We start from the raw sequence: 121,896 nt of genomic DNA, 5'->3' as shown, positions 1-121,896 counted from the left end.
TTCTCCTCCTCCTAAACCCCCTCCACATCTTTCTCTAACTTGATCGTCGGAGGGGTCGGGTCGAGCACCCCGACCCGACCTTTGTGCAGGTGCGAAGCCTTCGGAGATCACCGCCTTCGGAGATCCAGCGGGCTCGAGGAGCGCCCCCACGGAGATCACCGCCTTCCGGACCCGAACCAAACCGCGACGGCCCCGACGCCACGGCTAAAAAAGTTACTTACCGTAACAACTACGGTTGAGAGCCCAATTGCATGTAGCGAAGAACTCGTGCATGAACCAACATGGAGGATACTCAATGTCCCTGGTCAGCCCCCAAAGTTTGCATGGGGACATAGCACTTGTGTCGTTGGAGGGACACGAGTTCTTGTGCTCGGTGTTCACACCGGTGAAGAGTGGATTCTGAATGAGCTGCATGAGCTATGCTTGGCTAGCAGACCCGAAGGAGATCCATGATCTCGATCATTATGTTTTAGATGTTCATCGGAGTGAAAAAGAGTTCTTCTCAGTTACCATATGTTTCAGTATTTGCCTCAATTTTCCTTGTTTGCTTCTGTGGGAATCTTGCTCTTCATTGTCTTGTATCATCCCCACCTTCAGCTTCATCTAAATCTGCTGTATATGAACTTTACACCGTATAAATAACTGATGTATTGATACTGATTCAGCTGATGTCAATCTCAGGTTGCCAAAATGACGAACTTTCTTTGTGCTACCTCACCTAAGCAATTTTGATTTCCGAAGTCTCCCGAGTGATCTCATCTTCAAACTGGTCTTCTTGCAAGAATAATGTCAGAGCAGATGAAATCTCAGAGTTACCTACAAAATGGAATACTTGTTGCTTCTCTGAGCATTGGGTGATGATGGATCAATGACAAAACTCGAAGATATCGGTCAACGCGACCAAGAAAATGTTTGTTGGAGTGTATTGGGTGCTGATCGATCAAAGAAGGTTTCAAATGGTTTTATTTTTCTTTTTCTTATTCATGAAATATTCAGATATGGATCCAAACATGAAAAGGTGTGCTTACCCTCCGTCAGTTGGCCCTCAAAATGGCCTCAGAAAAATTTTTTGGGTGCTAAATGGTTCGAATTCCATATCGTTGTTCGTACCTGCGGTGGTTGGAGCAGGGAGATCCAAAGACTGAGGTGTGCTTACCTCCCACCAGTCTAACTTCGAAATGGCCGCCAAAAAAAAATTTCCGAGCCAAAATGGTTCAACTTCCACTTCTTTATGGTCGCTCGCTGTGATCGGAACCCACTTCCACAGCAGTGAGATCCAAAGACGACCCATGTGCTTACCTCCCTTCAATCTGATATCGAGAAGGTCGCAAAGAAATTATTTTGGAGCAAAAAAGGTCCGACTTCGAAATCGGTATTGTCACCGCAGTGCTCGGAATGCACCGCAGCACGAGAATCCAAAGACGTGAAGGTGTGCTTACCTCCCTTCAATCTGATCCCGATAAGGTCCCAAAAAAAAAAATTTTGGAGCAAAAAAGGTCCGACTTCCGAATCGGTATTCTCACCGCAGTGCTCGGAATGCACCGGACCACTAGAATCCAATGAGCTTATCTCCCATCAGTAGGACGTCAAAATGGCTTCAAAAAATATATTTGGGCACTTGTTGGTCAGAATCCCAGGTTCTTATTAACTCGCAGTGTTCAGAACCCACTCAGCTGTGCGATGTCTGACGACCGTCCGATCGACTTACCGCGTCCCATGATCTATCACAAAGCGCTTAAAAAAAAAATTAATTTCTCACAAAATTGATCTCTATTTGGTTCAGTGGATGGAAAGTGTTACGGTAAGTAACTTTTTTAGCCGTGGCCTCGGGCCGTCACGGCTTGGTTCGGGGGTCCGGATGTCGGGGATCTCGGACAGCGTCCCTCGGGGTCCCCTGGCGACCGTGCACTGTGGTTCGGGATCGGTTGCTCGGGTCGTGAGGAAGCTCCGCCGCAGCACCGGGAAGAGGCGACACCGTCTTCATTCCTGCACGCAGGTCGGGTCGGGGTGCTCAACCCGACCCCTCCGACGATCAAGTCAGAGAAAGATATGGAGGGGGTTTAGGTGGAGGAGAAACCTCCGTGTGTTGAGTGTGTGATCCCCCTTTCTGTTTAAGGCTCAGGGGTATTTATAGAGGGGGTTTGATGTTACTTGACGTAGCTGTCTGTAAGGCAGGACTGTACCCCCAGTTGCGTTTGACATGGCCACTGGGGTTGCGTGGAGAACCGGGCTGCCACAGGGTATGGGCGAGCCTCGGTCGATGTGCTCCTATGTCTCGGCCGAGTGCACGGGGTCAAAGCTGAGGTGGTTGGCTGAGGGCTGGTGACGTTGGCAAATGTCGAGTCTGCATTAATGCTTGCCTCCTCTGGCGTGCTGACGTGGCACGTTGCCATTTTTGCCACTATCATATTCCCCCCCGAAAGGAGCTATGCATCGGTTGTCACGTAGGGGAAGTCTGATGCATGGCTTCTGTCTCCAGTGTAGGCTGGCCGTGTGGACGCAGTTTCGGGGAGATCGGAGCTGCGGGGGCGAGGAGCACGACGCAAGCGGGTGAATCGCGCAGGCGCGCCTCGGGAGCTGGGGGCCGAGGAGCACGACGCAGGCGGATGAGCCGCGCAGGTGTGATCTCGGGATGGCGTAGAGCACAACGCAAGCGGGGTGACCGCGCAGGTGTGGTCCCAGGATGGCGTAGCGCTGAGGGCCGAGGAGCACAACGCAGGCGGGGTGATCGCGCAGGTGTGGTCTCGGGATGGCGTAGAGCCGAGGGCCGAGGAGCACAGCGCAGACGGGGTGACCGCGCAGGTGTGATCTCGGGAGGCGTCGAGCCAAGGGCCGAGGAGCACAACGCAGGCGGGGTGACCGCGCAAGTGTGATCTCGGGAGGCGTATGTTGAATCTCGTATTTTGATGATGAAACCACTTGATATGTGTTAATAATTTAAACTGCATTTTGAGTGATGCAGGTCTACTCGATTAGGATTAGACAGTTAATGCAGGAGGAATTGACGTTGCACCGGAGGAGATCACGTCAGGATATTGGACGGCAGAAGGCTTCGGACGTCAGGCATCGGGCCAAGGGGAGCGGAATTGCGCCAAGGATATCGGGGTTGCGGAGGTCAACCGCCGATTGGGCAATAAGCCGCAAGAGAGGACGATGCGCTGAAGAATCGGACGAAGCGCCAACCAATGACGTGCCGGGCAACGGAATGTCGATTCGCGTTGTAATAATTGTCTAGATCGAAGTAGAGTTTTAGTTTGTGTGTGCAGGACTAACTACGATAACGATGAAGACATAAAGCGAAATAAAGTGCTGGAGTCAAGCGCGAAGGATTTGTTGCGAGTTCAAGAGTTCGACGGAAGTCCGAAGGTTCATCGGGAATGCTGCCGGAACTAGCCGAGAATGAGTAGGGAGCTTGCCGAAGGGTTTTTTGGAAGCTCACCGAAAGGTTCGTGGGAAGTTCGCGGAGCTCGCCGAGAGAGATCAGAGCTTGCCGAAGAAGCTCGTTGGAACTCGACAAGATCAAATCATGAAGTTTAAGAGCTTGCCGGGAGTCCGCAGAATGGTTTCCGAGAGTTTATCGGAAGACCGCCGAAAGTTCGTCGGAAGCTCGCCGGAAGAAGTCTTGACTTTTGGACTTTGTAATAGCTTATAAAATATCTTTAAATTCGTAGTTAGAATGTTAATTAGGGTTAGGATTAGGTATTAATCCTATAACCCAAGTAGGGGCCAATTGGGCCCGAGTTCGGAATAGTTTGGGCCAAGATTGAAGCCCAACTAGTGGGCTGAAAACACTGTAGACGGGCTGAAAACACTGTAGGCGGTGGCACCGCCCAACACTGTCAGCGCCTGACACTGACAGGCGGTGGCACCGCCAGCATCGGGAACTCCATGAGAATTCAAATTGGAGCCCAAATTTGAATCCTCTTGAGGCCTATAAATATCCCTCAAATCTCAGCTGAGATTACAACTTTTTGAGTAGCAATTGTTTGAGAGAAAGACCATAGAAAAGTCTTAGATAGTCTTGTTTTCAATTTGCTAGTGTTCACCTCCTTCTTTCTTGCTAAAAATTTGTAAAAGAGTGAACCGCTTGTAAAGAGTTGTAAGAGGGGTATTTACCCTTCCCTTTCAAGAGATTTGCTAGTGGAAGGTGGGAGCCTCATCGAACAGGGGCCTCGCAAGTGGATGTAGGTCATTTGACCGAACCACTTTAAAATCGGCGTAATCTCCGGTTTGCGTTTATGTTTATGCATTTATCTTTTTACAAACCTTTACTTTTCTAAGTTCACTGCCCTCATCTTATTACGCATGTTTTCAACGCAATCGGAACGGTTTCAAACGAAACATTATTTTTATCGTACGAAAGATTTATTAAAACCGAAGTTTTAATCCGCTACACTAATTCACCCCCCCCTCTTAGTGTCGCTTCGATCCTAACAATTGGTATCAGAGCCCGGTATTTCTCATTTCGGATTTACACCCGAGAGAAATGGCTCTTCATGGCTTTCAAGAGGGCTTATCGGTTTTTCGTCCACCATTGTTTAACGGATTGGACTACACTTATTAGAAAACTCGAATGAGAGTTTCCTTGATTTCTATGAATTTGGATTTATGGAATGTTGTTGAAAACGGTTTTCAACTTCCCTCTAAACCGATGAACGAATGGTCGGATTTGGAGAAGAAGTATTTTTCTTTAAACGCAAAGGCTATGAATGCCTTATTTTGCGCTTTAGACAAAAATGAGTTCAATCGGGTTTCTTTGTGCGAAACGGCTTTTGACATATGGCACACTCTTGAAATCATACACGAAGGCACTTCTAGAGTTAAATATTCGAAAATCAACTTTTTAATACATGATTTTGAGCTTTTTTGAATGAAGCCGAGTGAAACCATTGTTGACATGTACACCCATTTTACGGATGTCGTCAATGGTTTACAAGCTCTTGACAAATGTTTCTCGAATTTTGAACTGTTAGTAAGGTTTTACGATCACTTTCTAAAGCTTGGGAATCAAAAGTAATGGCAATACAAGAAACAAAAGATTTAAATATTTTTCCACTTGAAGAACTTATCGCCTCATTGATGACATATGAAATGGTGCGCAATGCACACGATGAACATGATGAACAAAATCACCTTCCAAATAACAGGAAGGATTTGGAACTTCGGACAAATGAATACCACTTGAGCGATGACTCAAGTGATGAGGACAATAATGAACTTGAACTTCGAACACTAAATCTTAATAGGTTCATTAAAAAAAATCTCAAATAAACAATGAACTTGAACGAAGGAAGAGGCCAAATAAGAGGAAGGCAACCAAGGATGAATCAAGAACTTCCAAAGGTGAAACGGCGAATTGGGCTTTGACGGGCTTCGACTACAAGGTAAGTAACTCAACTCTCTTGAATTATTTTGAAATTACTTAAAGTTTTTCATGAGTTCTTAATTTAGATAGTAGGAATAGGAAATAAAAAAAATTATTTTTCAAAAATTATATCATGTTTTTCTTTTTTAGCATCTTTGAAAAAATTAAAAATTTGATCAATGAAAAGTATATTGCTAAGGTTTCATGCATGTTATGTTTTGAAATGTTGAATGATGTATGCAACATTATGGATTATAGTTATATGATATGTGATAATGCTTAGGATTAATCCATGCATGTGTATTTTGATGATAGATGTGATATCATGATGTTTTATTTTTGATGTGTTGGGTCTTGACGGTTTATGACTTTAAATGATGATACAATGTTTTCACAAAAGACTTGAATACCCTCACATGAAATCAATTGTATGAAATGGAAATGAATTTTCTATCCTATTGAAATTAATGAATTTATTTTACCAATCTTGTGAATTTCATGAAAATAAACATGATGAATATTTTGAAAATAAATGAGTGTATCATGTATTTGCTCTTAATGATTTCTCTTAAACATATTTTTTTTTTAAATCATACTTGATGATGATTATCAAGATATTAAAAGGAAGTTATCATGGAATCATGCTTGATAATTTGTTCTACGAAATTTACCTTTCCGTTTTAAATGTTGACACTTGTTTTATTAAAGGTAAAGGCATGCTTATAAGAAGCAAATCACATGAATAGAAATTTATAAAAATGAAATGTAATCCTCTATCTTATTGATTTTTCAATAAATCTATGCTTGTCATATGTGAATTTATTGAATGTAATTTTGAGGATGATTTCAGATTTGACAAATGCTTGATTTGTATTTACGACATAAGATGCATTTTAAATATGAATCATGCTTCAATCATGTTAAATGCTTCAATCATTTTCTATCTCTAGAGTTCTGGATTTTGATGAAATACAAGTGATAAATTCATTTATGATATCTTGTAAATCACTTGAATTATAAATAAGTTTTTTTTTTATGATGTGTTAAAAGAATCACTTAAAAAGAAAATGTTTTTCCCAACTTATCGAGATTAATGATTTCATGATATTGTGTGAATCTCAAAATTGATGATTTGATTATGATTTTTTTTTAATTAACTTGAATGAAATTTTGTTTTAACCGAATCATGAACTTTCCCTTGACTTCTTGACTTAAGAATTTTGAAGAAACATGATGATTACTTGATATTTGATTCTTGAAATTTCTTATAAAATGTGATCTCGGATAAGAATGTTTCAATTTGCTCTTTGTGCTATATCTTTTCAAATGAATCATGAGCCTTGATATCATATATTTCATAATATAGAAATAACAAGATTTATTTGCCTTGTATGTATTGTGTGATGATTGTACATCAATTTGCTTTATTATGAATTATATGAATCTTGATCGTGAACTTGTTAAGAAAAATTTTAATGAACCATGAATCATATCTTTGGTATTCACGAATTGATCCTTATTGATATCTTTCATGAATTCTTTGAATATTTAGCTTGTTGAATGGTTGAAATTTTTAGCCATTGAGTTCTCCCTTCTTTTCGATAATGATAAAAGAGGAGTTAGTTTACTAGCCTGCATATTTCAAAGGAAGAAAAATTTGCTAGCTCGATCATTTCATTGAAAGAACTTGCTATCATAAATACTACCAATGAATTACAAATCTTGCAATATAAAGAGAAGCAAAGAATTGCTATTTCGAAAGAAGCAAAAAAAAAAAATGCAAAACTTAGAAAACTTGCAATATAATTGTTCTTGTCATGCTTTGTATCAAAAATAGGTTGATATCCTTAAAAGCATCGCATTAAAGTTTTTAGTGTATCGCAATGTATCACATGTATCACAAATTGAAAATTTTGAGGCTATTATCATATAATGATTAACAATTGATATCTTTTATTGATATGATAAATTATCATCTCATGATATATCGCATAATTATATCATGCTTTGCGATTGTATCATGTGATCTTTACTGAATTTTCACATTAATATTCTTCATGATATTATTTCTTTGCATTGTTGTATGCTTCATGTGATAATATGAATACATGAAACACTTATGATATGATTTTTATACAATTCCGTATATTCATAAAATATTTATCTCATCACCCAATAACTCTTCTTGATATTCCTTATGAGATGAAATGAAATAATACATGAAATACAAATGAGAAGTTAATGATCATGCAGGATAGGATGTAATGAATTTTGACATTTAGATACCATTATTTGAATAGCTATGATCATGTTGCCAAAATGATATATATGATTGGTTTTTCGGTATCGTGCATAAAAAAATGAAATGTAATGTTAATGAATTTGTGCATTGAAACTATAATGATGCACAAATAAGAATGACTACTTACCTTTGTCATGATTTAGAAATTGATGTAAAGGTTTTTTTTTTCCCTTCTTTTTTGACAATGACAAATGGGGAGATAGCTAGCTTACACAATTCAAGAAGAAAGCAAAAATTGCACTTCTCAAAAGAGAAGAAATTACTATCTTGAACATCACTGAGAATTGCTAGCTTGAAACATCAAGAAAATGCAAAAATGTGCTATCGTGCCTATCTCAAGAAAAGCAAATAAGCCAACTTGCATATATTCGAATTTGCTAGCTTATAAAACTTGCATATTTCAAGAAGCAAGAGTTGCTTCCTTGAACATCTCTAAATTGCTAGCTTGCAAGTTCTAAAATGTTGTAAAATTACTAGATTGCATGATGATAAAAACTTGATATTATGTTTTTCATGCAATGAGTTGAACTCATATAACAAATACTTGAATAGTTGTACTTCTCCTTTTTGTTGATGACAAAGGGGAAGAAGTATGTTGATGACATGACATGTGATGCATAAGTTTTATGCATATGTTCATGATGATGTGTTGCAAGTATTCATGATGAATATTGCAATGACTTGAATTCTACTTGAATTCAAGGTTCTATCAATATGGCATATTGATAGGGGGAGTTTGTTTAAACTCCGGGAGTTAAGATAAACTCCGTCATCAAGTGGTTGTCATCATAAAAAAAGGGGAGATTGTTGAATATCGTATTTTGATGATGAAACCACTTGATATGTGTTAATAATTTAAACTGCATTTTGAGTGATGCAGGTCTACTCGATTAGGATTAGACAGTTAACGCAGGAGGAATTGACATTGCGCCGGAGGAGATCACGTCAGGATATTGGACGGCAGAAGGCTTCGGACGTCGGGCATCGGGCCAAGGGGAGCGGAATTGTGCCAAGGATATCGGGGTTACGGAGGTCAACCGCCGATTGGGCAATAAGCCGCAAGAGAGGACGATGCGCTGAAGAATCGGATGAAGCGCCAACCAATGACGTGCCGGGCAACGGAATGTCGATTCGCGTTGTAATAATTGTCTAAATCGAAGTAGAGTTTTAGTTTGTGTGTGCAGGACTAACTACGATAACGATGAAGACATAAAGCGAAACAAAGTGCTGGAGTCAAGCACGAAGGATCTGTTGCGAGTTCAAGAGTTCGACGGAAGTCCGAAGGTTCATCGGGAATACTGCTGGAACTAGCCGAGAATAAGTAGGGAGCTTGCCGAAGGGTTTTCTGGAAGCTCACCGAAAGGTTCGTGGGAAGTTCGCGGAGCTCGCCGAGAGAGATCGGAGCTTGCCGAAGAAGCTCGTTGGAACTCGACAAGATCAAATCGTGAAGTTTAAGAGCTTGCCGGGAGTCCGCAGAATGGTTTTTGAGAGTTTATCGGAAGACCGCCGAAAGTTCGCCGGAAGCTCGCCGGAAGAAGTCTTGACTTTTGGACTTTGTAATAGCTTATAAAATGTCTTTAAATTCGTAGTTAGCATGTTAATTAGGGTTAGGATTAGGTATTAATCCTATAACCCAAGTAGGGGCCAATTGGGCCCGAGTTCAGATTAGTTTGGGCCAAGATTGAAGCCCAACTAGTGGGCTGAAAACACTATAGACGGGCTAAAAACACTGTAGGCGGTGGCACCGCCCAACACTGTCAGCGCCTGACACTGACAGGCGGTGGCACCGCCACCATCGGGAACTCCACGAGAATTCAAATTTGGAGCCCAAATTTGAATCCTCTTGAGGCCTATAAATACCCCTCAAATCTCAGCTGAGATTACAACTTTTTGAGCAGCAATTGTTTGAGAGAAAGACCCTAGAAAAGTCTTAGATAGTCTTGTTTTCAATTTGCTAGTGTTCACCTCCTTCTTTCTTGCTAAAAATTTGTAAGAGAGTGAACCGCTTGTAAAGAGTTGTAAGAGGGGTATTTACCCTTCCCTTTCAAGAGATTTGCTAGTGGAAGGTGGGAGCCTCATCGAAGAGGGGCCTCGCAAGTGGATGTAGGTCATTTGACCGAACCACTTTAAAATCGGCGTAATCTCTGGTTTGCGCTTATGTTTATGCATTTATCTTTCTGCAAACCTTTACTTTTCTAAGTTCACTGCCCTCATCTTATTACGTACGCTTTCAACGCAATCGAAATGATTTCAAACGAAACATTATTTTTATCGTACGAAAGATTTATTAAAACCGAAGTTTTAATCCGCTGCACTAATTCACCCCCCCCTCTTAGTGCCGCTTCGATCCTAATAGCGTCGAGCCGAGGGCCGAGGAGCACAACGCAGGCGGGGTGACCGCGCAGGTGTGGTCTCGGGATGGCGTAGAGCCAAGGGCCGAGGAGCACAGCGCAGGCGGGGTGACCACGCAGGTGTGATCTCGGGAGGCGTCGAGCCGAGGGCCGAGGAGCACAACGCAGGCGGGGTGACCGCGCAGGTGTGATCTCGGGAGGCGTCGAGCCGAGGGCCGAGGAGCACAACGCAGGCGGGGTGACCGCGCAGGTGTGATCTCGGGAGGCGTCGAGCCGAGGGCCGAGGAGCACAACGCAGGCAGGATGACCGCGCAGGTGTGGTCTCGAGATTTATGGAGCCGAGGGGCACGACGCGAGAGTACTGGCAGCACTGGTCTGTCTCGGGAACATGGAGCCAAGGAGCACGACGCAGGCGGGGTGACCGCGCAAGCGTGGTCACGAGGGCCATGCGACCGAGTAGCACGATCAGGCGATCAGGACGCGAGGACGCGGCCTCGGGCACCACGCGGCCGAGGAACACGACAGGCTGTCGGGCCGCGCCGAGGTGGATCTTAGCAACGAGCGGCAGAGGTGCTCGGTGCAGGCAGGCTGCGACCGAGGGGCGAGACGCAGGTGGGTGGGCCGCCCTAAGGCGGACTCGGCGGTGAATATGGCCGAGGAGTCCGACGCGGACGGGCTGGCCGCGCAGATGTGTCTCGAGGTTTATGGAGCCGAGGGGCACGACGCGGGCGTACTGGAGGCACTGGTCTATCTCGGGAACATGGAGCCAAGGAGCACGACGCAAGCGGGGTGACCGCGCAGGCGTGGTCGCGAGGGCCATGCGACCTAGTAGAACGATCAGGCGGGCAGGACGCGAGGACGCGACTTCGGGCACCACGCGGCCGAGGAACACGACAGGCGATTTGGCCGCGCTAAGGTGAACTCGACGATGAAGGGCCGAGAAGCTCGGCGCAGGCAGGCTGCGACCGAGTGATACTGCTCAGGTGGGCAAGCCGTTCTGAGGGGAGTTCGGCAGCATGTGGGCGAGCCGTGCGAATGCAAAAAGGAGTGGGGTTAGGCTGAAGCTAACCGTGAGTCGAGAGGCGATCAGGCAAACATGGAGCTTTCGCTTGGAAGAGACTGAGGAAGGGGCTAGATTCCTGGCCCGAGGGTTACGCTGAATAGCAAATGCGGGTGCTTGACCGCTGCTACGGGGCCCGTCGCCCAGAGTCACTCCTCTTCCTTGCAGTCGCCCAAGCTTCCGCCTCGATGTACCGGTTGGCTCGCTGGAGCATATCTGGTACTGTGGTGGAGGGTCGCTCTACAAGGGACCAACAGAATCTGGAAGGTCGCAAGCTTACCATGAACGCCTGCACCAACAAAGAGGGGTGAGTATCCGGTAAGCTCCGGATTTGCGTGGTAAAGCGATCCACGAAGCATGAGAGGGGCTCGTCCTCTCTTTGTCTGAGTCCGAGGAGTAGTGCCACGGAGGGCCTCGGCCGGGCATGGGCTGCGAAGTGGAGCTCGAAGTCCTTGGCGAGTTGGCCGAAGGAACTGATTGTTCCGGTCTTCAGGCCGGCGTACCACGTGCGGGCTGGACCCCTCAGGGTTGTGGGAAACGCCCTGCACATTAAAGCGTCAGACGTTCCATGCAACGCCAATTGGGCACGGAAAGTGGCGACATGATCTGCTGGGTCAATGGCGCCGTCGTATGCGTCCAGAGAAGGGAGCTGGAAGTTCGGGGGAACGACGTGATCTCGTATCTCTGGTGCGAATGGAGATCCTCGGTGTGAGTCCACCCCGAGCTCTCCCTCTGAGTTGCGAAACTCCTTCTCCAGTTCGTCAAGCCGCTGACTGAGAAGGCATAGCTGGGCTCGCAGGGAGTCTGTTGATTCCGAAGATAACACCTCGGGCTCCGGGTGGCCGCTCGGGTTTGTCCTTGCTGGATCCCCGAGTGGGGTCGGTCTGACCCGAGGAGAGGTGGAAGGCTCCGGAAGCGTCATGTGGGCCCGAGCGGGCGGCTCTTGTTGTCGTAGTGGCTGAGTCATGAGTGGGGGTGTCGGTTGGGAGATGAGCGGGATGATGGTTTGCACCATATCCGTCAGAGCTCGAACTTGACGGGCGAGGTTGTGAAAGACCTCAGACGACACCAGCGAGGGGACGCTCGGAGCGCCCTCGGGCGGAAGCAGATCCGGATTGTCGACTGAACGCCAGCATAACACCTCGGGCTCCGAGTGGCCGCTCGGGTTTGTCCTTACTGGATCCCCGAGTGAGGTCGGTCTGACCCGAGGAGAGGTGGAAGGCTCCGGAAGCGTCATGTGGGCCCGAGCGGCTCTTGTTGCCGTAGCGGCTGAGTCATGAGTGGGGGTGTCGGTTGGGAGATTAGCGGGATGATGGTTTGCACCATATCCGTCAGAGCTCGGACTTGACGGGCGAGGTCGTGAAAGGCCTCGGACGACACCGGCGAGGGGACGCTCGGAGCGCCCTTGGGCGGAAGCAGATCCGGATTGTCGACTGAACACCAGCATAACACCTCGGGCTCCGGGTGGCCGCTCGGGTTTGTCCTTGCTGGATCCCCGAGTGGGGTCGATCTGACCCGAGGAGAGGTGGAAGGCTCCGGAAGAGTCATGTGGGCCCGAGCGGGCGGCTCTTGTTGTCGTAGCGGCTGAGTCATGAGTGGGGGTGTCGGTTGGGAGATGAGCGGGATGATGGTTTGCACCATATCCGTCAGAGCTTGGGCTTGACGGGCGGGGTCGTGAAAGGCCTCGGACGACACCGACGAGGGGACGCTCGGAGCGCCCTCGGGCAGAAGCAGAGGATCCCTCGACATTCGGGCCCTCCTTCTAGCGCCAATCTGTTACGGTAAGTAACTTTTTTAGCCGTGGCCTCGGGGCCGTCACGGCTTGGTTCGGGGGTCCGGATGTCGAGGATCTCGGGCGGCGTCCCTTGGGGTCCCCTGGCGGCCGTGCACTGTGGTTCGGGATCGGTTGCTCGGGTCGTGAGGAAGCTCTGCCGCAACACCGGGAAGAGGCGACACCGTCTTCGTTCCTGCACGTAGGTCGGGTCGGGGTGCTCGACCCGACCCCTCCGACGATCAAGTCAGAGAAAGATGTGGAGGGGGTTTAGGAGGAGAAACCTCCGTGTGTTGAGTGTGTGATCCCCCTTTCTGTTTAGGGCTCAAGGGTATTTATAGAGGGGGTTTGATGTTACCTGACGTAGCTGTCTGTAGGACAGGACTGTACCCCCAGTGGCATCTGACATGGCCACTGGGGTTGCGTGGAGAACCGGGCTACCGCAGGGTATGGGCGAGCCTCGGTCGATGTGCTCCTGTGTCTCGGTTGAGTGCACGGGGTCAAAGCTGAGGTGGTTGGCTGAGTGCTGGTGACGTCGACAAATGTCTGAGTCTGCATTAATGCTCGCCACCTCTGACATGCTGATGTGGCGCGTTGCCATTTTTGCCACTATCAGAAAGCGTCGCAGCCATTTTGCCTTGGAAAGAAAGATCCGTGACTAGTTAACTCATCATGCTCCCAATCTGCATACAAATCAAACTTTAAGTTGGTTGGATTCCATACCAAGTCGATGCGATCCATTGACATACCCCCCTTCGACACACAAACAACAGAATGTAAGACGAGCACAAACCCAGATAGATAGATTATGAACCAACAAGATTTTTGCCTTTTTGTGTGAACACCTTATGCATAAAATTCCAATAGGAAAAACAATGTAACTGTAGCTAACAACATGAATAGTAAGTATGCTGTGTAGAAATCACCAATGAGAACCAAATATCTAACCGTATAACAGACTCCTCATGTTATGTTGAAGATCAATCGCAATTGTAGTTACAGTTCAAGTGTTACAAAGAATAAAAGAGATACAATGATCAATCAATAGACTGATGTTCTTCATGATGTTTGAAGGCATTTTGCTTCAAGTATGAAAACGTCAAGTGTCGAAATGGAACCTTTCCTTTGCTAGCCATTATAATTGTTGTAATAAGCAGATCTCATATCCGTCTGTTTAGACTATCATTTCCAGCCAACAGAATCAATCTCATCTCTTGCATGTTTGTAGAGCTCCAGTCTCTTAGCTATGGCATTTCTCTTCTCCATGAGAGTTGGGTCCTCGTCCAACATAGCACTAAGCTGCTTCTTCTGCAGCAATAAAAAGCAAATGTGTCAATTGAATCAGTTTTGGCTTGCGTATAGATTTAAAAGCTTGAGATTAAACACAATTTACCATCCATCAATTAATCACGAAATAAACAAACATTCAAACAAATAGCAACATCAACCTGTTTTTAACTTTTTTTATTGTCTGGTGGGTCAAAAAAGGAACATCTAATCTATTTCAAGATATATAGTATCCCATCAGCCACAAATTTTGAGTATTATTCTTACTCTTTCAGATTCGTTATCTTAGTAAGCTGAGTCATAAAATTTAGGTCTATATAGATCGAAGGAAATGAGACTGGTTCAGGCAAGAAGACAAAAAAGAATAAATGCATTGTGCCACAATACAAGTCTATCAATCATTCCAAGCAATTGGCAATCACCAAGCCAATGGACCATTCACCATCAATTATTGCATGAAACATATTTTGTGATTGAAGGCTCTTTTTAAACTGGATACAGAATGGTAAACACTAAGCAATTGGAGTAATGGCTAATTGGGCTGATAGCCCTATATCATATCTTCTTCAGAATTGCATGCATCATCAATAGAATGGGCGTGAAACTAAAAACTACAGCAAGAGTAAGTTGCTGAAAGACAGACAGACCTCCCTCCCCCCAACTTGCGCATAAAAATAATTAAGCAGCGACTTCTTTGCTTCGCGGACTTGACAATGAACGACAGCCTTTGGTATAGTATTCTTCAGTGTGTCGCATACCATGCCAACATAAGATGACACATTGGAACCTGAAATCGGAATCGATTAGAATGCCAAAAATAGATGTCATGAGCATGGCCAAGGCAATATCACATCATCATACATATACATAAGTAGGATAAAAAAAATACGAGGAAATCTTGTTTCAGACATGCTGCAGGTATGAAACTTGAATACTACCAAATTGAACTTGAGCAAATGCATGCTTTACAAGTACAGATGTATGGATTTACCAATTTTCCTCAGGTGGTGATCACCATATCTGTCGGGTGCTGGAGTATTGGGAGTTGAACCAGGATTTGAACCTTTATCAGGTTCATGAGAGAGTTTTCTGAAGAAGTCCACTGTGAGGTAGGCTGACTCCATTTCTACTAGACGAAGAACTGTTTTCCGGCTGTCATCACGGAACCTTTCCAAAGCTTCGTTTGCTGCAGCTGCTATATCACTCTGAAGAGTTGGGAAGCGCTTCAGTTCCTACCAACACAACACAACACCACCACATCAGCATAATCAAGTAAGCAATAAGCTTCAGGACCTTGCAGCTACTCCAAAACAGTTTGTGATACATGGGTATCTCACGGAGATAATTGATAAGCCAGTCCCTTCATTGAGAAGACATCCAATATACCACTTTCTGATAAAAAAAACAAATTATGCACTAATAATATTCTTGTGAATACTATAACGTAACAAAGCACATATAACCGAGTAAAACAGCAAACTAAAATTAAAACTAATTGCAATTCTGTTACACTCATCAGTAGCAATTTACAAAACCTGCATCGGGAGTAACATCAACAAGGTTTTTAAATCATTCATGATGAAATGAACAATATTGGACCAAACAAGAGCATAATTAAAATATCAAGATGACCAGTGTATCGCTCGCTTAGAGGATGCAGAAAAAAAATTCATTAAGAATGCACAGAAATTTAAAATCCGCTAACATATTCCATTAACAATATTTACAGTAAAGTTAAAATATGTATTTAGATATGTATATGCATAAAAAACAAAGATATAGAAACTTGTACGATATTACTTAATTAGGATAAAAATTAAACAAAACAATCATTAAAGAAAGCCAAACCCAAAGCATAAGACACCCATCAATATGGAATTTTGAGTGGCTCACTCTATTTTGTCTTACTCCAACAAGTCTGGATGAAATATATACCAACAATGAATCCAAATTGTTAATGACCCAACTATTTGGAATTAGGCACAAACAACTTTTGCCACGATTGAACACTGCATAAAGTAATATCCTATTTATAGTTTCCAGTAAGGTCATCTTAGGCCTCCCTCTAGCTATCAATCTACAACTGATCGCCCTATAGGTCTTCTCGTATCATCTTAAACAATTGTCCCTCATTTTATCCTCTGTCAAATCTGGATGTAATTGTCTACATACGAAAACATTTATTTTTCTATACTTCCTACTAGCTCCACATATTCATAAAACATCGCTGGCCTACTGGCCTAAGAACATAAATGGTGATCATGCAAAACTCATGACACTTCTATGAATAATATCTTCATCGATTTCTCCATAATCAACTCAAACCTAAAACTTTTACTTATTTGAACTTACCGTCCATTCAACCTCACTTCTTCTCTTTATATTATTTAGATTATATCTCATATATTTAGTTTGAATCCTACTTAATTTTAAATCCTAGTTTCCAGGGATTATCTCCAAAACTCAGGTTTGTAATTAATTTCATTTAAACTTTCATCTACCTTAACTATCAAGTTCGTCCATTCGTCCATTACCGATATAAAAATGCAAGGATTTAAAGTTGATCCCTCATGTAAACCTATACTCCTAAGAAACTTATTAGACACCCTTCATAGTTTTAAAACTAGTGACCACACTATCATAAATATTCTTTTCATGACATCAACATGATTAGTGGAATATAGATCTCAACAAATTTTATCAGACTTTTTAGGATCAATAAAAATCATATGCAAATCTTACTTTTGTTCTCTATACTTTTTTATTATTTGTCTTAATAAATAAATAACTTATATAATTCACCTTCCCAACAAACATAAAACCAAATTAATTTTCAAATATATTTGTTTCATATCTTATATATTTTCATAGTGTAACTCATAAGTTTGATTCTTTATAACTAGAACAATTTTGAATATCATTGTTATCCTTATAAATAAAATTAATAAACTAAAACAACTAATATTAGTTAAAATAAAAAATAAAAAGATACATTATATTAAAATAAACATTTTAAGTATTGGAAAGACGCTAACATACTCATCACTAGCATCATATGTTTTCTCGGATTAATTACAAGAATATGTATAGAAAGCTGTTGCAAGTTAATCATAAGTAAACAATATGATGAAAATAACAATATAAAAATGTTTTAAAAAACAAATGATGATGGATGGTCATGGTCTGTAAAAGCTGATTATAGGAGTTGGAGGACAATGGAGTGAAAACAAGTGGAAACACCAAAAAGATGTCTCCAGATTTCTGCAATTTACTTTTTGAGTTGTTTTTCTAGAATGACCAGTAGAAACACAATCTTTTAATTGAATGAACTGAAAACAATACTCAGAAATCAGAACCATACTAGCACAAGATATCTCAGAAAGTATAATGCTCACTGAAACTTCTAAGAGGAATTACTTAACCAACAAAATGTCACCATTAAAACCCATATAAGAAAGTTTCCAAGATGTCGAATGAGGAAGCCAGAATGCTGCTATTCAATGAATTAGACTGATGAGCCCTAAGAAGTCTAATTGATGGACAAATGTAACATAAGCCCAACCTGCTACTGAATGGTTCTCTGGATACAATTCTTTTTCTCTTTTGCAAGAACAATGATATCTGGTACAAAAAATTTCGAGGATCGGCAATTTGAGCACAGTTATGAAACCTTAGATGCAGTAATTATAACAACGTCTTGTTAGTGTAAAGAGTTAGGAAGTATCATCAAGAAATCTGTGCACAAGTATTAAAATGACAACAGATGACTGACAGAACAAGTGTCTAGTTTCACCCATCATAATGTTTGGAATATTAGGATCTTAAATATGTAAAAGAAAAAAGAGCACATACATGTTAATCTTTGGCTGCACACACAGGCCTACCAAGTTCCAAGATAATATTTGCTTTTGTAGCTTGAACTTATTATAGATGAACCATTTTTCGTTGTTTATTGCACACTTCTATAGGTAAAATCATGCTGCTGGCTGCTCCCAGTTATACAACAACATCAACAAAAATCAGTCATAATGTCTGAACTATTTGCAGTAGGTTACATGGACATAGAAAGAGGATTTGAAATAACAAGAAATATAAGCAAACAAAAGAACATAAGGCATGTGAGATATACATTTAGTTACTTTCTAAATAAGTTTTTTCTATAAGAGTTGTTACCTCTGTTTCACCAATAGATTTCCGAACAAGTTCTTTCAAAACAAAGTGCACCTGAAAAGTAACAATGACATTAAAAATCTATTACTATTGGCCAAAGTACACAAACAAATTACATCAAATTTTTTTCTTGCAACTCTAATATCATCAAAATCTTTGTAAGGGAAAGATTATTATGTTCTACTCTTATTTCTTCACTAAAGGGCATCATGTAATAAGATTAGTTTGAAAAATTAAAAGCTTATTTGAGTCCTTACTGTCGTAATCGCATGAAATTTAATTATTGATACAGGATCTTCAACTCCTTGAAGTTGAGATAAAATTCTTCTCAGCCAAAGGCCTTATTTAAGTCTTTTCCTTCTATTATCTAATTCATTTCTTTCACTACTCCCCTTATTTTTTCGCTATTGGAACAACTCTATCTAATTGATCTCTTTGTAAACTTCAAAGAATACACAATAATACAGCAAGTATATCAGACACAGTAGGAATGACATATCATGATGTTAAGCAATGCAAGGATAGTATACTACACAAAATAATGTGAGAGAAAAAGTGAGTGAAGGAATTTTACAGCATCCACGGATGCTTCTGCCGGACCCTTGAAATAGCCTAGAGAGCTATCTATAAGCCTTCTATATCCTTGCTCCGGTGCAATCAGATGAGGCTGGTAACCATCTGCTTCAGAAATAACCTTTCGAACATTATGTAAAGAAAGATGTCTATCAAATGGGAGCTTCTTCAGAGCTGCAGGTAGTTGGTTGTCGAAAACCCCATAGATCCGATCTCCACCAGGTCGTCTAAGACAACAAGCAATATATCAGTACATAGAAAACCTCACAACAGCAAAATCACAGCAGCATGTCAAGTAAACAACCTATGCCTTTTGCTTTATAGGTGAGTAGTTTTGATTTTTTTTTTTCCCATTCTGATATAGGACTTCTTTGAACCACCATGGCCTACTTACCTTCAATAATCCAAGGTACGTGCAGAACCTCAGCTGGTGATGTAAAGAAGTCAGGTGAATTGTTGAAGTGAACAAATGATTACCATCCACCAATACCTTGCTTATTTCTATAGAATTAATGGTCATCAGAGGAACAATCTAGGAGACTAGGACTATAAACATAAATAACTTTCTGAGAACATTAGCAAATGAGTGGTTTCTCTTATGACCACTGTCTAAGAGGAGTTCAAAGAGCCAAAGAAGAGTATTGGAAGAAATTGCACCCGTGACCTTTTCCTTCTTGAACCACTATATTAAGTGAAATAAAGACATTTCTGAATTCTTTGCAAGATATTATTTTACCAGAAGTTGCTTCTTCTTTAATAGATTTTTGGCAATGAAATGAATTAATAACAGTCTGTCCAAAAGAAAATTAGAAGATAAGTGATTCCCCGACCACAAACCATAAAAAAAAGAGATAAAGATTGCATTACCCTCCATCCAAGTGCTCTTTAAAAATTCGATCAAATGCACGACACATCTCCAATATTGTGTAAAGCTGCGCCTGCATATTCAAAGCAAGGCAATTATGAAATTACAGTTATGAAGATCATACCTAAAAATACGATAGATTGTTCCCAATCTTACCCCTCCATCAGCTCCAATAGGTCTGCCAAGACGGTCCAACTCAGCCTCAAGCTCATCAATTGTTTTATTAATTAAAGCTACTATACTTGGTATTCGTGCTCTGATTGCACTCTCCAGATGCTAGACAAAAGAAGTCATTGAGAAGTTTTTCAGTGATTTGAATTTTGAAGTTTTCCAACCGAAAGGAAAAAAAAAAGAAGCCAAAAAATGAGACATGGATGGCCACCTTGGATAATAGTTTTGCGAGATACTCCGAACCCATTTTATGTGCCAGATGTCCATAATCAGGGCTATTTGCAAAATATTCTTGTTCTTTGCGTCGTGCTGCAATCATATCTACATTCTTGTTAATATCAGCTTGTGACCGATTAACAATTCCTACCCAAGGATGTTGTAACCGATACGATCTTCCTTCAAGCACCTGGGACAAGAAGAGGCAAAGTAAGGTCTCAAAGGCAGGTTCCCCCTTAGGAATATAAAATCACAAATTTCACTTTGATGCATAATCACAGATAATAAGCAAGGATAGCCTACATCTAAAGCGTTGGTACCCTTGTCCATAAGATCAAGCTTTGTCACGACACCAAAAGTTCGCTCACCTACATAAAAGAACAAAAAATGTAAGGCTATTGTTTGCATTTGACTGTGATCAAATAACCTCAACCATAGAAAGAAACTCCTACTCAAACTTCTTGTAATACTTATAGGAAGAAATAAAATAAATTTTCTACCTGAAGGATCTACTTCCCTTGCAAGCTTGATGGCATCTGAGGTGGCAATGTCTTGATTCGCAGGAGATATGGCCAGTATGATACAATTAGGCTACAAGCATTAAAAAATCATCATCACTAAAATAAGTGGGCTAATGTCAAACTTTAAATAGATATGACAATTACCCTTGACAAGATAACATCAAACGTGGATTGCATATGCCAGCAGAACTATTTCGTGCAACCTGGCACATTCTAATATATAGGTGGGAAAAATAAAAAAGGGATGCCAGCTGGAACAGACCCCAAGCTGGGGCATGTATCATGGGGGTAGAGGAGCATGGATACAGATTTCATGCTAAACAAAGCTAGATAAAATGAATGAGAACAAGGAGAAAAAAAAAAAGTCCCATAGCATGCATTTCATGATAATTAAATTCAATATAATTAGATACATTTAACTTCTGTATCATCGAAAAGAAGAGAAACCTAAAGAAGTGTTGTTTAGTAAAAATGTTCATTGTGTCAATTTAATTCCTATAACATAAAAGAAAGATATAACTAAAAATATGTCATCATTCACTGCAGACAATTAAATTCCTGGAACAACAAAAAGAAGAAAAACATAGAGCTATTTTGTTTACCTTTTCAACATAAGACCGCACCATATCTTCAATATCTGTGACTATTGATTCAGGCTGTCCCTCTGCAAAAACAAAAACATCCAGTAAGTTCATTGTAAAAAGAGAATTGTTTGCAGAACATAACAGAAAACTAAATGACCTGAGATATTTACCTACTGCAACCTTTGTCAACCCAGGAAGATCTATGAGTGTTAAGTTAACAACTGCATAATACAACAATGCAACAATGTTATGTAAAATATTAACCAGGAAATCTGAAGAAATCCAATATGTTCCACACATAAAACCAGTGCATTAATGTGAAACAACAAGATTACAAGATTTCAGCAAACATTTTACAGATATAATATCTTGTATATTCGCTAGAAACTCTTGCAATAATAAGCACTGAAAACAAGGAAGACTTCGACTTCTGAATTTAAAACTCATTAAGTCAAATTCTACAAATGATTGCATGTTCTCTGCCACCTCTCTCTTGATGTCAATGCATGAATGGGCATGTGTAAACATAACCTTTTACGGTCAACCATGATACATGATAAATGTATGAAGTTAATACATGATACATGTATTACAAGTAAATAATTGGAAAACTTGTAAATCTGTTTACTTAAAACTATACAAACCATGCCTTAACCACCAAAAGGATCATCATTCTGGGGCAAGAGATGGTTAAGATCTGCCATGTGAGTCTGTTGAAAATCAATATTATAATTGAAGAACTCGTACATGATACTACTCGCACGGCATCTGATACTGATATAGTATAACTGAATCAAACTAATGGTCATTATGTGTAACTGGATTACTAACCACTATGAATGTTGTGATCCTTGTGACTGTTGATGTGAAACAAATCTAAAGTTGTGAAACCACAATAATTGTTCAGCAGTAAAATTGTCATCAATATACTGCCACTAGAAACCACATAAAGCCTCAGATTCAACAAACTAGGACCAATTATTGACATCTTATTGTGGTACATGATATCCATGCTAGTGAAATGGTTGTGACCATGAGAACCTCGTCTGACTCAAACTCAGCTAAGCTTTTTCCCATATACTTTAAGTCATTGCCACCTCATTGCACTCGTCTTTCCAGCCATAAATTAATCTGGTAGATGATGTGTCATCTTGGTTGGTACTAGTAACTGCTCCTTAGTTCACCATCCTCTCTGTCTTTGTACTGGAAACATGAGACCCTTTACCCTGGCCATCATCATCAACAAACATGCTATCATACAACAATTATGACAATATGGACCTCATGGAGACTGAAATTAGATAAATAAAAGTCTCATCATCTTGACAGAGTTATCTAAATAAATCTGTCAAGAATGTCTAGGCTGAACCTAGTTTCATGGATCTAAACTACATCAGCAAAAATTTATGTTAAATTTGTATCAATCTGCTTGAAATCTACTAGGATCTAGCCCAAATCTATGTGGATTAGGTTGAATCAAGCTCAGGTTCAACTAATATATGCTTGAAATGTGTAGAGCAAAGCTCGATTGAATGACAAACATGCATTTGAATTGAACATTGAACTAAAATATGTGTCCACAAATGGATTTTAAGCAAGAAACAAGGTATTCAAGAGCAAAAGAAGCAAATAAACTAAAGAAACATCTTTAGAATTATCTTGATACGGGAAACAATGCAAAGTTTCATAAAATACAAACTTGATTTGTTGATTCACAAATAGTAAATGAAGTAATCAGAGAAGACTGAGGCTTTCGGTTGGTAAAAAAATGAGAGGAGAGAAGACAGCTTCTGCTTGAAGGGAAGGGTGGGCGAGGTCGGAAAACTGATCAGTAATAAGGCTATGGCCTATGAGTGCTAGTTTAAAATTGGGTGGACCTTCTGGGACAGTAAGTGTACTAGGTTGGACGGACCCTCTCAACATCCTGTTTATGCATTTTCCCAATACTAGACAACATCCCTAAATTTTATTCTTAATATGAACTGCTTAGATTCTAAATGTTGTCTCTATATCTCAACTTAAGGTTAATTTGCATGGATTTACATCATGGCTAAACCAAAATAGGCTGGCTATCACATACCTTTCTGTGCAATGCCATGTTTCCACGTGTATCAATCAAAACTATATTGCTCAACTCTTTATTTGACTCACTTTCTTTTCATTTAACTAAACTTATCCTCCTCTCGAGATGTTCTCCTTAGGGACCACATCATCAGCACTAACATTGTTGCCTCACACCCTTGCCAACTTACATCAATAGTCATCCCAGTAAAGTTGTTAGAGGTCATCAATACCACTACTATTGTTGGTGATTTTGTCTGTCTAATGATACACTTGCTTCTTGCTTCCAAACAAGTTTTGCCCTCCGGTACATATGTGCATAGGTCCACTGACTGAGAGACATTTAAGAGCAAATGCTCAAACATTTTCAAACAAGAGATGTGTGTGTATTTTTTTTACTTTAGTTCATCCATTTCATCCTGGATCTAAGCAATGAATCACCATAATTGTCAACATTGTTCAAAATTCGAGTACATCTTAAATCTTTTTAATTGAATTACCCCACAACAGACAGGATTTATAATTGGACTTTAACATTACAAAGCTTATGTAGATATTATATCCCACTTTTATGTGATGGAAACATGAAAGAAACAAGAAAAACCATTGTGACGGATAAAAGGATGGAAAATAACCTCAAACATATGACTATGAAATAAGAATAATCCTTACATGAAAAGTACTATAAAGATGGATTGGAACATTATATAAGCATACGGACCATGTGGCGAGTAAATGCTCAGATGGATTGGAACATTGGATATTTGTTTTGATTTTCCAGTTATCCGATCAGTTTCATCAGCAATCTCCTTTCTAACACCAGCTGCAAATGCATAAAATTAAAAACATACTTCATTAACCATAGTTATCTGCATGAATCTAATAAAAGTACAATGATTAACGATCTAATATATAGATATTTGTATACTTCCAGCAGATTTAGAAATAAGATTCAGCAGAAGCCATCATTCCAACACTTGATTAACAACCATGAATTAGTAAGATATATAATACCGTTTTTTGTGTATTGACATCAACTGCCTTACTTTCGGGACAATCTTGTAGATACACTTGAAAGAGTTGGTACAAGCTTCGAATGGCCTAGTTTTACAATGTCACGATAGGTTAGGTTCAGACCAACTTATCCTTATAATTGAGTCAATTTACTAGTCATTTGATTAAACCTTTTTCCCTTTTTTTCTTTTAAAACTTTAGTACTTTTTTATTAGCTTAATCTTGGTTTTAGTCTTGTGGAGTCCTGGCAAGTATAATTTCTGAAAATGTTTTTTGAATTATAAGTGGAGTTATTTAATAATTCTCTGAGTTAAATATCAAGATTTTTCAATGACTCCAATTTTTTTATTTAGGAAAATCTTGCTCTGCAAAAGAGGTCTAACAAAGCTGGTAGAAACATAAACTTGAGGACCAACAATTTGATACTTGAAAAAGCATGGCATTCACATGAAACAAACAGGAGCACCGCAGGATCATAGCACCGATGGTTTAAGAAACTATTCATTGTAGGAGAATGCCAAAGTTCATTAACAGATCATGGGCATCGGTCCAGCATCCTACCAGCAAGCCAGCAAAATCATAGAAATCACGGAAACTAAGCCCAGAAGAAAAAATCCAAACTAATCTGAGAAATTAAGAATTTTTTCCTTCATAAGTGCGTGTATGCGTTCCAAACAAGGAAATGATGAAAAGATCTAAACGTAAAAAATATGATGCTAACAAGAAAACAGATAAAGTTGTTAACTTCGAGACAAAATGTATCAAAAATAAAGCGACTAAGTGCCTTCAAAAAGAACAGAACAGAAAATCTAAGCTCTAATCAATCAGATCCTACCAAAGTCGGTATACTTCCTCCTAGGGGCATGAAGGAACTCCGCGTACTCCGACCCACTCTCCATCTTGTGAAGTTGCAACACCAACGGCCTCCGGGTCACGATACCTGATCCAGACGAATAGATCTCAAACCATAACCAAGGAAACAAGAACCGCAGAGGATGGATCGAAAGAGATCCGCATTGGGACGTTACCAGATCCACGAGGCAAGAAGTCCCTCCCCACGATGCTCTCCAGCACGGACGACTTCCCTGAGCTCTGAGATCCCAAAAAAAAGGATGATCAAGAGTTGACGAAAGATGCCAGGTACGAGCGATCTGGGAAGCGAAGAATGCTGTTACGCGAGGAGTGGGGCTACCTGGCCGCCGACGACGGCGACGGAGGGGAGAGCTTCCCACAGGGAGCCCTCGCCGCCATGATCGCCCAAGACGGTGCACGCCCTCTGGATCCGGTTCACGAGGCCGATCAGGCTCTCCATGGTCGCCATTGCCACGGAGAAGAAGCAGAGAAGGCGAGATCCGAGAGAGAAGGGAATAAAAATAAAATGCAAACGAAAAAAGAAAAAGAGGAATGGCTCTCCAGGGGTTCCCCGCAGCGTGTTTCCATTTAAATAGACGTGTCGAGTCGTTGCGATGGATCCTGGCCGTCCGTTCCGATGAGCGCGCTTAAATTGAAGGATATCATGTCGCTGATCGCTGAAACATCAAATCATGATGATGAAGCTGCTGCTGTCCACCTCGTCTTATTGGAGTCACTGGAGACCACAGTGAGAGCGCGCCCAGGCTTGTCCATCCGATCGCTCGCTGGTGTCGGCGACGGCCACAGCTATAGCAGGAGGCGCGCGTGCCTGAAGGGAGACGTGGTTAGTAGTACAGGGAGTTGTCTGAATGGCGTGCGGCAGCCATGTTAGAGATCACCCGGTGGGCGTCAGTAGCAGTAGAAAACTAAGTGACGGGGTACGTCCGAGGTTGTCGGCGTGAGTCGGGAGATCCCCGAGCCCCAGGTTCGTCTTCTCACAGGGCTCTGCAGTAGCAAGGAGCCACACCTCAAAAGGCTAGCAAATGATATTCTTTGAACTACAAATTTGAAGCAATTATTCAACATTGCTTCATTCAAAAGGATCACAATTGCTACGGAAGGTTAGTAAAAGAAAACATTAAAATTACGATTTTGAACTGTGGCTGAGAAAATAAAAATGCATGCGATTCTAATGTCGCCTCGGCAAGAGCTCAGCTTCTATACGCTGGGCTTCATCTATCAGCTCCTGTAGCACTATAGACTTCTGTGACTCCTCCATGGTTGTGGTTGCCAGATTGTGAAGATGTTTCAAGCATGACAGATACTCTTTCTTAACATTGGGAGCATCCAACACCATGCTGCGTGTACAAGGCTACATAAGAAGCCGCATTAGAATGAGCAGAGATCATTCACGTAAATCAAATGGTACAGAAAACTATTACATAAGTGATTTGAGGTTTTAGACGATATCAGTTTAACAAGCCATTCATGAGATACCATTAGCAAGGAAAAACATACAAAGAAGCAATCATAACTAGACATTTATGATTACCAGCACTACACCTATTTCAAATGGTCACACCTCGTACAAATATCAAGTGGTAGCGAAACTGATAGATAATGACTAATTGAGTCAAAACTCAATCCATATATGAGTCTCTCAAGGACAGACTAAATGTCAACTACGTTGGAATTTCAGTTAAGCAGCGTTGTTCAATGAATGGATACACATCTGCATTTTTCACAGGTGAATTGCACATACTTTCAAACATGTCCCTCCACAAAAATTATCAGCAATGTAGGTCACATGATACTGAGTTTGGTTTCAGCTTTCCTTAACTAGACAAATACATCAAAACAGGTGTCCAGGTTTCGCTGTTCTGTGACATTCTTCACACTCTAAGCTCAAGGTTTGACAATATCAGATATTAGTACAGAGAAATCTCTTAAACCTTTAAGCATCAGAAAATGCACTATGCTTGAACCTTGCCTTGCACATTTGAATCAACATATGTGATTGATATTCACAAAGCCAAACAGATATTTACCGAGTCAAAGAGCTGATATGAAAGGACTGACAAGTACTATATCTCTTCTGGGATCGAAGTTATACAACAATAACAAAGCGTGTTATAAACATAACTATTTAAGGTCGGCTACATGAATCTTTTTGGGATCTAAGTTCCATATAAACATAAATTTTAAATACAAACAAGTAATAAGCTCATGTGGCTAACACAAAAGACTTGAGAAGTTCTATCTTGAGTTTACATTTTCATTAAAAATGAAAAAACAAGCATTGCAAAATCTGAAAGAGGTACACAATAAATGACGAAGATTTGAAATGAAAAAACCTATAATTCATATATACATACCTCTGTGAATATTGAAATACAATCACGAAGAGCATGTTCTACTTCAAAAGGATATTCGAATGTTTCCTGAGTTTAAAAACATATTATTACAAGTCAAATTCAGCAATGCAAACTAATGTTAAGAATAAATACAAATAATTTAAAAAGAGTGTTGGCATTGGAAAACATTAAGAAGAAAATTTAGAAACCACATTGAATTCCCAAGGGTCAAATTTTTAGGGTAACTTAAACTGTTATTTTCATGTCTCCTTTGTTTCTAAGGTTTCTAGTCTAATAGCAGTGGCTATATTGCACAACTATTACAAATATATGTAAATCTAATCTAATAGCAGTAATCTTGTCTTTTCTAGAAATGGCACAAATTGACAGGGACTAGCTAAATTGTAAGATTTTCTATAAAATTGCTATTTACTCAGAAAAAAAGTTACCATATATGATATACACCATGTTGATTAAGATAGTGAGCAATATAATTCAGTGCCCCACCATTTATCTAACTATACCAATATTTACAGTTTTGTAACTACAGTTCACTAAAAAAATTGACTATCATTCCAAAAGATCTTCAATTTAGATACTTCATGTCCCAGCTCCCGATGGAGACATGAACTTCATCTATTTTAGATAAACTTATTTCCAAAATGCATTATCATGTGTGTGTGCATATATATATATATATATATATATATATATATATATATATATATATATATATATATATATATATATAAGAGAATTAGAATAGTAGTAGAATTTCAACCCCGAACTAGATTTTTGTTGCAATTTACTGAAATTTCTCTGTGTTGGCTATTTGAGGAAAATGAATTTTCTGAAAAATCAAGATATAGGTGCTCTGAAATGGAGTCCATAGATAGTAAATATGGTTTTTCAAGCTATACTGTGACTTGAGATGCAAAAATGAACATTTCTCGCTACTTTTTTCATAGTAGTGATGAAGGTACTTTCTTCAAAGATGGAAACTACTTTCATCAACACAATACCAGATATTTCCATTCAACATCTACCAGGCAATTAGCTACCCAAAGAAAAGATTACAATAAAAAAACTGGTGAAATCCAGTAAGCTTGCAAGATAAACTTGTTGTCTTAATCATAAGTTAAAGGATTTCGTAACTCTAGACACAAAACATATTAAAGGTAGACAAAAATAAGAAACTTGTTTCATGGATTCAACCCGCAAATTATGAACTGTTTATACTGTTGAATCTCGTATTTTGATGATGAAACTACTTGATATATGTTTATGATTTAATCTGCGTTTTGAGTGACGCATGATGCTTCGATCAGGATGAGACAATTAAAGCAGGAAAATCATGTTGTGCCGAAGGAACATGTCAGAAGATTGGACGTCGGGCCGGTGGATCGGTCGACGTATCGACAGAAGGCTTCGGGCCGTGAACTCGGGCATCGGGCCAAGAAGAGCGGGTATTGTGCCAAGGATATCGGAGTTGCGGAGTCAACTGGCCGATTGGGCAATAGGCTGCAGGAGAGGACGATGCGCCGAAGAATCGGACGAAGCGTCGAGAGACCAATGACATGTCGGACAACTTGGTTAATTGCTTAGGATTAATTGTCTCGATCGAAGTTTTGATTTGTTGTGCAGGATTAACTACGATGAGAGTAAGACAAGCAGCAGGTGTTGCGCCGGAGTCAAGATCATAATCACGTTGGGAGTTCGAGAGTTCGACGGAAGTTCGGACGGTCGTCGGAGGTTCAGCGAGAACAGATCCGAGAAGTCCAGAAGCTTGCCAAGCGAAGCTCGTCGGAACTCGCCAAGTGGATCGTCGCAAAGTCCAGGAGTATGCCGGATGTCCGCAGAAGGATCACCGAGGGTTTATCGGATGATCGACGGAAGTTCGCCGGAAACTCGCCGGAAGAAGCGATTGACGCATCGGAGCATAGCTGCAGAAGTTGTCTTAGAGTTAATCGTAGTTAGCACGATGATTAAGCTTGAAAATGGGAGGTGATCCCATTAGCTTAATCTTGGGGCAATTGGGCCCCTGAAAAGATTCAAATTGGGCCGAATGGAGCGAACCATTCGGACCCTGATTGCACCAGGCGGTGCAACCGCCTAGGCCAGGAGGTGCAACCGCCAGGGCTGCGAGACTGGGCGGTGCAACCGCCCAGGCCATGTCTTCCAGCGGGACTGGGCGGTGCAACCGCCCCAGCCAAGAGGTGCAACCGCCCAGGGCTCAGTCTTCGAGCTAGACTAGGCAGTGCAACCTCCTCTGTCAAGAGGTAGCACCGCCAGAGCTCAAGTTTCGAGCTCTGGCAGAGAGGTGCATCAGCCTGAGCTCAGTTTCGAGCTCTGCCAGGTGATGCAACCACCGAGCTCAGTCTTCGAGCTCTGGCAGAGAGGTGCATCAGCCTGAGCTCAGTTTCGAGCTCTGCCAGGTGATGCAACCACCGAGCTCAGTCTTCGAGCTCTGCCAGGCGGTGCAACCACCGAGCTCAGTCTTCGAGCTCTGGCAGAGAGGTGCAATCGCCTGAGCTCAGTCTTCGAGCTCTGCCAGGCGGTGCCACCTCTCCAGTCAAGAGGTGCAACCGCCTGATCCCGGAATTCCGGGATTTGATCGTTTTGAGCTCCAAATTTGAATTGGGTTGGGGCCTATAAATACCCCACCCATTCAACACTGAAAGGAAACAGATCCACACCGAATTCTTGATCTTTTCAGTGATTCTAAGAGCTCAAATTTGTGTAAAGTCCTAAAGTTCTCCTCCTTCTGTTCTTCAAGTCTTGAGTTGTAAAGAGAGGAGAGAAAGGATCTGTAAAGGTTGTCTCCTGAGCCTGTCAAAAGGAGAGAAACTGTTAAAGGGCAGTTAGCCTTCGCCCATTGAAGGAAGGCAGCTAGTTGACGTCGGTGACCTCGTCGGAGGAGGAAGCCAAAAGTGGAGTAGGTCAAGACTGACCGAACCACTCTAAATCTCTGGTTTGCTTTTACCTTGAGCACTTTATCATTACTGCAAACCTCCTACATTGCTACTGCCCTCTGCGCCTTTACGAACAAGTTTCTAAGCTCTGATCTTTCAGAATCTGCATTCAAACGTAAATCGTGTTTTCGTACGATCTTCACACTGCAGTTTACGCTTACATTCGGATTCCATTTATAACTGCAAATTGCTTTCTACGTAAAACGCTTTTCAAGGTTCAAAACTGCTTTCAGACGCAAAACTACATTTAGACGTAAAATTACGTTTAGACGTAAAACTGCGTTTAGACGCAAAACTGCGTTTAGATGTAAAACTGCGTTTAGACGTAAAACTGCGTTTAGACGCAAAACTGCGTTTAGACGTAAAACTGCGTTTAGACGTAAAACTGCGTTTGGACGTAAAACTGAGTTTAGACGCAAACTGCGCTTAAACGCAAACTGTGCTTAGACGCAAACTGTGCTTAGACGCAAACTGCGCTTAGACGCAAACTGTGTTTAGACGCAAACTGCGCTTAGACGCAAAACTGCGCTTAGACGCAAACTGCACTGTGATTCTGCTTTTATATCGAAATTGTTTTTTATCGGACGAACGCAGCTTTCGTTTTTAAAATCGTTGTAAGATTTCCGCTGCACTAATTCACCCCCCCCCTCTTAGTGCTCTTGATCCTAACATATACCTCAACACCAAAAAGAAAAAATCTAGAATCATGTTTTGAAGTTAATGATATTGGATGCTGGAGCAATTATTTCCTTTCTTGGCCAAAAAATAACAGATAAAATCAAATGCTGAAATGTTGTGACCAAGCATATATATAGTGTACATCGGAATTCCAAGTAAAATTAAAAGCAGTACCAACTTTCTGAATGCTAGACATTCCTTTCGGAGATTCATAAACAGAATATTCAACTCATTAATTAAAATTGATATTATAAATAAAGAAGGCAATGGCTTAGAAACAGACCCTAGCTTCTACTAATTCTCGCCTTTGGACATCCAGAAGGCCAAGAGAATCCAGCGACTGTAACTGCATACAAATTATTTGACTGAGCTTCAAATATAAAGAAGTATGCAATAATATATGCTCATAATTGATGATTAAATGCAATTATATCATCTTAAGCAAGAAACTTTATAATCCACAAGTATGTATCTGATTTGCCTTGGAGAAACCAAATCAAATCATACAGACTAATGAACCTAATATCAATCATTTATTCTGTACATATATGATTCAAGTCAACTTCAAAAGAATGGAAGTATATCTTCTGGGATAAACATAACAAATGAATCAATACAAATAATAATGAGAAGTTGTACATAAGAAATTCATCATTATATAGCCAATACAAACTGACCTGTATAATCAATGCAACATGTCGATCTTTCTCACCTTCAGAATGGCTACTCTTGAAACTGTTCTGGTTCATACCTGATGACCCCAAAATGTCCTTTGCAATCCTGTAAGGAAAATATCCAACAAAAGCCAGAATCATTTAAAACAAATTTCAGGTTGAAGTGCTAAATCATAACAAAACAAATTTAAAAAAGAAACTTAGTAGTTCGAAACAATAAAGCCAATGACACATAGGAGGCATAATGTGCCACAATCTAAAAGAAAGATCAGGATATAACAGCTTATATGAACTTACATATTTTAAATTATGATATGTAGTCAACAATTTATCAGTTGTTGCCCAATATACATCATTCTGCCAATTAACGTACCAAAACCTAGGTATGTCGTTACCACAATCTGAGACATATGAAACATTTACCTGTATGTATTGCTGCAATCGTTTATGAGCATATGAACAGAAGGAGGTGTTATCAAGTAATCCATTATAACAGTACAAACAAAGTTTCCAAAGATCAGCAGTGTAAGGTTTCAGTATTTTGTCAGCATGATTAGGCTCCACAAAATCCTGCCAACAATCTATAGTATAAATTAGCCAGATCTATCATGGCACAAGTCAACACAGCTCAGCACTTCATGTAAGGGAAACTTGAATCCTTGGTTGAAAGTTTAAACCCTGTTTTTTCCCCAAGACTAACAATGACCTTCAGCAAGAAATAAAAACCAGTTGTCTCGTTCAGTACAGACCAGTAACGACCGGTTCAATGGCCAAGCACTACAAGGACGCAAGCAATTTTGCCCATTCCAGCCAGGTGTTGGCCTCAGTGACTGTTATGCTTGCCGTATCAGGTTCATCGAGCGAAAAGCTGGTTTTTTTTCTTTTTAGCCAAAAGCTTATCAACAGACAGCTGTACAGGGCGGTAAGACTATTGCCCAAAATAAGATTCAAGCCCCCTTTTATCTCATCTTCTCACTTCCAATCTTTCTCCCTTTCTTCTCCTCTTCTCACCCTCCGCCACTACAGCTTCCCCACAATATCCGACCCTTCGCTGTTGTCACTGCTTCCCTACCTTGGCCACTCCTTCCCACCACCATTGTGCACCAATCCCACCATTGCTCCGTACCTATAATACCATTTGGTTACTCATTGAGAACCTTCTTGTTTCAAACCATTACTAAGCTATTATTTGCTACAACTCTCTTCAAATATTTCCAACAACTATAATTGCACTAAGACATTGGAAATTCATGTGCTACTTCAGAAAAAATGAAGTAGATTTTCTACCAACCAAGCTTTTAATAGAAACTAAGGCAACTAGGACCTTATAGAAGTTGAAATCAATTGACATGAGACACATGACGATGATAAAATTTACAGAATGAGCACCAACAATAATAGTCAAAAAGTATGAATACCACACTATTTTACAATAAGGAAAATGACCAAGGTCAGCTTATCAATTTACATTTTAACATCATATGAATATGTGTAATTTGTAATACCATATAAATTCATGATGTGTGCATATTCCATTGTCCATACAGCTATATAATTTCTGAGCTTAAAAACCATTGTACAATCAAAACAACAGGTCTTGACAACATTCTAGGTTTGAATACTCGTGGAGAGGATATAGAAGTATTTAACCTATGCATTTGTTTTAGTGGAGGATCGGAGGATCCCCCCTCATTATTCTAAAAGGGGAGAGTATAATAAAGAATAAACTTTTATAGACAAGAATTGTTATATTGTTCAGGGCATGCCAGTATGGGGTGAAACATATCATGCCGTAACAGTATAGCTACGCTTTTTTTATCAAAGTTGTAAATTCCAATTAACAGCAAGACAATTTTTTACATGTCAACCAGCATAGAAGTGTGCCAACAAGTACAGCACAAAATCACACAGTATCTTTGGCTCTTTGCTTTCAAAATTTTATTGTAAAATTTCAATATTAACAAACAAAGAAGCAAATTTGTCAAAATCAATTTACATCCATGAGAAGTATACTGCTCAGCTACCCAGCATGAGAAACAACTGAACGACTTACTGATATCCTAAGCAAATTTGTCAATATCAATTTACACCCACAGGTATTATACTGTTCCAATACATAACATGAGAAACAACTAATCAACTAATCAGTTATGCTTCCTCAAACATGTATAGCAAAGTAAAGAAAAAAACAAAGCAGATTGTTCCAACTTAGTTGTTTATGGCAAATAAAGTAGGACAGGTAGAGTGGTAAACATTCATCATGACTTTAGAGCAACTTTTATGAACCTGACTGAGGTATTCAGAAGCAGCTTGGCGATATCTAGTTCGCTGCTTGCTTCAGATACTTTCAACTTCCGCAGGTTGTTTGAATTGAGCATAGCTACTCTTGCCAGATGAAGCATATTACCAGCAACCTAAAATATAGAAAAAACAATGTTATCAGCTACCCAAATACATCTAGTCAACTTTTTTTTACGCTTTCCCAAAATTAATTCATTATAATATTTTGCAATTACACAAAACACATTTATGAAAAGAAATGTGCAAGTGCAACCATATGGGTCAACAGCAATGCACTAGTATTAGCAACTATTACCAAAGCATATTTGTTCAGTTATTATCCATTTAGTGGTTTACATAATTATGAAGAATTGCAGACCATCTTGAATTCCAGCCATCAAATAAGTCATCTTAGTAACTGCAGGAGACGAGTTTTCTATGATCCAGCATCTTTTACTTGTAACAGTGTGCTGTGCCTACTTTGTTGTGCTCGTTTATTTTAAATTCATCCTCAAATGTCTGGAATAGCATCCTATGCTCAAATACTGCTTAGAGAACCTGCTGCTGAAGAACCCATTTATGTGAATGCAATACATTACAGTGCAATTCTTGGAAGGAGGCAGCTTCGTGCAATGTTGGAAGCTCAAAACAAACTTATCAAAACTCAAAAGATATGAAACTAGCATATGTGGTTGGTTCTTATCCTTCTAGTTTTAAAAAGTACAAATCCTATTGTATCAATATCCTATGGCCCCTTTTCATAACAGCTTCATGTAGCTAACCAACTATAGCAGCCAACATACTAAGAATAGAGATTAAGTGCCCACAAAAGAGTCATCCAAAGAAACATCACATCCAAGGACATCTTGATGGTTTAGATACAGATTACAGAGCAAACTATTTCTCACAGAATGTGATGCAGCATTCCAGGTGCCCAGAATCTAATTCCTCAGCCTTCAACTTTCCTATCAGCTTGCAAAGCAATTTTTCATTCTCTTCTATATTACTGGCCACACACACCCCTACATTAATCTTGTTTTATTATGATCTAGAATGGTCTTTGAAGACTGCATATGCAATAAGTATGGTGGTCTGTTGCTTTGCATTTTAGAACCCTTTGTTTCAAATACTGTTGAATTTGCAGGTACCTTGAGCCAATGCAACTATCAAGCCCAAAGATTAATGTACAGAAGATTACAATTATGTACCAATTCAAATGCATCCCATCAATTGGTGTTTAAGATGCCATTTCCTGTGCATATTCTCTATAAGAAACCCAGGTGAAGCAGAATGGTAACAAATGCTAACCATATGAAACACATTATTGATTATCAGGTTTATCAGATAGCTGGTGAGACAAAAAATCGATAACAGGAATTTAACATCTGTTATAGAATGAAATGAATTTCATTAAAAAGTGCGGTTAGACCTGAACATGATTTTGAGGAAAAATATTTTGTCTGGCAACAAGACATCTGCAGGAATAAACGTATACATTGGTGAACAAAAACTCAAATGAGATAAAGTAAATAAATAATGACTCAATAACCGTTCTAAAAGCTCCTTGGCTTCAATTAAATTCCCAAGAGATTGAAGAGTCAATGCCAAGTTTTCAGCTGCAAGTACAGTGTCAATAGAATCCCAACCCTACAAAAAAGACAACAAACTAATATAACAAAAAGATGATATGCACATTCATGAAATGCAAGGAATAAAAAAACCACCACAGTCCAACATTTACATAAACACATTCTTTGGTAGCAAGAATGCTGATAAATTTTAAACAAACATAAAAATGACCAGGAAAATCCAAGAGTTGAATTTCTAAAAGACAAGAAATTTCCAAGTAATAGCTTCCACATTGAGCTAGTGTAATTTAGTCAATGCTCAAGACTCGAATTTAGTTATGAAATTTGCACAATTTTAAAATTTATTTGAACTGGTAGTCATAATGGGATCAAGTTATGCCAAAAAAATAATTGGGAGCAACCTAAGGACTAAGGAGTATATTAATTAAACTACAACTCCTAGAGTTAGAAGCTGACTAGCACCTCACTTACAGGGTTAAACCAACAGTGTGCTGTCATCTCTCATCTGGTACATGATTTTGCATGTTAGAGTAGACCATGAATGCAATGAACCAGTCATGTCAGTTACAACCAAGATTTCAATTTTCAATCTGAGATTCATACCAGTCACAGGCTGGACTGGTGTGGGTCCAATATGTAATGGCATACCATATGAGTCGAGGTCCAATGTGAGTCATAGAGTCCAAGACTTATACCCATCATCGGCCGAATGCTACCAGAGGACATACTCATTTGTTGCATTTTCAATCCTTCTTTGGCTGCAGCAAACACGCTGTTATTGAGTTATCAAACTTTAATCTACAACACCGCCTCAACCCACCAATGACTCTAATATGGCTTTGATTGAGTTGTGTTAATCTTTGTTAGTACCAGTGGATCACATTGATGAAGGAAAAGGATCTTCACTTTTGTGTGCCACTCCCTCAAATGTTTTACGCCGATTGAATTGGATGGATGAATGTTGGAACTTTATTGAGCATCGCTTTGCAAAATTTAAAGTTTTAAGGTCTTCTCCTCAACAAAATTTGCTTATTTCCACTTTTTCTTAGCTATTACCTCCAAGTAGGTTCTCGTTTGATGAAGAGGACAAGCTACTTTCGGTAGAACCTATCACCTCTAATGAGAATTTGACGGTTGTTATCTTCTTCTAAACAATCTTTGAAGGAACTTTAAAAGCTCAAACAAGTAAGAGAACTGGGATACTCAGTTCTAACCAATTCTCTTAAAACTTGAGAAAGCCATAGTTACTTGACTTTGCTAGCCTCCTTGAGTGTTGTATTCAATGCATCAAACTGGCTACTAACTTTTGCTCACACTTCTAAAGAACTAGAAGTGTTGCACTCCTTGCATAGAGTTAGTTACTAAATTTCACTTCCTCTATCATCAAACATGTTATAGGTCCTCCACCACTTCCAATTGTGTTTACTCTATTAGCAATCAACCTTCATCCATCCAATCTTAGGCCTTCAAAGGATAAAGCTTAACTCTAGGTCACTCAGCAACTCTCGAAGTCCACTAATTTCATTAAAAACTAGTGTGCCATTATTTGAACATTAGGATTATACCTCTAGCACAATCTTCAATGTTCGTTCTCTTACGCAAGGATTGAAATTTAGTATCGTACCGAAATTTTGAGATTTGCTCGGTACGGTATGGTACTGTATACCGAGCGACATATTTCGGTATACCGCTCGATATATATATATATATATATATATATATATATATATATATATATATATATATATATATATATATATATATATATATATATATATATATATATATATATATATATATATAAGAGGTAAATCGTTCGGTATACCTCTCTTCTCCCCACGCGAGGCGACGTCGCCGAGGCAACGCTACCTCTCTTCTCGGGCAACATCGCCGAGGCGATGTCATAGAAAAAAAAATTTTACAACGACATCACAGAAAACATAATTTTGCGATGTCGCAGAAAAAAAAATTACAACATCACCTTGGGCGACGTCGCAAAAAAGAAAAAAAAATTCACTAAGACGTCGCCTCTCTTCACCTCGCGATGTCAATACTCTTCTCCCCACGCACGGATGAGAAGTCGCCACAGACAAGGAGAGCGACACCGATCTCATATTCTCATTTTTTTTTTCCTATTTCTTTCTTCCCCTTCTGCCTCTTCTTTCACCTTCTCCCTCTTTCTTCTCCCTCAGTCACCGTCGACGATAACGACCTCAATCAATGGTACCACTCGATAGTGGACAGTCTGTGTATCGGTCTGCTGAAGGGCGATATCATTTGGTATTGTAAACCTTGCTCTTCCTACAAGTTGAATGGCAACACAAAAATTGGCATGTTCTTCAAGAAAGCCCGTCTTTATAGCCTCATGCCCCGTGCCAAGTCTTTCTAACTCCAACTTCACCTTTGCAAGTGTCATATCCTTAACCCTCATATAATGAGAGCTCCACAAAGTTAGGACTTTCGCTCATGTTTCGTAATCTAAATAGACTCCATTCATGGGGCTCAAGCCCTTCATATATCAAGGTAATGGTAGCCCTTGTGTCCACTGTTGCACGGGTGAGCTCTCGGATAAGCTCAATGTTCTCTTCATCGACTCGACGTGTGCGGTGTGCCTTTGTTTTTTACGTGTTTTTCACATTGCCTTCGGTTGCTTTCCTACTTGATCTCGCAATATATCCAATGACATATCACTGCATGTGAGATCTTCTGACTCCTTGTTGATTGATTGATTTCAACCTCTTTTGAGCTTTATAGATCATTTATCTTTATTGCACATGTCCTTCAACTTAAAAGAGACGACCATAAGGTTAAGTAGACTTGCTTCTCGAAGGCATCTCCCTCTTCATGTGTGGCGAGACTTGTCCTTTGGAAACTTGTTTAACCGGAGTACTTTCATCTTTGTATACTTCACTTATGTATAAAAGAAAGTTTTCATGTTCCATATGATCGACTTTCGATTCCCTTGGGATGGTTGCGAACAAGTCATCGTTCGCATCCAAACCCTTACATGAGTATCGAATTCATTGAGTCATCAATTTTTGCATCTTTGTGAGTCCTTGCATGTACACTTTTAATCACAGATCAACCATTCTTTGATTTGCAAGGTCTCATCCTTTGTGTTGACGACCTTGAGTCATAGCTCAAACTCAGTCATCCTAACCAATATGTGGACACGTGTTCTCCTTAGCTTGTTCGTATGGTGCCTCTCGCGCGAGTAGTAATTCCTTTGAATGCCAATTTTGGATGCTCACTCCATTGAGCGACTCCATTTCCCACATCTTTATTTGTTTTTCTCAATCGATCATGTGTGCAAACTACCCTCCATGCAACCCCACTAGATCTCATGTTGTGGGTCGAATGTTTGTTAATGTGCTTGGCTCTCTCTAATACCAGCTGTGGGCTTAGTTAGTTTTGTCTAATTCGTACGACACCCTTACAATATCCATCCATAAAGGATCGGTCTGCTTAAACCATGAGAATGCTTAAACAATTGCATATTGTTTACAAAACATTCAAAATACTATAAGAATGCTTAAACAATTGCATATATTATAAACAAACATATTAGGACATTGTCACATGGATACAACATATGCATTATCATCACAATCATGAACAAATCATTAACCTGGTGGTTGTGCACATAAGCAAAAGACAAATTTCTGGGTAATAGACCTTTGAAAGTTCCAATATATGCAAGATCTTTCTTTGAAAATTTTCTGTCTCAGCAAGACGATTAGAATTCAGTAGAATCTGCAAGAGAAGAGAACAAGAGGAATTTAAAACTGACATTTTTATGTATCAAACGATGCCAATGGTTGCCATGCATTATAATTTAATATGCTTTACCATCAATCGTTGATCTAGTTTGAATGGTTGAGACACAAGTAATCCGTATATAATTCATGATTTAGATTGGAAACCCTAAAATCATATACACCGCCTCATCCCAACTCCCTCCCTTCCTAATGCCCTTGTCTCCCTCCTCTGTATCCTCCGTTCCTCTATTCTCTTCTTATTCTCCAACCTAGCTTTGCTAGATACCTACATCAACTCCAACTCTGTCCACACTAAGACACTGTCATGCCCTATGCCTCCACGTCTAAGCCATTAAGCACTTCCTTCCCCAGATGTCTTGTGAAGGTCTCCGCCCTGACCTCTACATCTTCCTGCCCTGGCTTCTACAAGAAACTTGTGTCATGACAGTTCAATCTCATACCAGGCAGAAGACAAACTGTTCATGTTCAGTCCAAACAGAATCAAACTATGATGTTACAACTTCCATAAAACTCAAGCAGAACAAGAGCTCCCCCAATTCAGTTGAGCCGAACATGGACAGGAGGTTGTTCGTTCAATGTCAGCTCATAACATGTCTTGGTGGTACAGCATCCTATTTGTATAGCTTTGCTAAGAACAAAAAAGTTGATATTGTGAAAAATAGGAGACAGAACAAAGGTACAATTATTAACTACCTGAGTCAGGTATCTCATCCTCCGTATACATGTTGCTGATTCCCCCAAACCAGCTTCCTGGAATGTTGCAAGTGTTCTGCAGTCAAAGCTGTAATGTGCATGCTGAAAGTTATATCAACTATAAGTACTTGATAAAGCAACCTCTAGAATCCTAATAGACTCCCGTATTAGGTCCTCAGCTTCTTTCTTTTTTCCTTGGAGATGCAGAACCTGAAACAAAAGAGAATAGAAAAAAGGTCAACCAAAACAGGAATACACTGTTTAGAAAAAAAGGGTCAATAAGTCACTTAAAAAATCAAGCATAATTAAAAAAACCTAGCTAAATTGAAGTCACAAAACTGTTCAGAGGGTCTCTCAATATATAATAAATAGTTATTACAAGAATAATTCATTCATGAAGATCAATCAATAGAATTTGAAAGATAACAGATACGAAATAAATGAATTCCTTGTCACAAAGTAGTGTTTTTCCTTAATAGAACAAGGCCCGAAAGACATTAATTCATTAAGAAAATGATTCAAAAGTCCAAATACCATATAAATTGCATAATGAAATAAGCAGATACTTTCTAGCAATTCATATCATCTCAATAATGGTGAAAAACACGTCTCTATTGTCCTTTCTAAATGTATTTGATTAGCGATTCCTACTTTTTTTCTCATTGAAAATTGAAATAAAAGGTTGGTGTTATAGCTATAGCAGGTAATAAAGTAGAGCAAGCTTAAATCATAAATCAGAACCAGTATGCATTACCCTTCCAAGATGATACATTGTATCTGCATACTGTGTGTGACCGTAGCCAAGAACACGTCCCTTTATCTATACTAAAAAATAAGTTCTTAGTCAAAATTACACAAATGAAAGCAGTCAGTATCTACATGGTCTCGATGAATCACCTCAGAGTTAATGGCTGGAGAAACATAAATGATCAAACAAATCAAAACACTAACTACATACCTTTAAAGCTCGCTGCCAAAAGAAGCATGAAATGAGGAACAGGCAAAAAGAAGAAAATTTGTCAGTGAAGTTTTATCAATGTATACATGCTGTCGATAAACTTGTCTAATTAGAAAAAAAACTACTATGCCAAAAAGCCAATAGCTCAAATAGATTTATGACTTTTTTTTCCCTATATGTGAATGACCACAGAAGCAACAACTCCATGATGTTGTTGTGCTATTTGTGCATGAAAATATAATGAATCAAAGAATAAGAATGCTATTTGTGCAACAGATTACATTTCTGCCTGTGCTTCAACTCTCTTCATCCTCCATAAATACATAGTAGAACATACCAACAAGAAACCATTTATTGGTACTCATAGCCCTTTTTATTTCTACTGTACTAGTCTTACGAATGATAAGCTAGGATAAATTTCAGTCATACTCCAATGGTACTCTGGAAATATAGTTATTTGGGAATGTTTCTCACAGAACTCATAAGATGACAAAACAAAATTGAATCCAAATTCGAAACAACAAGAGAAAACACAGTGCAAGATTGTTCATAATCTGGAATCAGGGGGTCACATGAACTCTAGCGACCATCTGGAAATTTTCTGCTGATGAGTCCAGCCCAAGATAATAATGTTAGGATTTTGTTATATTGTAAAATACAAGTAGGTATACGATTTTTTTTCATTTTAGTATATGCTTTTACTTCTAACATCTTCCAAACTACAACAAAACCATATACAAATTTGAGAAATCACATACAGAAACATCCTATTTGTGCAAACGAGAACTCAGGGCATCAAAAATCAAATAATTAGAAATAGAAGCAACATAAGAAAACACCACCACCACTAACAGAACTCACTTCTCTCACATGATGCTTACTTTTCACATGAGAAATTCCATTGTTTTTCAGGTCTTACTCAGAGAAATCTTTCTTTTACATATACGAAACACAAAATAACATAAGCAAAAAATATATACCAAACTCTACAAGCTAATACTCCTAAGAGAAAAAATGTATACAAGTAAAGTTCTGTTACAGCTAAAACAAGCAACATTGAGATACCAATTCTCTTACCTCATAACACTTCCGAGCTTGCTCAAGTTTTCGTAATGCAAGGTAAAACTGCCCAAGGTTGTGAAGGGCAGCTCCTACACTGGAAAAAGCATATTATTTTACTCTCTGAAAACTGAGGTATAAGCTCTAGAGTTTGCATGTCAACATCTATAAGGGTAAAATAATACTTGTTTGGTTTAGTTGACCAATTTTGGTCTTGAAACTAATAGGTTTTGAGTTATGAGTTTACAACTTATTCCAATATCATATCTTGTTAAATTGAAGCTAGATTTCCTTTGTATATTTGTACATGTATTTACAACTTTGCTTGAGGTTCATATTGTCAATCTGTTTTAGATAGATCAAAATATTAAACAGATGAATATGGAAATGTGTCAAGTACAGAATAGTGTTAGATCATAATTTTGAGCATCTCCACAGGATGCTTTGAGAAAAAGAGTGATACTAAGTCACCTGGAAACCATTTTCTCACGTCGATAACTGTGCTAGGGAGTAACAAACGGGTCTCACACATTATTTGTTTTGAAGCCAAATTCTTGCACTGTTTTGGATTGGTGTGATCAGAGAAGTATTTCAAACTCATAACAAAAATAGTTTCAGATTTGAGTTGGTGAACACCATGATCAAAAAGTTAAATAACACAATTTTTTTACAAGAAACACAGCGGGTAGGTGAAAATAAAATAAGCGAACTTGAATGTACAAATTACGGGCTCTAGGAATGAAACAAGCATTACTGTCACTAAGAATTTATAAGCACTTCAAAGCTGCCACCTCCCGCTTTGATCTTAGAGAACAGATGAATTCTAAAAATAGAAAGAGATACTTCCAAATTCAGATATTCCAAACATCAAAAACAAAGTAGGACAATTTTTCCTTTCTTGCTATTTACAGTGGCTTGTGCCCAGGATGATAAACTTGCAGGAGATCTTTTTGCACATCAAAAATATTGCTAACTGCAAACAAAATAGAACACATGACCATACCGTACATCATCAGCCCCAAAAGTATCCTCCAGAATATTAATTGCTTCCAGATATAATGGCTCAGCTTTCTCATATGCCTTTTTAACCCTGTAAAGTTCAGCCTGCAGGAATAAGCAGAGTAAATTTGATTAGAAAACCATCCAGATAAGCAGATAGAAAAAATGCATTATATTGAAGAGGATAAAATAAAGCAATACATTTGATAAAACATGTTAAACATTCCTATGTCAGGTAATTTTCTTGAAAAGATGGGAGCAATAACATGCCATTACTAACTAGACATTCTCAAGTCAATACCAAGTAATGCACTATAAATACATCCAATTTCATGACCAAATTCCAGTGGCAAATCAGTGTTCACCCATCTGATGGCATACCGACCAAACCAGATGTCAAGGTACAAATGAACTATTCAATGGCCAGCCAGAATGAGGGTTCTAAAGGAATCCTTGTCGGAAGTCGACATGAGGTTGATATTAAACAAACATTTTATGTGAAAACAATTTTCTAATTATGGATTATGCCCTTCTTAAGCTTATTGAAATTTTTAGTAGCAACATTTCATAAAACTATCTCAACCTGTAAAACTGGACCATGACTATTTCACTATGCACAATACAATACTAGACAAACCATGGTTCTAATAAAGAATGAAAATCAGCAACTAATATACCAGATTGTTGCATGATGATGCCACATGTGGATCCTTGGCTCCAAATCCCTTCATAGCCTCATCTAAAGCAGCTTGGAAGAACTTCTCAGCCTCATCTAGTTTACCCTATCAGCAACAGAAGACTCATAAGATTCAAAATAAATACAAGAAAAGAAATTGAGTCAATGGTGTTCAATTACAACTTGACTTAGGACTGCACCAAACCCAAGGACATTGTTGACACTGCAGAGCAGGTCAAGCACATAGCCTCGGGCAGGCACTGATGTAATGATTAATGCCTGACAATGGCAATATCTGAGTGCAGGCTACTTAATGTGTTGTTGTTCCAATGCTACCGGTAACAACCCAATGGAAATTAGATAATCTATAATTAACTGAAAATTTGGACTCAGACTTTCATGGATTGGACGTTTAGACAATTGTTATGCTTATGAAGAAGATTTTTAAAAAAGTCAAAGATAATAATCAACTTGATATTGGGACGTTGACAAATTGTCCATGACTTGATAGACTCTAAATTCTAGTGAATGGGCATGATATCAAAGTTTACAGACCAGAGGCTGGTTAACTTATGATGGAGGCAACAAACTTATTAACAGATCTTGAAAATAACCAAGAGGTGAGCTTAAATGAGCAGACAGTTTGTAGCCATTTATGCAGACCTAAAAGCAAGGTGCAGGAGCAAAATATGTGCATGCTACTTGAATGAATTCCTAGTCTCTATCTACAAGGGACCAAGGTGTTAGTTTTACCAAGCCAACAGATCGGTTGTATGCTAATGTGAATGTAATTTCTTGTTTAGCACCAGCACCTCATTCATATAGGTTTAAGTTTGTGATCATGACATGACATGTGCTGGCATGGCCATTTCACGGTCCAGCCTGCTACGCTGCTCAACTCAAATAAGATTTGGGTTGAACACAAAAACTTAATGCTTAATAATACTTCACCATCAAATGTCAATTTCTTCTTAAACAAAAGCAAGTTAACCAAAAAAGAAAGAAGAATCCATTACATGCCTTCAGAAATAAATCCCTTCCATTATCTGTAAATATTCTCCACTTAGATGTATGCACATTCGAAATCACAGAACCATCTTCGATTTTACGCAAACCAGTATAAACTTGTCCTTGATCATTTTCAGTAGCCTGTTCAGCTACAGAAGCATCTTGAGCAAAGACAGAGTTCTGATTGGACCTGAGAATAATTACTGCTGTACCACAAACCAGGATAGAAAAGGGCACTCATAGATGAGAACGCAAATTTATATAAAAATCAGAATAAGGAAAAAAAAACAAGTAATAGTAAATCATAGTTGATATACAACAAGGCAATTGCTAATCTAGATAACGAAAAAGAATAGTACATCAAGTTGGACAAACACAATTCTTAAATACCTCTTGACGTATAATAGAACATACAAATGTATGTGAAGTATGGTTCGTCTTAACAGTCCATACCACTGTACCAACCAGATGTTGGTATAATATGTACCGAACTGTACTGAGACATACCGAGTGTAGAAACACATGGTACACGTGGGTATACCGATGTACCGCACATACCGATTCCTTGTCAGACCGATGTGTACTGCCTGTTTCGAGCAATATGTTGCGGTACAATGAACCTTGATGTGAAGAGCCAAAAATACAATAGCACAAAAAAAAATTCCAAGCATATGAAACAAGAAAATACGAGGAAGCAAGAATTTAAATCACCGACCAAAACCACCTGGCATCACAGGAAAAAATATATTAAATTGGACATTGATTAGTATCTGACCCGTTCGGTCCAGTACCGATCAGTATTTTTATTCCTTGCTTGGAATAATGTGATATTGATTCACTTGACACTGAGAAAATACGCATCGAAGGTATTAAAAGATGTACCAGTTTGTCCAGAGATGATAATTCCCAACATCAAATCTAAGCGATGCTTGTTCCAGCTAAAACCAGAATCGGAACCACAATACGAAGTTAAACCTACAAGCATGGCGACACAATTATGAGCGTGATATGAACACAAGTAGAGAAGCCAAGTTTCTCTTGAAGCACATTAAAAATAAATTGTATGACTTCAGATATCCCTCCGCAGAAATCAGTATTCAAATTAGACCATGATTGAGGCATCTTAATTTTTTCTATCCAAAAACTTAAGCCTGTAGCTATTTATCAATATCAAGATCCCGTGTCGCGCGTAATGCATGATGTCTCCCAAGAAACTAAGATGCATAAATGGAGAAGGAAACAGAAGAGATTACTCGACGACGGAGCCGATCCCGCACGAAGAAGCATCCGAGGGGCGGCGAATCGACGAGGGCATCGGATTCCGCGGAGGAGCGCGGAAGCCCGGCGGATCCACATGAGGCCCAGCAAGGAACCCTACGACTCGGCTGAAGCGAAGGGAGACCGCGCTGAGACCCACGATTTATACAGATTCATGCAAATCTTGGAAACCGGGGAGAACGAGAGACGAAGCAAACGGAGACCACCGTGAGACCCGCCCGAGTCGGCGTGGAGGAGGGAGAGGCACGGAATGGTAATGTGGGCTGCGGGCTTTGGTCCTCGTATTGATATTGGGCTTTATACGACAACAGTCTACCGTGGGAGCCCATTTGAATGAGCTAAGCTAAGTTAAGCCCATTTGTATTCATGGAGTGGGCTCCACTTGGAACCCCGATTTTGATTCTTCTCAAAATAACAAACAAATTGTATGGAGAAATCTAGAAAGGGTCCTACAAAATATAGTAATCCATTCCCATCATCCATCCGAGTATGCTTTACATTTATTAGGGTCAAATCAATTCTACAATATATATCTATACATCATAAGTTTTAATTATTTAGAGTGAGGAGTCTTTTATAATCATTAAAATATATAAAAAGTGATATGTATGTTTAATTAGATTTAAAATATTTATATTTTTATTTATATTTTTTATTAAAATATTTTTAGATCTTCTTCCACCTTTCCTCCTCCTCGTACTACTAATATAAATTATTTCATCTCTTTTAACTATTATATCCATATCATTTTAAATAATTTTTTTCATTAACTCTACATATCTCAATATTCTTATCTTAGTAATACAATTTTTTTATACATATTATTTCTTAATTATATAATACTCATATTCATAAATTATTATTCCTCTCATAATTATTTTATAATATTTTTTATCTCAAGAGGTATTTGATGATCACATAAAACTCTTACGCTTTTTGTTATCTCAATCATTATTTTTTTACTCTATAAATAATATTTTTATCAATCTTTCTATGTTGTTGAATAATTGATCCAAGATAACTAAGACTTTTATTTAAAGAAACTTATTATCTATCCAAATTAATTATATTTTTCTATTTAATCTTATATATTTAGTCTTAATCATACTTAATATAAGACCCTTAGTTACTTACCTCTATGTTAAGTTTATAATTAACTATACATAAGCTTCTACCAAGTCAATATCATTAATAAATAACATACATCAGAAAGGTTTATCATACAAGTAACTAGTAAGCTCACTAGATATATAAGATGACCTGTTTAGAAAAATACACTTTGGATGCATCAATCCAAATTGGACTTTGCTAAGTTCCTAAAATAGTAAAAAAATAGAAAAACTAATTGAATAATTACTTATATTATATTTGTTATTCAATCACAAGAGTTTGAGGTGAATCCAAAAAAAGAAAAACTGTTGTGCTCATTTTAGAATCAAGATGAAAGATGTGCTAAACTAGACAGTAAACCACCTAAAATCAATTGAGCAATTAGCCATATCATAGTTATCTTCGATGGTTAAAGTATAATATAAGTTGGGTAAACCTTATTGTGTTATATTCGTAAATGAATCATGTTACACTATTGTAGAATCAGGTGTGATGGAGTTTTATTCCATCTTAATTGATAACCGAGAGTAACATTATAAAATTTATTCAGTGCACCTTAATATTTCGATGTACCAAATAAATATAATACATAATGGTTTCATTAATTATCCTCTCGTTGTTCTATAAGTGCCTTAAATAAATTCTAAAAAGCGAAACACATGCATGCAATATAAATAAATAAAAACACATATAGTATGAAAATTTTAAAAAATTAAGATAAATGAGAGCCCAACAAAAATATAGGCATTTACATTTTAATTGTATATTATCCTTTATAATTAACTATATTTAATATTTTAACTTATACATTTTCAAAAATTATATTAAAATTTTTATATTTACGAAAGTGAAATATTTAATTTTATTTCTTAAAAATACTACGTATTAAGTGATAAATCGAAATGAGATAAAACCAGTAGATATTCATTCAGTGACAAACCTTATGATATTTTTGTCAACCAAATCAAGAGATTCAAAATTAAATATTTTATTTTTATAATTATAAAATTTTAATATAATTAAAAATATTTTTTAAAAAAATAAAATACTAAAGATAATTAATTATATAACCAAAAATATATAATTAGTCCGCCCGGCATTTGTTATTAGTGACGACGCCTACCAATTGGCATTGTTATTTGATATGCCAACGTAGTTGGGCAAATTACCCAAACCAGAGCTGATCCTGTGTTCGTCCTTTTGCGTGTGTCCTTTACGTCTCCTCTTCCCGGCGGATAACAGCCACTGGGAAACCAGCAGAGAAGTTGTACGCCGCTGCAGTGTCCTCCTCGTGGTAACCAAGCCAAGAAAACCAGTAGAGAAGTAAACCTGCAGTGCTTCGCAAAGCTGAGGTAAGTAGGCAAGAAAACGTGGCGTTCCACAGCCGACCACCACTGCAATTATTGAAAGCGTACACCGCATGAGACTCCGCATCATACCGTCTGTCCCAAAGACAGCGGATCATGCAATCAAATCAACATATCTTCTGCCACACGCTTCGTTCTCGGCTTTTGCCTCCACCGTCACAGCTCATCCACAACGCTGCATGCATGCGAAACGTCGTTGGATACCAACACAGCGAAGCAGAGAGAATTAATGTTATATAAAGACAGGCACACAGCTCATTCCCCACAACAACTACTACATTATTGAGCTCATGGGAAGAGCATGGAACCACCCACCCTTCCATCATCGAATGTAATCTTCTCCAGCTCTTCCGGGCAAGAGGAAGACTCTCACATCAGCAATCCACCAGCAGCCATTGCAAGTCCTACATGAGAGAAAAAGACAGAATAATAGATGTGATAAGCAACGCTATGAATGGACTTGACTTGACACCAGTCATCTATCCTACACACAGCATCCAACCCTCCTAAAACTTGGAAAGAGGAACAACATCGGGGAAAAGGAAATGGAACAAACAGGTTGTAATAATTTGCTTAATCACAAGAAACGAACGGGTAATAATGCTTGGGATCGATCGAACGCGGCCTCCGAGTACGTAGTTGCTCCCCGGCGTGACTCAGAGATCGGCACCGGGAGGATTCGATCCGGCCGTCGAGTCGTTCTGCTTGGAGGACTGGTCGTCACCGACGCTCCGGGGCGTGCTCTGCTGGTCCCGGTAGGAGGAAGCTGGGCTTGACCTCGAGATCTCGTCGATGCGGACCACCACCTCGGGCATCGAGGGCCGCTTGTCCGGATACTGCGCCACGCAGTCGATGGCGAGCTGCAGGAGCTGCACCATGTCCTCCTCCACGTTCTGGTACCTCAGCAGCTCCACGTCGAACACCTCGGCGGTCCATTCCTCCTTCACGACCGACTGCACCCATCGGGGGAGGTCGATGCCTTCCTCGTTCAGAAGGGCCTGCGCAGGGGCTTTGCCCGTGAGCAGCTCGAGGAGGAGGACGCCGAAGCTGTACACGTCGGCCTTCTGGGAAACCTTGCGGGGGTCGGTGACCTCCGGAGCCCGGTATCCTGCGACGCGGGTAGGGGCGGACGTTGCGCCCGCGAGAAGGGCAAGGCCGTGATCGGACACACGGGCATCGTACGACTTGGTGAGGAGGATGTTGGAGGACTTGATGTTGCCGTGTGAGGCGGAAGGGCCCGTGGAGTGGATGTACTGGATACCCTGCGCAGCTGCGAGCGCGATGCCCGTTCTTGTTTCCCAGTTGAGAGGTGTTCGACCGGATCCTCTGTTACCTGCGCATTTGATATGGATGTGAGTTGCATACGCAATTCTTCGTCCAAGCGCTTGGATTCCAGCAAAAGAAGGTGAAGCATTCACAGGAAGGATGGGCATACCGTGCAAGAGGGCGGAGAGGCTGCCCATTGGCATGTAATCGTAGACCAGGAGCTTCTCATCCTTGTTGAAGTAGTAGGCCACGAGGGGCACCAGGTTGGGGTGGTCCATTGCGCCGATGGTCTCGATCTTCTCCTTGAACTCCCTCTCCTCCAAGTTCACGTCCTTGAGCCGCTTCACCGCCACCGTCACCCCCGTCTCGAGCACCGCCTTGTACGCCGTCCCGAACGTGCCCTTCCCCAGCACCTCCGCCGACGCCCGCAGCAGGTCCTCCAGGTCGAACGCCCTCGGCCCTCCCCCGAAGAACACCAGCTTCTTGGCCCCCGCAGAGGCAGCGGCGGTCGCCACGGACTTGCCGGCGGCCGCCGCCGGAACCGCCGACCCACCGTTCACGTTCGTTCCACCTGCGCCTAGACCGTTGTCCCTCTGCTCTGCTGCCGCCCCCATCTCCATCTGCTTCCCGCCCACGGCCGACGACTGCGCCTTCCTCCCGCGGCAGAGAAGGATCAGCACGACGAGCGCGATCAGCAAGAAGGCCGCGGCGCCGATCGCGATCCCGGCGATCGCCCCGCTGGAGAGTTTCTTCTTCTTGTGGTTGCTCTCAGCCCCTCCAGTGGGATTCACGGAGCCGGAACCCTCCGGCGCTGGAGACGGCGCGATCTCGCCGGGGCACAGCCCGAGGGGACCGCCGCAGAGACCCGTGGCCAGGAACGCCGTTGCCGGCTGCGAGCGGAGCTTGGCCGGTATGGATCCGTTGAGCTGGTTGTAGGACACGTTGAACTGGACCAGGTTGGCGAGGTCGAGGGCCGGAATCTCGCCGGTGAGCCGATTGTTCTCGAGGTAAAGCGTACCAAGCCGAGAGAGGTTGTTGAGCCCCAGAGAGATCCCGCCAGTGAACTGGTTGCCGGCAAGATTTAGGCGGACGAGGTTCTTCAAGGAGGAGAGGAAGGCAGGGATCTCGCCGGAGAGGCGGTTTCCCTGGAGGTAGAGGTTGCGGAGCTCGGCAAGGCCGGCGAGCTCCGAGGGGAGAGGACCGGAGAGGACGTTGAAGCGGAGGCTGAGGGTCCGTAAGGCGGTGAGGTTACCGACGGCGGCGGGGATCTGTCCAATGAGGCCGGCCCCGGGGAGGCGGAGCACGTTGACTCGGCCGGACTCGCACGAGACCCCCAGCCAGGAGCAGGGCGCCCCGGGAGCGGAGGAGTTCCACGTGGTCAGCGCGTACCGGCCGACGGCAGCGCGGAATGCGACGAGGGCCGCAGCGTCGGACGCCAGATCTGGGGCCCCGCCGGGGAGGGAGGCCAGCAGCAAGAGTGCTCCGGCGACGAGGCGGAGCAATAGCGGCGAAGCCATGGGAGGAACCGGTGACCGAACTCACCGCAAAGACAGACGCTGTCACAGTGCCCAAGAACTAAAGCAAACCCATCAAGCGCGCACCCCGCGCACACACACTGCCTATTTCCGTGCGCTCTGCGCCCTCTCCTTTGTTTCTTTTAGAAAAGAAAGAGAATAGGAAAAAGGGTAAGACTGAGAAGGAACACAGAGGAGCAGAAGAGTGGAGCGGGGGGTATAAAACCCTAGCTGTACCAATTTAATGATTTCATTAAGCGATAATTATTAGTCCTATTTGGGTGTAAAGCAATGCAGAAAGGGAAATTATTATGTGGCTTCGAAAGCAAGGAGATTATAGTGGAAGGTAATTTGATCGGTAGCCCAACGCATCTCTCACTACAAAATAAAAAAAGCATGGGAGCTTAGCGATCACAGGTTGTCTTAATCTTCCTTTCTCCTTAAATTAAGCAGCAAGTGGCAAATTTTGCAGATTTTCGTGAAATAATATTGTGGTCGTCGGAAGGTGGAGAAGCGCTATACTGTCTGCCAAATAGTGTGATTCAGTTTAGTCAGGTGTTGGTAGGAAAGTGGAAATTGCCGCTTCTACAATTAGATCTCCAAACTCCAAACACTTTGAGCGGGCCCCACTCACGCTGGATCACGAACCGGGACGTGAGCGTCACACCCTTCGCATTGAGGACCGGGAAGGAGAACGGGTGGGGCCAGGTCAGCTCACCGTTATGGGGGACGTACCCTTACGATGCTGTCGGTTGTCCTCCAGCCCCTCGAGGTGACGCGGCAGACATCCATTGGCTGACGGAGATGCAGGGGGCACTGCCGCCGGCATCCCTTTTGCTTTGACGCTAACGGCAGCAAAACGGTAGGCTTCACGGTGGTCCCCCACCAACCTCCCGCGGCCCCTCCCCTAACCACCGCTCACTAACCCCGACGAGAGGACCCGTCGGATCCGCCTGCCCGAGTCGAGGCACGGCACACGGGATTCCGCACAGGACAAGTCCGTGTTCCGTGACGTGGCCGACACAGGATTCGGACCGCTGGGTCCCGCATGCCACCACACGTGTAGACGACGTCGCCCTCCGACGCGCATCGACTGACGGTGACCGTCGGATCGAGGGAGGAAGCAGCGACCGTCGGATGGGGGAGGAGGGCTGTTGGGAGGTGGGAACAACTGGCCGCGACCGGCCAACCAACCATGACGCGCCTCACTCTGATGGCAGCGGACCCCACCAGCCCCCCATGTGGACAGCTGTCAACGGAATCAATCTCCTACGGCCATGATGGTTTGCGTTTTTAATTTAATCGAACTTAATCTAACCCCAATTGCCTTCTCCCTCTTCTTCTCTCTCATTCATAGTTTCTCGGCCTCCACGGCGCACCCTTCTTCCAAGCATGTGGTAGGGATCCTCTACATAATATATATACGAAAAACTCATGTATTCATCAGCTCCTATAAATCACCACACTGCCAACGACTTTCTTTTCTTTTCCTTCTCTCTGACAAGAAATAATAATGCTGACCAAATACATGTACATACATGTTGTCGCTCGATCATCCCATCAAAGCAGGCAACCCACAGGTTTCTTTTTCGAAGAAGAGGACAACCCAAGTAAAGAATCTAATCTTTGATGTCCTCCTCATAATTGGTTGTCCGAATGATTTTTTGCAATTGACATCGAAACTCCTATTATTTTGTATTCTACAGAAGCCACAATTTTATCGTGGCAAGTAATCCGTAACTCTTAATCGTTGATGTCTATCATACAATGTAGTCATATTTTAGATACAAAAGGTTTACAATATTCGCTTTGACACATAAGAACCTAACTAGTGTGCTATATAATCAACAAGTGAAAATTTAGGCAGGAAAGTTTTCTTAAAAGAATGTGCATAAATTGATGATGAGAGGAGTAGCTGTGCGACATGATGGTCACTCTAAAAGGGTGAGATGATACTGATGAAGTCATTAATTGCACATGGATAAAGAAACAATATAAATATGAATTAGATACATGTGTGCTGTTTCATATCTGTGATGCAAAAATTATTATCATCTTAAAAGCGTTGCCCGTACATATATCCATTTAATTTACGCAATTTTGACTTGGTAATCTACCGACTCCAAGCTCAGTAGCCACACACAAAAACACAAAACCCCTAAAAAAAAAAAGGAAAAAAAAGGTTTATTTGGATAATGATTGACATAGATGGGGACTAACTGAATGAAAGGCCAGACAAGTTCGTACCTTCACATGCATAAGCGTGCGACAATAGGTAGACCCAATCCGCATTACGATAAATCATGGTGAACTACTTTTAGCCATGTCAAGTAACATCAAGCAACAGCACCACGAGAAATAAGTCGTCCAAGAGATCAAACAGGATAAACATGTGACAACAGCATAGGTCATAAAAGAAAACAATATATTAACTCAAACAAAATATGTAGCAGCATATTAGAACCCTCAAATCTATAATCCCTATAATGTCTTTCATTTTTCTGATAGGACACATTAATGATAATTTCGTCATGATAATGTAACTTCACTTTTGGGCAGTTAGCAAAATAGGTTACTAGATGAAGGGATACAAAAGGTCGCTGTGAAGTTTAGACTAAGAACAGTCTCCTCCATTAAAATGTGAGCAACCTTGGATGAGGCTAACTCAAACATCTAGGTTCTTAGCAACGCTGAGAGAGTAAGTCTGCATCTAAAATCCAATCCAATCAATCATGGGAGCAATATTGTGTACTTTTACTACCAGACAATTTAGTTTAAAGACAAATCTTATAATCTGAGCGACCAAGATTGAAGTCATGAAAATAGTATCTCCATTTATAGGGGTAGAACGGTCTGCATTGTCCTCCTTAGATTCTGCATTGGTCAAACGTATTTACTTTAATGATAGAGAAATGATCGTAAGCAACTCCTGCATTTACCAAGGTTTAAAAGATCAGACAAGAAACGAATCTGCTTGTAATGACAAGAATAAGTGATGAAGATCAGCAAGTAAAAAGCTGGTCGCTTGACCAAGCTTAGATAATGCAGGCCATCTCAAGTAGAAAGTCAGCATGGTCCAGGAGACAATTGAAGGCATAACCCTATAGCAGGAACTCTCGTGACCTCCATTGTTTTGATTACTTACAGCACAGTAGCTGAAGAGTTGGCATTTTTCACTGTTTCACAGAACTGTAGAGAGCAGAGATTCCATAACCATGAGCCTATTCATCGTTCCTCTGCTACATACAATGCCAGATCTCACAGGATTTACTTGTCTAAAGAGACAAGTGATTCATCTAAAGTCGAACAATTAATTCAGTACTGCGGTAGAAGGGGACGTACCACCAGTCACAAAAGGAATAGATCTACGATGCTACGTTCTGATATTGGCTGATTTGGCTTCTGGATCTTGCTTCTAACTCGATTACTTCACCTCTTTAAAGTTTCCTTAAGCTTGACAACATGTGCGTCTGTATTAGTCAGAAGGCATCACAGTGAGAAGTTAGTTCCCCTACTCAACCATGGATGAGCTACACAACCTCAGAATGGCACTTCTCCCACAAACAAATATAAAACAAGAACTAATCCAAAACATAGTATAATATTAATAAAAGACTATATAAAAATAAAACTATATTGAATACAAGTAACCAAAAATAAGAATTAGATCAATTACCATAGTGGAATCAAACATGTTAGGCAATTTATCTATTACATTTCAGATTCTAGTGGATTTGAATTGTGATTCTAATGCCAACCAAATGCCACCTCAGTAATTAAATACACACTTCCGAATTCTCAATAACCAGTATGTATATAGGGAACCGATCAACTTGAACAGCTTATGTAATTGAGTGAAACCAAATCAACTAGTTTGTAATATTCGACAGTTTAAAAGAAAGAAAAACCATATAAAAGTTGTGGAGTTGACAAACATTTATAAACTTAGTGGAGCAACACATTGAAATTTGGGTCTCATTATAGTCTTGAACACTACCCAGATGAATGAAAGACTGTGTTTTATTCTTTTTCCTGGTGTATATCATGATTAATTGGAGAAGTGAGATAAAGTGTAGACTACCATAAATTCCTGTCTATCAATTTACTTCATGCATCGAGCATTTCTCACAAATTTGAGATCAACCGATACTGCTATGACCCTAACTACGGACATTGTTGAACATAGCTCAGGAGATGCAAGATGCAAGAGAATCTTCATCTCAGACACATTTTATTACCAATATGTCGGTGATGACTGATGGTAGGATCATATGTGTCATACATGTGTGTGTCCGTAGATATCAGTAAAATGTAAGGTTTTCAATTGGTGTCATCTTAAGATACTGATGGAAACTACATTCAAGAATGATCATGTACAATTGTTTTCAATCCTAAATGTGTTGCACGCAAATGTAGTATGCGTAGTACTCGCTGCTTCCAAATTCATGCTAATATGCTCATAAACATATTCTCCCTATCTTAATTATAGGATATCCACTAAATCCCAATTGAGATCTTAAATATTAAACCGACTCTTGCATTCATGTTGAATCCAAAAAAACAAGGGTTCCCCAAATAATACATATAAAAGCAAATCACGGCACTAATACTGTTCTTGGAAGAAGAGTATTTGAAGATTAAAATTGGTTACCTTTGGGCGCGGGCGCTGTTGACCTCCTCGACTTCCTAATGAGGCGGAGCCTCGTGTACTAGTCTGCCGGCTTAGCCCTAATCAGGGCGCATCTGAGTTGACGGCCGCGATTCTAACGGGAAGCAGTCAGACGGCAGCGAATCTGGAGGGAGGGGAGGTCCGATTCCAGCCGCAGGCGTATCGGAGGTTGGGAGACGAAGGGGACGCTTCTACGACGAGACAAAGGGTTTCGAGAACGACAAATAAGTACGTCAGCAAAGGCGGGGAAAGAAGGCAGGTTGGGGTAAGAATATGGGTATATATATAGGCACGCATACATTCCCACCGGGCTACTGTCATAGAGCCGTAGGCTAGATCGAACCGAACCGGATCGGACCGGACCGGCCTAACTTTCAAGATTTGGCAACGATTACAGTGCGGGGTTGACGAGCTTTAACTTCGACGAGCTTTAACTTCACATCGGATATCTGGATTAAGCCATTCGATAAATGTACCCATGAGTTATCGTTCACACCAATCTCTAGCTTAATTTGATTATCTTTTAAATCTGTTTTTTATATTCTAACACTGTAGAAGTACGAATTTTGGTGAGCTATTCATCAACATTCTCATATTCAGATGAGCCAAAACGAACAAGAAACCCTATCTTGAATTATTCCCACGAAGGAACTCCGTGACAAGTTTCATACCAATCATACCACTAGATTGCATCTCCGTCTAGTTGGATTGAGGCTTTTTCTATCTTGGATTCTTCTGGGGTCCTGTGAAAGTGAAAAAAAATTTCTGCCCTAGAGATCTAACTGGTCAGATCCCCATCTTTTTATCTTGGAAATTCTACCTTAATGCGTGGGTGGTTTGTGTCACAATCTTAGGGCCCTTTTCCTGTATCTCCAGATCTGTTCAATGTAGAACTTGAGCCCTCATCTTGTTGAAATTTGCTGTGGTTTTCCAGTAAACTCTTTTTGAAATCATTAAGTGTTTCTTGTAGTTGGTTCTCAATTTTGATTTCCAATGCTTTCATTTGTACGAGTTATCGTTAGTCATTGCGTAAGACTGCAAATATGTAATCCCCAGTTCTTGTTTATGATGTCTGGTCAAGGGCATCAGCATGGTCGACGTGAAGCTGCCAAGGAAGCTTATGCCAAGGGCAGTGCTACGGTCATTGCGAGGAGGAAGAGTTGCTGTCCTATTTTTGTCATTGCGTGGGGTGAGAGCGTCGGGGGTTGGAAGGCGATGACGTTGGTGTGGCTGCAGCAGCTGCTGTGACCCAAGCGAGCGATCACTGAGCAGCCAAGGTTTATTTAAAAGTTACTGTTGTGTCTGATTGAGTTTGTGAATGCCAAATATCGGTAAAGAACTATATGGGTCGGGTAGGTCAATTCATTACGAGTGGATGTGAACTTGGAAGATTTTTTTTTCTTAAAGTTAACTCCATTGCATTTTCGTCGACAACAATATAGACAGTGAACCGTAGCAAGTTGTAGCAAAACAATATAGATTTTTTTTTGTAATTGGTGAATCGAGGAAGATATTAGAGAACATTATTAGATGTTGTGGTATTGTAATAGAGCTTTTGTTGCTCTTTGCTCGACTAGTATTTTTTTTCTTTTTTCTCAAGAGCTTGATGACCAAAGAAGTCCATTTTAGATAATTTGATTAAGTGTTTTTTTATATGTTTTCTCACTATATTTAGAATTATTTGTGTACGCATACAAGTAAACCACATGGACATCTGATTGAAGATTCTAGTGACAGATGCATTCATGCAACTATCAGCAAATTATCATGCTGTAACTGAATTCGAATTATGTAAAGCACCGTGTTTTCTCAGGATGATACTAGTTTATAGATTGTTGAAATCTGGAGGGTCTTTCCAGTACATTTATGACAAATGTTGATGTCTGCCTCTCTCAGGTCATCGAGTTTGGTGGGAATGGAAGCTTGAGCTTGACAATTGTCGATGTCATGTCTGATACCTCAAAGCCTCGTAAATGGAAAGTGAAGTGATACTCTATGGACGTCATGTCCATCCATCCAGGATGGACTGCTGCCCCTCTAACTATAAAGTGTGCACCTTAAGGGGGTCCTCGCAATATTTTCTCGGATTCATTTCATTCATTCGTTTAATTTGCCCTAGATGTGCAGGTGTTTGTCTTTTTCATTTTTCCAGCTCATCATATTATTTGTTTTTAATATGGCACGAAATGATCATTCAAAGTTTGTTTCCAAATAATCTGCTGTATCATTTTGTGTTTAAACAATTGGATAGGAAAGTTTTGAATTGCTGAGTGATGTGGCATGTGAAACAGTTATTTTCATTGTTGAAGCCCAAACCTTGTTCCATAAGACCCAAAAACCAAAAAAGATCAATCTGTTTGTACTACTCAAAAAAGATACCTCCTTGGTGTTTTCAGGTCATTACGACAGGCAGATGGAGGTTGAGAAAACAAAGCATGCATTCCGTATGTTCTCACATACCACTGCCAAGCACGAATGGCCAAAATACTTTATGTACGTGGGTAACTGCAATCTTCTACCAAACCATTGGCATCCTTTCTGTGTTAGTGCTTTACGAACCCTGCGCTGTGTTGCCACGACAAAGGCTTGACTCTTCCGGCCAATGATGCAGATGCTGCGGTTGCTTTTATTTTTCTTCTCTTTGATTCCAGCTCTGATCTTTTACTTCCCGATGCAGATGCAGATGCCGATGAGTCTGGAAAGATGGAGGAAGCCATAATTGCTGCCCGCTTGTTCTTTCTGTTCCTATCAAATTTCGAGGCAAATCTAACCGCAGCCGTTACTGCTGCATCTTCTTCTGAGGGGGGGAGAAGCCGGATGCCAAGGCCCATCCTCCTCGATACCCCCTCTTCTTCCTCGACCCTTCTCTTTTGGTTCTGAGATCAAGACATGGTACAGCGTAACTACCAGTGGCAACTCTTGATGATGTCCAGAAAGCCAAAGAATAAAAAAAACCAATGGATTCGAAGATAACCCACTCTAAGACGAGCTCGAAGGGCTCTGTTTAGGCTATAATCGTCAGCATGCCGACTGTCTGAGACTCTCTCAAGACGAACCAGCAACGGCTCGACTTCCTTCTTCTTTCTCAGATCTTCTTCTTGATGTTCGAGACGGTAAAAGGGATCAGCCAGCTTGCCTCTTTCTGCAACAATGCCATTCAATGAGATACAAGAACTCTGTAATGGAAAAAAATTAGATGCGAAACCTACTGACCGACACTGTTGTACTAGCCAGGTAGAATGAAGAAAAAAAAAAAAAAGAAGCACATAACTTCGTCGGCTGGAAGGGCAAATGTCTCCGCATCCTCTATATCATAATCCTCCATCTTGCGTTGAGCCCCACTGATTATGACATATTCACAGTTCTTTGGGTCCGTCTGTATCACTATTTCATGCTTGCAACAAGCTGACTTCATGGTAAAGCTCCATATCTAGCACACAAGTTACCGATTAGGCATCTAGAAATAGATATTGATCGTCGAAGGTTACAACAGGAGAAACTATACCAAGACAAATAAAGCTGATGTTAACGAAATTATTTCCCAGTTAAAGAAAAGAAGAATTTTAGCAGATGTCACTTAGGTACATATGACGGGGAGTTGCATAATAACCATCCGAACCCATTTTCGCTTCATTATGGTTTATATAAACATCTACCGTATATCTGCACCCTTGATCAAGTTTTGTGATTCTATTTCTTTCTAATGCAGCTACATATAAGAATTGATTCTATCCTCATCCAGAAATCTGAATGCCTCAATATGTTACAGAGTTTCCCAATATCAATACAAGGAAAAATGTTACTTGAATACTCAGCTTTAAGTCGCCCTTCTTTCCTTTTTCACATTTATTGTATTCTTCTTATCGCATATAAATAGTTGACGAATGAATCAGTAGCTTAATCATTCATCAACATCCAGATCCAACATGCGTTTTTTCAATTAATGATACATAAATATGCATATTTCTTTTTTCAAAACATGTAATTTTCCAACCTACATCAGTCTTAAATCCAACATCCCATTCTTCATCTGTATATGAAGTGCTCCCTAGAATTCCATTTTCTTAAACTTTAGATGATCAAAGTGCCGTTAGAAAAGCGGGGAAGTGATTCTTTCTCTTTACATTTCCAATTTAATTTCTTATGCTACTTGAAAACATTAAAAAAAAAAAAAAGCACTCTTAAAATACCTTCGTCGAATAATAGTTTCCCACTTGCTTTTTCTCTGCATTAAACCTTACACCTTTGGCAATCATCGAATTGCATCCACCACACCAGATATTGAAGGGCATCTCGAACCTGCACAAAAGGATCAAAGTTACGTTCATAGAAGTGTGCTCGGGAAAGTCAGAAGAAGATCAAGACTTGAAAAAGAAAATCTTTCAGTTAAAAACTTTTCCTTTCTCAAAGGAGATATCTGCAAATATTGTTCCTACCCAAATCAAGTGAAAGAATTGATAAAGTTCCACATCGTCCTTAGAAAATTTACCAACAAAGCTTGTCCTTCTCAAGGATCAATACAATGTCTAAAATAGCAGTTTTGACTTTTCCTAAAATATAAATTGCATCCTGATCATTTTTAAGGTATATTTTAAAACCTGCTTTAGTCCTACAAAATGCAACCAAATAAGCTATCCTAACCTTCGATCAAACAGCTTTTTACAAGTTTCCAGTTGCCTATTCAAACTTTCAAAAAACAAAAGACATCCTAGCCACAAAATTTTGCATGTCATCCTCTCTTATCTACAATTATACCTTACTGATAAAAACCCCCTTAATTTTACAATCAAAGTTCACACATACATCAGGTACATGCAACATTGTACCTACATTCTACAAGGCAACATATATGCATGTGGCCAAGATCCCCTACGGCGTCTCTCAACATCTAGATTCACAATTGCCAAGTTCAGAGCATACAGTAACTTATTTGCAGATGGACATCCTCCTGTTCATATCAAATAACTCACCAAGCAGTAGACATGATGCACATCAAAGGATTGGAAGTTATATTGAATACCAAAACCCAAATCAACATTGAAAGTTATATAGAATACCAAAACCCACACAAGAGAAAACATCTGAAATGTGCTACATCTTCATAACTGAATATGATAGGCTAGTAAAGGTTATAGAGTGCATTTAGGAATGCATCTGAAATGTTCATTGATGGCCCAATGCACATTTCAAATACAATTTTATTTTTAGTAAAATTTTCTTTTAAATCATATTTGGCATGGATGTTGCATTGCATATGCTCAACTACTGACGCTACCTTAGGGTAGCATACTAGCATCAACATTTTTACATTTGCAGGATGTTAATGAATTTTTTTTACAAAGTTTTCAAAATAACCTGTGATATTCTATAGAATCATAAGATTGCCATTATATAATAAAAAACCCTAACTAAAAATTTCAAATTTAGTGAGAAACCAACATGGTTTATGTTTCCTATAAGATAATTTTTATTTATTTGATTTAAAAGGTTATTTTATATTTATTTATAGGATTATATTTAATTTATTTATTATATATCTAGGTCATACCGATCCCAAGTAATTGAGACTTTCAACTTTGTTGTTGTTGTTGTATACAAACCTGGGTCATGCAAAATTTTTATAAGATTACACACACACATATATATATTATTTACCTATTAATTAAAATAAAAAAATATGTATTCACTATTGAATATAATCGTATCAAACAATACTTATGTCAATACACATATAAAATGTAGTTTTAATTTATTGTTTACCAAACACCCAAAGCATTCCACAACTACACATTCACTCAATCCTCCTCCTCCAAATGCACATTAAAAATACAAATGTGTTCCCAAACACACCGATATCATATTAAGTTGCTCCAAATAAACAGCAACAAGGAAACACTAATCCTCATAAGGCGTGAACTCTGTTTTATCGAGGAATATGGCTTGACCTATCTAAATGCATAGTTTATCATCATGCCTTCTTATCGGGAAAAAAATCATGGTAAGTGCATCCAAATAGATAACTCAATGGATCGACGCTTTTTCAGAAAGACAAAAAAGAATTAGTAAGCAACATGCTTTGTAAATAATATTTATTGGTTCACCCATCATGTACCTTATAATTAGTATGCCTTGGTCTAACTTTCTGGCTCTTTCCCTCAAAGGATGTTGTCCCTGAAACTTGTTCAAGGAACCCTGGAGAGCATATAAATTAAATCAATCAGCAGATGACAGGGACAGGCCTTAGCAAACTACAATGCAATCAGAATAATACCAAGTACAATGAAAAGTACCTTTTTTGGTTCCCATTCTGGTGGGTAGTAAAAATTATCTGCTCTAGCAGCTGCAAGAGATGACTGAAGAACAAAGGAGAAGAGTAAAATTAGTGGAAGAAAAAGTAAAATTACAGCTACTGCCAGAGAAGGGCTCTGAGGATAATAGCATAAAGACTTCAAGATTTAACGCTGACACACATCAAAGCAACAATTACAGCCAAATAATAGGACAAATCAACATCAAAGTACATGGATAGAAATCTATAAGGAAAAACAAGAATCTCGATCACCAAAACCTTGGGCAAAGGTGATAGTAAAGAGAAAATTAGGGTTGGAACGCGTTGAGTCTAAATTGTTCAGAGAAATCGATCCAATGGATTCAACGATGCCAAACACGACCAATCACAAAAACAACTAATAGGATGAATCAAAATCTAAACAAACAAATATGGTACGAAACAAACAAAGAAGAACAAAATTACCGGAGAAGATAATCCCTAAAGGCTAGACGATATTGAAAGGAGAATTAGGGTTGAACTGCATCACAGAAAACCAATAGAACGAATCCAAATCCAAGAGACAAGGCAATCATCTCAAAGATCGAACTTAAGAAACCCTATGCCGAGGTGATTTTGACGGGCAAATCAGAGTGGAAACGCGTCAAGTCTCAAATCGTTCAGAGTAATCGATTCGATACCATTCAAAGGATAGATAGGAAAACCCTAGGAAGAATTGCTACTTCGTACCATCTTCGATCACTGGATTCAGAGACCGAGCAGTCGGCGACAAGGACCAATCCGTGCGACCTTCCGCTCTCCGGCGTCAGGCGAGGAAAGGGTAAAACGGAGTCGATACGAGGACAACGCATCCCTTCTTATTTTGTTGTCCGATCCGGTGTGCTGTCCCGCGTGACTGTGATCGACACGTTGGTCCATCGATATATATATATATATATATATATATATATATATATATATATTTATATATATATATATATATATATATATTTATATATATATTTATATATATATATATGTATTCTCTATTAATCCTTCTATATATACATATATACATATATACATATATTATATCAATTTTTTCGAAATTATCTTATTTTCAAAATTTTCTAACAGCTTTTTTAATTACTATTTGTAACTTTTTCTGTTATTTACAACCTATTTTAACATTTTTAAATATTTCTAAGTTATCTTTTGTAAATAGATATATTTTTTAATTTTTAATTTAATTTTAATAAATCATTTCACTTCTCACCTATCATCCATTTTCTTATTTTTCATTCTTCTCTTATGATGAAAAAAGCTAAATGATGAGATGAGATAATTCGAAACTCGAAGAGATATTTTTTTAAAACAAATATTTATTTATAATAATTTAATATTATTATTATTATGTAAATTATGTAATAGTTTAGAAGATATTATCTTATAGATTAATTATATTATCCTATAAGATGTCATGTTTCAGACTTGTATAAATTGTCTAGTAGAATATATGCGTGATGAAAAAAAAAGCCAACAAGGAAGATAAAAATGAAATTAGAGGGGTTATAAATTATAAAATATTAGGTTGTGAATAATAATGAGGAGCTTTCAATAATAAGTTTTTTTTATCTAATACCTAAAAATAACTCCACTTATCCTTTTTTTTCTTCATTTATTTTTTTTTAAATTGATCGATATATAGGATTAATGGGTTCGGCCATAATATTTTTACACTGCGCTACAATGTTCTGAACAATACTAAAAAGTATAGTATTTATATTTTTTAGTTTTATTAAAAAAAATATGTTACAGTAATGTAATATAAAAATATTATAACACAGTATATTTATAAAATTTATAAAAAAATATAAATTTTCTAAAATACTATGTAACAGTGTTTTTATACTACTAGTAATAGAAAAAATTATAATTGAATTGGTTTAGACGAATGTATAAGAAAATAAAGAGAAAAAGTTATTTAAAGTATCAAGAGAATAAAAAAAAGTGTTATTTAAGAATTCTAAAAATAAGGAGCACCAATCGAGAAAATAAATAATATTTTTATGTATGTCATTACCTCAAACTTTTTATTAGGATGATCGATCATGCTATAGGTTACATTTAAGAATATATTTATATTTTTAATATGTATTTAGATTAATATATAGTAATAGAATATCTTGAATGTTTGGTAAATAATAGATAAAAAATATATTTTAAATATAGATTGACGAAAGAGTTATATGGTAAAATTATACTTAGAAAAATTTTAAAATATTTTATGATAAATATATAATTTTAATATATATATATATATATATATATATATAATGATAAAAAAATCTTTTTTTAAAAAATTTCTCTTACAGCACCCCATTGGAAAATTTTCGAAACCAGGCTCCCTTTTTCTAAATGATCATTCAACCCCCTCTGCCCTGCCTCCGCCAAGCCCCGCCCGTCGGCCATTGCCTCCGTCGTTGCTTTAGTCGAAACCCAGCAGCCTGTGATAGTGATGCTGGCTCAGGGTGGGACGAGGGCCGTGAAGGAGATCGAGCGTCTTCTGGGCTACGCTTTCAGGTCCCAGTCCCTCCTGGCGGAGGCGCTTACGCACTCGTCCTACCCCGACCACCGTTCATACCACCGTCTCGAGTTCGTCGGCGATGCAGCCCTCAGCCTCGCCATCACCAAACACCTCTACCTCACCAACCCGGACCTCGGCCCCGGACGCCTCTCCGCCCTACGCGCCGCTAACATCTCCACCGAAAAGCTCGCCCGCGTCGCCGTCCGCCACCGCCTCTACCGTTTCCTCCGCCGCAACTCACATGCACTCGATCAAATGGTACTAGCGCCGCGTCACCCCTCGACGATTCCGACTCGGTGCGATCGTGGCCTCTCACGCTTCGCTTTTTACCCTAATAGGTGTTCGATTTCACGAACTTGGTGATGATGGAGAGGGAGGAAGAAATTGGGTGGGCTCCGTACGGCGGAAGCACCGTCAAAGCCCCCAAAGTGTTGGCCGACATCGTGGAGTCCATCGCTGCCGCCGTCTACGTCGACTGCAATTTCGATCTTGAGTTGCTCTGGAAGGTGAGCTTGTTGTGTCCTCTCCTTTTCGCTGCTTCGTGGGTCTATTATAATTGCGGGTCGTGCGTAGGTATTGAGGGGGATTTTGGAGCCGATCATCACGTCGGAGAACATGGACGAGCAGCCGGTGACGACGCTCTACGAGCTCTGTCAGAAGCAGGGCAGAAGCATCGAGATCAAAAACTGGAAGAGAGGTTTTGTGAACAACATCAGCGTCTTTATTGACGGAGACCTCATGGGCATCGGTTGCTCGGAGCAGAGGTCGATCGCAAAGCTCAACGCTGCGAGAGATGCGCTGCAAAAGCTGTCTGCTTTAGAGGAAGCCGACATGGAGGTCGAGTTGAGCTCGGCCGCTGGCAATGGAACTGCAGAGGAGAAAGATGGATCCAAGCAGAAACTAAACCAGTTTAGCAGCAAGAAGCATTGGATAATGCCCATATACAAGTAAGTTCTTCTTTAAGCTTCCTTTTCCTGCCCTAATTGTTATAGTCTACTGAGAATTTATGATTCTGTTCTTGAGGCAATTTTGGGTTCTCAGACATGCTTTTTTCAAGATGTTTTGTGTTGTTTTTCTCTTAAATGCTTAACAATTCTTCTTCCATCACAATAATGTGGTAGTTAATAAACAATGAGTGAATTGGATCCTTCCAATTCACTTGTACAACATTGTCATGATGTGTTGTTATATTTAGATTGAATGTGTTCAAACAATTCTGTGGTTAAGCTTGTTTTCGCAGTTCCTTGTTATAAACTTCAACAACAATGAAATCTTAATTTATACTATCAGTCAAAATATTGTCTTTGTTGGTGCATCCATTCAGAATTGCTTCATCAATCTTTTATTCTTCACTCATCTCAATAAAAAAGTCTTCAATCGTGTTCTTACTGCCAGAAAACAAAGATATATATTCCCTAGTCACTGCATTGATGGAACTTGCAGGATTGAGAACGAGGAAGGGCCTGCACACTGTAAAAGATTCATATGCTCAGTCCAAGTTGAAACTGAGGGCTGCACCTTCATCACCTTTGGGGATCCAAAATCAAGTGTGAAAGATGCAGAAAATTCAGCAGCATCTAAGATGTTAGCCGATATTTTGGTTGGTCGTTAAACAATATATCCATGTAGAAATCCAGCTATAATTTAACCCAAATCTAGCTCGACTTTTAGTCATGTAAATGTTCTCTTTAGTATTGCCTCTTTTCTCCTGCCATGATTTGTGGTCCTGCTAATCTTCTCAATTGCTCAAAAAAAAAAAAAAATTTCTTGTAAAATATGATATCCTTTTGGTACAAACAATAGTGATGGATATTTAAATTTATCCATTATACTTTTTATATCAAGCAGATATTGTGAAATTAGTTTCGAATGAGAATTGATTGCAAGATCTTATTATGTCAAATATTTGTCAATCTTTGCATCGAACGAGTCTCTAAAACTCATTCCCACTCTTAAGTTCTTGAAGCAGCTTTCAGAGACTGGATTTCTTGGGTTGACTTTGGGGCTCCAATGTGTTGTCCCACGTGACATTGATGATTGACACGTAGGTCCATCATATATATATATATATATATATGTTGAGATGAGATAAACTACAACTCTAAGTTCTTCTAGTATATGGGAGATAGGAAGAGTCTGACAATGAGTTTAAAGCGAAACCAGAAGAGTTATAAATAATAAAATATTATTTTATTTCTTTTTTTAAGAGAATGGTAAAGAGTTCTGAATAATAAGAATGGACTTTAAATAGTAATTTTTTAAAATCTAATGATTTAAACAACCCCATCCACTTATCTATTTTTCCTTCATTTTCTATATTTTCATATTGCTCGATCTATAGGATGAAAGGGTCCAGCCATAATATTTTTACACTGTTTTACAATGTTCTGAATAATACTAAAAAATTATTCTGTATTATAATATTTTTCTAGTATTATTAAAAATAAAAAACATTTTCACAGTACCGTAATATAAAAATATTATAACACAATATATTTACAAAATTTGTAAAATATATATTTTTTTTCTAAAAATACTATATATATTATGTAATAGTGTTTCATGCTACATTATAGTATAAAAAATATAATTAAACTAGCTCATTCTATGGACTGATCTAAAATAAAGAGAAAAAGATAATTCAAGTATCAGAAGAACAAAAAAAAGTGTTATTTAAGAATTCTAAAAATACGGAGCACTTATCGAGAAAGGATTATTTTTTAATATTCACCCTATGTATATCATTACCTTGACCTTTTTATTATGATGATCATGCTAGGGCTGCGTTTAAAAATATATTTATATTTTTAATACGTATTTAGAGAAATTTTTTTTTGAGTGAATATATAGGCATGGAATGTTTTGAGTATTTAGTAAATAAGAGATGAAAATTATATTTTAAATATGGATTGACATAAGTGTTGTTTAGTCAAATTATATTTAAAAATTCATTAAATATTTGTATGATAAATTTATCATTTCTAATATTTTAATATTTATTGAAAAGTTAATTCATACGAGCAATTTTTTTAAAAAAAAATGTTTTACTTTTTAAATTTATTTTGTACCGAGCCCCTATTTTAAAAAAATTAAACAATATATTTTAAAATGATCATTCTTCCCGTCACCCACCTCCCTCTGCCCTCGAGCGATACTCACTTTAGAGTAAGTGAGTGAGAGTCTTATGTGTCATAAAGGGAGACAACCAATCCTTGTGCGAGGGCTATAACAAAGAAAGTGACCCGATGCATGATAGAAGAGCATACTCGAAGTCAATTGATGACAGTCTTATGTATCGTAGAGGAAGGCAACCAATCCTTATGCAAGGGCTATAACAAAGGAGATAGTTCGATGCATGATAGAAGAGCATAAGGATGCACAAGATTGATCATGTGTATGGTGGATCCGGGTGGCCAACCCTCATATAAAGTTGCAAACGAAGGGGGGTGTCCTTGAGTATAGGAAAGGGAGGTGACCAACCCTCATGCGAGGGCTATAGATGAAGGACAATGGAGGAGTGTGATCAACTGTCTATTGGTCTAATGAAAACAAAAGGTAAAATAATTTTTTCATATAATTAAGGGTGTTATTTAAAAAAATTTTAAAGTAGAGATATTATGTGAATTTTTTTTAAAAGTATACATTTTTTTAAGTAGAGATACTATGTGAATTTTTTTTTTAATTATAAATTTTTTTTCTTCTGATGATTCATCCTGCATATTTTTTTATTTAAAATAAGAAATAAAAAAATGAATGCATATAATCTTATAAAAAATTCATATGGCCCAAATATATAATAAATATATATAATCATATCCATGTAATGGTCTTTAAAAATAAATAAAATAAAAATAATCTTTATAAAAAATATAAATCATATTAGTTTTTCACTAAATCATTTTGACAATCTTATAATTTTAGATAGAATCATATAATATTTTATAATTTAAAAAAAATATTAGCATTGTATAAATACTGAAATGTTAATACTATCCAGAGATAATATTTGAATATAATATTTAAATAAGAAAATAATTTAAAAATATTTATTAAATACTAATTTCTATTTAAAATATGTAGTTAACTCTGAACGCATAAAAGCCGCCCTCTCTTATTAAGCAAAGCGTTGGGGCCCACAACCGAGGCAGTGTTATCGGATGAGTTTATGTGGGCTCCTGCGGTGGATGTGTCACGCTTGTAACGCCCGACACGCTTTGCGGTACGACTTGGCTTACGGTGCTGCTGCATAACAGGAGACATGCAGTACCATCGGTACTGACGCGCCGCATCATCTCTTCGTAACTTCAGTTGTTCCGTTCCTGGTTTCGAATTCCCCACAATTTGATGGACGAGATGGATCGAGTGACCGTGATGTGACGGCCAGTTGCAGACGATTCCTCTTTACCGGCCCACTGGTTTTACCACGGCGCACCTCTCTGAGGCAAAAGTGGGGCCCTCCAGTGGCCCCACTGACACTTGACCCTTCGACGAGGCGACGCGGTAGAAAACTTGCGGGAGTAATTATATTACTGCTTTCGGAAAAGATGCACGCATGCACGGCCTCCTTTTTTCGCTGGATCTGAACTTTGCGAATCTTGAAGCGTACAGGGTCAGAATCCGTCGTGCGATTGGCCTGACGTTTTTCTCGGTGCGTTTTCACCGCACAGAACATGACACTTTGGACGCCATACCGTTTTCCCTATTAGAAGGTTACGGTGGACCCCAGGTGGGCCCTCTTCTTTCCTCCAGTCAACTCGCTCTGTGTTGATGAACGAAAGCGTTGGATAGGAGTATTGCTTCCACCCGGAATCCCGTACGCCTTTCCTAAAGAAGTCCTAAGATCTTATCCAATCACACCGATACAATTCATTGAATCCTAATCTTGACCCTTACTACGACTCGGACATCACATCTCAGCCATCAAGTGGTGTCAGATGAAGGGCGCGTGGTCAAATGGATGGCTGTGATGTCATCAGTTGGAGGTGGAATTTCAAGAAGAGTCGGATCCGCACGATTTGGAGATGATCCCTAATGGGTTTACCAGCGTCTCACACCGCTCCGAGGCCCAAGGACACGGAGGACGACGAGCGACCACCGCCACCGGTTCGGTCACACCATGAACCGATCCTGCCCCGAGGCGGAGGAGAGGGACGGCGGGCTGCGACGGGCCGTGACGGAGATCGAGCGTCTTCTGGGCTACGTTTTCCGGGACCAGTCCCTCCTGGCGGAGGCGCTTACGCACTCCTCTTACCCCGATCACCGGTCATACCAGCGTCTCGAGTTCGTCGGCGATGCAGCCCTCAGCCTCGCTATCACCAACCACCTCTACCTCACCAACCCGGACCTCGGCCCCGGACGCCTCTCCGCCCTACGCGCCGCTAACATCTCCACCGAAAAGCTCGCCCGCGTCGCCGTCCGCCACCGCCTCTACCGTTTCCTCCGCCGCAACTCACATGCACTCGATCAAATGGTACTCGCGCCGCCTCACCCCTGCGACGATTCCGACTCGGTGCGATCAAGGCCTCTCACGCTTCACTTTTTCCCCTAATAGGTGTTCGATTTCACGAACTTGGTGATGATGGAGCGGGAGGAAGAAATTGGGTGGGCTCCGTACGGTGGAAGCACCGTCAAAGCCCCCAAAGTGTTGGCCGACATCGTGGAGTCCATCGCCGCCGCCGTCTACGTCGACTGCAATTTCGATCTTGAGTTGCTCTGGAAGGTGAGCTTGACGCGTCATCTCCTTTTCGGTGCTTCGTGGGTCTAATGGCGGGTTGGGCGTAGGTATTCAGGGGGATTCTGGAGCCGATCATCACGTCGGAGAACATGGACGAGCAGCCGGTGACGACCCTCTACGAGCTCTGTCAGAAGCAGGGCAGAAGCATCGAGATCAAAAACTGGAAGAGAGGTTTTGTGAACATCACCAACGTCTTTGTTGACGGAGATCTCATGGGCATCGGTTGCTCGGAGCAGAAGACAATCGCAAAGCTCAACGCTGCGAGAGATGCACTGCAAAAGCTGTCTGCTTTAGAGGAAGCCGACATGGAGGTCGAGTTGAGCTCGGCCGCAGGCAATGGAACTGCAGAGGAGAAAGATGGATCCAAGCAGAAACTAAACCAGTTTTGCAGCAAGAAGCATTGGATAATGCCCATATACAAGTAAGTTCTTCTTTAAGCTTCCTTTTCCTGCCCTAATTGTTATAGTCTACTGAGAATTTATGATTCTGTTCTTGAGGCAATTTTGGGTTCTCAGACATGCTTTTTTCAAGATGATTTGTGTTGTTTTTCTCTTAAATGCTTTACAATTCTTCTTCCTTCACAATAATGTGGTAGTTAATAAACAATGAGTGAATTGGATCATTCCAATTCACTTCTACAACATTGTCCTGATGTGTTGTTATATTTAGATTGAATGTGTTCAAACAATTCTGTGGTTAAGCTTGTTTTCGCAGTTCCTTGTTATAAACTTCAACAACAATGAAATCTTAATTGATACTATCAGTCAAAATATTGTCTTTGTTGGTGCATCCATTCAGAATTCTTATATGCTTCTCTCTTTATCTATTGTCTTATTTACTTTGTGTCCCTTAACATGCATCTAACAAACACTATTGGACGATGTTAAAATAAAAATCCAATGCATACTGAAGTTGGAAAATAAAGTAACCTAGTCGATGCATGTTTATGACATCCTAGTGTTGTAGATCATTTTAATAAATAACATTCTGAGTTTGCATTGAGATGGTGTTTGAATCGTGACATAACTCATAAGCTGACCTTATTAGACCCATAAAACAAAGTAAAAATGAACTTGAGTCATAATTTACGCTTGTATGGGTGTCGATTAACTTGGCAAAATGAGTCGCATTTGTAGTTCCATTTGTGGGACTGAATTCAAACTTATCAAAGATTGGCACATTTATGGGACTTGATTAACTTGGCAAAAACTCAATTTCTCCTCAGAGTGTGAGCTGCATCAAGAAATTTCATATTCAATTATATTAGATTAGAAATGTTCCTTGTCTCAATTATATTTTACTGGGGTCTCGGAGGATAGCAGAAGAATATGTTTGAGAAAGAGAAGCTGATTGCTACTTCCTTTATTAAGTATGTAACTGCATTCTACCAGCTTAAGTTGAAGCTCAGTGCTACTAGAATCATGATGATCATACAATATTTAATGGCCCTGTATGAGGAAAAAAATTAGAGTGGCTGCAAGTTATAATTTTCTGCATTTATATAAATTGCAGTGTAGCTGCATCGGGAGTATCTTTACAAAACAGCACTTAAAATACTAGCCAAACTTACTCGAACTTGTGTTGATAACTTAGAATCTTTGGTTCTAGTTTGAGTTTTGTTTGATCTGTTAATTCTTGTTTGATCAAGGTTCGCTGTACCGTATTGTACTGGCGTTTCGACCCGGGCTCGGTATGGTACGATACCGGTGTACCGGGCGGTACATCAGGGCGTACCGAATATTTTTTTATTTTTTTCATACTGTAGCAGTGCTACAGTATAGCACTGTAGCACTGTAGAGGTACCGGGCAGTATGCTTCGGTACGACAGGCCTTGGTTTTGATCACCTGGGAACTCCGTGTAACCATATGGAAAGTGGCCTTAGGTTATACATATTATTGGATTTGGAAGTTCTGGTACTATGGTTTTTATGGTGTATTATCCAGTCATATGTGAGATATGATGGGAAGCCAAAGAAATGATTTTGTTGATATTGTTCTTCAACCTCTTCTTCTTCTCTCTCCTGTGCTTCTTACACTCCCTCTCTTCCTTTGTTTTTCTGTCTTCCTTTCTTTATCTCTCCCTGGTGTCATCAATCTGCAACCTATCCTATACCACCTTTCTTTGCATCTTCAACACCAATCGCTGTCAGCCACTACTGTCCTGCTCTTACCCCTTAATCTTTCTGAAGTGACACTGAGCAGTTCATCACTGGTTCTACCTTGTCTCCAAATAGTAGCTGGCCAAAGTGAGCCTCTCACCAATAGTCTCAGGAGCATGTTCACTATCTTTTTTGGGCCTTCAATCGAGGCCTTTAAAAGGTCCATAGGTTTGGAGAATAGCACTCCTCCAAGTCGTCCGGCATCAGAAATACCTTTTATGATTTCCCTTGGTTAAGTTAAAGTCGAAGAAGAAAAAATTGCCAAGTGTTGCAACTCCATTCCACCAGGAGGTGTGTGGACATTAGTTCTTGATCATGTAATTGAGGTGATAATATTTTTTGTTGAACAACACTGGCATTAAATGGAGACGATAATTAGATCAGAACATATAAAGCCAATTGTCAGCATGCACCTAACATGTCTGTCATGCACCTAACATGTCTGTCATGCACTCAAATAGAAAATTAGTTTTCCCACTTGCTGCATCATATTTCATCAAGTAAGAAAGATGAGTGAAGATCTGTATGGGCAATCATCGATGTAAGAGAAAAAAATGATCCTTCAAATGTATTTATTACCAGCAACAGATGTGCATTCTCATCTTATCTTTTATGTGGTTCTCATTCGCTTCCGTTTTCTTTCTTTCCTCATTCATCATTCAGTTCAGTGATCCTTGGAATGCTTATTATCATCGCTTCATCAATCTTTTATCCTTCAATCATCTCAATAAAAAAGTCTTGAATCTTGTTCTTACTGCTAGAAATCAAAGATTATGTTTTCCCTTATCACTGCATTGATGGAACTTGCAGGGTTGAGAAAGAGCAAGGGCCTCCACACAGTAAAAGATTCATATGCTCAGTCCAAGTTGACACCAAGGGCTGCACCTTCATCACCTTTGGGGATCCAAAATCAAGAGTGAAAGATGCAGAAAATTCAGCAGCATTTAAGATGTTATCGGATATTTTGGTTGGTCGTTAAACAATATATCCATGTAGAAAACCATCTATAAAGTTTAACCCAAGTCTAGCTCGACGTTTAGTCAAGTAAATGTTCTCTTTAGCATCGTCTCGTCTCCTGCCATGGTTTACGGGCGTGCTAATCGTCTCGTTTGCTCAGAAAAAAATTGTTTTTTTTCTTGTAAAATATGACATTCGTTCAAACAAACTATAGTGATCGATATTTAAATTGAACTTTTTGTATCAAGCTGATATTGTGAAACTAGTATGGGATGAGATTTGATTTATGCCACAGGTTTGTCAATCTTTGCATCGAACGAGTATTTAAAATCCATTGCCACTCTAAAGTCCTTGCAGCAGCTTTCTGAGACTGGATTTCTTGTGTTGACTTTGAGGCTCCTTCTTCCTAACAGCCTGTCGAACCTTTGAAACACTGATTTGCCATACAAAACTGAGGTCAACATCTGTGTCCGGTGTCATGATGCTATTTTACCTAACACTCCCTTGTATGGTTCATCACCTCACCCTGTTTCCAGGCTCCCAAACAAAAGAAGGTGGTGATCGTACGAGCCAGCAAGCATGCAGATTTCCTGTGTATATATCGCTACGATACCAGCTGCCTTCTTCATCTTCCACTGATCTCTGAGCCATGGCGATCACGAGATGCATGTTCGTCGTGGCGGTGGCTCTGGCTCTGGCAGTGACGGTCTCCCTAGCCTCGCCAACAACTACTGCAACAGGAGTAGGTCATCTTCTCGTCGAGCGCAGCCTGAGAGCTGCGGCGACGTGCAGCAAGTTTCCTCGGATGTGCCACGCGAAGGGCAGCCCCGGGCCGGACTGCTGCAGCAGGCGGTGCGTGGACGTGAGGACGGACAGCCTCAACTGCGGGCGGTGCGGCCGGCGGTGCCGCTACGGGTGGACGTGCTGCCGAGGGAGATGCGTGAACATAATGTACGACGCGAAGAAGTGCGGCGGCTGCCGGCGCCGGTGCCCGAATGGAAGCTTCTGCAGGTACGGGATGTGCAGCTACGCTTCGTAGAGAGAGTGCTGTCGCCGCTTTCGACCATACTTACCGTTCTGTTGTCAACTTTGGTTCAGAATAAAAGTAAATTAGAAAAGGAACATTTTAAATAAATAAATTGAAATGGAATGGAATGCCTTCATTTTGATTTAAAAAAAATATAAAATTATGTGACAATTCATCGTAAATAAATTTGGTAAATTACTTCTTTATTCTATAATAAAAATAAAAAAATCATTTTGATTTTATGATTTTTATTCTATAATAAAAATAATACAATTTTATGCTGTAATTGTATTATTTATCGATTGTGTAATAGTGCGTAACCACCCAAATGTCCATATCCTATGAAGGAAGACAAATGAGGGTTGATTCTGCTGTCTAGAATGATTCATGCAATCCTACTTTATGATTTACGACTAATCAAATGGATTTATGATAATAATATTTTTATTTTTCTTTACCTTTTACAAAGATACACACCATCTGCCTCCTGTTCGTGTGGCAATCATAAACAAGGCGGAAGGTTTGGGTTCGCGATATTGAATGTTTCGTACGGCGCGGCGCATTGATCAATTCCGATGATGATGGCTTGACATCGAGTTACGTTGCGGCTGTCCGTACGATGACGTCCTGAGAAGGCTAATCATTCGCACAGAGAATAATAAATTGAAGGAGGACACGCCACTCGTTCTTAGAACCACAGAAACCCGAATCACATCGCCATCAATTAAGAATATGTTTCGACAATGACCTGTTGAGCGTAATTTCCAGTGACGTGTCACCTAAACTGGAACTGTTCATTTCTATCAACTTTGGACCCTACCAGAGATGATAAAATTGATACCTTCACTGAATTAATTAAAGAAGTAAATACTGCTTTATTTGAATAAATCCATCCCCAAACCTCATCTCTTCCTTAACGAACTCCATTTCTATCCATTTCTCCTCGCACCCACCGTCGCACAATGATCACCGCCGCCTTGATATCGAAGCGAAACCCGCAAGGCTCGACATCGGAGAACAAGTGGCGGACCGGCGCTCGAGAGCGAGCCTACCGCCGCCGGCTCCTCGAGGCCCTCTGCCGCGCCCGCGGAGGGAGCGCATCCGGCGCCCGCGCAGTAAAGGAGGCAGCGGACTCCGCCCTCGCCATCACCGCCCGCGGCCGGTCCCGCTGGAGCCGCGCCATTCTGTTCGGCCGCCGCGGCGGCAATCTCCTCCTCAAGGCCCGCGGCAGAGTTTTGGTCCGCCGAGGGAGACCACGGATGGTAGCGGCGCCTCGGCCGGAGGGGAAGAGAGTGAGGGACAGCCTGCGTACGCTCCGCTGGCTGGTGCCTGGGTGCCGGAAGGTGTCGACGTCAAGCCTCCTGAAGGAGTCGGCGGACTACGTGGCGGCGCTGGAGATGCAGGTGAAGGCTATGCGCGGGCTCTTCGGCGTCTAGCCTCCTGAAGGAGGCCGCGGACTACGTGGCGGCGCTGGAGATGCAGGTGAAAGCTAATCGCGCGATCGTTGACGCCCGGGGCTGCGGTCGAGGGCGGCTACCCGGAGACCTATATATATATATATATATATATAGATATGTCTCTACAAATTAGCCCAGTAAAAGAAGTATATAAATTTGTAGAGTGCGTGGATTAACAGTAATGTCTTGAGAAGTGATAATGTCAAATAATATAAAATATGGCATACTGGTATTTTGTGTTATTTTGAATATTTTCCCCTTTGATTGTCTAACACAATAAGGTGATCGTGTACATGGCTTTTATTCATTTAGATTTATGCTTTCAAAATTTGGTATTAGAAGGAGACTAGTTAGCTAGGATAAATAATAAGAGAATACATTATTATTTAATGGTTGTGGAGTCAATGGTTCTACCATGGAACCAAGTACTAAATTTTATTAAATTCTATTATTGAATTCTAAGGGTAAAATTTTATTATTGAATTTTAAGAATGAGATGCTAACATTTGTATGTAAGATGCTGATTGAGCATGACAAATGATTTTTTTAAAACTCTTTTTAATATAATATATGCTTTAGATTGAGCATGACAAGTGAGTATTTGGCATTAGAATATGAATGTCTAATTATCAAAAAAGATAAAAAGGAATTTCCATTCATAAACAATTAAGTGTAGCCACAATAGAAAATAAAATGAACATGCAGGAGTAAATTCCACCTATTAATCTTAGCAATCAAACATCTGCTTTATCAAAAAGAATAATTTGAAAGCAAAAAAAATCAAAATTCCAGATTGCAACAAACATCATATCAGGTGGTGGCCACCACAGCACGCGGGCATTGTTAACCCAAACGACAGCATTACCCTCATGTCTGATATCAAGAATTCCAATAGAACAAACAAAATACCAGGAAAAATATGTAGTTTTAGGGGGGGGAAACCAGATGCTCTATCAGCTTTGTCTAAAGATATACAAATGCCAATAAAACAAACAAAAACCCACAAAAAGCATTAGGTTTTGGGGGACAAGATTGTCTTCTTGAATATGCTTCATCAGCTTTGTCCAAAAATAAGATTAAACCACAGGAGATATAATAGTGTATTTAAATAAGTCAATTAAGAATTTATCAAAAACAAATTTCCGCATAGAATAGTGTATTTATACAAGTCAACTAAGAATTTTTTGAAACCAAATTTCTAAGTGACTCCTCTTTCTGATAGTGTTTGCTGCCTCCTTCCCCCCTCTAGTTCTGACTGCCCAAAGTATTTTATTTTGCTTAATAATCTCAACAAAAAGAGATATTCTACTGACCAAACAATGTCCACAAGGATATCATTATACTAGTTTTAAGCCATAACCATAGACTAGAGGCTACAAACAGGATCAGGGCACTGCCATAGTGACAGCTTTAAACAATTTATATTACTATTACTATTATCAAACCATTTAATTTACTCTTTCTTTTGCTGTTAAAATTTATAAATACTTCAAATAGACAATTACTTATAACCTGAACCAACTCCACCTTAATGATTGCTACATCTTTGGGCTGTCATTTCATTGAGAATCATATGGTCTGTATCCAACTCCCTAATTCATTTGCATGTTCAAAAATGTTCAAGAAAGGGTTTTCCAATCTAGACGAGCTTGTTTTCCTATTAGAAAAATCATTAAACAAAGAAAACAGTTTATTCTCTGAGGGAATAGAATGTACTAAAAATTTGGTGTCCTGTTAGGAGTAGGCCATTGTTCATCCTAATAAAAAAGATTCTTGAGGTGCTAGTGTTTCCCTAGATGGTATGTTTATGGGAATCTTATGTTATAATTACGCTAAAGGAGAAGATGAATAATTCTTCTTACTAATCTATACTCTTTACTCTTACTATTGAACTCAGAAGCAGCCCATAATTCCACAAAGCGGCATGCAGCAATAAAACCAGTATCTGCAAATAGAGAAGTGTATCTCACCAGAAGAGTCAAACGAATAGCACGAATCCGTTCCAGTCCCCTCTCCACCTACTGCAAGATTAAATGGTGAACATGCCTAAAAAAGACCACAAGTTGCAAACTTCAGCATGATGCTAATCCACAAAGAAACTGGGAGAGAACATTTAACCTTTTTAACAAGAACAAGCTTCCCAAATCCACTAGATGGCCTTTGAGGCTTGTCCGATTTCATCAAGTACAATCTAGCATAGCAGCACTGCGCAGCTACATAACATCAAGAATAACATACAGGCATCACTATTGCAAAGGAAACACTAAAATTAAGATGATAACTGTCTATGGTCAGTTCAAGAGAGTTGCGGTCCATGAGGATCTGAAAGATGGCATCAAACAATCTCGTTCGCAGGAGCAAATCGAAAACCAACATGAGAACTATATATCGGTACATAGACGGGAGGGACCGGAAGGAGATGGTACCAATAGGGAGCCGAGGCGGCTCGGTCGCGAGGTAGGCGGATCGAACAACATCCAAGAAACAGAGCCCTGCAAGGGGAGAAAGGAGAAGAAGCAATCATAAGGCGTGGGGGAGATAGTGATGATGGCAAGGGGGTGGGATCATCGGTGTCGAGGAGGTGGTGGTGGTTACTGCTGCTGTTGGAGGAGGAGGAGGAGGACGAGAGGAGGAAGGAGAATTAAAGAAGAAAAGAACCCTAGGTGGATTACAAAGGAAAGAAGAATCCGCGCCAAAACAGGAACAAAATGATCTCGAAGTACAAATATATTCCGTTGCCGGGACTCGAACCCGGGTCTCTCGGGTGAGAGCCGAGTATCCTAACCAACTAGACTACAACGGAGATGCATTTGATTGACAATAGTATAAATTAATAAGTAAATTATTAATGGATAAAGAGCCACAAATACCATCATCTTGGAAATTCTTATCCTAATGTCTCATCTAATAAGGCATGTTTTGCCCCACGGATACGTCACAGCTAATATCACATGCTATGTCAAAACTCTCACCCCAGGATATTGTTCGATATGCTTGGTCCCGGCAATCTCGGGATGGCAACGCCCTGCACACCAAGTTGGAATCCGTACTAATGTCATGCTGTATCCACCATACCAATCCACGTACGACTGATCCTCTCACACCAGTATAAAAACTTCTATCTCAGCCTCCAGGGGGAGGGGAAGAAAAAAAAATACCACCCACAACTGACTTGCTCGTCGGAGGGGTCAAAGTCAGGAATCACCCGACGAAGGCCTTTTTTGCAGGGAAGCGGTCACCCACAAGTCGCTCCATGTCGATCTCTGACTTGCGGATCGCCGGCCCAGTTCATTGCCCGAGTCGCTCCATGTCGATCCCCGACTTGCGGCTCGTCGGCCCAGCTCTTGCCCGAGTCGCTCCATATCAATCCCTGACTTGTGGCTCATCGGCCCAGCTCATTGCCCGAGTCGCTCCATGTCGATCCCCGACTTGCGACTCGCGGACCCAGCTCTTGCCCGAGTCGCTCTATGTCGATTTCCGACTTGCGACTCGCTGGACCAGTTTATTGCCTGAGTTGCTCCAGGTCGCCCTCAACTTGCGACTCGCCGGCACCAGACTTCGAGCACGCTAAGTCATCATATCATGTCCCATGATTTACAGCTCGCTTAGCGACCGTAACTCCGAGCCACGCCAAATCAGTTATCCGACCTACGACACGTTGGTCTCACCTCGTCTAGCCCCGACTGCTCGATCAGCAGAGCCAACCCTTCCCAAGGCCTGGGGCCTCGCCCCTCTAAACTGCCCCACAACGGCTCGATCCAGATCTCATTCATAAGCAAGTCGACGCAGTCACATCACTCCGACCCGGGCACGGCCCTCTATCACGGACAAACTTCTAAACAAGATGTTTGATGTAATGCTTATGTATGTCCGTGTCTTTTGGCATGTTCATGCCTTGTACAACATTTAGAGGGATGGCCGAAGGCTTAATAGTCCCATTTTAGTTAGGTTGGTGGCCTCTTTAGGCTTTTAAATAAAGGTTGTGTCATGTAGACACTTGTGACCATTTTACCCTTTGTTGTGTAACTGTTCAGAGCTTGTAAAGTTTGTTTGTAATTTGCATTATTTATGAAGTGTTTCCTGGAATGTTTGCTTGTGGATCCCAAATGAGGCGTTTTCTCTAACCCGTTTCTCTCTTTTGTGGGTCCTAAGGGACATGGGAGGCTTCGGGGAGGCTGACCTTTGCGGACGAACATGCAAGGGTGTCGCACGACTTATGCAAAACCAGTTAAGTCCGTGACAGATGGTATTAGAGCGGGACAAGTGTTGAATCTCGTATTTTGATGATGAAACTACTTGATATATGTTTATGATTTAATCTGCGTTTTGAGTGACGCAGGATGCTTCGATCAGGATGAGACAATTAAAGCAGGATAATCATGTTGTGCCGAAGGAACATGTCAGAAGATTGGACGTCGGGCCGGTGGATCGGTCGACGTATCGACAGAAGGCTTCGGGCCGTGAACTCGGGCATCGGGCTAAGAAGAGCGGGTATTGTGCCAAGGATATCGGAGTTGCGGAGTCAACTGGCCGATTGGGCAATAGGCTGCACGAGAGGACGATGCGCCGAAGAATCGGACGAAGCGTCGAGGGACCAATGACATGTCGGACAACTTGGTTAATTGCTTAGGATTAATTGTCTCGATCGAAGTTTTGATTTGTTGTGAAGGATTAACTACGATAAGAGTAAGACAAGCAGCAGGTGTTGCGCCGGAGTCAAGATCATGATCACGTTGGGAGTTCGAGAGTTCGACGGAAGTTCGGACGGTCGTCGGAGGTTCAGCGAGAACAGATCCGAGAAGTCCAGAAGCTTGCCAAGCGAAGCTCGTTGGAACTCGCCAAGTGGATCGTCGCAAAGTCCAGGAGTATGCCGGATGTCCGCAGAAGGATCACCGAGGGTTTATCGGATGATCGACGGAAGTTCGCCGGAAACTCGCCGGAAGAAGCGATTGACGCATCGGAGCATAGCTGCAGAAGTTGTCTTAGAGTTAATCGTAGTTAGCACGATGATTAAGCTTGAAAATGGGAGGTGATCCCATTAGCTTAATCTTGGGGCAATTGGGCCCCTGAAAAGATTCAAATTGGGCCGAATGGAGCGAACCATTCGGACCCTGATTGCACCAGGCGGTGCAACCGCCTAGGCCAGGAGGTGCAACCGCCTAGGCTGCGGGACTGGGCGGTGCAACCGCCCAGGCCATGTCTTCCAGCGGGACTGGGCGGTGCAACCGCCCCAGCCAAGAGGTGCAACCGCCCAGGGCTCAGTCTCCAAGCGAGACTGGGCGGTGCAACCTCCTCTGTCAAGAGGTAGCACCGCCAGAGCTCAAGTTTCGAGCTCTGCCAAGAGGTGCAACCACCGAGCTCGGTCTTCAAGCTCTGGCAGAGAGGTGCAACCTCTTTGGACAGGAGATGCATCGCCTGAGCTCGGTCTTCGAGCTCTGGCAGAGAGGTGCAACCACCTCTGGCAGAGAGGTGCATCAGCCTGAGCTCAGTTTCGAGCTCTGCCAGGTGATGCAACCACCGAGCTCAGACTTCGAGCTCTGCCAGGCGATGCAACCACTGAGCTCAGTCTTCGAGCTCTGGCAGAGAGGTGCAATCGCCTGAGCTCAGTCTTCGAGCTCTGCCAGGCGGTGCCACCTCTCCAGTCAGGCGGTGCAACCGCCTGATCCCGGAATTACGGGATGTGATCGTTTTGAGCTCCAAATTTGAATTGGGTTGGGGCCTATAAATACCCCACCCATTCAACACTGAATTGACAACAGATCCACACCGAATTCTTGATCTTTTCAGTGATTCTAAGAGCTCAAATTTGTGTAAAGTCCTAAAGTTCTCCTCCTTCTGTTCTTCAAGTCGTGAGTTGTAAAGAGAGGAGAGAAAGGATCTGTAAAGGTTGTCTCCTGAGCATGTCAAAAGGAGAGAAACTGTAAAAGGGCAGTTAGCCTTCGCCCATTGAAGGAAGGCAGCTAGTTGACGTCGGTGACCTCGTCGGAAGAGGAAGCCAAAAGTGGAGTAGGTCAAGACTGACCGAACCACTCTAAATCTCTGGTTTGCTTTTACCTTGAGCACTTTATCATTACTGCAAACCTCCTACATTGCTACTGCCCTTTGCGCCTTTACGAATGAGTTTCTAAGCTCTGATCTTTCAGAATCTGCATTCAAACGTAAATCGTGTTTTCGTACGATCTTCACACTGCAGTTTACGCTTACATTCGGATTCCATTTATAACTGCAAATTGCTTTCTACGTAAAACTCTTTTCAAGGTTCAAAACTGCTTTTAGACGCAAAACTACATTTAGACGTAAAATTACGTTTAGACGTAAAACTGCGTTTAGACGCAAAACTGCGTTTAGACGTAAAACTGCGTTTAGACGCAAAACTGCGTTTAGACGCAAAACTGCGTTTAGACGTAAAACTGCGTTTAGACGTAAAACTGCGTTTTGACGTAAAACTGCGTTTTGACGTAAAACTGAGTTTAGACGCAAACTGCGCTTAGACGCAAACTGTGCTTAGACGCAAACTGTGTTTAGACGCAAACTGCGCTTAGACGCAAAACTGCGCTTAGACGCAAACTGCACTGTGATTCTGCTTTTATATCGAAATCATTTTTTATCGGACGAACGCAGCTTTAGCTTTTAAATTGCTGTAAGATTTCCGCTGCACTAATTCACCCCCCCCCCCCCCCCCCCCCCCTCTTAGTGCTCTCGATCCTAACAACAAGCACTCATAGAAACACTTAGCATGCAAACGTGGGGAACCTAGAGTGGCTGCATTGAGGGCAGTCAGCACACGCGCGATCGTTTGAGGGAAAATGGGCATGGAGATGTAGGGAAAATGAGTCGCTCGGAGGAGCGGGCATCTGACATTGGCATTCAGAGGAATTGCCAACCCTTCGCGTAAGAGGCACCACGAGAACATGCAAGCTTGGAAGAATGCAGAGCGCAGAAAGGTTGGGATAGCTGAGTTTGAGCTACGGCTTAACGTTGACAACTATACTTGATGGTGCTCAAGACAAGCGAGACGCTTTGGTAAAGGATGAGACCATGAAAGGTGGAATGAGTTGCTTAGTGATCGAAAGAGTTGTGCAAAGCTCACAAAGGTGAGGGGAATTGCTAACTCAAAGAAATCGGTACTCATGCATGGGCTTGTATGCGGACGATGGAATGTTCGCGACCATCCCAAGGCGACCGAAACTCGGCGCCATGGAGCATTAAAACTTTCTCTTCAGCATGTGAAGGAGACATCCGTAGGAGGCTGAAGTGTGCAACGAGTTCAGCATGTTGCTAGGCCTTGAGTGGTGCAGCGAGGGTTGTATTGACGTGGAGTCATAATCTAGCAAGTGCGTTTGCAGGAGGCAGAACAATGCACAGTTTGTTCAGCAGATCGGAGTAGTCCAAGGGGATGGTGGTCTCTGAAACGAAGAGAGATGTTGCTCCAATGAGACAGTTATCCAAGAGGGATAAGTCCCAGCTCTCTAGAGGGAGGAATATGTGGGACAGACCTCATAAGTCGAGGAGGAGTACCTCAACAAAAATAACTCCACGAAGCTTAATGGATTGAGCAAGCGGTGATGAGTTGTTGCATGATCTCGCTCGAGAGAATGCATTGGTAGATGCATTGCGAGATCAAGTGAGGGAGCGACCCAAAGCAACCCAAATGAAGGCACACTTGGAGTCGATATGGAGATCGAACTCAAGGGAGGGCTGACTCGTGGAATGGTGGGCGCGAGGGCCACCATCGACTCAATGCAAAAACGAGGAGCGGAGCAACTTGGGTGTAACTTGGCGAAGTACCCAAGCCGTATGAAGGGAGGCAACATAGAAGTTAGAACATTGAGCGGAGGTACAGTACTTTCCTTAGACAGAGGTCAAGAACATGAACTCTTACAAAGGCAAGAGTAGAATCATGTTGTTCCATGGGTTCTTCATTCTGACGGAGTGGACTCATCTTGCATGGTGCCAAAGACGAAAGAAGCTTCTGGGCATATGCATCTTATCTTGGAGAAGCATTTGATGGAGGAACTAAGGTGACTCAATTTGCGGAGACGAAATTGGGTTCAGAAGGCCTTAACACGGGGGCAAGAGGACTCAGAGGTGGGTACTCTTGAAGAATATGCCACAGTGTTGCCATTCAAGTTGCCATGAAGGAAACGGTGCGCAGCGGAGATTGTGCTGTTAGGGGCAAAGGCCCAGGATCCAGAAAATGGTGCACAATTCACAGTGAAGTCGGTAGACTTCGGGAGCTACTCGGCGACGGACTGTCCTAGAGCGGTGCTTCATCTAGGTGTGCCCCAAGAGTGGGTGGATGAAGGTCAATTGCCAAAGGAGCGAACAAAATCGAAGGTGGAAGAGACCCTGCGATGTATTGGCAGAGGCCACACATGGAGGGTTCACAATTCGAGTTCATCCCACAAGGATCAGAATGCAATAGAGATGTCACCAGGAGGCGACATGGTCCAGCGGATCGTGGTGGAATAGTTCATGGCAAATGCGATACACACGTGAGGGACTAGATCATATGGAGGTATGATCGGGAGCTATTGAAAGCTCTACTTCGGTAAACAACATGATCGCAAGAAGGGCTATGGATTCAAGGAGTGAAGGCCATGGTACCACAGAGGCGAGTCTTCCGTGCGTGCATCGAATTTTGCATCGGATGAAAACCTTGGTCATCAGCATATAGCTGGGTTCCACCAAGGGAAAAGTTCGAATGCAAGTACTAGTGAGTTCCATGGGAGGGACTTGATCATGCAGAGATATGATCGAAGCAGCTGGAGAGTTGGACTGCTCTAGAGCTCATATTCGGTTAAGGGAGCCCGACAAGTCAGAGGACAAGGTCGAGTAAGCGAACATTGCTACCAAGGAAGCTAAGGAGAACAGAATCGGTGCAAACCCTATAATGTGATGACAGAGTCCATGCATGGGAGTTGCAGTCTATCTTTCCATCGACCAAAGGAGAGCTGCTTGGAGAATACAGAAGTGTTGAAGCAGGGGGTCCAAAGGGGCGGGGAAGCGATGACGAGTCTAGAGGGACTTAGCTACCCAAAATCAAGCATCAGTTAGAATGTAGGTGGACTCAGAGGAGTGCCACGGAGACATATCTACTGATCGTGAAGAAAAGGGATGCAGATGCGAGGCGACGGATAGTAGGGCTATGGGCATGGCAGCGCCATGGTACCGTAGAGGCGGGACTTCAGTGAAAGTCATTGATCCCTTACTCTCATGGAGGGAGAGTGCTTGGTCATGAAAGGGGCCGAGGAGGTGGAGCATGCAGAGGCAATCTCCAAGTATCGAGACAAGGCTGAAGGGCAGAGGCCAGGAAACTTTGTAAGACCGGTGTCAACAAGTTTCTCATCAAGATAACCGAAAGTGAAGGACTTCGGGTCATGCAAGAGTGCACGACTAAGGAACAAAGCAGGCAGTACGTGGTACTGTACCTTCGCTACTTAGGGGAGTAGGTGGCAAGGTTGATGGAGAAGACGGTACAATCCTAGAGGCGACCTCATCTATTACATAATTATTCCAAGTTGGGGTGAAAACTTCATGCATTCCAGAAGTTCGATGGCATTGAGAAGGTGAATCACAGTAGCTAACTCAACGCAAGAAGTGCAAACACTTCAAGTGCTTCAGAAGTGTGAGCAAAGAGCGGGCGAAGGCCAGTAACCAGCTCGATGCATGAAGTACAACCTCGAGGAGGCGGGCGAAGTCAAGTAACCTTTGTCTTCTCAACTCTTAAGAGAATGGACGAAACCAAGTACCCTAATTCTCTTATCTATCCAATAGAGGAGCTCTGCACAAGTTCAAAGACCATTCGAAGATAATGAAAGACAATAGTTGTCAAATCCTCACCAACGGTGATCAGTGCTATTGAGAGTAGATTGTCCGCTTTATTTCCCAACAAAATACCAATCGAAAGCGGAAGTGATGCGAACCTATTTAGATGTGACAACTAAGTAAAAGAAGAGTCAATGAGCAAATTTTGTGGAGGAAGAACCCAAAACTTCAAAAGTTTGCGAGACGATTCTCGTTAAAGCTCCAACAAGCATCTACCCAATTCAAGCAGCATGAGGAATTTTGAGAGACTGGCGCAGTAAGGATGGTCTTTTCCTTCATCTGGGGGATCCGCAGGAATCAACAAGGATCAACACAACTCAGCCAACCCCACACAAAAGTCAGAGTCATTGGTGAGTTGAAGCAACATGGCAGATCAAAGGTTCAACTACTCAAAAACAACAACGGAGAGCAGTTGGGAGCCAAGAGGCGCATTGTAGCTGGAGTAGAAGATTGAAGACTCAGCAAAGGCGAGGAGTTGCAGTGTCGACAAAGGCTTCAACGAGGACGTCGAAGGAATAAGTGGGGGAGAATGTCACAGACAAACTTCTAAACAAGATGTTTGATGTAATGCTTATGTATGTCCGTGTCTTTTGGCATGTTCATGCCTTGTACAACATGTAGAGGGATGACCGAATGCTTAATAGTCTCATTTTAGTTAGGTTGGTGGCTTTTTTAGGCTTGTAAATAAAGATTATGTCATGTGGACACGTGTGAGAGATTTTCGGTCTATAATGAACCATTTTATCCTTTGTTGTGCAACTGTTCAGAGCTTGTAAAGTCTGTTTGTAATTTGCATTGTTTATGAAGTGTTCCATGGAATGTTTGCTTGTGGATCCCGAATGAAGCATTTTCTCTAACCCGTTTTTCTCTTTTGTGGGTCCTAAGGGACATGGGAGGCTTTGGGGAAGCTGACCTTTACGGACGGACACGCAAAGATACCGCACGACTTAGGTAAAACCAACTAAGTCCGTGACACCTCGGCCCTTTCAGGACCCCACGGCGCGCCCTCTCAGGAATCAACTCCAACTCCTTTTCGGTGGCAGAATATCTAACAGGGGATTAACATAATCAGACAAATGTTGCAGGCCCCAATCACCGAAAATGTCTACTGGAAGAAGCTTGGTCTTCTTTCTTTTGTGTGGATCTCATTCCTTATCCTACAGGTTTTGAAGGTGAGTAATATGTTCTGAAGCATATAATCAAGTCCATGATGTTACAAAATGATCGATTAGTGACACGCCTTGTTTCCATCTCTTTCCAGCAAAACTACACATCGACCTGTTCCCTATGGTATTGGATTCTGAACTTGCTTCAGGTGCAGTCCTATGCTCTTGTCATACAATGACTTCTTACTTAGATTAGTAATCCATAGATGAATTCTGTAGTTACATCTAATATGTTGAGATTTCTGCAGGTCCCTGTATCTTTGGGAGTATCAGGTTATGAAGCTGTTAGTTTATACAGAGGAAAGAGAATTATCTCATCAAAGGGACTGGAAGGGACAGACTTTACAGTCATTCAACTTGTTTTCTACTGCCTCATCGGTGTCCTCGCTGGTGTAGTTGGAGGCCTCCTTGGCCTTGGAGGAGGGTTTATTTTGGGCCCTGTCTTCTTGGAGCTTGGTGTTCCACCGCAGGTGTGTGCATCTAGTACTCTTTTTCTGGCTCCAGTCAAATTTCAACTTCGCTTGTAGTTCTTGATCTCACTTTTGACAATGTAGAGAACACACTGCTCTGGAGGTCCTTTTCAATAGAATGCAATGCTATGTCTATGATAGATTAACATAATTCCCGATTAGGATCAAGAGCCATGAGATAATCTCTTGTAGAATCAGATAGGATTCTTCTTTCTTTGGATATTTTGGGTGAATTCCAATTTGTTGTAATAATTCATGATGTGCAAATGTGGATCTCACTGTTTCTGAATTAACATACTTGCATCTTATTCAAGCACAACTTAATCAAAAAGTCTTTCTCCAGGTCTCGAGTGCTACAGCAACTTTCGCGATGACATTTTCTTCGTCCATGTCTGTTGTAGAATACTACCTCCTGAAGCGTTTTCCCATCCCTTACGGTAATGTTCTTCACCTGTCGATTACTTTCTGCATGTGAAATGAACCAGTACCTCGAGTTCATCGCACAGCAATTCACTCTGTTTGCTTCTTTCACTTGCATTAAGGCGTACTTAATCCTTATGTCTCTCGTAACTGGGCAGCATTGTATTTTGTGTCTGTGGCATTGGTGGCTGCCTTTGTCGGCCAGCATTTGGTTAAGAGGCTGATCGAAATACTGGGTAGAGCTTCTCTGATCATCTTCATCCTTGCCTCGACAATTTTTATTAGTGCAATCTCATTGGGTAAGGCAAAAATCTCTCATCGTTTATCTGAATCATTTTTTTGGATACGAACAAAGATGATCATAGCATCGTGCTTTCTGCTCTCTTGGTACTAAAAGCATGTCTTCTAATACTTAACAGGTGGAGTTGGCATTTCGAACATGGTTCAAAAGATCCAGCATCACGAGTACATGGGGTTTGAGAATCTCTGCAAGTATGAAGCATAGCATCAAGATCTTACGTCCAAATACTCGGTTAATCGGGGGGCAGAAGAGATTACCCTGCAGTGCTCTTCCACCAATTTATCGATGCTTGCATTCAATAAAGCTCTTGAAAATACACTATTTTGTAGCATGTTTTCGGATGTCCTCTTCAGTAAGATGTTGAGCAACAGTCACCAATTCGAAGATGTCTTTTGTGCTGTAACAAAGTAGCCATAGGATGGTGATCTGCAAAATTTATTCTTAATCCCATTTTTGCATGTGATTAGATTCTCAACTCACATCTGTTGTTGTCATTTTCTTTGGAATCTGATCATCTATTTACACCATTCCTGCTTGCTTATTGCTTCCTATGAGTTTGGTCCCAATCTCAGATGTCCAAAGTTGCACATACCATTTACAAGTGTGACTAGGAAAGATTCTTGCAAGGAAGAGATAAACTGTGTGCCATGTTGATCCATGTCAGACTGAAATATAATCCAACAATGGGTACTGCTGCACTTTCTTGGCACCAACAATAGCAGCTGCTGCTGGTCCTCTTATCAAGCATTTCAAGGACTCATGTTTTCATAACATCTTAGATCTTGCCTCCATTACTATCCGACACACAAGCATAAATGAATTGCTATTCTATCTCACTTTGCAATTTTGATTGTTATTTCGACGTGAACTGATAAGCTAAAGTTAAAGTAGAATGAAATCATTTGATAACTTAGTCGAACGAGAAGTTCTCGAAGTAGAGTTTAATTATTTAATTCTACTTCGGTTGGTTCTTGAGAGTACATCTACTAATATCCTATAGATGATTTGATTACCATTTATTTTTTACGACTAAAAAAAAACTTATAAGGATCTTTTATATTTCTTAAATAAGATTCGAGAACGTACATAAAAGAAATGATACCTTATAAGGATCTTTTATATTTCTTTTATATATCTCTTATGTAGGATTAAGTACAGAAATAAGAGAATATATATATATATATATATATATATATATATATTATTTATTTATATTAGAATGGAAATATGAATGGAGCTTCCTTACAGTTAGTACTAGGGCAAATATCTCGATGGGGTGGTATTGTTTCTCGAGTCTATTTAGGACATGATCGACATAATAAAAAGACTTTTGGATTTCTTAGTTGTCCCACGCTAAAATCGTGCTCACAGTTTGCTTACCGGTAGCCAGATAGAGGAAGAGAGATATGGCAATTGGGCCAATTTGTCACGATCTTAGTTGGAATTGCCTAAGGCGTGAGGCACCCTTGCGGCCAAAGACGCGAACTTAGCTTGCGTTGCCTAAGTCGCGAGTCACCCTTGTGGCAAAGACGCGAACTTAGCTTGCATTGCCTAAGTCGCGCTTCGCCCTTGCGATCTTGTTCCGCAAGGATCAGCTCACTTTGTAACCTCTCGCGGGTCCCGAAGGACCTGTAAAAGAGAAAGAAGTTAGTTCGAAAGAACGAGCAACGGACAAGTCCCGAAGTCTCGCGAAAAGGGAAGCTTTACAAGCAATTCGTCGAACACCTTGTGTGCACAAGAGAAAAGAGGGAGAGAGAGAAAAATAAGGCTTTCAATGATGAACGAACAACTGCAAGCCCACAAACAGCCGCTCACCTGGTCCCGGGCGCAAAACCAAGTTCCCGTAAAGGTCACGTGCGAACTTGCAAAAGAGAGTTCAACGCCCGGTATATAACCGAAGCCCCATCCAGCCCTGTGCCACCCAGGGGGTTCCTGGGGTCTGAGATGGCTGACATTTTGGTGAGCGGAGGCAGCTCTTCGCTCACCTCCCGCAGCACGCGAAAACGAAGCTGTTTTGGGCTGTTTTGCTCGGTTCGGTGAGCGGTCGCTTTGCAACGCTACAGCTTGTTCGAACTTACATATTTACAAGCAAAATGACCCAAAACTAAGAGAAAACATGCTGTCGAGCAGCTGTACATGCATAGGTGAGCGACGAACGGTTCGTTGAATGGAGTTGTTGCAGGTGCGCGACGATCGTTCGTGACAAGTTGGTGCTTCGGCTCTTCTAATACCTCGTAACACTTCTTGGTCTATAGAAAGCCCTTTAAGTTCTTCAACGCTTGAAAGTAAGGTATACACCTATCATCAAATTTGGATAGAAATCGACTTAGCATTGCTATTCACCTTGTTAACTGTTGTACTTCTTTTATTGATCGAGATGGGCACGTCTCTAATATAGCTCAAACCTTTTCGAGGTTTGCATCTATTCCTCTCTAGTGAATATAAATTTGGAAAATTTTCTTGAGCTAACTTCAAAAGCACACTTTGATATATTAAGGCGCATGTTGAGCTTGGTCAAGTCCACCACATATGAGTTAGCTATTCTACTTTTAACTATCATGTCGTCTATATATATCTCGATATTCCTTTCGATATGGTATTTCAATATCTTGTTCACAATCCTTTTGTATGTCACCCTTGCATTTTTCAATCCAAATAGCATGACTAAGTAACAATATGTGTCTCAATATATAATAAAGGAGGTATGTTCTCGATTTTATTGTATCATCCTTATTTGGTTATATCCCAAGAATACATCCTTAAAGGTGAAGAGCTCATTAACTGAGGTAGCATCAACTGGCTAATTGATTTGGGGGTAAGGGTAATTGCCATTCTGACATACTTTGTTGAGATCGGTATAATCAACACACATCATCTAATCTTCATTTGACTTTTTAACTAGTACAATATTAGCAAGCACTATGGGTACTACATCTCGATAATAAACCTAACAACTTGTCTACTTCATCGCTAATCACCTATTAGCGATCAGGAGCAAACCTGCGAGACTTTTACTTCAGCATTGGGAGAGATGTTCAAATAGTGTTAGGCAGACTTTAAGTCTATTTATAGCATGTCTCTTTATGATTATGCAAATATCTCGATATTCTTCCTGAGAAAAATGATGATTTGCACTCGCTTCTCCTCGAAAAATGTTGTCTCGATCTTGATAACCTAATCAGGATGGTCCTTGTCCAAAGGTACATCAATCAGTGATTCTATCGGCTTCGAATATAAGAGAGACTTTATGAAATTTCGAGGGTCCATCGGGGGCACCTTAAGTCGGGCCTTCTTCGGTAGAGAGACCACCATCATATAACACTAGCGCAATCCGATGTTGATCCTTGTTGGGAATTTCATCACCATTTGGTTGGTCAACAACACCGCCCTTAGCTTATTAAGCATGGTTTACCCTATGATCGCATTGTATATCGAGGGAATATCGATCATCATGAATTTAGTCATCATCATTTTGGAGTATGGCTTATCGCCAAACATGATGCACAAGCTCATAGTCTTAAGAGGGAGATAGAGTCGCTAGTGAACCCCATCAACGAAGAAGTCATAAAAGTGAGATCATTAGCCAAAAGTCCATGTTTTTTAAAAGCGTTAAAGTAGAGGATATTGATAGAGCTACCTGTGTCAATCATGACCCTCTTCACTCAGGTATTAATCATCCTCACAGAGATTACTAATGCATCATCGTGATTTTGGTTGGGGTACTCCATACCTTCTTCCTTGAAGGTTATTTTTAACTTATCTTCCGACCTCAGATGTTTTTCGATGATAGCTCAAGCATAAGCTTTATGACTCAAGGAGCTATCTTCTCGTAAGGAATGTCCACTGATAATGACTTCAATCTACTTCTCCACCACCGTTTGAGGTTGAGGTGAAGGTTCACGATGCCTCTTGGCAAACCTCTTGAGGTGTCCCCAACAAATGTGTTCTTTGATTTGCTCCTTCAAATCATAATAGTTCTCTATGTTATGCCTATAATTGCAGTAGAAGCGGTAGCGCTTGAATTTATCCCTCCTCTCTAATGGTGTCTTTATCGATGGAGGGTCTTTCAAGAGCTCTTTTTTCCTTTATCTATAAAAAGTTTTAGTTCTAGTCATGTTTAAAGAAGTCGACTTGAATGTTGGGCAGCTCGAGTCAATCATTTCTTATTCACGGTGGTGACCTTGGGGTCAAGGCTAATGATAATCACTCATGTCTCGATCTTTTATGCATCTTCTTATGCTTACTTGAGATCGTTGCCTCCATAACAATGTATTAGTTGGCTCTTTAGAGCACATTGAGTACCGTCGCTGGTAACCTCCCCACCATTGATTAAAAAAAGCAAGAGGACTTGAGCCCCCATCTTGAAGGCCTATATCACAAGCGATGGATGGGCTTCCTATATTCCTCATATCTTGTTAATAAATCAGGCAATGAAGATGGATAGTATTTCTTCCTCTCCTTGCCCGAGTCCAAGAAGCATTATTGTCGATGACCTCAAGTGTGCATTCCCGAAGAAGTAGAGCTTAAACTCCTTTGCGAGCTAAGCAAAGGAGCCGATTGAGAGCAGTTTTTAAGCAAGTGTATCATTCTCATATCGAGTCTCTTAGCATTATCAAGAAGGTGCAGTACATCAAGGTGTCTAAGGTGCCATACAGCGACATTTGGGTGTGAAAGGCAACAGTATACTCTATCAGGTTAGTATTATCATCAGAGGCCTCCAATAATGGTATGCAAAAATTTATCTGGATTGGTTGCTCTTTGATGTTTTGAGTGAATGGGGACCGACCCAAGGTGGGATCAACTAGACTTTTCCCTCTGCATTATTAGAACTCTCACTGTATCTCTTATAAGTGTTGATCCATTTGTTATAGTTAGATCCTTCGAAAGTCATCCATCAAATTCACTAATTTGGTCTCAAATATGAGTAGAGCAGACTAGTGGTACGATAGTGTATTGAATTCCATGGTTGGGGGATCGAGGTGCCCTCTCAACCAATAGTTCCACGGGCCATAGACAATGCTAAGATGCTGGCACGATATCAAGTGGGGGGATCCTGACGGGTGCCGATGCTAGTGGCGGTTGAGGTATTAATTACGATTAAGATGGTGGCATCACTTTTTGGGCTAGCTGAGGTAGAAGTTAGGCAATAGCTTGCATTATAATTATTAGCGTATATACCTTTTGAGTGAGGTTCAAAAACACCTCGGTAGGGACAAGCAGATGACCCGAGGTCATCCTTAGAAGCAAGAGGCCTGGTTATTAAACAAATGCTAGTTTCATGTCAACATTTGCGCTAAAGTGGACGTATCAAAAGGATGACAGTTGCCCTCACCCCCCGAGTAAAAGTGCTATGGTTCAGAGATAGGGCCTCCTCATTGGAGAGTTCATTAAGAGGATTAACATGCAGATATTTCTGTGATATTAAGCTCTCCTTCTAGCGCCAAAAATGTTAGAAAAAATATTATCAATATTTGAGTCAACTCGACATGGTCCAAAACTAAGGACGTAAGAATGTCTGAGGTGTTAGTTGAGGTAGCTCCAAGGTAGCTATGAGACGTCTTCGAGGTGGCTCTGAGGTGTCAAGCTCCCGAGGTGCCACCTACACTAAGATTGATGTCGGGAAAAATTTTTTGTCCCGATCCCTCTGATGCTCAAGTTAGTGATCGAAGTCTCTTAATGGGTGTGGGTTTTTCTTTGAAAGAAAGCCCTTCGGCATAGCGCCAAAGATTAAATTTTATATCTAGGTTTGGAGGGGATAATCTGTAATCACTCCAATGTCTTCCACTTAATGTTTTGTCCACGTGGGCAAACAGGGGAGATAATCCCAAATGATCTACTTTGGACTTTTGTCTACACAAATAAATAGGTAGAAAGTGACCTCTACTTTTTTCTTCTATAATAAATTTCAACGATCATCCATTTGATGATGATTGATCATTAATATATTTCTTATCGTGTTTAAAAAGTATAAAAGCTTACACATCCATGATTTAGATTACTTAATACATTCCCCATATATATTTACTAGATAGATAGATATAAAGTTACCTCTCGTGCAATGCGAGGATGCATTTACCCCCACGTAATCTCGATCGGTTTATGTCAACAAAGATTATATATATATATATATTTCAAGATATACGGACAATTAAGTATTCAGAAGATGCATGCATCTTGGGGTTTATCAAAATAAAAAAATAATTATTATATTTATTAATTGATTTCTCTCTCCCTCTACGATAGGAACTCCCTAAGAAGGATGAGCCATTAGGCTCTACATCATCACGGAGAAGAAAGAGAGGTGCAATGGCCATCTTAAGTGGAAAACTCTAGTCTCTTTTTTTTTTCTTAATATCATCTTTATCTAGTCTTAACTTAATATATGACTATGTAGAATTATTATATTTTTTAAATTTCATCATTTATTAAATTTATTATTGATCTAAATTATAAAAAATATTAATATAACTCTCAAATTATTTAGCATCACAATGTATGATTAATAACATAGTATTACTCTTGCAAATGCAAGTATTTTACCCTTGCCGAGTCCTTTGCCAAGTTTAAACCCATGTTATTGATTTACATTTAGATGATGATTGCCCTTAAGCCCATCGTTATATTGGTCAGCCATTTGATGAGCCTAAAGTTCTCTTCATCAACCGTCGATGTGAGCATTTATCTTTGATATTATCTTCGATTACTCCCCCACTTAGTATTAAATGCATTAATGTATCCATTGACATGTTACCTTAACCTAAAGTGAGATATTACGATGACATCTCACCATTCACTTGATTTCGATCTCCTTCGAGTTATCTTAAAGTATTTTCCCAAAATGTGTAATATGCACAAGAGTTCTCTATCATTAATCTATAACTTATCATCTAGAAATTTATTATATTGAAAAAACTATTCTTTTCACATACTTTGTTCAAGAGTTTCGAAAACTAACTTCCCTCCATAATACTCCGTCTTATAAAGAATAAAATATTATTTTATTTTATCATAACAAATATATTTACTAGATTATGATACTTCATTGCATTGCAGCAACCCTCTATTATAGTCATAAGATATAACAGTGTGTTATACCCGCTATAAAATTTAGGTATCAAACTTTAATCACCTTAGGATGGCCACGGGAATTCATAGTCCATGTACAAGTTATCATATAAGTACCAAATTCTTTGAGCCAATAGTTTCCCTTGCCTATTCGAGCATTTGCATAGATCTTTTGATTGTCGATCAATACATCACTGACTTGCATAGTTTCATTTATATCCGAGCACTATCACTTGTCTTGATTACTATCAAGTTAAGTTATCATATTAATTCATATTTTGAACTTAACCATGTCAATCTTTTTATGCACACAAGTTAATAATGCACACAAGTTGTGCTTTTTGTGTACCTCGGATGATATAAATGAATCATTAAAGTTGGCAAATGCATATATTGATAACCAATCGTGATGTAAAATTAATATAAAGATTGATGCAATAAATTTGTAACAGAGATTAAATTAATTACAACATTGAGCACATACTAAGAAGATATCAAGGATTGAGAACAGTTGCGTGTTGGGCCAGTATTGACTGATGCTGTGGTGCATTGTGTTGATTGAAGAAAAACTAGGAGGGAGCAAAAACTGGTTATATTAACATAAAAACATATCAATCGACAATGTTTTCAGATCTATTTCACCTGATGGAGAACTATTAGTTCTTGCCATACCATTGAAGTTATTAGATGTGCCCATGAAGTTATGTCTTTGTTAGGATTTTGTCCAAAAAATAAATGAACTGGAAAATATAGCTTATTTTTGAATCCTTGCATAGATTACATCACGAGACTTCGCATGCACACGATTGGCTTGATGGGGAAGCAAAGATGGTTGGCTTTGGTAGGAACGAGACGACTACGGTTGAGAGCCCAACTGCATGTAGCGAAGAACTCGTGCATGTATTTTCACGTCAAATTAGTGGATTCCATCGATAAAGATATCTAACCAGGCTGCCCTTATCCAAAATTTCATGGTTAACCTACAACATCATCATCACCACAATGCTTTCAGAACATGATTTTGCAGGACTTAATAACACAATCTTGCCTTGCATACCAATCATCTGCCTGTCATAGAAATTCATTCTCAATTTGGAAAAACACGGAGCTTGAACTAATTGGCTGTTATATTAAACATGCAAGCTAGAAGACGTATACCAACAGTGTTACAACTTTATACAAATCACATAATCTTGGACACTCACAACACTCAAATCTAGAAAAGGAAAACTTAGCTATTCAAACACAAGGGGAAACCATTTCAAAGCAAAATTGACGGATAATTAGTACATGAAGAACAGAGTGATTTCAACAGTTACTGCATGAAGCTGGAACAAGACGATTATTTTCTATTGATTAAAATGCATTAAAACACATTGGAATAATCAGAAAATACTAACCAAGAAATATAGACTCCCTTAAGAAGCACATTAGCATGCAACACATTAGGTGCAATTACTAAAACCAAAAATAGTTTCAACAAATTTTCTCTCTTTACTTTGTGCATCAGTGTTTTCCAGACAACAGGACATGCTGAGCGACAACATCACTTTTGCACCGGCTACTTGATGGTCCACTGGCTGGTAGGTTCAGATTTGGGTCAGCACCAAACCTAAAGATCGTGTTCATTTCTCTAATCAACATTGTTTAGACGGTGCTTTCAACCAATGTATCCATGTGGCTACCAAATATCAGGTAGAATATAACATCATAAGCAAAAAATGAGCAATAGAACCACATTACATTGTACAATAATAACAATTTCTTCTGAAAAGCGCAATGAAGAGAGAAATATTCTTTTTCCAAATCGTAAAAGAACTATAAAATCAGAAGAACAAAAACCATGAAAACGATGAGCAGTTGTGTATTCTCAAGGGCTCTGCTCACATTTTACACATTCCGCTAATTATTACGATGCAGATTAAAGAAAAGAACAGAAGGAACACGAAAGATACAATCTAAAAGGGTTAATTATAAGATCAAAAAAAGTTACTACTTTTTAATCGAGGTTCCTACATCCTAACAAAATGAATGAAGAACAACGGAAATAGAAGCACAGGAATTCTGATAATAGGAACTAAAAGCATGAAAAAATATCTCCATGACCAGATTGAAACCCTAATTTCTCAACCAATTAAACCATCAAATGGATGGAAGTAAGAGATTGCATCAGCGTTTCGTAACTGAATCTTCATCTGCTATTTAAATAAGATGAAAAAAGCATATGGAAACGGATGGTAAACTCATTGTTCTCATAATTATGGGGTTTCGGAGGCAAGAAAAACGATGAAAACCTGGACGCTCGTGGAACCGCTGGTGGCGGGAGTGGAACACCGTAGACCCGCCACGACGGCGGGTTGGCGGCGGCGGATGGTGATGGCGGAACCGAAGAGAATCGCTGATGCGGGCTTCGGAGGCGGTGTCCCGGCGCTCCTCGTCGTCCTGGCTGTTGGGGCCCGCACCGGTCCGTCTCGGGGACGGAGCAGGCGAGGGTTCCTGCGGCGGCGTCTCCTCGTCTTCGTCTCGCTCGCGGGATCTCATCGATCGCTGACTCGTCTCGCTTCGCATCACGTCGCCTTCAACTACGGCAGGCAGATCGGAATGCGTCGGAGCGCTCGCTGTGATTTGGTGGGGTTGTCGAACAAATCCGCCCTTAAAACAGAGCGCGAATTCCATGGAAAAGAGCGCGCGCGCGCCGTTTCCATTGGCTTTCCCTTTACACAAATGTCTTCATGGCATTATTAAACATATTTTATTACTATTTTCATGATAAATAATCACCAATAGTATATGATTTTTTTAATAATATATATATACGTATATTTCAGATTAAGTATGCAAATTTTGCCATCTTTTATTTTGGAATATATTATTAGGCTCTTCATAATTTTCATCCAATATCATTCAAATTCCTATATAAATAAATAATATATATACATATATATATTATAATAGTAGCTATGGTCAGTGGTGATTTGAATTATAATTATGTTTCTAATATAATTACAATGTTTCTGTTCATTGAACCAATTTAAAGGAGGATGCTTTATGTATTATTGATTTTAATTAGCTCATATGTGTTACTATTTTTATAACCTATTAGCCAATTTTATAAATTTACCTTTTATTATTAATTTTGATGTTATAAATGTGTGTGATCATGAAACACGTTGCTGCCTAATTATCCTTCCAACTCAACTCAAAAAATAATTTATCCCTTTCTTTTTAGGATTTTTTTGGGTATATTGATGAATATCGCTCTTGTATGCGAAGAAGTTCAAGCGTACAAAATTTTATGTTTAATATACCTTTTTCTTTCGAAAAATATATGATACTTAATTGTGAAAGTGTTATTAGAGTATCTACGTATCATTTGTAATATCATATCGTACCACTCGATATGAGTAATATGTATCAATCCGAAGATCAATACGGATGATATATCGATATATCCTACTTAGTATATCATGTATTGGTATATTTTGTATAAATCGATATGTCTTGTACCTATCTGACCAGTATATCACTAAGATACGGTATTCAAAATCTTACTTTTACGATATATAATTTATAAAAATATATATTTATCATTACCGTCCTCTCAATTTAGATGATTTCCCTTCATGTAGCAACCAAAACTATCTCATAGTAGACATATGCAACGTGATCCTCAACCGATGGACATATATGTCTCAAGTAGTTATTTTATTTCTTGGATTGTTAGAAGTGGACGACTACAACATGATCCTGAACTAAAGTATCGTATCCACTCAAATGTTGATGAAATCAACATTAAGCCAATAAACACATCAATAAAAAATTAATTACTTTATAGTTAGTCCTCGTTTATCGTTATAAGTATATAATAGGACAAATCATAACACAAATAAATAAAAACTATAAAGGGAATATTTAATATGCATGCAAAGCATATGAGTGAATGATTTTTTTATATTTTATGCACAATTATCAAACCCAGATCGGATCAACCGATTCATTGAATTGGAAAAAATTGTGATCCGGACCTCAATCTCATTCAATTCACTAATCAGATCAATTGGAGTGTAAAAAACACTAAAATATCCTTAAAACCCTTTTGACAAAAACCATGAAAACGAGGCAGCGGACTCCGCCCTCGCCCTCACCGCCCGCGGCCGGTCCCGCTGGAGCCGAACCATTCTGTTCGGCCGCGGCGGCGGCAATCTCCTCCTCAAGGCCCGAGGTAGAGTTTTGGTCCGCCGAGGGAGGCCACGGATGGTAGCGGCGCCTCGGCCGGAGGGGAAGAGAGTGAGGGACAGCCTGCGGACGCTCCGCTGGCTGGTGCCTGGGTGCCGGAAGGTGTCGACGTCAAGCCTCCTGAAGGAGTCGGCGGACTACGTAGCGGCGCTGGAGATGCAGGTGAAGGCTATGCGCGGGCTCTTCGGCGTCTAGCCTCCTGAAGGAGGCCGCGGACTACGTGGCGGCGCTGGAGATGCAGGTGAAAGCTAATCGCGCGATCGTTGACGCCCGGGGCTGCGGTCGAGGGCGGCTACCCGGAGACCTTATATATATATATATATATATATATATGACTCTACAAATTAGTCCAGTAAAAGAAGTATATAAATTTGTAGAGCGCGTGGATTAACAGTAGTGTCTTGAGAAGTGATAATGTCAAATAATATAAAATATGTCATACTGGTATTTTGTGTTATTTTGAATATTTTCCCCTTTGATTGTCTAACACAATAAGGTGATCGTGTACGTGGCTTTTATTCATTTAGATTTATGCTTTCAAAATTATGGAGAAATCGATCCTTTAAACATTTCGAATGCCAACATTGAAGTTATACGAAAGAAGCTTCAATCCTTCTAAATATGACTATATTTACTTTACAAACATTGTTACACATTCTCTTATATACTACACATTCTCAATAATTCTATGAGGTATGATAAGAGAATAGTTCTCTAAATCGCCCTCTAAGTCGGTCTCTTCTTTTAGCCAACTTGTCAAGAAATCAATTTTATTAGTTATAAAGTGCCTATAATCTCCCTCCAAAATGTTCATCATAAGTTATATAAAATAATTCAATAATAAAATAAGATCAATTGCATCCAAACTCATATGTTATAATTAATGCTTGTGTTGATCACTTTCAACTTTTTAAGTTTTTATACTCGATCATCTCTAACTATATTCCAAGAATTATTATAAAAAACAACTTGACATAAATGAATTTATTATTATTAAGAAGAGAAACTTAAAACCTAAGAAGGCATTGTAAGAAAAAAGAGTTGTACAACCAAATATTTCAAAACAAGTGCACAATGAAAGACCAAATTCCCTTTTATCATAAATTCATTCCATTAAGTACCTCCTACGTCGATATATTTATGCAAATTAGGTAGAAGGATCTTTTTGGTGCCCCCATCCTCTACTAGTTTCACCTACTAAATAAAATATATTAAAATCCCATACAGGCATCACTATTGCAAAGGAGACACTAAAAGTAAAATGATACCTGTCTATGGTCAGTTCAAGAGAGTTGCGGTCCATGAGGATCTGAAAGATGGCATCAAACAATCTCGTTTGCAGGAGCAAATCGAAAACCAACATGAGAACTATATATCGGTACATAGACGGGAGGGACCGGAAGGAGATGGTACCAATATGGAGCCGAGGCGACTCGATCGCGAGGTAGGGACGGAATCCTTGATGTCGGAGGAATCGAGCATAGCCATGGTGTTCTCGTATCACACGTCGGTGTCGAGGAGGTGGTGGTGGTTACTGCTGCTGTTGGAGGAGGAGGAGGAGGACGAGAGGAGGAAGGAGAATTAAAGAAGAAAAGAACCCTAATTTGATTCGACTGACGAGAGGGAATATGGCAACTAGGTGGATTATAAAGGAAAGAAGCATCCGCACCAAAACTGGAACAAAAATTATTTCGAAATAAAAACTAGTTCCGTTGCCGGGACTCGAACCCGGGTCTCTCGGGTGAGAGCCGAGTATCCTAACCAACTAGACTACAACGGAGTTGTATATTATCAGCAAACAAAACTTAAATAATAAGTAATTTCCGTTAGCCAAAAATTTATTATAAGATATCTCCCCTATTGATTTATCACAAGAAAATAACTCTCCTCAAAACCTACCTCACGGGCCACATCACCATTCTCTCCGATAGTTCGAAGTGATAAAAGGGCCATAAATACCATTAATTGGTGAGTCAGTCCAGTTGGTTCATTATCGGTGTAAGCTCACCGTAGTGTCTCATTCTTACTGATGTCGAGTGCTGATGTGATGGACCGACGAGAGAGGTCCATTGGAGGATAGTTCATCGATGGTGATCTAACTTTGGAACAAAGAGGTTGGGTCAAGAAACGGGGGTCTCCCCTACTGCAGGGTCATCTCATAACGACAGAGTCGTCTTTTAGCCATCGATAGTCCTACAGAATAGGTCTATATTAGGGGCTTCTCGACTCGACTTCTCCACTGCTTAAGTCAACGTAAAAGAGAGGAGGATAAAAACAATATTATGAGCTATGTAAATGAGAGAGTAGAGAGAGTATTTGCCTACTTCCTCAACTTCATTTAGGGCATGACTTTTATACCTAAGAGCCGAGTAATCTAATCATTTATTAGCCAAGGCCCCCCCCTACTCTAAACGACAAATACAATAATGAGGACAGCTTACTGTCAATCATTAATATAGTAGCATAGCTCGAGATCTCAACCAAAGAGGTATCAAGTTGAGGCTTTTTGTTATTAATATTCACTGGTTTTATATCTTTATTGTTTATTAGTCCACCTACCGGAGAGAGCTATAAAGTATCAATATTATCATCGATTTATATATCTTTATTGTTTGTTAATACATGTAATGAAGAGAGCTTGAGAGTATTAATATTATCCCTATCAACCATCCTCTCCAAAAGCCGAACGGACAAAGGGCCTTGGTTGCTCAATCAGCTCCCTTTAGATATTCACCTTCAATTTTATAAGATAAATCAGTAATTAAAAAAATAAAAAAATGAGATTAGATAAGGAAAGTAGTCAGGGATCAATCCTTACTTATAGTCCCCCTTTATACTAAAGAAGCTCAAATCATTCTAAATATATAGTTATATTTACTTCGCAAATGATGTTGTATGGGACAACATACTCTCTTATTTGCTACTCATTCTCAATAACTCCACCAGAGATGATAAGAGAATGATTCTTTAAATTATCCTCAGAGTTAGTCTCTTAAAAGAGTCCATGGTAAATTATATAAAATAATTCAATAATAAAATAAAGTCGGTTGTCAACCCAAGCTCATATATTATAATTAATACTTGCATTCATCACTTTTAAAAGGTTTTTATACTTGGTCACCTCCAACTATATTCCCATAGTTACTATAAATTTTCCCAATGTCAATAAACGAATTTAGACACCTAACATTAAAAAGGCAACCAACTAGGAAGGCGACTTATAAGTATTTCCTTTCATGCCATGCCAATTCTGATGCTTCTCGCATTGACTGGAATGTGTTTTGAAAAACTCATGCGACAACACTGCACGTTCTTTGTTTTTGCTGCAAGCTTCTACACAGGAGATGAGGAGGTGTTACTAAGGGTGTTGTAAATCTACTAGAAAACAGATCGGGTTTTCGATTTTAGTTTTGTGAAACATGGCACGAGGACGACAGGCTCAACAAAGGAGATGGTAGAAATGCTAAACGCTGTCGTCGTCTTCTGAGTTAATAGAAAGCCTTTTTCTGTTTCGGGAAAAAAATAAAATAAAAATAAAAATAAAAAGGCCCAATAAATTGGCCTCCATTAAAAAGGAGGCGAAGGTCAAGAAGAGGCCAAAACGAACCTCACCAAATTACTTGTCCTCCCAAGCAAGAACCCCGCAGCGCCTCAAGAACCCGCTCGAATGACGGTGATCCCGGCTCCACCGCCGCCGTCGATCTTCGCCGTCGCGGCATCCCCCGGCCGCACGCGCCCCGCCCCCTCCTACGTCGCCGCTCCGCCGCCCCTCTGCCTGTTTTCCGGCCACCGCCTCCTCTCCCCCCTCCGCCTTGCCGTCTCTTCCCGCCTCCACTTCTCCAAGCCCTCCTCCGGCGCCAACGGGTCTCTCGAGGGCTCGTCGTCGTCCTCCTCCGGAAGCGGCGGCGAGCTCCACCCCGCCCTACCCCCGCCGCCGCGATCCGGTCAGGGCGCGCGGGTGTTCGTCACGCTCCCGCTCGACGCCGTGGGGCCCTCGGGGCAGATGGCGCGCAAGAAGGCGATGAGGGCGTCCTTCATGGCGCTTTCGGCGGCCGGCGTGGAGGGGATCGCGGTGGAGTGCTGGTGGGGGATCGTGGAGAGGGAGGCGCCGGGGGTGTACGACTGGGGCGGGTACATGGATTTGGTCATGTTGGCGCAGCGCTGCGGCCTCAAGGTGCGAGCGATCATGGCTTTTCACCAGTGGGGGACGGGCCCCGGAGACCCTGGCTGGTCTATCTCCGATCCTACTCTCTTGAATTCTTGATTTCCTTTTTGCATCTTACTCTACAATTCTTGCATTTCAAAACCTAGTGTCCTCTAATGTGCTTTCAGATAAGAGTGTTGTGTGGTTTTTTGCGTTCAGCATATCTGGGTTTCTTTCACGTGCTTTAAGCTAACTGACATGCTTAAATCAATGGTGAAAACCTATTTTACATTTCTTAAAATGCTGTAGCATTAATGGCTCATTTCCTAGTTACTATACTTGATACAAGTATGCACGTCCACATCCATTTATGATGTAATTGTAATGTCATGGTTAGATTAGAGAAGCAGCTGCTGTAACTTTCTTGAAAAATAAACTCATACTTAATTTTCATGCAGACAAATTATCTTGTCATCGCTCATGCATGCATATGTTGCATATGATGCATGCATAATCTACCAAAAAACGAACAAGATTTCCTTTGTCTTTTCTCACAACCTTAAAGCAAGGAATTCATTTCTTTACTATGTATCTTAGTAAGGCACTAAACTAGATAATCAAGAAATTTAAATTTATGCTACTTGTATGAAGAACAGTGGCAAGAAATCCGTTTTAGAAAATTAACGATCATTTGGTTGTTGAATAAGCTGAAACCAATCATATACCAAAATAAAATCCGGTACAATTTTGGGAACATTGAGTCCGATATGTTGATAGCTTTAAGCTGCAGTCTCGGTGCAATCCAGTCCTAATATTTGGAATTATTTTTTCTTGAAAATTTATTCTAGTACAAATAGTAAATGCTTTGCAAATGCAGTTTTACATTTATATGAGAAAAACTTCAGTAGTGTCGGCTTAGTAAGTGTAAAAGCACTGTGTATTTATTATCATTCTTAAGTATTCTTACAGCATGAGTTTCTCATCATTTGAAATAAGATGATGGATTGACTGACATTATCCATGTATTGATATTGGAACCCACTAGGCTTCAAGGATTGTTTGGTGTTTAACAAGTTAATAAAGAACAAATAGGCTAGCTTAGCTGAAAACTTGGACTAAAGTTTTGTTTGACTGAGACAAAAGACAGTGCAGTGTGTTATAACTTTGTGAAACCACTTTCAATGAGGTTTTTTTGCTGAATTTTGGGTGAAAGAGATGATCTTTTGTTGGCATTGCATTCTATAAAGAAAATAGCTTGGGTTTAAGTGTATTGGGTCACTTGGTTTTAGGCCTATTAAGTTAATGGATTGATTTCCTTGTAAGGTTAGGTGAACAATAATAAATGCAGTTTTGTTTAAGCAGGCACCAATCCAGGTGTTGACTGGGGCACAAGTCACCCCTTTTTGGTCGGTCCAAGTGCAGTACTGGGCTTTCTACCCTGTTAGCCCTATGAACCAGGCATACTGCCTTGTAAGCCCGGGCTTATCGTCAGCATTGGCCCATGCCCAGCATTGCACTCCCCTTCATTCTCTCCTCCATTGTGGTTCCTCCTCATCTTCTTCTTCCTCCTCCTCTTCTTCTTCTCCTTCTCCCCCTCCCCTCCCCTCTCCTCCCATCTCCCCACCCCTCCACCCCTTCTTGTTACCATGGTACCTGCCGACATATCATGTGTTGATACATTGGCATGGACAAGAAGTGTACTGTGCTGGTACCGGAACTATCAATGTTTGGGTCCATGGTGTGAGTTATCATTGGACTGGGTTTCGCTTGTTATCTATCATGCATGGTTCTCGGTTACGAGTTGGATTTTAAGCTTTGGCGAAGTCGTCGAACTTTTGTTGGTGAAAGATTGTGACATAGTCTCACGTTGGAAGTAACATGATCTAATGTAAATAGGCTTAAGCATTTTGGAGCTTGCGGTTTGGGTCTATCATGTTAATTTGTCGATTATCCTGTCAGGCTACATCATGGCTATTAATATTGGGTAGTGATTTTGGCGCCAAGGTCCAAAAATGCTCGAGATGCTAGGCGTTCGCTCGAGCGAAGCGAGGCACTAAAATATAAAAATATACAATATAATTAATAAATATAATTATTTAAATAAAAATATGATATTAAATTAAGAAAATCTTGTAAAGTTACAATATCACATTAACAAAAAGTCTCAAAATTCAAAACAATAACAATAATTTCAAATAAATAAAAATTAACAGTATTAAAATAAAAAATAATATATTATTAATCTAATAAATAAGAATACTATTACTAGTATACAATTAGTAGTATACTGTTAATATACTATTAACAGTATACGAAGTGAGAAGAGTGTGAGTAAAAGGAAGATCGAGACTGCTGACTGAGAGCAGTGACAGTGGTAACAGCGAGCAGCGGGAGCGTTGAGCGATGACGGTGGCAACGAGAGCGGGAGCGGCGAGCAACGACAGTGGCAGCAGCAGCGGTAGCAGTGAGCAGCAACAGCAGGAGCGGCGATAGTGGCAGCGATAGCGGTAGCAGCAAGAGCGGGAGCGGCGAGCAGGGTTAGGGTTGGGAAGTCACAAGAGGAAGGCTGATATTGGTGCTTTAGTTGGTTCGATTGAACCAACTAAAGCACCGGAGACCGAACCAGACCTAAAACACTAGTTCAGTCGCCTGGTTTAACCCGGGCGCTTGCCCAAAGCGCTCGACGCCTGGGCTTGGGCGAGCGCCCAAGCGGTGCCTCTTTGAAGCGCGTTGCTTGGAAATGAAGCGAGGCGCTTTGGCCTCGCCTCATCTCGCCCGAGCGCCTTTAGAAATCACTGATATTGGGGGATTGTTTAAAAAATGTTTTTGAGGTTTCATAGATGTCTTACTCATTTCATATATGTGCCTAAAATTCTACAAATTTCTAATAGGATGGTATTGACTGTATAAAGTGCAAACAGCAGTGGATGATATTTAAAACAATTGTTTTATTTGAAGTTGCATTAACTATGCTGCAGACTGACTATAAAATAGAAATAAGTTTACTGCATCAACCAGAAGGAAGTTTGATATGTGAATTTGCATTTTGTTTAAAGATTCTGATGATAATGATACATTGTTTAGCATTTTGGCATCTGTTCTGTCAATCTTGGCTTTGCTTTCTGGGTACTAAAATTATCTTCCCTTATAAAGGATACCTCTCCCGAGATGGGTACTTGAAGAAATGGACAAGGAGCCAAATTTGGCTTTTGCCGACAGGTTTGGCAGAAGGAATAAGGAGTACATCTCTTTGGGATGTGATGTTTTTCCTGTTCTAAGGGGACGATCTCCAATCCAGGCTTATTCAGATTTTATGAGGAGTTTCAGGGATACATTCAGGGACTTCTTACGAGTTGTAATAACGGTAAGATTTTAAGACTGACTTTTATGTGCCTGCTTCTAGACTTTTTCTCATTGATTATTTACTCAATTCATCTTATTCTGCATTTTCGCAGGAAATTCAAGTTGGTATGGGCCCTGCTGGTGAACTTAGGTATCCTTCTTGTCCATCTGAGAAGTTAATTCGAGCAAGGGCTGCAGCCGAGCTAGGAGAATTTCAGTGTTATGATAAGGTCAGAGAGCAGTCAGCTTTTGTGAACACTAGTACTATGGCTTTTGATGTTTCATAGTGTTCTTAGTAATATGGTTTTTGATGATTTAGTTTCTTGTCTCTTCATTAGTATATGCTGGCATCACTAAGCGCTTGTGCTAAAAAAGTTGGCATGGATGAGTGGGGATATGGTGGCCCTATTGGTGCGAGTAACTTCCCACAGAACCCCGAGGAAACAGCTTTCTTCAAAAGTGACGGTTCTTGGAACACCCCTTATGGACAGTTTTTTCTTGAATGGTACTCAGGGTTGCTTCTTCTTCATGGAGAGAGGTTGTGCATGGTGGCTGATGTAATTTTTTTGGGCACTGGTGTTCAGATCTCTGCAAAAGTTGCTGGCATACACTGGCACTATAGCACAAACTCACATCCATCCGAGCTAACTGCTGGTTATTACAATACTCTTATTCGAGATGGCTATCTCCCAATAGCCCGCATGTTCAGTCGGTACAGAATGACACTGTGCTGTATGTGCTTCGATATGCGAGACTCAGAGGAAAGTAGCAATCCAAGGAGTAGCCCAGAAGGATTTCTCAGGAAGCTTATATATACTGCTAGGATGTGTAAACTGCCCCTTACTGGTGAAAACTCTTTTGCTAGGTTGGATGAGGCATCTCTGGATCAGGTTGTAAAGAACTCCAAGCTTTACTACGGTGGTGTTTACGAGGCCTCATTATCTTTTAACTATGTCAGAATGAATAGAAATCTCTTCGACTCTCATAATTGGAACCGCTTTACCAGATTCGTGAAGCGGATGTCAGATATCCAAACCTTTCGGGCCAGATTAGATCTCCGAGGAACTGAATCTTTTCTCTCTTCTACTTCTTTTGCTGAGGATGTTGGACGAGCTTTGGTGTGTCACTGATAAGCTCTTTCCTAGCAACTTTGATTTTCTCTTTTAATTTTTGTGAACACGACCGAAACGTGGAATCAAGTACACAAGTGGACAATTTGTGGCACCTTTTTTGTTGCCAAAAAGACAATAATGTCTGTGCTGCCTCCTCCCATGTGTGTGTCCGTAGGTTTCATGTATATTCCAATCCATCCAATTCATGGTTTGGTTCTTTTTTTTCTCTTTTGACCCTTTGTTCTACTGGACCCAGACTTTGGAAGTTCCAAGTTTTCAATACACAAGAGCTGCTTTTTCATGAAACTTTTAGAATCATGAAACTTTTATTTCATTATATTTGAAATTTGTGAGTGTTCAATCTAGGTATAATCTTTGTGGCTTCCTATCTAATGCTTCTACTACTGCATTAGGCATGTGTTTAATCACAATTTTCATATACTTAGTGAGGCGAACTATGCATATTTAATTTCCACCTGGTTAATTCCTGGTCCCTCTGGTGTTTTTTACAAGTCATGCAAGCATGGCCAACAATTAGTATGTATAATTTATCTGTTCTAAGTCGCATGATGTGTATTTATATTATCTGAGAGATGCCTAAGATGCATAACTCACATTTGTGTTGTCACAGTTTATAGAATCTGTTACTAATTAGTCTATTTCTAACTTGACTGTTCTTTTTTTTTTTTTCCCTCATAGAATTAATTGATGCTAAAGATAATAATATTTCAGTGAAGACAAATAAATCTCAAAGGTAGAAGAGAGTCTCCTCCATCATCATGGGGCGATCGTTGGGGTGGGAAATGACGCGGAGGAGAGCGATGCCCATAGCATCTCCTGGAGCAATAGATCATCCATCACATAACTGACGATGGTGTAGTGGACGATTTATTCATTAGATAGGAGAAGAGATAGGCCACTCTTCAAGAAAAAATTAATTATTATTTTTTAATTAATTAATTAAATTTATTATATTTCGACTGCATAAATCAAGAATTAGGTTTCAGTTGGCGATTTATTTTTTTGGTTATATTTATTATATGAGAAAATGAATTAACTCACTAAGGAGGAAAAAACAAACTCTAATTTAGAAATTTTAAATTTTCGATAAAAAAAATGAATTAAAGATTCGGTGATTATATATATAATACGAAAAATTGTAAGGGCGAATACACCGTTTCCAAACTTGGCAAGGATTTGTCTGCAAAAAGGCCCAACAAACATTGGGCCGCTTCAAGATTGGCGTGCCGATCTCGTGGTCTGCCGCTCCGTTCGCCACCGCGATCCCTTTCACCAATCTGCTAAACCCTGACCTTAAATCTTCCGACTCTTTGCCTTTTCTGCCCCTCCATGGCGCCCGCGGCGGCGGCGGCGGCGCTCCTCACCATCATCCACGCCATCCTCCCGCCCAGGTCCAAGGCCAGCAAGCCTCCTCCCTCCGATCCCCAGTCCCAGTCCAAGAAGAAAGCCTCCGCCAGGTTGCCAGTTGGAGAATCGCCAATCCCAAGGATGTGGTGATGCGCGATCAAGAAGTCTATGTGAAGGTGATTTCGGTGTCAGGGCAGAAGCTTAGCTTGTCCATGAGGGATGTGGATCAGAGGACTGGAAAGGATCTACTCCCAATGAAGAAGAGCTATGAGGATGGGGCGTATAGGGTAAACCCAGCAAGCGGTGATGGTGGGCGAATGAGGAGGTTGGGCCTTTTGGGGATTCCAATAGTCGAGGAGGATGAGGGTGGACCATCGAGGCGCCTGAGAGGTGGGAGGCAAAGCAGCTTATTGCTTCTGGGGTCTTGGATGTCCGGGATTACCCGATGTTTGATGAGGATGGAGATGTGCTCATGTATCACTAATGGCGAGCTGAGGAGATCGAGATTGAGCTTAATGAGGATAAGCCTGGCTTCTTTCCTGGCAGTTTATGAAGCGTAGGCTGGATCTTCGGTTGATTGTCACGTCTGCAACACTTGATGCAGATAAATTTTCCGGTTACTTCTTTAACTGCAAAATTTTCACTATTCCTGGAAGAACTTTTCTGGTGGAGACCCTTTACACCAAACAGCCAGAAGCTGATTACCTGGATGCAGCATTGATCACTGTTTTTAGCTGATCCATTTGACAGAACCTGAAGGAGACATACTTCTCTTTCTGACTGGCCAAGAGGAGATTGGTCATGCTTGCCAGTCTCTATACGAGAGAATGAAAGGATTAGGGAAGAATGTGCCTGAGTTAATAATCTTGCCAGTAAACATTGCGCTTCCCAGTGAAATGCAGTCGAGGATTTTTGACCTCGCTCCTCCTGGTAAAGAGGAAAGTGGTTGTGGCTACTAATTTGCAGAGGCTTCCTTGACAATTGATGGGATCTTTTATGTTGTTGATCCAGGTTTTTTGTAAAACAAAATGTTAACAATCCAAAGCTAGGGCTTGACTCGCTGGTTATCACTCCGTTCCCACAGGCATCAGCGAAGCCGCAAGCAGGTTGTGCAGGGCATACTGGTCCAGGGAAATGTCACAATGAGATGTCTCCAATAACAATTCCAGAAATCCAGAGGATTAATCTTGGTTTCACAACTCTTACCATGGGGCTATGGAACAGCTATACTGTCTTGGAGCTTTGGGTGAGGAGGGCTTCTGACAAAATTGAGTAAAAAAATGGCTGAGTTCCCTTTGGACCCACCATTGTCGAAAATGCTTCTGGCTATTGTGGACCTTGGATGCAGTGATGAGATTTTGGCTATTATAGCAATGATTCAGACTGAGAACATCTTTTATAGACCAAGAAAGAAACAAGCCCAAGCAGATCAGAAAAGAGCAAAGTTCTTTCAGCCTGAAGGAGATCATTTAACACTACTTGCTGTATATGAGGCGTGGAAAGCTAAAAACTTTTCTGGGCCATGGTGCTTTGAGAACTTTTTAAGAGTCATGCTTGCTTAGGTGGGCACAGGATGTGAAGAAACAGCTTCGTACTATCATGGACAGGTATGGTATTTCCTTTCTGTAATATACTCATTAGATTGCTTTATGGATTTATGTTGGTTCTCCACAAAATGCCTATCTCCAGTTCTGTTATTTGTTTCCAGTTGCATGTACCTTCTAGCATCCTTTACATACATTTCTTGTATTGTGGTCTACATTACAGATATGCTTTTTCTCTCTGGTTTGATGAAGTTGTTGCATTGCATAAGTTGTGCATGCTGTGTTTGTTGGTTATTTATATTTTACATCTGCGTGTATAATCAAGTGCTTCGAATAGGTTTCAGATTGACATCTTTTGATAGCTGGAAATATTGCACCCTGCTGCATGTATATGTACTTTGTAAATGTTCAATATGTTATATTACCTAGTGCAGAACTATTGCAAGAATTCGCTAGATTTTAATCACTATTGCTGATAAATCTTCTGGTCATTGATTAATCCAAGAGATCTTTATATAGGATGTCAATGATAGATCATTTACTTAGTTTATCAAATTCCCAAAATGCCAAAATAAGAGCCTGAAATTGCTCATCCACATACAAACCATTATTTTCACCCTTCCAAAACTTGCGAGATGGTTGGCAGCAATATTTGCTTCTCCCAGAGAGAAGACGGGAAATCTCAAATGTCAGCATTCATAGAGAAGTTCTACTTCTTATCCACACCCTTGCTTAACTTAATAAAAGATTAATAAAGGAATCAAATGTCACTGTTTTGAAGAAATATTTAATTTCATAAAGTACCATAAAAACTATGCAGACATTCAGCTAGAACCCTCAGACCAAGTTCGTAATTCCTTTTATTAGTTTGGCTAAAATATCAAGTAAAAACCTTTTTTTTGCAAAGGAGAATAGGTTCTTTTGTCTGAATGTTAGTGGCTGACTGATATATACTCTTGAAAGATTATAAATGATAATGTCTTATCTAAGTCTTTGTTAGGCAATCTTAGATGTTCATTATGTATGATTCTTTTGAAATATTGGTAAGTGATATATTTTATGCTTTCATATCTGATTCAGTAACCCGAGTAATAGAGTGAAGAACAGCTTTGTTTGGCAATGAGAATTATTTTATTTAGCAAAAAGTCTTGCTGGTTTTACCAACTCTGTCCTCCTTTGCAAGATCAATTACTGTAGGTTCAGGATATTATTCAAGTTCTGGGTGTATTATGAAGATTGCTACCTTTTCTTTTGAACTTCAGAAGGAAACCTATGTATCTGTCCTTACTGCATCTATGTTTTAGGTTAACTAATAATTTGACGTTGCATGAGAAACATCTGATTCATTCTGCAGTCAAACCTTGAAGAGTTGACTGATTTCTTAAATGTAAAGAGAAACTTGTTTAAAACTTTAGGTAAATCACTGATGAATGTATGTCATGATGATTTCTTGTTGGCTCCTTGGACTAGCTGCTAACTCTCTTGATCTACTTTGAAAGAGTGAATTGATCTTTGGCAATCAGAATCGAAGGGAAAGTGCCAAAATATCTGGATGAAGATGTCTAAGATGTTAGGCCAGTTGGCATGGGTTGACAGTGTCATTGCCTATCCTGTTGGATGCTTAACTTTGTACCAGATTGCTCGCCTGTTCATGTTACTATGAATTAATTACTTGAGTGCGCACGGAAAAGCTTCTGAAAGGCACTTTGCAATATTTTACATGGCATCCTGTCTTGGATTCTTTTGTTGCATTCTGCCTTGGATTGACTGCCACAGGTTCCAAGTAGCTGTTTAAATTCAAATCTTCATGAAAAGTTGCACTTCTGTTGTCTTATTTTTATGAAGGGGCAGAGAATTATATAATGACACTCAAGCAAGTCATTGATATCTCTAAGTTCAATTTGAAGTGGTCTATGCAAATAGTTATCAACCGCTAGTGTTAGCTAATAGTTGTGATCAAACTGCTGGTAGTTATATAGGGAAATCGTGTAATTCTTGCTAACGCTGAGTCTGAAATTATGCTGCATTTCTTTTTATTTTCATGGCTTGTCCCAGGCTTGCATGATCAGTTTCATTCAGGCTGAATTTTTGTTGTGTCTAACCCATCATTCAATCCAACATCTAACCCTCATCAACCCCTGATTTCAGGCATAAGCTGGTCATCTTTAGCGCTGGAAAGAACTTTACAAAGATACGGAAGGCAATTACCGCCAGGTTCTTCTTCCATGCAGCAAGGATGGACCCCCAGGAAGAGTACAGGACCCTAATCGAGAACCAGTTTGTATATACTCACCCAAGCAGCACTTCGTTCCAAAGGCAGCCAGACTGCTTTATATATCACGACAGTCATCAACCCCAAGTGGCTGGTAGAATTGGCTCCAAGATTTTACAAGTATGCAGATCCAACAAAAATCAGCAAGCACAAGTGACAGGAACGGATCGGACCCCTCTATGACAGATATCATGAGCCCAACTCTTCGTTTGAGCAACCACTGGGCTTGAGACTGCTATCAGCTCGTCCCTCTTCTAACGTTTTTGTAACTTCTGTATCATCTGCTGATTTAAGAATTTAGTAATCATGACCTGCCATTCTTGGTATAATGGAAGAAGCACAACCTTTTTATAGTTCAATTTCTGTGCTTGCTAATGTTCTCATTGGTTCCCTAATATTTGTAATACCTGTATTATCTGCTGATTTAGAGCCTTTGTAATCATGCTGAGAGGGTTGAAACTAAACGTGGGTTGGTTGCATCAAGTAACTTTTTGCATACTTTATTCTGTTCATCACTCAGAAGCACAAACTTTATTTTTTTATGGAGAACATTTATTCATCAATGAACTGTGTAGCCATTGAAGATATTCAATAGCTACATTATAGGATTACACTGTACAAGAGTGTTGTGATTGGTGGTCTGTGAGAAAGTATTCTGTCATCATCATCATCACAGATCAAGGCTTTGCATGCATGCCCAAATAGATGCTGCATGTACAATACCTGACATGGCTGTGTTGCACTGTGGAACAAGCATTTATGGCCAGCTCTGATCCAATGCTGCCACTGCTCCTCTTGCCACAGTGCATACAGTGGCATTGGCTGCAGCACCTCAGTCCATCATTAGCATATAATTGGTGAGACAAACAGCCACCCATGAAAAGGCAGCTTGTTTGTGAGCTCCACAAAAGTGAATCTCAACATTTCAAATGAAATGCCACACAACCATCAGAAAGAAAAATATGAAATATGAAAACTGAAGATGGATAGCTGATTTATTATTATTACTATTATTTTTATCATTAAGATCTTTCATATGGACATCTCTCATAAAATGGATTTCATATATTGAATTTTTTTTTATCTAAACAAACTTCAACACAAAAAAATGAGAGATTTTAAGCAATGACAACTTATCTTGATCCTAGAGTAAGTGGTAAAACTAAAGATCACCCTACCATGACTTTGGTCTTGTATGTAATCTCATCCTGACAAAAAGTTGAAGAAACTCTATGATATGATTGTGAAAGCCAATACAAACTCCCCTTCACATTGCATTCTTCAAGTGTGCACTAGCTATATCTTGCTCTATTTCTGTTTGATGGCATAAATTGCTGGCTTCAGGATCAAAGAATAGATCAGCAAATAGTCAAACAGGGCTAATGTGAGCATTGAATAAAGTTATGAACTTTTAATTTCGATCTCCTCACTGATCATCCTTGTTCTCAAACATCATTCATGATCATGGTGCTCAGGGAATCCTCTCTCTCTCTCTCTCTCTCTGAGAGAGAGAGAGAGAGAGAGAGAGAGAGAGAGAGAGGACTTTTAGGCTAACATATATATAGAACCAAGATTTTAGAAATCAAACAATATGTAATTACAAATATGTCCTTCTAATTGTCTGAAAATATAAGCTGCTCCATTATCAAGGCAGAAAATAGCTAACAACTTCTTTGCATAAAATACATCAGATTGGAACCAAAATACATTCTGCAGTTGGAAATCCACATAGCTCATAACCTCAAGTTTTCTAGCATTTATAGCTAATCTTGTTATAGACAAAAAAAAGGGGAAACTTGAGCACTAATCATACCAAAGAAGCTGAATACATTTACAAAAAAAACAAAACTATTGTTTCGAAGAAGAAGAATTTAGAAGAAGACATTTCGAAAAAGTTCAGCATTTTCATCACAAATCCTTATGCTATTATGCCACCATTTGTTACTTTTACTACCAATTCAGAAATATGCAGAGAGAAGTTGCAATAGAAGAAATCCAGAAACAATAGCACCTCATAGTGACTGACATTCTTGGGAAGTGACATCAATGTTTGATCCGTGGCAGACTTTGAGAAGCCCTCAGAAAGAATGAATCAAGTATATACACATAGATCAGTTGCCTCCATTTTCCTTAACTATGTATGTTAAGTGGTTTAATCAACTTTAGAAGTACAAAAGATCATTAGTTTCATGATCCATCATCAAGTCACACTATACAATTAGAATTGTGCAGTGATGCATAAAACTGTTCTCTCATAGTAAGGTTGAAATTTCAAGAGGATAGAACATGATTCTGCTTGTTTTACTCTCACTTAGAAAAATCTCTTAAAGAGTGAGGTAATCTAACTTTTACCCAACTAGCACACACTACCTAATGCATTTATTTCTCTCACTTTGTCAGTCCACTAAAATCTAAAATCATCATAATATGTGCAAAAGAAAATTAATTATATGTTATACAAAAAGAAGAAGCACACCATGCTCTTCAATTATTAAGCTCAGATGCTCCCTAAAAGAATAGCATTCTTAAGCATATGACTTACATGAGAGTAAGGGGAAGAAGAAAACAGGAAGACTAGTTTATTAGGATACAAACTGGAATATGACTTGTCGGCAAATTTGTTCTTTCAGGTGGATTGATGTAGCAGCATCATCCGCAAGCTGGTGGCACTTTTGGTACCCCTTGCTTTTGTAGTTCCACCAACACACCATCTACTGATGGGGACTTCAATCCGAGAGGCAATGGCAACCATGGCTTGGCTAACACATCTCCTATAGCTGCATCTATGCTTTCTGTTGACTGAAGCAACAAACAGATAGAAAGACATGTTGTCAGGAACATTAAGATGATTAAGAACAAAATCTTGCTTGCTAATATGAGATTTATATATATAGGGGTATACACTAAGTTGTATTCTTGTTCAGAGTCTGCAGCTCATTTCCATCCTCAGGCTTAAGATGATGTTCTCATCAAATACAAGTAGTTTATATGGAACAAGCTATCATTTTGAGAAGATAGCTCTCTTTTTTATTTTTTTTTTCATTTGAGAAAAAGAAATGTGTGCTAAATGAAATTTCTTTTTCATTTAATTTTCTAATGCTATTTGTATAAATTTCATAGTAAAACAATATTGGCATGCTTGTTTGTAAATAAGTTGTTTCTTTAGAAATAACTTTGTATTTGAGTTCATAATGATAATGGTGATCAACAATTAGGTTGTAAAATGAATTGAAGGCATGATGTGATGAATTGAGCTAAAACTCTTCAAAATGGAGAAGATGATTAGCCACTTTACAGATGTTGTTGGAGATAGATGTGGAATATGTAGGAGTGTTAAGATAAGAGTTTAATTGATTAGGACACCTAATCGTTACCGGATATAATGAGTCCTAATATGTCTTCCGTCATGAGTGTACTAACTCAAATTGAGAGAGGAGCAGACGAAAGAGTAGTGATTGAGCGACTGTAATCAGATTTCTTTTAATGAATTTGTTATAGTTTAAATTATTTTTCTTTTAATGAAGCTTTTTATATTTTTGAATTATTCTGATTGTGTTTGGTTTTCTATCTCAAATGTTTAGATGTTTGAGAGTCGAAAACTATATGGTTTCTACTTGATTGTTAAGATGAGAGAAAGAGGCGACAGAAGAATAAGAGGAGCTTACAGGATGAGCATCAAGTTGAAGCTGCGAGCTGGAATGGTCGGTCACGGGAGGAGGAATCGGTCTGTACATGGGTTGGGGGACGATGCCCGGAACAGGTGGTGGAGCCGGAAACCTCTGCATCATTGATTCTGCCATCAGCAATGTGAGCACAGCAAACACTTTGAAGTAGATGAGCAAAGCAGGACGAAGATTACCGCCGCCGGCAGTGGCTGAGGGAAGCAAGGAGTTCCCTGGGTCATGGCATGTGGAACCCATCCTTCTCTACCTCCCTGCACGGAGAAGGACGAAGCGATTTGGAGTAGATGAAGGCAGCAGACGCAGGGAGAGAGACGTGCGTACCCTTTGATAGAGGTGGTGCCAATAGGAGGGATCCGGTGGCGGCGGAAGTGGTGGCTGAGGAGCCCACGGCAGCGAGGGAGGCTGCGGCACCGGACGCCGTAGCCACATGTGGACCAGTGGCGCTTCTGCGGTGGGGTGCCCCCAGACATGCAGTGGCCGAAAAGGCCGGACCGCAGGCGGAGGAGGAGGAGGTGGGAAGCCGATAGTAGGGGCGAGCCATGGGTTGACGTCCTTCTTTGGGTACATCTGCCGTCGCCGCGTCCAGCTCGCCGCCTCCGCCTCCCTCGCGAGCAAATGCTTCCGGTGCGATCGATACTTCTGCGTATGCACCACATGAGTCTTCTTACAACTCGGTTTTACGTCGAACGCCATGACTGCGAAGCAAAGCTAATGTCTTTCCCCATGCAGGAATAAAGCATGTCTCCTTTTCTTGTTGGAATTTATCGTTATAAGCATCGTAGATGCCTGACAGGCATCCGTACAAGCATCGCTTGCAGGAACAGCTTTCACGTTCCATGATGCAAAGTATTCATCAAATATATTATTGGTGAGTCCTATTGGTGGTACAATCGAGATAGCAGAAAGAAAGAGCAACTGTTCTTGCATGGTTTTCAATCAATCAATTATATTATATTATATATTTATATTTATATAATGGAATTAGAAAAATGCTCAGCATTCATATCATCAGATGTCAACTCTATTCATGACCATGGTGAGATCTGATTCTGTAAATGGTGACAGCAGCAAGAAGAAGAAGAAGATAAGAGTACTTGTAGATGGCTAGCAATATTGTGTCGGGTGAGGCAATCGATCCCCATGAGCTCTAAAATCCTGGAGGGCACCGCTTTGTCGATCCCCAGCTGCTCCACCGCCTGCACGAATCTCCGGTGAAGCTCCGGCGTCCAGTCCACCTGCCACACATCCATCAGCAACATGAGGAGAGAGAAGAAGATTAGCTCTTGAAGCACATCTCTCTCCCTACAACAAAACACCAACGTAAGGAGCAAGAACTGGAACACCACTTACTTTTGATTTGCGCTTCCCGTGTGAGCCCCTCGTAGCCGACGGAGACGACGGCTTACGACCTTTATTGCCGTCAGGCGAGTCAGATCTCAACCCAGATGGCATGACCATTGAGTCCTCCGTCGTCGTCGCACCCACGACTTCCTCCCGCTGTCTCTTCACATCCTTCTCCTCCTCTCCGATCTCCGCCTCCAAGACCACCACATCTTGCGTCGAGCCATCTCCACCAAACGCCCCTTCGGGCTCCTCCACGGCCGTCGCCTTGCCCGAGCCCTCCTCTCCGACCGAGAACGCCGCGAAAATCTCTGCTGGATCCAGCTCAAGGTCCGGCAGCACGTCTCCGTCATCGATTCCCATGAAGAGGTCACCGAAGTCGATGTCCTCGAGCAAGGCCTCGTCGCCGAAGTCATCGGAGACGGGGAAGTTTCCCAACGTCCCATCCCGATCGTCTCCATTGGAACCTCTCAAAGATTCGACTGCAAGCATATCCAAGCTCCGGAATCTATGTGCACGGAACTCGATTGTCTCTACCAAAGCTGCTAGTTAGCCAGGTCGACGTACTTCACGTACCGAACTCTGCACACTAACTGCATCAGATTGCTCTACAAGGGAGAGGAGCGAGGAAGAAGCAGTGGATTAGCTTGAGTAGGGACTTTGGAGTAATAGATTTAGAGAGGGCGCATGTCCACCACAAGTTCCTTGAGATTTCTCTGCAAGGGGCTTTTGTTTGGACTTGTCACCCACAAACTCTAACGTTCTGTCTCTCTCTCAATAATTTCAAGGTCTTGTGGATGAGAATTTTGAGGTCTTTTAAATTGAAAGTTGATAGAGAGAGAGAGAGAGAGAGAGAGAGAGAGAGAGGGGCCAGAGGAGACAGTGGCAGCATGTATATCTGTTGGGGTGACTGCCCACCCTCTTTGATAAAAGAGAAAAGGAGAGAGAGCAGAGTAGTCTTTAAGCTCTGGTCCCTCCTTATAATGGCAGTCGTGTCCCTTTCACCTGTCTTCCTTTCTGCGGTGGCCATTCTCTGAAGCTCCAAATAAATCAGGCAATGCAGGGAAGACGAGAGCTAGGTTTTCGAGGTAGCATGGCACTGCTTTGGAAGAAGACATCAACTCCTTGGTGCAGGTTGATGAAGCTTTAATGTCTTGCATGTGGATTTCTTCCTTGCTTGCCTGCGTCAGTATTCATATATAGTTTCGAGTACGTGTATCGCAACACGTACATGGGACATGCATGCATGCGTGTGACAAGTTAGTATCCACTCTCCAACGTAGCAGCGTCGGATCCCATTTCGCTTGCCGGTTTTCTTGATTCTGCTGAAGAAATTGTTTGCAAGGTACATCTCATGTACAGTGGATAGAACAAGTTAAACCAGCTTTACAACCTTGCAGGGTGCAAGGACCACCTTCATTCTACTCAAGTACACGAACAGGCTCACATAGGTTTAACCATTTCAACTATCACCGTCTCTATGAATCATTGATGCAGTGCATGGTCACTAACCTTTTGTACTACCTGATGAACGAGGCACTGCACCATTCACTACTATTTGGTGTGTGATAACAGCGAAGGACACTCTCGAGGACCATACATAAATGATGATGATAAGATCATTTAAGTTTGACACTCATTAACTTCGGTTAATGCCACATGTAGGTCATTTTCGACAATGACCATACATGGATGCAATCACAAACACAAAAACACATATAGTGTTGGGTTCATGGCACATCGTTTGGATCCATGCATCAACATGAATGTGACCTATGATAATAACTGCAGGAATGAGACAGTACCGTAGAAGTAATTTTATAGCAGAAGAATCAATCGATCTCTTCTCGTTTGTGAACTCTGTAAGTGCCATGGCATGAAGATGAAGCTGACCTACTACTGCTTCATGCAGTAACAAGTAAGCGAGAAGAGAAACATGACAATGTCTTGTGCAGTCATAAAGATCGGAGAAAGAACACAGGATATGTAAATGTCAATGTGAAAGGTCCTCTTCTTCATCCCTTTGACGAGGGCTCGACTATGTTTGCGTCTTTTTCTGCCGTTTTGATTTCATTTCTTCCCCGTAAAATCAACGGATGCTCAGAAGGAAAGAAAAGGAGAAGGAACAGCCGAGGCAGTCCAGCTGCTAGCATATATGGTAAAAAGGAGGCATTTTTTTGATGCGAGTTAACGAAGATCATGGTTTGAAGGGTGGCGTTGTCAGTTGATGCTTTGAATCCATCACCACATGTTGGTGTGGTCCTTTCACGAGCAGCTTGAGCACACGGAGTGGAGTGTCCTCCATCAGCTGCAAGTTGCACCGGAGACTTCCGCTTTCAGGGATAAAGACCAGCTTTTATGAGTTGGATATGGGACACGGAATCAGAGAGAACGGACACATAGTCGCGTAATAATGGCGACCTGACCTCGGCCACCTGACAAATGCCGCGGACATGAAGCCACCACCATCTATTTCTAGTTACGGTGCCTTTTCCTTCTTCGGGTGGAAGCACAATTGATGGGTTCACAGGTGAGGGAGATAAGGGAAGATTACTGCTTGTTTGTCCTTTCGTGTGCAGTGAGGGGAAGAAGAGAACATAGTTACCGTAGTAATTCAATTAACTTGAGCTTTTCTTCGCAGAACTTACAATCGTGGACTGACAATATTCCTCCGACAATGGTATAATACCAAAACCAGTGGTTGACACCATATTTCTCAGTCAGAAGAGATGTCTGATGGGGAGAAGAAAAGATGAGTTAGAGAAAGGAAAAGTAAGAGAGAAGGATTAAGGAGGTTTGAAAGAAGAGGGAAACTAATATTTTTTTAATATAAATCTTTATTTATTATTATTATTTTTCTATACTTTATCAGTATAAGATTCATCAATTTAGAGGGTGATAGATGATAGTTATAAGACTCATTATATTTATATATTTTTTATTGTATATAATTTATCTAATTTATTAGCGATTTATTATTTTCATAATTTTTTTGATAATTTTTATCATAGTGTACCTCTTTATTCTCATTAAATTTTTAAAGATTTTAATTATTTTTACCCATGTGATCATGAGAAAGATTTCGATCTATCTCTTTTAATTGAGTTTAATTATCTTAACATCTATTTTAAATTTAATTTATTTTTATCATATGATGTCTTCATCTTAAAAATTATCTCTGAGTTGAGAAGCTTGATATAAATATTCGCAACTTATCACTGGATTTGATATAGTCGAATGAAACTTCCTTCTCTTTGATTTGTTTTGGAATGAAATGGTAAAGTCAATATACTTGCTTCGTTCATAGAAGATTAGGTTTTTGGCTAATG

General features: G+C 40.5%; 12 protein-coding genes, 2 long non-coding RNA genes, 2 other non-coding genes and 1 pseudogene across 20 annotated transcripts; 8 read left to right on the top strand and 9 right to left on the bottom strand.

Annotated features, from left to right (window-relative positions):
- Positions 1-13,793: 13,793 nt before the first annotated feature.
- Positions 13,794-26,050, bottom strand: LOC135678626 (phragmoplastin DRP1C-like). The gene is made up of 16 exons (XM_065191652.1): positions 25,504-26,050; positions 25,340-25,403; positions 25,147-25,251; positions 24,019-24,120; positions 21,407-21,457; positions 21,255-21,316; positions 20,632-20,722; positions 20,435-20,499; positions 20,127-20,321; positions 19,901-20,020; positions 19,747-19,817; positions 18,881-19,106; positions 18,310-18,360; positions 15,128-15,368; positions 14,784-14,923; positions 13,794-14,157 (listed from the first exon to the last, which is right to left on the bottom strand). Exons 1-16 carry the CDS (start codon positions 25,630-25,632, stop codon positions 14,032-14,034), a joined length of 1,839 nt encoding a protein of 612 aa, XP_065047724.1. The 5' UTR covers positions 25,633-26,050; the 3' UTR covers positions 13,794-14,031.
- A 147-nt stretch (positions 26,051-26,197) lies between these two features.
- LOC135678627 (uncharacterized) lies at positions 26,198-46,428 on the bottom strand. Of its 3 annotated transcripts, none has more exons than XM_065191653.1 (18): positions 46,136-46,428; positions 45,765-45,857; positions 44,895-45,088; positions 43,876-43,980; positions 43,203-43,303; positions 42,218-42,296; positions 41,141-41,152; positions 40,937-41,002; positions 40,324-40,392; positions 40,183-40,239; positions 39,386-39,463; positions 35,671-35,768; positions 35,551-35,596; positions 34,128-34,255; positions 31,845-31,947; positions 31,451-31,513; positions 27,539-27,604; positions 26,198-26,535 (listed from the first exon to the last, which is right to left on the bottom strand). In XM_065191653.1, exons 1-18 carry the CDS (start codon positions 46,236-46,238, stop codon positions 26,353-26,355), a joined length of 1,644 nt encoding a protein of 547 aa, XP_065047725.1. In that variant the 5' UTR covers positions 46,239-46,428; the 3' UTR covers positions 26,198-26,352. The 3 variants fall into 3 exon arrangements, with proteins under 3 accessions (XP_065047725.1, XP_065047726.1, XP_065047727.1); XM_065191654.1 differs by having other exon boundaries at positions 44,895-45,085; XM_065191655.1 differs by lacking the exon at positions 41,141-41,152.
- Positions 46,429-48,833: 2,405 nt separating this feature from the next.
- Positions 48,834-51,630, bottom strand: LOC135678625 (probable inactive receptor kinase At1g48480). Of its 2 annotated transcripts, XR_010515032.1 has the most exons (3): positions 50,073-51,630; positions 49,230-49,970; positions 48,834-49,041 (listed from the first exon to the last, which is right to left on the bottom strand). XR_010515032.1 is itself a non-coding variant. In XM_065191650.1 (2 exons), the coding sequence occupies exons 1-2, from the start codon at positions 51,418-51,420 to the stop codon at positions 49,294-49,296; spliced, it is 2,025 nt and encodes a 674-aa protein (XP_065047722.1). In that variant the 5' UTR covers positions 51,421-51,630; the 3' UTR covers positions 49,047-49,293. The 2 variants fall into 2 exon arrangements, 1 of the variants encoding a protein (XP_065047722.1); XM_065191650.1 differs by lacking the exon at positions 48,834-49,041 and having other exon boundaries at positions 49,047-49,970.
- Positions 51,631-53,808: 2,178 nt separating this feature from the next.
- Positions 53,809-56,326, bottom strand: LOC108953363 (uncharacterized). The gene is made up of 2 exons (XR_001979026.2): positions 56,069-56,326; positions 53,809-54,887 (listed from the first exon to the last, which is right to left on the bottom strand). It is a non-coding gene; the product is annotated as an uncharacterized LOC108953363 (long non-coding RNA).
- A 2,041-nt stretch (positions 56,327-58,367) lies between these two features.
- Positions 58,368-63,241, bottom strand: LOC135678624 (uncharacterized). The gene is made up of 6 exons (XM_065191649.1): positions 63,105-63,241; positions 62,377-62,439; positions 62,199-62,278; positions 60,277-60,385; positions 59,065-59,516; positions 58,368-58,962 (listed from the first exon to the last, which is right to left on the bottom strand). The coding sequence occupies exons 1-5, from the start codon at positions 63,105-63,107 to the stop codon at positions 59,313-59,315; spliced, it is 459 nt and encodes a 152-aa protein (XP_065047721.1). The 5' UTR covers positions 63,108-63,241; the 3' UTR covers positions 58,368-58,962; positions 59,065-59,312.
- Positions 63,242-64,761: 1,520 nt separating this feature from the next.
- LOC135679904 (ribonuclease 3-like protein 2) lies at positions 64,762-66,803 on the top strand. Its single transcript, XM_065193887.1, has 4 exons — positions 64,762-65,199; positions 65,280-65,447; positions 65,515-65,888; positions 66,385-66,803. The coding sequence occupies exons 1-4, from the start codon at positions 64,873-64,875 to the stop codon at positions 66,551-66,553; spliced, it is 1,038 nt and encodes a 345-aa protein (XP_065049959.1). The 5' UTR covers positions 64,762-64,872; the 3' UTR covers positions 66,554-66,803.
- A 3,159-nt stretch (positions 66,804-69,962) lies between these two features.
- Positions 69,963-74,025, top strand: LOC135678623 (ribonuclease 3-like protein 2). Its single transcript, XM_065191648.1, has 4 exons — positions 69,963-70,411; positions 70,493-70,660; positions 70,723-71,096; positions 73,645-74,025. Exons 1-4 carry the CDS (start codon positions 70,058-70,060, stop codon positions 73,811-73,813), a joined length of 1,065 nt encoding a protein of 354 aa, XP_065047720.1. The 5' UTR covers positions 69,963-70,057; the 3' UTR covers positions 73,814-74,025.
- Positions 74,026-74,213: 188 nt separating this feature from the next.
- Positions 74,214-74,990, top strand: LOC103991816 (stigma-specific STIG1-like protein 1). The gene has a single exon (XM_065191647.1). It carries the CDS (start codon positions 74,441-74,443, stop codon positions 74,828-74,830), a length of 390 nt encoding a protein of 129 aa, XP_065047719.1. The 5' UTR covers positions 74,214-74,440; the 3' UTR covers positions 74,831-74,990.
- A 357-nt stretch (positions 74,991-75,347) lies between these two features.
- Positions 75,348-76,517, top strand: LOC135678622 (transcription factor bHLH149-like). Its single transcript, XM_065191646.1, has one exon. The coding sequence runs from the start codon at positions 75,781-75,783 to the stop codon at positions 76,252-76,254; it is 474 nt and encodes a 157-aa protein (XP_065047718.1). The 5' UTR covers positions 75,348-75,780; the 3' UTR covers positions 76,255-76,517.
- Positions 76,518-76,901: 384 nt separating this feature from the next.
- Positions 76,902-79,017, bottom strand: LOC108953382 (uncharacterized). 2 transcript variants are annotated; one of them, XR_010515030.1, is made up of 3 exons: positions 78,702-79,017; positions 78,394-78,488; positions 76,902-78,321 (listed from the first exon to the last, which is right to left on the bottom strand). It is a non-coding gene; the product is annotated as an uncharacterized LOC108953382 (long non-coding RNA). The 2 variants fall into 2 exon arrangements; XR_010515031.1 differs by having other exon boundaries at positions 76,902-78,296; positions 78,702-79,016.
- Positions 79,006-79,078, bottom strand: TRNAE-CUC (transfer RNA glutamic acid (anticodon CUC)). Its single transcript has one exon. It is a non-coding gene; the product is annotated as a tRNA-Glu (tRNA).
- Positions 79,079-87,148: 8,070 nt separating this feature from the next.
- LOC135678621 (sulfite exporter TauE/SafE family protein 3-like) lies at positions 87,149-88,939 on the top strand. Its single transcript, XM_065191645.1, has 6 exons — positions 87,149-87,275; positions 87,365-87,418; positions 87,518-87,739; positions 88,083-88,176; positions 88,318-88,458; positions 88,579-88,939. Exons 1-6 carry the CDS (start codon positions 87,180-87,182, stop codon positions 88,662-88,664), a joined length of 693 nt encoding a protein of 230 aa, XP_065047717.1. The 5' UTR covers positions 87,149-87,179; the 3' UTR covers positions 88,665-88,939.
- A 10,263-nt stretch (positions 88,940-99,202) lies between these two features.
- LOC135680124 (transcription factor bHLH149-like) lies at positions 99,203-99,956 on the top strand. The gene is made up of 2 exons (XM_065194110.1): positions 99,203-99,221; positions 99,649-99,956. The coding sequence occupies exons 1-2, from the start codon at positions 99,203-99,205 to the stop codon at positions 99,954-99,956; spliced, it is 327 nt and encodes a 108-aa protein (XP_065050182.1).
- Positions 99,957-101,468: 1,512 nt separating this feature from the next.
- On the bottom strand, positions 101,469-101,541 carry TRNAE-CUC (transfer RNA glutamic acid (anticodon CUC)). Its single transcript has one exon. It is a non-coding gene; the product is annotated as a tRNA-Glu (tRNA).
- A 1,800-nt stretch (positions 101,542-103,341) lies between these two features.
- Positions 103,342-108,665, top strand: LOC135678619 (beta-amylase 3, chloroplastic-like). Its single transcript, XM_065191643.1, has 4 exons — positions 103,342-103,991; positions 107,059-107,269; positions 107,361-107,477; positions 107,586-108,665. Exons 1-4 carry the CDS (start codon positions 103,429-103,431, stop codon positions 108,375-108,377), a joined length of 1,683 nt encoding a protein of 560 aa, XP_065047715.1. The 5' UTR covers positions 103,342-103,428; the 3' UTR covers positions 108,378-108,665.
- Positions 108,666-109,618: 953 nt separating this feature from the next.
- Positions 109,619-113,902, top strand: LOC135678620 (probable pre-mRNA-splicing factor ATP-dependent RNA helicase DEAH5; annotated as a pseudogene).
- A 2,069-nt stretch (positions 113,903-115,971) lies between these two features.
- On the bottom strand, positions 115,972-119,277 carry LOC103991374 (probable transcription factor GLK1). Its single transcript, XM_009410811.3, has 6 exons — positions 118,577-119,277; positions 118,321-118,461; positions 117,548-117,865; positions 117,403-117,477; positions 117,209-117,322; positions 115,972-116,342 (listed from the first exon to the last, which is right to left on the bottom strand). Exons 1-6 carry the CDS (start codon positions 119,057-119,059, stop codon positions 116,193-116,195), a joined length of 1,281 nt encoding a protein of 426 aa, XP_009409086.2. The 5' UTR covers positions 119,060-119,277; the 3' UTR covers positions 115,972-116,192.
- Between the last annotated feature and the right edge of the window lie 2,619 nt (positions 119,278-121,896).

Source organism: Musa acuminata, chromosome BXJ1-7, assembly GCF_036884655.1.
Source record: "Musa acuminata AAA Group cultivar baxijiao chromosome BXJ1-7, Cavendish_Baxijiao_AAA, whole genome shotgun sequence".
Taxonomy (NCBI): domain Eukaryota; kingdom Viridiplantae; phylum Streptophyta; class Magnoliopsida; order Zingiberales; family Musaceae; genus Musa; species Musa acuminata.
The sequence above is the reverse complement of the archived record's forward strand: the minus strand, read 5'-3'. Positions and strand labels throughout refer to the sequence as shown.

Coding starts and splice junctions, on each gene's coding strand:
- LOC135678622 (XM_065191646.1), top strand. CDS start 75,781: ATGATCACCGCCGCCTTGATATCGAAGCGAAACCCGCAAGGCTCGACA.
- LOC135679904 (XM_065193887.1), top strand. CDS start 64,873: ATGCTGGCTCAGGGTGGGACGAGGGCCGTGAAGGAGATCGAGCGTCTT. Junction 65,448..65,514: donor ATCTTGAGTTGCTCTGGAAG/GTGAGCTTGTTG, acceptor GGTCGTGCGTAG/GTATTGAGGGGGATTTTGGA. Junction 65,889..66,384: donor TGGATAATGCCCATATACAA/GTAAGTTCTTCT, acceptor TGGAACTTGCAG/GATTGAGAACGAGGAAGGGC.
- LOC135678621 (XM_065191645.1), top strand. CDS start 87,180: ATGTTGCAGGCCCCAATCACCGAAAATGTCTACTGGAAGAAGCTTGGT. Junction 87,276..87,364: donor TTATCCTACAGGTTTTGAAG/GTGAGTAATATG, acceptor ATCTCTTTCCAG/CAAAACTACACATCGACCTG. Junction 88,177..88,317: donor GCGTTTTCCCATCCCTTACG/GTAATGTTCTTC, acceptor GTAACTGGGCAG/CATTGTATTTTGTGTCTGTG.
- LOC135678623 (XM_065191648.1), top strand. CDS start 70,058: ATGAACCGATCCTGCCCCGAGGCGGAGGAGAGGGACGGCGGGCTGCGA. Junction 70,412..70,492: donor CACATGCACTCGATCAAATG/GTACTCGCGCCG, acceptor TTCCCCTAATAG/GTGTTCGATTTCACGAACTT. Junction 71,097..73,644: donor TGGATAATGCCCATATACAA/GTAAGTTCTTCT, acceptor TGGAACTTGCAG/GGTTGAGAAAGAGCAAGGGC.
- LOC103991816 (XM_065191647.1), top strand. CDS start 74,441: ATGGCGATCACGAGATGCATGTTCGTCGTGGCGGTGGCTCTGGCTCTG.
- LOC135678619 (XM_065191643.1), top strand. CDS start 103,429: ATGACGGTGATCCCGGCTCCACCGCCGCCGTCGATCTTCGCCGTCGCG. Junction 103,992..107,058: donor GGCCCCGGAGACCCTGGCTG/GTCTATCTCCGA, acceptor TCCCTTATAAAG/GATACCTCTCCCGAGATGGG. Junction 107,478..107,585: donor AATTTCAGTGTTATGATAAG/GTCAGAGAGCAG, acceptor TCTCTTCATTAG/TATATGCTGGCATCACTAAG.
- LOC135678625 (XM_065191650.1), bottom strand. CDS start 51,420: ATGGCTTCGCCGCTATTGCTCCGCCTCGTCGCCGGAGCACTCTTGCTG. Junction 49,971..50,072: donor CCTCTCCGCCCTCTTGCACG/GTATGCCCATCC, acceptor TCAAATGCGCAG/GTAACAGAGGATCCGGTCGA.
- LOC135678624 (XM_065191649.1), bottom strand. Junction 62,279..62,376: donor CAGAATGGGAACCAAAAAAG/GTACTTTTCATT, acceptor TATGCTCTCCAG/GGTTCCTTGAACAAGTTTCA. Junction 60,386..62,198: donor CAAGGCATACTAATTATAAG/GTACATGATGGG, acceptor CCTTTTGTGCAG/GTTCGAGATGCCCTTCAATA.
- LOC103991374 (XM_009410811.3), bottom strand. CDS start 119,059: ATGCTTGCAGTCGAATCTTTGAGAGGTTCCAATGGAGACGATCGGGAT. Junction 118,462..118,576: donor ACGGGAAGCGCAAATCAAAA/GTAAGTGGTGTT, acceptor GATGTGTGGCAG/GTGGACTGGACGCCGGAGCT. Junction 117,866..118,320: donor ATATTGCTAGCCATCTACAA/GTACTCTTATCT, acceptor GTGCATACGCAG/AAGTATCGATCGCACCGGAA.
- LOC135678626 (XM_065191652.1), bottom strand. CDS start 25,632: ATGGCGACCATGGAGAGCCTGATCGGCCTCGTGAACCGGATCCAGAGG. Junction 20,723..21,254: donor TGCGGTCTTATGTTGAAAAG/GTAAACAAAATA, acceptor TAATGCTTGTAG/CCTAATTGTATCATACTGGC. Junction 19,107..19,746: donor AAAGAGCACTTGGATGGAGG/GTAATGCAATCT, acceptor TTGTTGTCTTAG/ACGACCTGGTGGAGATCGGA.
- LOC135678627 (XM_065191653.1), bottom strand. CDS start 46,238: ATGTGGATCCGCCGGGCTTCCGCGCTCCTCCGCGGAATCCGATGCCCT. Junction 45,089..45,764: donor TATCATCTCTGGACAAACTG/GTACATCTTTTA, acceptor TTTGTGGTACAG/CAGTAATTATTCTCAGGTCC. Junction 43,304..43,875: donor CATCATCATGCAACAATCTG/GTATATTAGTTG, acceptor TTATTCCTGCAG/GCTGAACTTTACAGGGTTAA.